The 115,000-nt window shown below is 38.2% G+C and overlaps 3 protein-coding genes across 9 annotated transcripts in view; 1 reads left to right on the forward strand and 2 right to left on the reverse strand.

The window, feature by feature from the left end:
- LOC115218091 (T-complex protein 1 subunit gamma) overlaps positions 1 to 22,408 on the reverse strand; it is a 29,943-nt gene extending 7,535 nt beyond the window's left edge. Inside the window, exons 1-14 of the mRNA XM_029787877.2 lie at positions 22,271 to 22,408; positions 22,118 to 22,179; positions 15,637 to 15,687; positions 14,432 to 14,494; positions 12,461 to 12,557; positions 11,673 to 11,793; positions 10,802 to 10,882; positions 10,587 to 10,692; positions 9,356 to 9,438; positions 7,354 to 7,420; positions 7,177 to 7,211; positions 4,714 to 4,893; positions 2,458 to 2,556; positions 506 to 692 (exon numbers count right to left, since the gene is read on the reverse strand). Coding sequence (XP_029643737.1) covers positions 506 to 692; positions 2,458 to 2,556; positions 4,714 to 4,893; positions 7,177 to 7,211; positions 7,354 to 7,420; positions 9,356 to 9,438; positions 10,587 to 10,692; positions 10,802 to 10,882; positions 11,673 to 11,793; positions 12,461 to 12,557; positions 14,432 to 14,494; positions 15,637 to 15,687; positions 22,118 to 22,179; positions 22,271 to 22,304 — 1,266 coding nt within the window. The 5' untranslated portion in view covers positions 22,305 to 22,408. The remainder of the gene's footprint in view (positions 1 to 505; positions 693 to 2,457; positions 2,557 to 4,713; positions 4,894 to 7,176; positions 7,212 to 7,353; positions 7,421 to 9,355; positions 9,439 to 10,586; positions 10,693 to 10,801; positions 10,883 to 11,672; positions 11,794 to 12,460; positions 12,558 to 14,431; positions 14,495 to 15,636; positions 15,688 to 22,117; positions 22,180 to 22,270) is intronic.
- Positions 22,409 to 27,045: 4,637 nt separating this feature from the next.
- Positions 27,046 to 38,900, reverse strand: LOC115217905 (kelch-like protein 10). Of its 2 annotated transcripts, XM_029787624.2 has the most exons (4): positions 37,519 to 38,900; positions 34,969 to 35,160; positions 33,187 to 33,306; positions 27,046 to 27,525 (listed from the first exon to the last, which is right to left on the reverse strand). In XM_029787624.2, the coding sequence occupies exons 1-4, from the start codon at positions 38,768 to 38,770 to the stop codon at positions 27,362 to 27,364; spliced, it is 1,728 nt and encodes a 575-aa protein (XP_029643484.1). In that variant the 5' UTR covers positions 38,771 to 38,900; the 3' UTR covers positions 27,046 to 27,361. The 2 variants fall into 2 exon arrangements, with proteins under 2 accessions (XP_029643484.1, XP_036363804.1); XM_036507911.1 differs by lacking the exon at positions 33,187 to 33,306.
- Positions 38,901 to 49,068: 10,168 nt separating this feature from the next.
- On the forward strand, positions 49,069 to 109,321 carry LOC115217867. Of its 6 annotated transcripts, none has more exons than XM_036507912.1 (13): positions 56,634 to 56,765; positions 56,889 to 57,026; positions 80,721 to 80,798; positions 81,284 to 81,416; positions 82,667 to 82,865; positions 84,670 to 84,719; positions 92,873 to 92,899; positions 97,714 to 97,836; positions 99,449 to 99,754; positions 101,481 to 101,533; positions 103,004 to 103,274; positions 105,382 to 107,311; positions 108,660 to 109,321. In XM_036507912.1, the coding sequence occupies exons 1-13, from the start codon at positions 56,649 to 56,651 to the stop codon at positions 108,850 to 108,852; spliced, it is 3,618 nt and encodes a 1,205-aa protein (XP_036363805.1). In that variant the 5' UTR covers positions 56,634 to 56,648; the 3' UTR covers positions 108,853 to 109,321. The 6 variants fall into 6 exon arrangements, with proteins under 6 accessions (XP_036363807.1, XP_036363805.1, XP_036363809.1 ...); XM_036507916.1 differs by having other exon boundaries at positions 105,382 to 106,256; positions 108,660 to 108,704; XM_036507914.1 differs by lacking the exons at positions 56,634 to 56,765; positions 56,889 to 57,026 and adding an exon at positions 49,069 to 49,170.
- The last annotated feature ends 5,679 nt before the right edge of the window (positions 109,322 to 115,000 follow it).

The following is a 115,000-nucleotide window of genomic DNA, read 5'->3' on the forward strand; positions in this document are numbered from 1 at the left end:
ATTGTAATCATTTAAAAACGTGACTGCTGTTTCCCCCGTCAAGATGACACGTGTATAAAAAATCTTTCAGCAACATTTCAATGTAAGGTAAACCGCAGGTGGAAAGGTGAGGTGATAACGAGTACTTTTTAAGGTAGATAACCCTGGCTATACTATTTGACAACATAGTAGACCGCATACTATAAACCCTTTGTTCCAAAATTTGTTGAAATACATGGGCTTTTATTACAATTAATTTAGAAAATAATAAAGAATTCAGTTAAATAACTTCGTCGTTCAGTTAGGATCTGGAACCTAAATTAGTAAATTTGGGGGAAAAGTTTTAATTTAAATCACTTTAAAATATGAAATTGGTTTCAGTTGCTTTTGTATCAAAGATTAAATCTGCTCAAAGAGATGGTGATAAAAACACTGAAACACTTAAGCCATATAATTAGAAGAATTCATTACAATTGATTCCATACACAACACACTCTTTGACAAACTATAAAATCTGACCACTTACATGTGCTAAGGCCATTTCAGTAGCACCACCTCCTGGTACCAAAACCGGTTCCTGGATTACATTTCTGGTAACATTTAAAGCATCTTGTAGATTCCTGTCCACTTCATTGAGAATATCTTTACTAGCGCCACGTAATACAATGGTACATGCTTTGGGATTTTTACAATCAATTAAATATGTAAAGTACCTAAAAACAAAAACAAAAAAAGGTAATAAATTTAATCAGTTATGGAGTTGTATGCAAGATCTGTCCAATCTGTGCAAACAGGGGAATAAATGAACGTAAAAATAAAGCTTATTGGGATGTGTTGGTGAGTCTATGCAAATAGATATACAGCCACACCATAGGACATTGCAGCTTGATGTACCCCTGCAACTTTTCAGACCCTGTCAAACTGTCCAGCCCATGTCAGTAGAGAGAAACAATTCTTAATCCTTTCGATACCAAGCCGCTGAAACCATCTCAGGCTCTGTAGTACAAATGTCTTGTTTTCAAAAGTTCTGAATTAAAATCTTCCATCAAACCTTACTCACAATTTATGTTCTTAATACTAGCTGAATAATAATAAGTGATTTTACTAAATTCTTTGTTATATTTATGTCTGTTTTCCAATGCTGGCATGAGTTAGACAGTTTGACCAGAGCTGGTAGGCCAGAGAGAGCTGCACCAGGCTCGTCTCTTTAGGCTTGTTTTCTATGGCTGGATGTCCTTTCTAACACCAACCACCCTACAGAGTGGCGTACTGGGCGTCTTTGACGACACAGGCCACAACCACGATTTCCCTTAGCTTGACCTGTCTTCTCAAACACAGCAAATAATAGCCAGAAGTCTCGGTCTCTTGACACTGCATCCATGAGACTCAACAACCAAAGATCATAATTCACCACCTCGTCCCACGTCTTCCTGGGCCTATCTCTTCCACAGGTATATGTTAAGAGCATATTGAACTGTTAGTCAAACCTAGGGCTTATATAAAGTTGAGACTCTCAATAAAAGATGCTGCCATATAATTAAAACTCAGTTCTGATACATTAATACTTCTGATACCAATAAACTGGACACCCACTCCTGGTGCTATGTTAATAATCCAACCATTTTAATACTTTAGCCAGCCACATCCAGCCCAAATATTCTCCGTTTTAGAGTCAAACCAGCCAGAGTCAGCCTCTCATACCAGTCCTATTCTAAAAATAACCAACCCATCATCAAAATCCCAAGTTACAAGATAATGCACGATTAATTCAAAACTATGCGTGCTGGTGGCACATAAAAAGCACCATCCGTCCGTGGCCGTTTACCAGCTCCGTCTGGCACCTGTGCGGGTGGCATGTAAAAAGCACCCACTACTACACTCTTGGAGTGGTTGGCGTTAGGAAGGGCATCCAGCTGTAGAAACACTGCCAGATCAGACTGGGCCTGATGCAGCCTTCTGGCTTCACAGACCCATGCTAGCATGGAAAGCGGACGCTAAATGATTATGATGATGATGATGATGTGAATAAATAAGAATCAGGTTTGATCAAATAATCTGAATGCTAAACTGTTAAATCATTCATAAACCAGATCTGTCCATAATAATTTTATGTAAAAATATTTTCAACTAGCACCTGTCCTCTGGACGGTTTAAGTTGCTTAGGTGGTATTTTTTTTACCAAATAATTGAACTACGGAGAAGGTTTATGAGTCGCACAGGAATCTACGTTTCCGATTATCCCAGGAACGGAAAATCGAATTGCAGGCTGGTTATTGTGGATATCGTAGTACATATAAGTTTGCAAGCGAAGGAAAGAGGAGCTACTGAAGTGTTTTGGGAGCAGATTATGGATAATGGCTACAAAATATAGTTGTTTTACATGAAAGCAAAATTTCTAGTCAGAAACAGCCACATAAATGGATTGTAATCAATCACTTATTTTAAGGTAAAAAAAATAAAAAAAACAAGAGTACATACTCATCACCGATCTTCTTAATTTCAAAAAGTCCGCATGCGGTACCGACATCTTCCTCCTTGATTTCTTCAGTTCGGTTAACAATTGTGGCACCAGAAGCTCTATTTGTTATAACAAAAAGAAAGAAAAAAAAAAAAGAAATGTGAAATGAAACGGAGAAAGGAGAAGAACAAAAAAGAATGGTATTTGCAGAGTGTAGAATATCAAGAATGAAAAGCAACATTGGAGAGGAGAGATGCACTAACAAACCGAATGAAATGGGACCCAACATCAAGGAATGAGGAGGGAGGGTCAGTCGATGGAGGAAAGTTTGATTAGCAAATAGGCAGATCATATACCAGCATGGTTATGAAAAGTTGTAAAAGAATATTACATACACACATGTATTATATGTGTATATATATTTATTTATATTTATATATATATAAAAGCATGTAGATATAAAATTACTTCAGTTTAAAAATAAACACAAATGAAAGTAATGTACAAGATAGACGGCCACGCCTTGAATTAAGTATCAAGATATAAAAAGGAACCCCCAAATAAATCCAACAAATAAAAACCACAACTAAATCCTCAGAGAATGTTCTACAGCAACTCAGATTCCAACATTTGACAACTCAAAGTTGGAATCTTTCATTGATCAAACCAACCAAAATACTTTTTCACTTCATGTCATTTCAAACAGGGGACCAAAAGTGTTATGTAACTTTAGCTGTTTTTTTCTTTTTTATATGCAGTTTAGCAGAAAAACAGGTCAAGTTTCTCAATTTGATTCCTTCAATATAGATTTACCATTTTTACAGGATGGAATATGGGCGAATGGTTAAGAAATTCACTTCACAATCACGTTTCAGGTTCAATCCCACTACAAGTCATCCTTTGTCTCAGGTGGACCCAAGTCTTATGAGAGAAAGTGGGGAAACGGAAACTGTGGGGAAGCCCATCAAATTGTATCAGTGATTCACAACTTGTACAACTGTATCACATACCATGTCATGCTGATTCACACACGCAGGCTTCTTTCAGTTTCCATCTACCAAAATAAACTCACAAGACATATCAAGCTAACTGACATCATGGTCGTGGCCAGTACTGGTGACAGACAATAAGCACCCAGTACACTCTGTAGAGTGGTTAGCATTAAGAAGAGCGTCCAGATATAGAAACCAAGCCAATGCAGAGTGGAGGCTGGTGCAGCTCTCTGCTTTACCAGCTCTGGTCAAACTATTTAATCACTGCCAGCATAGAAAACAGATGTTAAATAATGTTGAAAGCTTGGCCAAGGTGTCAGTGGTACTGAACCCAAGACCCCATGGTTGAAAAGTAAGCTTCTTAACCACACAACCAAACCTACTCCTTCATAGCAAAAGGCAAACATGAAATGGAAGCACAAAGCAGCCAGTCCAAAGGAGCCAATGTTCTACCTTTGTCCCTCTGTTTAATATTAATTCAATACTAAGGTAATGAGCTGGCAGAAACATTAGCACACCAGGCAAAATGCTTAGAGGTATTTCATCTGTCTTTACATTCTGAGTTCAAATTCTGCTGAGGTCAACTTTGCCTTTCATCCTTTCAGGGTCGATAAATTAAGTATCAGTTGCATACTGGAGTCGATCTAATTAATTGGCACCCTCCCTCAAAATTTCAGGCCTTCTGCCTAAAGTAGAAAAGAAAACTAAGGCATCAAGCTGGCAGAATTGTTAGTACACCAGGTGAAATGCTTAGCAGTACTTCGTCTGCCTCAATGTTCTGAGTTCAAATTCCGCTGAGGTCAACCTTGCCTTTTATCCTTTCAGGGTCAATGAAATAAGTACCTCCTCCAAATCAGTGCTATAGAGTCGGAGTTGTGGACTCAGAAAAACTATACTGACTCATTATGTCTATTCTTTAATATAAACCAGTTATAACATATAGGCCTGCTCAATGTACAAACATATGCATATGCTTTATATGATATGTAGACCACTATCAATTACATAAAGAGGAGTCAGAGGTGCAAATAGTACAGGAGTCAGAGTGGGAGTCAAAGTTTTTTGTCTAGACTCCACAGCCCTGCCCAAAATTTCAGGTCTTGTGCCTATAGTAGAAAGGATTCATTCAATACACTATCTTTAAAGCAATATTAATTGCTCCAAGACATACAAACCCCAGAAGCAAATAAAAGATACACTAAAAGAAGAAAACAACATCCTAGAAAGAGGAAGAAATAAGGAGCTGAAATGAAGGCCTGTTAGAAGGGAAAGTGAATGAGTTACCTTGCAATACGGTTATTATCAGTTTTCCTAACTCTACGAATGCAGCTAATTCCAGCTTTGATAAGGAAATGCTGGGCCAGATCAGAGACCCCTTTCTCAGTGATGACCAGATCGGGCTTCACGGCAATAATGTCATTGCAGATCTCCTGGATGTATTCTTCTTCAAGACGTAACACCTTACTGAAAAAAAACAGAAAAGAGAAAAGGGATTTTGGTTCAATAACTGGCAAAACAATGGCATCAACATAAAATCATCATCATCACTAAACATCCATTTTCCATGCTGGCATGGGTTGGACAGTTCGTCTGAAACAAGAGAAAATTCATGAGAAGGAACCAGACAATCACAAAATGGATGTCCAGTCTGGAATTTCAAAGATTCTCCTTAACCCATTAAGTCCCAGAGTACTTAAATTTCTGAATATTACTTTTAAATTTTTACACTCTCAGAGTGGTTGGCGTTAGGAAGGGCATCCAGCAGTAGAAACTCTGCCAGATCAAGATTGAAGCCTGGTGCAGCCATTTGGTTCGCCAGCCCTCAGTCAAATCGTCCAACCCATGCTAGCATGGAAAGCGGACGTTAAACAATGATGATGATTGAAAATAAGTTTAAATGAAAATAATAATACTTAAAACTCCTTTACTTCAAGTAGAAATGGAAATATTCGGTGTCCTATAAATAGGACCCTGAGAAAATATGATATAATTTATTTAATGTTCCCATTTAGTGTCCTATTTATAGGACAGTGGGACTTAATGGGTTAAAAGAACTGAGTCACTTTTTGCCAAGCTGTTTAATTTAGAGGGACGTGAACAAACCAACACTATCAAGCAGTTGTGGAAAACACAGGCACACACGATGTGCTTCTTTCAGTTTCTGTGCACCAAGTCTACTCACAAGCTTTGGTCAGCCTGAAGCTTAAGGTGACATGCAATGGGACCGAACCTGACCGGACGTAGAAGTAAACTTTCTTCCTCATAGCCACACTTCCCCCACAGCATAGTAAATAATGAATGTAGCCATTTTATTTTTAGTACTAGCACTATGACCCGGCAACTATAGTCCTAGTGCATGCATATACAGCTGCGTGCGTGTGTACATACACGCAAGTACTGTCCAAATCTCCGACCAATCACATACAGCTAGCTGGCATTCAATTGGCGTATCAAGTTTCGGGCATTTTGATTGGGTTTTGGAGAGAAAATTCGCAAAAAAGTCACTTCTATTGATTTTTTAATGGCTTTGTTGGGTGACTGAGGAAATGTAAAGATGTGCACGACCACCCTTGGACCATAGAAAGTGCGAGCCCTCTAACTGAAAAATTGTGGATTTGTATAAAGGACACGCACACACACACAGACATTGCCGTTTATATATAGAGAGATAAACAGAATTCTTTGGTTAGTCCTTAGCTTCTTTTCACACCCACTCGAAAGCAGACAGTATTTGCTACCAATAGCAACATAGTATGGGAAGTAACTCGTGTTAAGGGAGATAACTCATTCGAGTTTCAGCACTCTGCAACACTCGCAGATGTTCTCAAAGCAGTTTCCGTGGAGGTTCCGCGAAATGTCTTAATCATATATTCTTTTCTACTCTAGGCATATGGTAGAGATATCTATAAAAGAGAGAGAGAGAGAGGATGGGAAGGTCTGGAAGGAAGGGAATATGTGATGATGCATTCACTTTACCAAGCAGCTAGATATTAAGTACACTTGGATTTCAATAGGGGAGAAGCGAAAAGGAAAAAATCTGCATGTGTTCTGTCATGAGAACCCTCACCCACTTTTGACCACATCTTCCCATCTCAACATCACACCAAATAGCCGTAACTTTTGGCATCATATGCTTCCTTACCTTTGGCCACTCTGCTACTGTTAATTACTTCCCTTCCCTCAATAACACCCCACCTATGCCTACCTTCTCCATCACACCCATCCTAAGTTGCTACCTGTAATCATTGTTCTGGATACACAAAACAACATTACTGCCCTTGGCAATTGTCATTCCTATTTCTCTCTCCATCTCAAAACAGACTTCAGCCACTGGGTCTAATACAGCTGACCACTTAGCTAAATAGAACTGATGTCATTTACTATTAATCAATGGAAATTGTTGTTGTGATACATGTGCCGGTGGCACGTAAAAAGCACCATCCGAACATGGCCGATGCTAGTGCTGCCTTGACTGGCTTCTGAGCCGGTGGCACGTAAAAAGCATCAACCGATCGTGGCCGCTGCCAGCCTCGCCTGGCACCTGCGCCGGTGGCACATAAAATGCACCCACTACACTCACGGAGTGGTTGGCGCCTTCTGGCTTCCCAGACCCGGTTGAACCGTCCAACCCATGCTAGAATGGAAAACGGACATTAAACGATGATGACACAAGCTCTAAACCAGTGAAAGACAATATACAAAGAACAGTGTTAGAGAAAGAATTAAAGCGTCAGAAAAGAAACTCACGCAAAATCGTCTTCGGCAGTGATTTCAATGTTGGTCTGGCAATGAAAATAATGAAAACAATGTTATTTCAAAATAAAAGCCTTTGATCCACAATAATTCAATCACAAGAAATGTTTTCTGACTCAGGTTGTTATTTGAGACTAATTTCTTTAATTCCTAATTACTAAATATAATTACCTGGCTTTCTCCCTTCTTGTATTCTAATGAACAGTCAAGCAACAGAATGCGAGGGTTTTCTATTTTTCTGTCAAACAAAGAAAAAAGGTTCTTTAATTAGACTTCAACATATTAATAGATTCTTTAAAAACAGGATATAACAACGTAATTGATCAGGAGGAATAAAAAGAAGCAATATCACATTTAGCAACAGTACTTTGTAGTAAAGATTATTTGTCAACATAACATGGCAGTCCTGGTTTAGGACTATTGTTGCTGTAATTTAGCCCCAGGAGACATCATCTCCAGCTGGCTATACAACATAATCTGTGCCCTTACATTTTCAAACAATTATTCTGTGCTGAGGAAGGGAAATAACCTGGAAATTGCAATACACAGATATTGTTTTGTTTGAAAATATAAGGACACAGATCATGTCATATAACCAGCTGGGGACGATGTTTCCTGGGGCTAAATTACAGCAACATTCGTCCTAAACAAGGACTGCCATGTTATGTTGGCAAACAATCTTTACTCCTATATCACAACAGTACAGGACAAAAGACTATGACTAACATGGGGTAAGATGGCATAAGCTACCCATACACATCACTGGTGGAAAAGATCCATTTGCTTATCTTAAATCTGCCCCCAAAGTCATTGCAATGAATAGTTTAAAAATCCCTTCAAAGATATCTATTATACAACAGCCCTGGAAAGCCTAAAACTAATGTCTAAAGAAACTTCAGAATATATACAAAAAGAATTAAATCTTTAATCCTTCTGATACTAATCCTCTTAAGGTAACCCTAGTTTTAAGATACAAATATCCAATTTTAAAATGATGTAATTAAAATGTAATTAAAATTTAATGTTAATTTTATGATCCCAACAACACATTAATAATGACGATGCTGAGTTATGAGAATTTTTACATGCCTTTCTATCGGCAATGACCAACATTAAGTTTGTTAATAGTTTAACCTAATATATAACAAGAACGTTTGGCAAAAGATTTTTTTTTTTAATTAAATATGATGATGATGATACTGGGGTTTGAAAAAGGTCTTTTTTAATTTAATTTTTTAAAAACCATTCACAATGGCGGTGCCCCAGCATGGCCACAGCTTGTGAGCTGAAACTAAATAAAATAAAAAATACAAAAGCTATGATTGAACGACATTTAGCATAAAAGACCATTAGAATTTGGGATTATCAAATTGTTAATGAATTAAATTAATTCAGCTAAATGATATTTGATGGATGTAAATTTCAGGTTGAAAAATGTTTTTTTGCCCTTCAATCTACAGTAAAAATACAGAAGAACCTCAGTTTCCGAACAACTCTGATCACAAATAAATTATACTTTATCTCTCATCTTTCTCATATTCATTTAATACAGTAGTACCTCAGTTACAAATGACTCTGATCACAAATAAATCGTGCTTTATATCATCATCATTGTCATCGGCTTTCCATGTTGACATGGGTTGGACGGTTTAACTGTCTTGAGCTGCACCAAGCTCTAATCTGATATGGCAGAATTTCTACAGCTGGATGCCCTTCCTAACGCCAACCACTCCGAGAGTGTAGTGGGTGCTCTTACGTGCCGCCAGCACGAAAGCCAGTCAGGCATTTCTGGCAATGACCATGCTCAAAAGGTGTTTCTTATGTGCTACCTGCATGGGAGCCAGTCTGGCGGCACTGGCAATGACCACGCTCAAATGTTGCTTTTCATGTGCCAGTAAGGCGACACTGGCAACAATCACACTCGAATGGTGCTTTTTACTTGCCACCGGTACGGGAGCCAGTCCATGGCCCTGGCAATGATCACACTCATTGTGCCTTTAATGTTCCACTGGCACGAGTGCCAATCAGGCGGTAGTCATCGGTCACGTCAGCAATTATGATTTTATATATATATATATATATATAAAGCATGATTCATTTGCAATCAAAGTTGATCAAAAACCGAGGAGTACTACTGTACAAGTTTCATTTGATTTTTAAAACATTAAATTACCTCTTCATTTTAGGATGTGTGACATCTTTGTTCAATAGAATTCCTTGCAATACACAAGAATCTTCAATGCAACCACCAGGAATCTATTGGAAATATTCAAGAAATATAAATTATTCAGTGAGAAAAATGAAAAAAATGCTGCAGAGAAAATATCAAAACCAATTTTAAGAAATACGATATTCTGTATAATTTTAGACTATATTTAAAATGTCTGTGTCTATTCCCCACCACCATCACTTGACAACCAGTGTTGGCGTGTTTACATCCCCCATAATTTTACAGTTCAGCAAAACAAAGTACTAGGTGTAAAAAAAAAGTACTAGGGTTAATTCATTCGACTGGAAGTCGAAGGCAGTGCCCCGGCATGGCCTCAGTCTAATGACTGAAACAAGGAGAGAGAGGAGGAAAAAACCTCACCTGTTTCCAGGTAAGGTAATAAATCCCCAGTCTATGGAACGACAAACTACCTGGACATGCTTGGGCAGAGGATTGCAATCAAACACTATTCAATGAGGATTTTCTTTATAATAAATGTGAAGGGGCCAGAGGGGGTTGGCATCAACCGCAATCGGATTGTGCTTTTTACATGCCACAGGCATGGAAGCCAGTCAAGGCGGCGCTGGCATTGGCCACATTCAGATGGAGCTTTTTACATACCACTGGCATGAATGACTGTGGGACTGCACCTAGAAAGATCCCCTCCAAGGCACAAGTCCAAGCAAGGTTGTTTATGGAAGACCAGCAACGCTCGTGCATACCAACCTCTTCTCTCCATGCCACCAACATTATCCAAGGGAGAGGCAAAGACCCATACAGACCAGAACCAGTGACATCGCAATCGAGTGAACTGGAGCAACATGAAAATAAGTGTCTTGCTCAAGAACATAACACACAGCCCAGTTCAGGAATTGAACTCACTATCTCATGATTGTGAAACCGTAGCTCTAACTACTGATTCACACTGTGTGTGTACATATGCATCTACATTGTTCTGATAACATCATGTGATGATGGTTGTCATACAAGTGATGTTGTTTGTTTCTTATCTTCCTTGGGACAATATTGTCTTTGTTGGAAACAGATGAGGGTTGGCAACAGGAAGGGCGCCCAGCAGTAGAAAATATGCCCTGATGGAATTTTGTTCAACCCATGTAAACATGATGCAAAAGTGGATGTTAAATGATGATAATGACAACTTAGATTTTAGGAGGAAATTAAATATATAACTTACTTTTTCAACTTTAGCAAAATTCTTTAAATCAATCTCTTTCTTCCCTTTCTCTTCAACCAGGACTATTTTAGTAGCAGTCAATGCCATTTTACAAGCCAACTCAGACCTTTGAAGAGATTTTTAAAAAAAGAAAATTTAAATATTATCAGCAAAAGTCCTTAGAAAAATGCAAAACTGTTCTGGCAGAATTACAGACAATGAAACACTGCACTTACCATTGTTTCATGAACTTGGTACCAATACAGCTTTTGATGATTTTCAAAAGTTCCCCATCATTATTCACATCAACTGGAACGCTGGTTGAAAACAAAACATTTTAAGTCAATTCCATATTTTTAGGTAGTTTAAAAAGCTTTTGATACCAACCCACTTATGACTACCCCCGCCTCGTTCTATGACACAAACTTCCTTATCTTGAAGTGATCTAGAAATTAAAAAATCTTCCACTAAAATTTCACATCATTTTCCAGACTCCAGCATTTTACTAAATTCATCATTTCCAAAATTAATGTAAAACAAAGACATTTTATTTCAACAGAAGTATGATAGATGCTAAAACTTTAGTTCCAACCATCTCCAAGATGTTTCACATCTTTCTATTATGGGTAGAAGATCAGAAATTTTGATGAAGGGAGCTAGGAGATTACACAGACTTCGGTGATTAATTGGTCCCTATTTTATCGAGCCCTCAAAAGGATAGCAATATTTCAACTCGGAACAAATTGCTCAGCAGCATTTTGTCCAGTACCAATTCTGCCAGCTTGACACCTTCATGATCTTTAGTACCCAAACCATTCCTCACACCCTACTAACAATTTACTGCACTTAAATAGTAAAAAAAACATGTCGCTAATCCTCTTACACAATAAAATTCCATTCATTGTACCATCCTACATTATGTGGAATATAAAAAACGTTATCATTTTTGTTTCCACTGAAGAATTACAACCATTAAATACATTATTTTTACTAAAGTAAATAAACGTAAAAATTTTTTCTTTATTTCAAAACCATCCAATTTCACAACTTTGTGCTTTTTTTAACGAACGTTCTAATAAAATGAAGAAATATTTTGCTCAAGCTTACCCTATCTTAGCCTTCATAATTTCCAAAATATCATCAAGAGCACGTCTGAAAGCACTGATGATGACAGTTGGATGCATTTGTTCGCCAAGGAATGGACTGGCCACATTCAACACTTCTCCAGCTAATAAAAAAACAAAACAAAATTTATGTAATCAAAATGTGAATTTAGTGACAGCAATCATTTTCACACACTCCGTATGGCACCTTCCCATATAAACTTGACCCTTGTGCTCGTAACATATCAAAACACTAAAAAATGCCTAGATAAACCAATTCATATCCAAAAATCAAAATTACCAAAGAATTTCAGTGTTGTGACAAGACACAGTCACCAAGAATCCATCATTTTACTTTGCTTCTCCAACTCACAATTGTTTAAACCAATCTCAGAATCAGATTTTCCAATGAAATATCTACTGACGGACACTCTGCTTCTTTGAGTCAGATCCTGCAAGTCAGCAACAGAATAATCTTCAATGGAAGCAAAGTTTAAACGATTTCCAATGAAACTTGCTCTTCCAGATGGAATTATATTTCTAGTGTCAATTCCACCATCAGGGTCTTTGATACAAGTTTCCTGGCAGCTTTTTAGAACTAAAGATGGTGTTTTTCTTCTTCCCCATACCCCTCCATTTCAACCTTTTACTCTCAACCATCTCCAGCAGTTACGAACATTAAAGGCTTTGTAGGAGACTCGTGAAATGCCACTCCTGGGGAACAGATTACTGAAAATGGTAATTTGGCTGAAATAAAACAGTAAACATAAAAGAAATTAAATGAAGACTTACTGAGAACAATAACGGATGTGGTGCCATCACCAACTTCTTCATCCTGAGTACGAGCTACTTCAATAATGGATTTAGCAGCTGGATGTTGGACGGTGATCTGAAGAGAAGAAGAAATATTTATTTACACCAGATGGCAATATGGAATCTCTCCTAAAACAATAGGAATAAAGGAGGGGGTAGTGAGATTGAGCATTTACCAGGACAGGGAATCAGTGCTGAAACTTTGGTTCTGAAGAAACAATCGCAAGAGAAAAGCATAGACATGGCTGTGTGGTTGAGAATTTTGATATGCCAACCACTGTGCAGCCCCTTGGGCAAGAATCTCCTACTCTAGCCTCATGCTGACCAAAGATCTAAATGACTTGGTAGACAGAAACTGAAAAGAAGTCCATCATGTGTGTCCTTGTCTCAACATCACATGCCAATTTGATGCACAATGTTTCCAATGTAATAATTAGAATGTGCTTTTTTGAAGTTGTGTCTATAATTGGGAGACATAGCATTACAACAGAATGTGTGGGAATAACATTAGGACCCCATATTTATAATGAAACTGCTTCTCAACACTGAGTTTTGGATATTTAATGCTAAAGTAAATAATTTTTGGTGTTAACATGGTCCCATTTGAAATTTTTCTTCTGCAGATGGAAGAGCACGCCTTCTTCTATCATACTCTTAATTTTGGTCAACTTGCGCCACAGGGTCTCGGAGGAGATAGTGTTAGTTGAAGGCTGCCAAAACAGCCATACACAGACAACTTCAGTTTTATATAGAGAGATTATCTTAATTAGTAACATTGTAACAGGCACTGATGCTGGTGCCATGTAAAAAGTACCCAGTACACTCTTTTAAAGGGTTGGTGTTAGTAAGGGCATCCAGCCATAGAAACCAAACCAAAACAGACTATGGAACCTGGTGCAGTATCTATCAACCCATCCAACCCATACCAGCATGGAAAACAGACATTGAAGATGATGATCTGTATAACAAGCTGTATGGAGGGCAATGAGTATTTGTCAACAAACTTCAGAGTATAAATGAAAGACCATCTTATGTAAAGTTGAGCAGCATGTGCCCAATGTAGTATATTTTAATGTGAGGAAAGGTAATACAAAGGACACACCACTCTTGTAACTGCCAGACTCTCAAAGATGATAGCGTTCTTCATGTTCAGAATTGAGAAATAGTTGGAAGCCTGTTGTGAGGGATGGGTCACCTGTGACTAAGGGAAACACACATTTCCAGCCGAGTTCATCCAGAAGGCCCAGGACATCACCAAGAACAACACTAACAGGATGACGAGGACACCAGCCAAACGGCACAAGTCAGGCCTAAGGACAACAAAAATACTACACAAGGAGAAGAAAGTTTATATCCCGCAAGAACCAAGAAAACCCTGTGACCATATAATGTCCCTACGATACTTCAAAAATTTCTATCACCACCTGCACTGCTGTGCCTGGATGTCATGAAGTAACTAGTGACCCTGCATTGTCAAGTGTTCATTGGGAGTTAGTCATAAATGTGGTGGGTTGGGGCCACTTAATGGCTACATCAAGAATGTTATAGGGGCTAAGGGCTATTTTGTTGAACGGTCTTTTTTTTATGTGTATAGTTGAATGTGTGTGCATTTTTCTAAGGACATTTTGTTCTTTGTCTAGGGGTCTATACATAAAGTATAGAGATGTTAACTGCAATGGTATATTCATTAACGCAACAGAGGATAAATACTGGTTGCAAAGTGTAAAGAACACTTAGTAACGAAACAGTCAAGCGAGACTAAACAATACTGTTTCACGGGATTGTAATAGGGTTGAGGATGTGTAAGACTACATATTTTAAGACCCACCAAACACAAACAATTTTAAAAGTCTTTTGAAACATGTATACAGATGGAATCAAAATGCAAAAATTAAGAAATGGAAACAACAACAACAACAAAAGGAAGAAATCAAGTGGAGATGAGCTAACCTCTCTGAGAATAGCATTGCCATCATTTGTCATGACAATTCCTCCCATCGGATCCATCAACATCTGAAACAATAAAGGGGAACATTGTCATCATAATTGGTCACCACTAGCTTTATCATCAATTGAAATTCATGAAAAAACAGAAAATGTACAAAATTATTTTTAAAATGTATTTTTTCACAGAGTTTTGAATTAATAATTATACTCAAGAGGATTATCAACAGTGTTTGTTTGTAATTTAAGTTTGGGATTATAGACTTGGAATTTTGCCAGCAGGTGTTTTAACCCTTTAGTGTTTAAACCAGCCACATCCAGCCAAAAATTTTCTGCCTGTTTTATGTTCAAACTTGCCAGATCTGGTCTCTCACACCAACCCTACAATATCGTTTTAAAAATTAACAGCTACCTCATCAAAATCTCATAACTACAAGATAATGCATGATTAGTTCAAAACAATGTGGATGAAGAAGCATTAATTTTGGCAGAATAATGCGAACACTAAAGGGTTAAACCAGCCAAATCCGGCCCAAATATTCTACGTGGTTTATATTTGAACTAGCCATATCTAGCCTCTCACACCTAACCTACAGTGACATTCTAAAAATAGTCAAAAAGTGATATATTCACTTTAGAAATTTATGTATTAATTCTTCAAAAACCATCTTTTTATGACGATATATAAACTAAAACCAACCAATTGGTTTGATATATGATATTTGATTTTTTTTTTTTTCAACAATAAGTTGGTCAGAAAGAAATGTAGTAACAGAAATTCCACTAACAAAAATTTAACAAGTTTATATATATTTCACTCTTTTGAGGCCAATCCACTTTGAGACCATCCCTGGTTTTTTGATACAACTTTTCTGTTTTAAAATAAGTTAAATTAAAATTAAAATTTTGCATTAGTTTCTGTTCTCAAAACCAGCTGAAATCTTTTGACATCAACCCGCCTTGAAACCACCCCTAGTTTTATGGCACAAACTCATTTTAAAGTGATCTAAATTACAATTTATGCTAATTTGTTCCAGAAACCAGCTTAATGAGAAAGCTATTTTACTAAATCCTTTGTTATTTTAAAAATCAAGCAAAATAAATGCTGTATATTTCAAATGGAATATGGTAACAAAAAGGCTAACGACAGTTAACAGTAAATTAAATTCAGTTTTTAGAAAAAGAGGGATAAATAGAAAAACAAGTGTTACCTTCAACATAGATCTTGGTCCTAGACATGTCTGGATAATGTCAGCAATGGACTGCAAAAATGCAAGAAATAAATGATAGAACAGTAACACACAAATGACATTAAAACAATGAAAAAGTGTCATTAATTAATTGACGAAAATTAATGGGTTTTTATTTACGGCAGTTAGGGGTGGGCAAGGTTGGCAGACTCGTTAGTGTTGAAAAACTGCCTTGCAGGAGTCTCTCTTGTTCTTTATATTCTGGGTTCAGATTGCCGCTCATCCCTCCAGAGTCAATAAAAGAAGTCCTAAAGCAGGACTGCCATGTTATGTTGCCAGTCTTTACTACAAAGTACTGTTGCTGAATATCTCAGGCTGTGAGAATTAAAAATGGTAATAGTAGTAGGAGAGGGTGTCTGACCCCACTGTTATTCAGAAGTGTCCTAGTTGAAATCATCATCATTTAATGTCCGCTTTCCATGCTAGCTTGGGTTGGACGATTTGACTGAGGTCTGGCGAACCAGATTCCAATCTGATCTGGCATAGTTTCTACAGCTGGATGCCCTTCCTAATGCCAGTGTGGTGGTACTTGCAACGGCCACGACCAAATGGTGCTTTTTATGTGCCACCTGCATAGGAGCCAGTCCAGCGGCACTGGTGACAACCTCACTCAAATGTTTCACATGCCACCAACACAATTGCTAGTAAGGCGACGTGGTAACGAATGGAGAAAATATTTCCTGATATCAAAATATGAAAATGATTTAACCTCCTTTAGTATTGAAACCAACCAGATCTGACCTCTCCCAACTATCCTCCAATGCCATTCCAAAAATAAAACAATCACACCGTCAAAGTCTCAAAGACACAAGATAATGCAGGATTTCTTCAAAATAATGGGAATAAAAAACTCATTACATTTGACAGAGGAATTTGAATGTTAAAGGGTTAACGAAGTATTGAGCCAGTATTTCTTTGATTTCAGATTCGTTAAACTGTTGATCACCAGGTCTTAATACTCTCTACTTCCTCTGATTATCAACAAATTCTTTGATTTTACAATGAAATCAATCTCAGATCTTCAGCTGCCTTTTTTTTACATACAAACAGGATTGTTTCATATGAGCCATCTACGTATCATACTGTAAATAAATCACTGAAAGGCAATTTACAGCCATATTCATAGAGAAATAACATCTCTTATGGACATGTGTTCAAAAGAAATATATAATATAAATTGGACATGGGTGAGCGTTGTATTCTTCCTTGTCTTGAGGTTCACAGCCAAACGGCTGGGTGGATTCAAGTGAAAAATGGCACACATGTTGATACGGGTGCATACATTGGAATGCAGTTTGTTTTTTTTCCCTAACCCTGAGAAAATCGATTAAAACTTTTTCTAATGGAATGTCCCTCTTTCTTCTACCATTAAAACAACCAGTTGCTTAGAAGCCGTTTTCTGAGGGGGTGGAGTCAAGAAATTTTCATACAGCAAGAGGATCCATTCGAAACAGGGGACCCAAAATGATATGGTTGACAAACGCTGTTATAGATTATGCCTAACCGAAAATGATTACAGTCACATCGTCCAAACAGACCGGGTGAAACCGGGCTTAGCTGCTAGTATATATATATATATATATATATATATATATATATATATATAAGAGGGAGATGAAGTGGTTAGCAAGAATGCCAGACGTGTTTCAACCTAGTTGGGCCTCATCAATAGTCCCTACTGTCTGTCAGCCACATGCCTAGACAAGATCAGAGATCTCCAGTTTATAGAAACAACAACACGTTCACTGGTATTGCAAATAGCTGCCCAGTTGAATAAAACTCTGTTATATGCAACAGAATTAGTGTCAACGTTATAGGAATAGCAGTATCACCATTAACTGCAACAAGGAGATGCTCTTTAGGAAAGAAGCTGCTGAAGAGGCATCACAATGATTGACAAGGTTGTGAAGACAATGGAAAGAGAGTGCAACTGGTCAGGAAGAGAATTAGCTTTGATGGGAACTTGGGTTTGCACCAGAACAGGAAGCTAGTGATATACTCTCTTCATAGGGAAACAGAGTTCTTAGCTGTGAGTAGGGCACGATACATAGCAGCATCGGTCAACCTGAAATACTGGTGCCACTTCCCGTAGTTTGATAATAGCTAAGAAATGAATGATTGGCAAGAGTCATGCAATTCTTGAGATCCTTATCACCAAAGTGCCAGTTGACTGAGTCAAAGAGGAACTAAAACCTTCAATACTCTTTGAAAAAGGACCAGCAAAATGTCATCTTTGAAATTAGTGATAACCTGACCATTTATTATTGAATGTGATGTACCTGGGGTTACAGGAACCAGACTGATTGACTTCGTGTCAAGAACTCTGTCTTGTAGCAAACTACTACCACTCTACCAATAAAGAAAAAAACTACTGGAATTATTTCACTTTACCAATTATCAATGACCAGTTGCTTTTAGGTTGGAAAACACAAGCCAAGATTTATTTCTTTATTGCCCACAGGGGGCTAAACATAGAGGAGACAAACAAGGACAGACAAAGGGAGTAAGTTGATTACATCGACTCCAGTGCATAACTGGTACTTAATTTATCAACCCTGAAAGGGTAAAGGCAAAGTTGACCTCGGCAGAATTTGAACTCAGACCGTAACAGCAGACAAAATACCGCTAAGCATTTCGCCCCACTTGTTGATGATTCTGCCAGCTCGCTCAAACCAAGATTACACTCTTGGAGTGGCTGGCATTGGCAAGGGCACCCAGTCATAGAAACTATGCCAAATTAAGACTGGAACCTGGATGCAGCTTACCAATTTTAGTCAAACCATCTAACCTATGCCAGTGGCACCAGTTTTTGCCATTTAAATTACCAAGAACATATAAACAGTTGTGCTACATTTTGTGCACTCTAAAAATCTACACTCTACTAATGCTGTTAAAAAGGACCTGTTCTAAGCTAGGTGCCAAATTTAAGCCAAAATTCTTTCCCCTGCTAGAACACCATTTCTCGTGGATGGGAGAATGGACAAACTGCCATCCACATTCTTGCCCTAACATCCACTTTTCCATGCTTGCATGGGTTAGAATTGTTGAGGCAGATTTCCTATGGCTGTTTGCACCTCCTCTCACCAGCCCTCACCTGTTGCCAAGCAAAGCATTATTTCTCTATAGCCAAACCTGTTTTTATGGAAGGCTGGAAACATGACATTTGGAGGTGATGGTCACTAACAACCATCAGGCAATGTCAAGGGACACAAACACACATATTGTTTAAGCATCTTTTTCATACCTGGATGATGCCAACCACTCACGGAGAGGGTGGCATTAGGAAGGGCATCCAGCTGTAGAAACTCTGCCAAATCAAGATTGGAGCCTGGTGCAGCCATCTGGTTCACCAGCCCTCAGCCAAAATCGTCCAACCCATGCTAGCATGGAAAGTAGACGTTAAACGATGATGATGATGGATTGGATGCAGTTTACAGAGGAAGTGTTGGATGCCTTTCCTGTTGCCAAGCAAGGCAATATTTCCCCCGTGGCCAAAAAGGTTTCCACGAAATATTGGAAATGATAAACACTGCTTGTATGACAGTGACTTTCATTTACAACTATCGCATCATCTCAAGACAATGAGACATACACACACGACTGAAACAGTTTCTGTCTACCAAATCCACGAGTTTAGTGCAAACAGGGCTACACATAACCGGCAATGGAACTGAAATTGTGGTTGGGAAGCAAACTGCTGAACCAGACACTTACATCTGCACCTACACAACAGTTTCTATTTCTCAGATCTACTTATAAGGCTTTGGATAGACCAAGTCTAAAGGCCAAGATGCTATGCAATGGGATCAAACCCAAAAGTGAATGGGGAAGTAAACTTTTCAACCACAGTTGTGGTTTTTAGCTTATCCAACACCATCATCATCGTTGTTTAACGCCAGTTTTCCATGCTGTCATGGGTTGGACAGTTTGACTGAGGTCTGGAAAGCCAGGAGGCTGCACCAGGCTCCAGTCTGATTTGACATGGTTTCTACAGGTGGATGCCCTTCCTAACACCAACTACTCTGAGAGTGTAGTGGGTGCTTTTTATGTGCCACCGGCACAGGGGCCAGTCAGGCAGGACTAGCATCGATCACGTTTGGATAGTGCTTTTTGCATGCCACCGGCACAGGAGCCAGTCGAGGGGCACTAGCATCGGCCACATTTGGATGGTGCTTTTTATGTGCCACCGGCACGTGAAAACCATGGAAAATAAAGAATTGTCTGGATTCAAACTATTTTGTCTTTTCATTAACAGAGATGGGGAGGGCAAGGGTTTTGCTATTTAACAGTTTGTACTAGAAGCTCTTCTGACCAAGGAGATTCAATGAATCGAGTATCTTATTACAAACTAATCATCTCACAAGTTATATCTCTGCAGCTATTCATAAATTGTCTTCCTTTTGCAAAAACCTTGACCAAATATGAATTTGAAATTTGAAATAAAGCGCCTTACATCAACTATTTACAAAATGAGGTAATGCTCAATACACGTAAAAAGCACCATCCAAACGTGGCTGTTGCCAGCACCGCCTCAACTGGCTTCCATACCGGTGGCACGTAAAAAGCACCATCCGAGCGTGGCCGTTCATCAGCCTCGCCCGGCACCTGTGCCGGTAGCATGTAAAAAAACACCCACTACACTCACGGAGTGGTTGGTGTTAGGAAGGGCATCCAGCTGTAGAAACACTGCCAGATCAGACTGGAGCCTGGTGCAGCCTCCTGGCTTCCCAGACCCCTGTCGAACCGTCCAACCCATGACAGCATGGAAAACGGACGTTAAACGATTATTTAAACGATGATGATGAATACAAGACCCTTCCAGCAAATGCAGCTATCACCACATGTGACAGATACAATAAGATTAACTGAAAAACCATAAAATTACCTCTAAAAACTCCCAAATCAGTAGTTGGTGCGTTATGTTCAATAGGGTCTCTCCCCTTCACAGCTACAAACTACACACCTCATGACAGTTTATCCCATTCCAAAGTGAAGATTCCAAATCACAGACAATCAGAATCCACAGAATCATTGCATTAAATTAGCCGATGCCGCCTTAGCCATAACGAAAATGCTATGGAATCCTCGTTATAAAATATTTGTATTGCTACACCACCAAAACCAATGCAGAATCGCCTTTTTAAAGAATCTAAATTTCTTCTTTGTATGAACGTAACTAAATTTGAAAATCAACTCAAATATCCCAAACCCGTAATGTATTTGAGTGGGGGACATGTTTTAACAAGAAAATAATTTGTTCTTAAGCACATCTTGTTGCCGTTACATCACATTTCTTCTTATATTTAAAGCTTTTGAGATAGAGAGGGAAAAAAGAGAGAATCTTCGTAGGAGTCAACGTCCCATGGTCCATTAAGAAGGGAAATAGAGAGTAGGCAGTGAGGCAGCAGTGGTGTTTATGCCTTTCCCAAATTAGGAAACCCAAACAGCAAACTGTTGCAGTAGACGGGGTTACAATAGTAATAAAGATTTCACAAGGGACCATTTTAAATTTATAAGATGTGTACATAATATTACATAGAACAACGAATAGTTGTAACGATGACTAATACTGCTTCACAACATAGACAGATATGTAGATTATATTAGAGATACTGCATGGGGTGGGGGGTTTAACTGTAGATTTATGGTCGTGATGGTGGTGGTGGGGTGGAAGTAGCGGCGGCTGGGGCCGGGGATCGATACCGGGTCGCCAGCTTTATGAAGATGGTTTGTATCACAAAGCTTGCAACACACCGACCATATAAAGCAAGACAAGAGGCAGCCACACCACATTTATAATATATATGGCGATCTTTCGTCTCTATATATATATGTGTGTGTGTGTGTGTGACCGACCAGGCTATCTGATGTTGCTACACATCGCTGGTCACAATGCGCTTCGCATTGTTTTAGCCTTTAAATGACGCCACCCCGCTGACTAAGCGAGCAGGCCTATAATACATACATATATATATATATATATATGTATATTGCACACACGTGTGTTATATAGAAGTCATTGTGAAAAAAAATTCAAAAAAGCTAAAGTGAAATAATGTCAGAAATAAGTGAATTTAAAGACAAGAAAATAAACTAACAACAAGTGTAACAATTAGGTTTAATAATGTAATAAAATGCTATAATAATTAATGAACTGATGATTAATAATTAAGAGAGAAACGATGAAGAGACAAAAAAACAAGTGATCCCCCACTTTGTAACCACATGATAATTCGTTAATTAATGACTCAAAAAACAGCGATAAAACCAATTAAAAGGCGGATATTTGTGTTTTTTCTTTGTCAAAGGTTAAGAGGAACATTTCAGGAATTGTATAATGCAAGATAAAAGGAGAATAAAGGAGCGAAAGAGGGAAAGAGATGGAATAATCGGAAGGAACATTCTGGACGTTCGTCCATGTGCTTCTTCTTCTCCTTCTTACCTTGCCGGCCTTGATATTACCGAACTGTACCTTGCGGCCAGACTCACGCTTGGTATTCTGATCTGAAATTATATTAGAATGAAGCTTTAGCTAACGATTTCTTTGTCGGTCGAAGACATAATTAAAGACATTACTTAATTATTAATTACTTACTGAGAACGATTATGGGAGATGAACCACCAAACATGATGAGACAACTTAATGGACGACACAACTTTCACAACGAGGCTCCACTCGATTTCCCTTCTCTCACTCACACTCTTACTCTTTCTCCTTTCTTCTATCTATCTTTCATTTTGTCTTCCTCTTTTATTCTCTCACTCTTTCTCGTCTTTTCTCTCTATCTTTCAGTTTGGCTTCTTCTTTACTCTTTCTCGTCTTTTCTCTCTCTCGCTGGCATCGTTTCTATCTATCTTTCATTTTTGTCTTCCTCTTTTATTCTCTCACTCTTTCTCATCGTTTCTCTCTATCTCTCATTTTGTTTCTGTTTTACTCACTCACTCTTTCTTTTTATCTGTCGTTCTCTAGTTCTGCTCTTGTATCTTTCTATCTTTTTTCTGTCCCTTTCTTGTTAGCTTTCTCGTATTTTCTTTCTTTCTATTTTCTTTATAACTCTCTCTCTCTCTCTCTTTCTGTGTTCAGACCTGTAGAGGGATGAGTTATGCCCCGTATAAAAGTGCCCCATGTATGCTTATGTCATGTGTATGTTCGCACTCGCGTGTGTGTGTGAGAGAGAGAGAATGAGTGTGTGTATGAGAGAGAGAGAGAGAGAGGGAGTGTGTGTGTGTGTCTGTAAGAGAGAGAGAATGAGTGTGTGTGTGTGAGAGAGAGAGAGAGTATGTGTGTGTACAAAAACGAGATTGTAAAAAAAAAAGAATTGGTATAATTTATTCAGCATTACAAGAGTTTCGTTTGCTAATAGGAGTTACAAATTTTCACATGTAGTAGAAACATGTATGATATCTCCTACATGTACAATCTTGTAACTCATATTACCAAATGAAACACATGTGATGGTGAATAAACGATGCCTAAAATGTTTTACAATCTCCTGTTTTCATATGTAATTACTTTGCAAAAAAACCAACATTTTCCAGCATTTTTCAACTCTTATGCCTCACACAAATACAACATCAATTGACTGAAACAGGTAAAAGAGTAAAAGAGAGAGTAATGATTATGTATATATTCAAGCATGGCCGATGTCAGTGCTGGTCGACTGGTCCCCGTGCTGGTGGCACGTGAAAAGCATCCACTACACTCTGCAAAGTGGTTGGCTTTAGGAAATGCATCCAGCCATAGAAACCTTGTTAGATCAGACTGGTGCCTGGTGCAGCTTCCTGGGTTACCAGTTCTCAGTCAAACCATCCAACCCATGCCAGCATGGAAAGCAGATGTTAAATGACGATGATGATGTTGATAATGATGATGATGATGATGATACACACACACACACACATATATATATATATCATCATCATCATCATCATCATCAACATCGTTTAACGTCCGTTTTCCGTGCTAGCACGGGTTTGACGGTTCGACCGGGATCTGGGCAGCCAGGGGCTGCCCCAGGCTCCCGTCTGATCTGGCAATGTTTCTACAGCTGGATGCCCTTCCTAACGCCAACCACTCCGCGAGTGTAGTGGGTGCTTTTTAGGTGCCACCTGCACAGGTGCCAGAGGGGTCTGGCATCGGCCACGATCAGTTGGTGCTTTTTTATGTGCTACTGGCACAGAAACCAGCCAAGGCGGTGCTGGCATCAGTCACGTTCGGATGGTGCTTTTTATGTGCCACCGGCACAGAAGCCATTCGAGGCAGGGTTGGCATCGGTCACGTTTGGATGGTGCTTTTTATGTGCCACTGGCACAGAAGCCAGTGGAGGCTGCACTGGCAACGGCCACGTTTGGATGGTGCTTTTTATGTGTCACCGGCACAGGTATCACAACTACTGTTTCCATTGATATTTGGTTCGATTCTCATGTACATGCACTTGACTCAACAGGTCTCCTCAAGCACAGTGAGATGTTCCGGGATCCCACTATCGGTTGGTGCTTTTTATGTGCCACCGGCACAGAAGCCAGTGGAGGCTGCACTGGCAACGGCCATGTTCGGATGGTATATATATATATGTGCATGCACCATCCATTCGTGGCCATTGCCAGCCTCGCCTGGCCCCTGTGCTGGTGGCACGTAAAAAGCACCATCCGATTGTGGCCATTTGCCAGCCGCGTCTGGCACCTGTGCAGGTGGCACATAAAAAGCACCTACTACACTCACGGAGTGGTTGGTGTTAGGAAGGGCATCCAGCTGTAGAAACATTGCCAGATCAAACTGGGCCTGGCGCAGCCTTCTGGCTTCCCAGACCCCAGTTGAACCATCCAACTCATGCTAGCACGGAAAACGGACGTTTAACGATGATGATGATGATGATGGTATATATCAACACAGTGGTACCTCTCAGTATAAGTGCCCCATTGCACGAGTCATTTTCTGCACGAGCTGAGACTCATGCTAATTTTTGTCCTGAAGTATGAGCAGAAATCCACAGTGTAAGCACACAAATCATCCCATCTTTAAGGTTATTCAGTTAATTTAACCAGTTTACATATTTCTTTTACATTCTCTTTATGCTCAAACTGACCAGATCGACCCCTTACACCAACTCTACAATGTCATTCTAAAAACAAACAATCACATCATCAAAGTCTCATAGCTAAAAGATAACGCAGGATTAACTCAAAACAATGTGGATAAATAAGGATTACATTTGACAAAATAATCAGAATGCTAAAAGGGTTCAATGTCCTTAAAGGGTGGTGAGCTGGCAGAAACGTTAGACAAAAGGATTAAGTCGATTACATCGACCCCAGTGCGTAACTGGTACTTAATTTATTGACCCCGAAAGGATAAAAGGCAAAGTCGTAAAGACAGACGAAATACCTATTTCTATTTCTTTATTACCCACAAGGGGCTAAACACAGAGAGGACAAACAAAGACAGACAAACGGATTAAGTCGATTATATCGACCCCAGTGCGTAACTGGTACTTATTTATATAATAATATAATAATGAAATTATTGTATACAGTGCTCAGGTGCACCACAACTTGTCAAAAGTGCATATAAAGTACATGCAGTAATGTAGAAATGTCTGGAAAGTGAACAGTGTATGAGTCAGATACATGCTTGTGTGTGTATGGAGGGGAGAAAATCAAGTGTAGTGTTGGCGAATCTCAGGAAGCATGGAAGTTTTGCAGGATGCAGTGCTCCGACAACTAACAACCGATGCCGGCAGTTTAATCGACCCCGAAAGGATGAAAGGCAAAGTCGACCTCGGTGGAATTTGAACTCAGAACGTAACGGCAGATGAAATACTGCTAAGCATTTCGCCCAGTGTGTTAACCATTCTGCCAGTTCGCCACCTTTAGCATGGCAATGATTCTGTCAGCTCCCTGCCTTAAGTATTATGGGAAACACAACACTTCTTTTATAAAACAGATAATAAATAAGAATAAATAAGAATGAATGCAAAATATCAGTGAAATACGCATGATTTTTTTTTATTTAGACACAATATAAAAAGTTAATTAAATTAATCGAGTAATTATGATGATGAGAGTGACACACAGCTTCTCTCAGATGAGATGTCCTCTGCATAGTCATTCGACCTGCTAGCAACAGCAGACAAATCTCCCTCAAATCACACTTCCATTATCTTCAACAGAAAAAAAAAATGCAGGACACAATGTATAAATATTATTGTAGTCCTAAATATATTTATGTCTGATGGTCATGGTCGGAATGGCTTTGATTATAGATCTGCTGGATTGGAGATGACCTCGAGTTGGACGAAGCGAGTGCTGTACTTTTTGATTTTTAATTTCATTATTTTTTTTTATGATCAACAGTGTTCTTTCCTTTGTTTTTTTTTGTATTATTTTTATGTATTTATTTTGTGTTTGTGTGTGTGTGTGTGTGTATACAAGTATGTATATAAGTATGTAGGTAGGTAGGTTTAATTGAAAGAGGTTTCCAATTAAAAAAACAATTTTTTAAAAAAGGTGCACAGCCAAGAATGTCTTTTTGTAAAGTCTTTATATAAATGATTTTTTTTTGTCTTTTTTTTTTGTTTTGTTTTTAAAAATTAAATTCCTAAAATATTTTCAGATCCTTTCAGTTCAGTAAATATTGAGGTAATTAAATTTTGAATTATTTTAAGTAATTAATTTTAAAAAAAAAAACTGTCATTGGTGCTTTTTGTTGCTGTTGTTTTTTTTTGGTTTTTTTTTATTTATTTAGTTTATTCAATCATATTTTGAATATTTATATATGTGTGTGTGTGTATGCGTGTGTGTGTATATATATATATATATATATATATATATATATATATAGAGAGAGAGAGAGAGAGAGGGAGAGAGAGAGATAGATAGATAGATAGATAGATAGATAGATAGATAGATAGATAGATAGACAAATAAATAGATAGATAAATGGATAGATGGATAATGGATAGATGGATAGATAGATATGCAGAGAGGAAGAGAAAGTAAGAGAGAGAAAGACAGACAAACAGACAGGTAATAGATAGGCAGGTAAATAGTATACAGAGAGAGAGAGAGAGAGAGAGAGAGTGAGAGAGAGAGTGAAAGAAATGAATGTATGTATGTATTTTTGTATACGCTTAACTCTTTTTGCATATGTAGATATTTAATGTATACACTCACACAGACACACAAACGTGAGTATATGTATGTATACACATATATATATGTATATATATAAATATCATCGTCATATATATTATCGAGGTGAATACAAAATAGAAATTGAAATGTAATTTTAAATAAAAATTATTATTTGTTACTATTACAGTTTCATTAATAATAGTAATTATCATTATAATAATTTTTCTTTATCACTATTGTTATGTTTTATTACTGTTGCTCTTGTTTTTTTTTTCCGTCTTTAAATTTTTTTGCATGTTTATATTTTTCACTTGATGTGAAACATGCTTCTAAAACCATTGATTTGCTTTTTCAGTTTTGTAAAATATTTTCTCCAAAAATATAATTTTCTTTTTGTTTCTTCATTTCATTTTCGATATTGAAAAACAAATTTTTTTTTAATTTAAAACAAAGAATTCTCAAAGAATCAAAATGTTTTCCTTGATGACCACGGCTACCACAATGGCCATGTTGACTGCAAGAACGCCCATACGTATCCAGAATACATTTTCGGTTATGTGTTGTCTTTTTGCCCATAGAATGTAAAATATCGTGCGTATTCTTGTGATTTCAAAGTAGTTGCACTAACTGCACTTCTTGGGTAAAGAATATCGGCACGAGGCGACCACGTCCGGTTGTAAGGATCATAGCATTCAACGGTAGATATTACAGTTTGACCTAAACGGAAAAAAAAAAGAAAGAAAAGCTACATCAGATTCCATTGAGATATTATCTGGAAGGTTCTATGACTGGCAAAAAAATATTTTTTTTTATTCAATATACAAACCTTGTTTCGTCAAAGCACCCACTACACTCTCGGAGTGGTTGGCATTAGGAAGGGCATCCAGCTGTAGAAACTCTGCCAGATCAAGATTGGAGCCTGGTGCAGCCATCTGGTTCGCCAGCCCTCAGTCAAAATCGTCCAGCCAATGCTAGCATGGAAAGCGGACGTTAAATGATGATGATGATGAAATTAGTATAGTATACAGTGTAAGCATGTAAGCATGGTCCCTATCTTACTAAACCCTGCGGAATTTCAGATGAAATTTTTTATCTTCAAAAGACATTATCATCATCATTTAATGTCCTTTTTCCATGCTAGCATGGGTTGGACGGTTCGACTGGGGTCTGGGATGCCATGGAGGCTGCACCAGGTTCCAGTCTGATCTGGCAATGTTTCTACAGCTGGATACCCTTCCTAATACTAACCACTCCGTGAGTGTAGTGGGTGTTTTTTACATGCCACTGGCACAGGGGCCAGAGCAGGTTGGCAAATGACCTCAATTGGTTGGTGCTTTTATGTGTCACTGACACGGATGCCAGTCAAGCAGCGCTGACATCTGCCACGTTCAGACGGTGCTTTTTACACATCACCGGCGTAGGTGTCTTGACTACAGTTTCCATTTGATTTTGATTTTGATGTTGGTGTTGACGTACTCGACTCAATAGGTCTCCTCAAGAACAGCGGGTCACTCTATGATCCAAAGTTAGCACAGCAGGCCGTCCTGCGAGCCATGAACCCACTTCATTTGTTGGGTCTTCACATCTTGGCTGTAAATTTTAATTTGAAAAATTTGGTTTTTATGCTAGTTTTATATCCTTCTATTCGTTGGATATACAGATTTCAGGAAGTAGGGAGAGAGACACAACTGTCTTCACACGACGTACTTCAAATTTCTCCACTAAACACGACACTCCAACAAATACAAACTCTCAACGATGTCAATGACTTCCTACGACTTCCACAAACTCTCAACAACTCTTGCAACTACTCATTATAAGAGTTGGGCTAGTCCATTCTTCCAATCCCACAGGGGTGTCAATGACAACAGCCAGATAATGCAGCATGGGAAGTTTTGTGCAGTTTTTCAACTTGCAAGAACTAAAACACCCAAATTTCCTTCAACTTACACCATGCCATTTAGAAAATGAAATGATTCATCTTTGAACGATGTAGTCCTCAATAGCTGCTGTCAATGTCTCTCTTCCATTACTCCCTCCCCTACCATCATCTTGTCCCTCTCTGTTTCTTATCTTTTCTTTCTCTTCTCTCACCATCTCACTTTGGTTCTCCTTTGGTTCTCTTGTCTCTCTCCCAACTTCACATTGAACAACCAAAGACAATTCAGATTAGGGAAGATTCTTGAACCTTACAAGAGACAAAGCAACCTCATTAGTGCCGATGCTTAGATGATAAAATAGTGCTGCCTGACTTGCCAGTGCCGACTGATTGGCTCCCCATGCCAGTGGCACATAAAAAGCACCATCTGAATGTGGTCGATGTTTGGGTACTACTTGAGAACAGTGGTCCCAGTGCGCGTACTCGCGCATCTGCGCTAGCTAGTCGTGACTAGTCAATCCTTACTTTGTGTTTTTGTGTGTTATTTACATTGTTTAACAAAAATTATTTACTTTGTGTAAAAAAAATTATTTCTTTTGTGTTTTATTTACTTTGCTAGGTAGTCGTTGTAGGATCGACTAGTAACGACTAGCTAGCACAGATACGCGAGTGCGCGCACCGGGACCACTGTTCTCAAGTAGTACCCAATGTTTGTATGCGTAAAAGCTTCTGTGCTCCATTTGTGGTGGGAACAAAACCCTATTTTGGGTTTCCATTGGGCCTTGGAGAATCGGTAGGTGTTGGGATTCTTTTAACTTGTTTCAGTCATTAGACTGCGGCCATGCTGGGGCACCACTTTGAAGAATTTGCTTTAGTTGAATGAATCAGCCTCGGTTTAAAGCCTGGTACTTATTCTATTAGTCTCTTTTGCCAAACCACTAAGTTACAGGGATGTAAACACACCAGCACCAATTGCCAAGCGGTAGGGAGAGTGGGGGACAAATACAGACACAAAGACACACACACGTAGCTATATATATATATATATATATATATGTATATGTGTGTGTGTGTGTATATATATATATGTATGTATGTATGTATGTATGTATATACAACAGGCTTCTATCAGTTTCCATGTACCAAATCACATCACAAGGCTCTGGACAGTCCAAGGCTATAGTAAAAGACACATGCCCCGGGTGTCACACTATAGGACTGAACCCAGTTTCATGCGGTCGGGAAGCAAGCTTCTTACCACACAGCCATTAATATATTCTTGTTATTCTTTTGCTTGTGTGTGTGTGTGTGTGTGTGTGTGTGTGTTGTGTGTGTGTTTTTTTTGTGTGTGTGTGTGTGCGTGTGTGCGTGCGCGCGCGCGTGTGTGTGTGTGTGTGTGTGTGTGTGTGTGTGTGTGTGATTATCCCAAGATTCGTCGACAAAAGAATCCAAGAATTAGCTCAAACTCCAGTATAAACAGCTCCACGCAACTGTTTACCGTAGTGTCCGCTAGGAAGCCTCCATGAGGTCTCTCAGGCTGTTCAATGCACTTCATAGCATTTAAAAAATAATGAGGATACATTTAATAACTAAGTCCTGAAAAAAAAAACCTACGGGGTGGTCAAGTTTGGAATGCTTTTGATTATAGGCCTGCTTAATCGTGACGATTTCAGGCTGCTCAGCAACATCCCTAGCAACGAGTTATTCAATTTGATTAAAACAGGGTTTGGTCGCCATTTTTGATTATAATTAGAGTAGAGTGGCCTCCCTTGAACGAATTCTTGCCCCTGTTATAAAAGGTGACTCAAGGACCGATAGTTTCGTTCCTTGACACTTATCACCAAACCTGTTTTCCGTCCCTTAATTAATCACCAAACCTGTTCGTTCTTAACACGATATTGATTTCTCGGATCAATACAATAATTTCACTATTACCATTATTATTATTATTATTATATTATCATTATTATATTATCATTTTATTATTATTATATTATTATTATTATTATTATTATTATTATTTATTATTATTATTATTATTATTATCATTATTATCATTATTATTATCATTATTATCATCATTATTATTATTATTATTATTATTATTATATTATTATTATTATCATTATTATTATTATTATTATTATTATTATATTATTATTATTATTATTATTATTATTATTATTATTATTATATTATTATTATTATTATCATATTAGCGTACTTTGAATTATAACAGTGAGCCATGAATTTAGATATTTTTTGATGACAAAGCAAAACTAGGTTTAATTTTGTTTATAAAAATTAAAAGTTATCTGCTAATTCTTCGTTAATTACTAATTATTTCTAATTTATTTCAATGAAAAACCCAGACGGAAAATTCGAAGGAGAAATGTAGACAGACGAATTTAAACCCGCAAAACCTGTAGTCTTCTTGTAATCTGATTATTTCTGATGATTCCTCTTTGGCTTTTGATCATGAGCCTGTAGAGACCTCGTGTAACTCTGTTACAAGCCTAATCGATCGATACATAATCTGGGGCTAATAAGCAACAAATATATTGATTTCTTTTGGTTGGGAAGATATATTATTCATTGCAAGGATGCAAACTAATGTCATTAGCGACAAGATTTTTATTATTCTTCCGTTACAATTCTATTCACATCTGTGATACATTACAGAAATATGAATTAATTCAGTACTTGGTGTTTTATTTTATCGACTTCAGAAGGATGAGAGGTGAAGTGAACATTAATAATTTCGCTTTCCATCCTTCTGGGGCTGTTATTAAACATCGGTTTCAAATTTCGACATAAGTCCAATAAATTCAAGGAGGAGGAAAGTCGATTACATCGACCCCGAAAGGATGAAAGGCAAAGTTGACCTCGGCAGAATTTGAACTCAGGACGAAAGACAGATCTATTTCTTTACTACCCACAAGGGGCTAAATACAGAGGGGACAAACAAGGACAGACAAACGGATTAAGTAACTGGTACTTAATTTATCGACCCCGAAAGGATGAAAGGCAAAGTTGACCTCGGCGGAATTTGAACTCAGGACGTAAAGACAGACGAAATACTGCCAAGCACTTTGCCTGTGGTGCAAACGATTCTGCCAGCGCATTGTCCTAAAGATGTTATTAAATATTGCAAGGTATTTCGTACGAAACTCTAACCAGTTGTAGTCAAACTGCATCCCGCAGGACTTTCTGAATGGCGCCCCAAACGAAAAATTACTTTGAATTCATTTTAGTAGTGCGACCCGTCTGCGGCTCTATTTTCGAAAAAGGCTGTCCCTGCCTGCTCTAACGAATCTGGTCATTTAACTGACCTCAAAGCAATATGGAACGAATAAAAAAAGCCTTTCGGCTTGATCATGTTCTTTTTTCCGCTGGCTTCAACCATTTTGATACCGACCCACCCGAAACACAAATTGTATGCTTCCAAATCATCTAAATAGAAACCCTCCTTCAAAATTCCACATTAATTTATGTTGCACACGCTAGTTTAATAACGATAAAGTTATTTTAATTGAGTTTTTTTTATCTTCAATATTAATTGAGACAAATACAGTATGTTTCAAAAGAAATAAGGTGACAAAATGGTTTAATGTGAGAAGAGTTAGAAGGCTTTAAGAAAATAAATAAAATATAATGGAGATATAATAATAATAATAATAATAATAATAATAATAATAATAATATAATAATATAATAATAATAATAATAATAATAATAATAATAATAATAATGATAATAATAATAATAATAATGATAATAATAATAATCGACTGATAAGCACTTTGTGTGTATTCAGTAGCAGTTTCTATGCTCTTTATTCACAGCCAAAGACTAACTGCTGTACCCGATCTCTATACGATCGCTTACATTCAAGAAATAGCAGTTAAATTTTCCACAGGCACATAGTGGGGAGATAGTCGATGGCAGAAATGAGAGGGGGTTCTGTGGAACGGGGGATAAGGCGGCAAGCTGGCAGAAACGTTAGCACGTCGGACGAAATACTTAGCGGTATTTCGTCTGTCTTTACGCTTTGAATTCAAATTACGCCGAGGTCGATTTTGCCTTTCATCCTTTCAGGATCGATAAACTAAGTACCAGTTTCGTATTGGGTGGGGTTGAGCTAATCTACTGCTCCCTCTCCCAAAATTTCGGGCCTTATACCTAGAGTAGAATAAATATCAAGGAATTTCACCAGTTCTCTTTTTGGGTTCTCTATAAAACTATGAGCTGTTACTAACACCACTTGAAGTCAATTTATCTTTCTGGTTTTTTTTAAGCCCTAACTGCATTTTTAACGAAAATTTACGTAAGGGGTTGACAGTTTATGCAAATATTTACACAGAAGTACACAATGGATAGGGTAACAGAAGAAAATAGAGAGAATAAACGATTGAGAAAAATTAATTTTTGTTCGAAGAAGATAATTTGGAGTTTTTATGTGCATGCAACTGTTGAGAAAAGCTTAGGTTCGAACTCACCATCATAGCCACCAATAACGTAAATAAAACCTTCCAATACGGTAGCAGCAAAGTTCGATCTTCGACCAAGCATAGGCTTCACACGGGACCACTTCTTTTCATGGATATTGTATCTCTCCACTGGCATTGGTCGATAAATATGAATTATTAATAATAACAACAACAACAACAATAATAGCAGCCCAAATTCAATGCCTACCTACAAGAAAATACAAGGCCAACATATTAAAGAACGGCAGTAGCCCAACATGTCGTGTATACAAACAACAAAATGAAACCATTGATTATGTTGACTCCAAGTGCAGTCTTCTAGCGCCTACAGAGTATCTCAACAGGCATGATAGAGCTGCACAATATATTCACTGGGTAATTTGCAAAAGCCTGGACTTGCCCCATGATAAAAACTGGTAGGAACACAAACCACCTCCAGTGCTTGAAAATGATCACATCTCATTCCTCTGGAACTTCACCATTCAAACTGACAGAAAGATAGATGCAAATAGGCCAGACATTATATTGAAAGACTTCAGACAAAGAACATGCCTCCACATTGATATGACTGTCCCAATCGATATAAACGTATCTGTCAAGACATACCAAAAACTGAGCAAATATAAAGATCTTGAAATAGAAATCAGCAAAATGTGGAACCTGAAGACTAAAACAATACCTGTTGCCATAGGTGCCCTGGGAATGATAGCAAAAGGGGCTGATTGCTACCTAGCTCAGATACCAGGAAACTCCAAGATGGCAGAAATTCAAAAAATAGTGCTCATGGAAACTGCCCATATCCTACGTAAAATACTGTCTATGTAATCTCAAATTTTTAAAACAAACATAATTTTCTTGTTTTCTTAAACATTCTCTAGAACAACATTATGTACAAAACCAAATATATGACACCCTAGGCATAACACCAACATGAACTTCTAACTTGTTTGTCTCTTGAGGTCTCTGGGTGAGACTTAGAGTCAAGTTGTACAAATACAAAGCAAAAGTCAAACATATAACAACTACAACAACAACAACAACAACAACAACAACTACTACTACTACTACTACTACTACTACTACTACTATTTTCAATAGATTCATGGAAGTTTTCTCTCCGCAACCAAGTATCTCTCTGTCTTCCAAAAGTGTGTAGATCATTGTCTTTTGTGAATCTGATATTATTATTAAGGTGACTAAATGGTAAAGTCGTTAGCGCGTCGAACAAAATACCTAGCGGCATTTCTTCTGGTTCTTTACGTTATGAGTTCAAATTCCACCGAAGTCAAGTTTCCTTTTCATCTTTTCGGGGCCGATGAAATTAGTACCAGTTGAATCCTGGAGACGATTTAATCTACTAGACTCCCGCCACCCACCAAATTGTTGACCTTCTGTCAAAATTTAAAATCATTATTAAGTTGACGAGCTTGTAGAACTGTCAGAGCGTTGAACCCAATGCTTGGCGGCATTTCTTCCAATTCATTACGTTCTAGGTTCAAATTCCTCCGAGGTCCACTCTGCCTTTTATCTTCTCGGGGTCGATAAAATAAGCACCTGTTGGACACTGGCTTCAACGTAATCGACTAACAGAAATTGATAGGTAGACAGGTAGACAGACAGACAAATAGATAGATAGATAGATAGATAGATAGATAGATAGATAGATAGATAGATAGATAGATAGATAGATAGATAGATAGATAGATAGATAGATAGATAGATAGATAGATAGATAGATAGATAGATAGATAGATAAATAGATAGATAGATAGATGCATATATGTCCCTTACCTGACCTCAGTCGGTGTTGTCCATTGAATCCTCCAAGAATGTAAAGGTTTGCGTTTAGAATCACAGCACTGAGACCCGTGCGATGAGTGGACATGTTCTCCAGAAGTGTCCACTGGTCCGTTTTGGCGCAGTAGACTTCCACAGTATTTAGACTGGTCAGTCCGTCAAAACCGCCGCAAACATAAAGCTTTCCTGGCAAAAATAAAGAGAAACACATGCGAGCACATAGGTGCAAAAAACAGATGCGGAGGAAATGGCAGGCAACAAGCAAAGATGGAGTGAAATAGGGATTCATTGACGCTGACACAACTTCACAAACTGTTACTCGGAGTTTCAAATAACCAATCATCAGACAGTCTGAAACTCTGATCACACACACACACACACACACACACACACACACACACACACACACACACACGAACGCACACACACACACACACACACAACACACACACACACACACACAAACACACAACGGACAGGAGAAAGAGAACTCAATACATGGACACACGATTATAAGAATCATGCACGAAACTCGGGCCTTGAGTAACTTTTGTATCTTTCTGCCATTTTACAATATTAAAGTGTATATATATATGTATATAGATATACATATATATATATATATATATATATATTATATATATATATTATATATATATATATATATATATTATATATATATATATTATATATATATATATATATATACAAGAGGGATGACCAGTAAGTGGACATCCAAAATGCTAGATGTAGACTCCAATGGTCTGACCACTAAGATTGTTCTCAAGAAAATTCAGCAAGCGCCAGAACTGGTACTTAATTTATCGACCCCGAAAAGATGAAAGGCAAAGTCGACCTCGGCGGAATTTGAACTCTGAACGTAACAGCAGACGAAATACCACTAAGCATTTCGTCCGGCGTGCTAACATTTCTGCCAGCTTGCCGGCTTAAATATGGAATGATATTGAAGATAGAATTTGGCAATAATATTATACCGCTACAGTGTGCTGGTAAAGCTTTGCTAAATCTCAATGCATTGTATCACGTCCTTGTTTTATTATGGAAAGTGCATCTGTAAATTCTAAACAATTCTTCAGAAATATGTGTGCGTGTGTGTGCGCACGTGTCGTATGTATGTGGTTATATATATATATATTTGTATATATGAGGTCTGATCAATAAGTATCCGGACTGTTGCCATAGTAACGAAGCTAAAGCACACAGAGTAAAGTCGCATAACAAAGATTGACCTTGAACTCTGCTGTGCATGCACACGAAGTTTTGACGTTCTAGATCTCTTCCGCTGCTTACAGCAGTGCTTGGAAGGAAGGTGTGTAGCGTATGATCGTCGCCTTGATCAATGACAGAGAAAGTTTTCATGGCGATACCTGCTCAGAGGCCCACGCAAAGTCGCAGGAAGTGTATGGAGAGGAGTGTATGAGCTGCACACATGTGTACGAGTGGTTCAGACGTTTCCAACATGGCCGAAAAATGTCAATATTGACAGACTTTCTGGGAGACCCACAACCAGAAGAACTGAGAAAACACTGCAGATGTTCGTGCAGCTGCGAGGGGAAATCGTCGAATCACCATCCGTGAGTTATCAAAGGATGTGCAGATTGGTTTCGGTTCAGTTCAGTCCATTATCACCGAAGATTTAGGTATGAGACACGTGTCTTCTTGATTGTGTCGAGAACGATAAAAAGGTTTTGAAAACTTTGCATAGGCTCTGAGCAGGTATCGTCAAGCTTTTGGAAAAATGTGATGCAGATTCTCTCCTCAACTTTCTCTTTCATGGTCTATGCGACGATCACACTCTACACACCTTCCTGCCAAGCACTGCTGTAAACAGCGGAAGTGAGCTAGAACGTTAAAACTTAGAGCGCATGCCCAGCAGAGTACAGAGAGAGAGAGAGAGAGAGGCTTCTTTTAGTTTCTACCTACTAAGTCTACTCACAAAGCTTTGGTCGGCCCTTGACTATAATAGAAGACACTTGCCCAATTTGCCACGCAGCGGGACTGAACCAGGAACCATGTGGTTGGGAAGCAAGCTTCGTTTATTTACCAGACAATTTTGTCTCACCACACCATTAGGCGACGAGCTGGCAGAATCGTCAGCACGCCGGGTGAAATGCTTAGCGGTATTTCGTTTGCCACTACGTTCTGAGTTCAAATTCCACCCGAGATCCACTTTGTCTTTCATCCTTTCGGGGGTGATAAATTAAGTATCAGTTGAGTACTGGAGTCGATCTAATCGACTGGCGCCCTCCCCCAAAATTTCGGGCCTTGTTCCTAGAAAGGAGTATTGTTTTACCATTATAACGTAAATAGAGTTAAAGATGTATCTATAATAAGTTATGTCCGCTATTTCGTTCCATACTTTCCCCGGTTAAAGCGTTACAAACGTAGATTGTTGTAGACTATAATTATATGCACATAGTTTCCAGCGTTAATTACTCTGACGCTCCAGATTGCTATTCGCAATAATACGGGCTATGAACAACATTATTTGTAGTGGCTTATCACTAAATATGTTCATCTTACCTTTAAGAGGTGCTATCCCAGCATCACTCCTTGTATACCGCATAGGAGCGACCAAAACCCATTGATTGCTTGATCTGTGGTAACACTCCACCGCTCGATGCCGCTGCAGTCCATCATGACCACCGCAAGCATAAATTCGTCCATTTAACGCAGTACTTGCAACGTAGCAGCGGCTAAAGTGCATTGGCGATAATTCTTGCCACTGACGCGTTGCAATATCAAATCGGTGCACACCGTTGTAATACTTATTATTGTCATTGTATCCTCCAAGAATATATATTTGTTCATGCAAAACCACGGTGCCATGATAAGCTCGAAGACAATGAGCCGGATTTATAAGAATAAACCATTGATTCGTACGAGCATCATACGTTTCCATATTCGACATAATTCCATCCAGACCGTAGCCGCCTGTTATAAAGATTACTTCACTAGGAATCCGCGGCCGGAAAATAGTAGGCATTTCATGCAAATATAATGAAATATCTTTATAAAGTTGGCTAAGGTAAATACTTGCTTTATATTCAGTAACCGAGTTTTTCTTTAGTTTATCTAAAATATCTGGGTGTAGGAGACCTATGCGTAAATTTTGAAAAAGTCGTTTTGAAAAACTGGCACGGATCTTCGGTTCGAACATGATCCATCTTTGACATGCTAAGAACGCAGATTCTTCTTCCTTGACATTTAAACAGTCATCCCGGACTATTTCTTCCAATTCGTTACACGTCAAACTTAAAAACTCGCTGCTAAGTTTTGAAACTACCGTAAAATGTTCTAAGATAAAACTCCAGCTTTTTCGTATCAGGATAGTGCAAGCGTAAAATTTTGAAAATTGATATATTCCAATACAGTTGTACACAGTTAGCCGAGATGCTAGAAATTCTTCACACATTTTTTGAACACTACTTATAGCTAATCGATTTGCGACACAGAGTAGAACTTGGACGTTTTCTTCCGTAATTTCAATCTCATTCGTGTAAGCGTATTTCACGATGTTAGTCATGATATCTTTGGAAATACCGGGTATAACTACTTTCCCACTTATCGATTCTTTCATACCACATGTAAAAATAGCTCTGAAATATGGGCTACAAGCAGCCAAAATGACTTTATGAATTTGAAACCGCGTTTGTTCTTCAACTAGAATGATTTCTCCATCACAGAGGTTTTTGGATGCCATTAACTGAAAAATTTCACATCGGAATTTGTCTTGACCTTTATCAGGCTTTACGTATTTTATTGAACTTGTCATGTTGAATGGCGATTATTACAAGTTAAAACAAACTCTCCCTTCAATAGTCGATTATCATATGGCTAGTAGGTAAAAAAACTAAAACTAAGGTCCCGTTAGAGTGACGTCATTTCAAGACTGTTTTCGCTTGATGCCGTCTACGAGCTATGGTCTTGTACTACCGAGTAAGACGTTTTCCTAAATTTATTATTCTTTAAGGTCGCCATTTCTAAACGCTTTCAAAATACCGAGTTATTTTATGAAGTCGATTTATGTCGCTTCAACAAACTTCTGAAAAATTTAAACAATAAATCGTCTAATTAAAAAAATATTTATATTTATATGTAACGAAATGCTTATCATTTACAACTTTATTTCAAAAGTAATTTTTCTGGAACAACGTCTTGTTTTTACGCTTTGCTGTATTTCGATAACAAAAGATCAAAATAATATTCAAAAATATTCATTTATTATTAGTAGATTTCTCAGCTTAATCTTTCGCCCACTTTAATATCAGCACCAAGTCTTTTGGTTCCTTTACCAGAATCCATTCCGCTTCTGTTGTAAAAATTTAAGCCAGATCTTCCGGTTTGAGAATAACGTTTGCTCATTAATTACGGAAGCCCTGAAGCGCCATGAACTTCGGTCTCCATCTCCTGACTAAATTATATGAAGAAGAAAAAAGAGATTAAAACAGACCAAGACAGAATTTATAAAAACATGTTTTTTATCTTCCAAGTGTTTATAATTTTGCTTCTCACTGTTGTTGCTTAGCCACAGGCTTACATTGATCGAGCTGCTACCGTGGGATGTAAAAATGGACCGTTTAGAGGCACTCGTCTCTACTCTCTTTACTCTTTACTCTTTTACTTGTTTCAGTCATTTGACTGCGGCCATGCTGGAGCACCGCCTTTAGTCGAGCAAATCGACCCGGGACTTATTCTTTGTAAGCCCAGTACTTATTCTATCGGTCTCTTTTGCCGAACCGCTAAGTGACGGGACGTAAACACACCAGCATCGGTTGACAAGCAATGCTAGAGGGACAAACACAGACACACAAACATATACATACACATACATATATATATACATATATACGACAGGCTTCTTTCAGTTTCCGTCTACCAAATCCACTCACAAGGCTTTGGTCGGCCCAAGGCTATAGCAGAAGACATTTGCCCAAGATTCCACGCAGTGGGACTGAACCCAGAACCATATGGTTCCATAAATCAATGATACGACCACAACTCTGTTCGATTGATGTATTTTCTCACACTCCTCGGCGCCTTACCATCAGAGGTATAAAATAAAGATTTCTGATTGAGGCAAAGGCCTGGTATTTTATTTTAGCAACACTGAAAGGATAAACGGCAAAGTCGACCTCGACAGCATTTGATCTCAGATCCTGCAGAGCCAAAACAAATGCCGTAAAGCATTTTGGCGATGCCCAAACCATTCTGCCAATCCATCGGTCTATTTGTTGCATATATGATAATGGGCCATTTCTTTGCATCCGTAGATCACGAGGAAGAGCGACACTCCATCGAGTGGTTTCGTAAACTGATCCTTGATGCTTGCATAGCTTTACTTCCTGCCTACACTTAGTAGTTTTCAAGTGAGAATAACTCAATGCAATCAGACACCACACTTTAGTCTTTAGTCTTGGAGGCCTGATCAGAGTGACTCACTTGGCTAAGATGGCTGTGATAACCATCATGCTGCAGGTTTTAGATTAGAATGGTCTTCTCCTAGATAAGTGTTTCACAACCGGGGTTCATATGGCCCCTGAGATTTTTTTGGGGTCCAAACAACAAAGTAGTGAATTGGGGATCCACAATAGCATTTTAAGGGCCCCTGAAAAAATGTTGCTGTTGATGTATTAATTGGTTTTGTATTGCAAGAAACAGGTTTCTTTCTCTATCGTCTTAAATAGTTCAATCGACACAAAGAAGTATTTATAAAGCTGTTTTTTAAACATTGAATGGCTACAGGGGTCCACCAGAATAAAAAAGTAAGCAAAGGGGTCCACAGATAAAAAGAAAAGATGCTTAAGAACCCTTGTCCTAGACGAATTGCCTAACAGGTTTGGAGAGCGCCACCTACATGGGCGTTGCTGGAAGGGTGTCAAAGAGGGCAGCGGACTGTCTGAGGGAATCCATTCATTGAATTGCCGTCGAGGTTGTTTCCCCTAACCCTTTCCTTTCTCAAAGCAATCACAAGGAAGTGAGGGTTTCGTTCTTGGGGTTTCTTCCATAATATGCAAATTAACCCATGCAAATAACATGCAAATTAGCTGGGACCCTAAAAGGTGCTGCTACTCCACGTTAGAGTAGACCTGGGAACAACAGCGGCTAAGGGATGGTCCCACATCCCTCAGAACCCTGGAGCTCACGAATCAGAACCCCATTATAGGATGTAGTTTGAAATCATACCCAGGACATAGCCGTAGATATAAAATAATTACAAAAATAAGGTATTGTCAATAGTCGCTATCAGAGTTTTATGAATTAAATGTTTAAACAACATCAAACAATAATGATTTCAAAATTTTTGCCACACGGGTAGCTTGGGGATTGAGTCGATTACATCGACCCCAGTGCGTAACTGGTACTTATTTAATTGATCCTGAAAAGATGAAAGGCAAAGTCGACCTCGGCGGAATTTGAACTCAGAATGTAAAGTCGAACGAAATGTGGCTATGTATTGTTGCCCGGCGTGCTAACGATTCTGCCACCTCGCCTCAACAACAACAACAGCAGCAGCAACAACGACGACAATAATAATGGTTTCAAATTTTGGTACAAGGCCAGCAATTTCGGGCGGGGAGAAGCTCAGTCGATTACATCAACCCCGGTGTTCAACTGGTCCTTATTTTATCGATCCTGAAAGGATCAAAGGCAAAGTCAATCTAAGCGTCATTTGAACTCAGGACGTAAGGAGTCGGAAGAAATGCCTCTAAGTATTTTGGCCAACGTGCTAAAGATTCTGTCAGTTCAACGCCTTTTTTCTCTCAGATTTTGCCACAAGGCCAGCAATTTTGACGGGAGAGGTTAAATCGATTACACCGACCCCGAAAGAATGAAAAGCACAACTGACTCAGCTGGGTTTGAACTCACAAAGCAAAGAGGTATTTTCTCCAGAGCTCCAATGATTCTCCAAATCCCAATTCGAATAGCATTTGTCTCTTAATTTTAGTACAGTGGCATATTCTTTAAAAGTAATCCAATGGCCTTTCCTCAAATGTTCATGGCATGAGTCATGTAATCTACTTAGATTTTCCATGTGAAGCGGACTCAAAAATGGTTAGTAATGTAAAATGTATCACCGATAGAGAAAAACAAACAAACAAACAAACAAAAAAACAACTCCAAATGTTTAACATTATGAACTGATTGCAACCATTCGATAAAGGATGGTGATAGAGAAAAGCGTATCGATTAATGAAGGGAAATTGATTTTATATGATTTAATACAAACTACATGAGTAGAACGCCATAGGTTATAATAAAGTAACTAGTGTGGGATTGGCCTACACACATACATACATACACATGCATACATACATACATACACACATACATACATACATACATACATACATACATACATACATACATACATACATTCATACATACATACATTCATACATACATACATACATACATACATACATACACACACACATACATACACACACACATACATACATACATGCATACATACATGCATGCATACATACATACATACATACATACATACATACATGCATGCATATGCTATATGTGTAGTATATATATATTGATAAAAATGGTAAGACAACAAAAAAATGAAAGAAACCTCGATATTATGTATACATATTACATTTACAAATATATATATGCAGGGTGTCCCCAAAAAATGTATACACATAGTGGTTCGGCAAAAGAGAACGATAGAATAAGTACTAGGCTTACAAAGAATAACAAATTTACAATTATTTAAGGTGTGTATACATTTTTTTGGGACACCCTGTATATATATATATATATATATATATATATATATATATATATATATATAATATATATATATATTATATACATAAACATATTATATATATAGATTTGTATGTATGTATATATACAAGTATATACATATATATATACATACATAAATGTATGTATGTGTGTGTATATATATATACACATATATGTGTGTGTGCGTGTGTGTATGTTTAGATGTATAAATGTATATATAGACATGTATATACACTCATATACGCATGTGTGCTGTGCATATATATATTTGTGTATACGTATATACATCTGTGTATGTATGTGTATGTGTATATATATATATATATATATATATATATATATATATATATGTGTGAGTATATGTATATATATATATATATATATGTGTGTGTGTGTGTGTATACACACACACAAACACACACACACACACACATAGACGCCTATATTTTGTTGCCAAAAGGAAAGCATAGCCAAACCTCTTGAACTCCACTAAAAACAAAGACGATAATACAATTAAACCCTTTTTAAAATCTCCCCTTGAGCTGTGTTGTACTTACAAAACAGCATAAGAACAGCAACAGCAACAATAACAACATTAAATGCTATTAATTAATTGTACTAATTGCCATATTATCAGAAACGATGGAATTGTGATAGCATAGTTCATTCCTTTGTTAAAAGAGAAATGAAGCCAAGACACTGTTGTCTCCCTTCGTCTGCAACAGAGAAGCAATTATTTATAAGGGAGGCAACTCTCGATATCGTATTAGGTGTTTTACACAGAAATTTTTTCCACCTCGATCTGTCCCAAACAGTGGCGGCTCGTAGATAAAATTAGTCGGGGGTGCTGCTTCAGAAATTTTTTAGCCGTTGTTTTAATATTGAGTAAAAGGTAACAAACATATAAAAGGAATATTTATACATGAAGTCGATCGGTTCGCATTTTAGCCAGTTAGTGTGTTTAATTTCTTTACTGAACGCTGTCGCGAATTCCCCCTTCTTTTTCACCCCACTCCTAAATCATAAAATAAGGGGGCGGGGTCTGCCCTATTCTTCAAATCCTGGCAGCAACACTGAAGCTGGAAGTAGGATAATAATCTAATTCTACACTTTATTACATTCAAGAATATAAACATGTTTTTAAGCACAACACATGAGGAGTCAAAAAGAAACACTACCGTTCACCTGACACTGCGTGAATGACAGTGCTGTCGCTCCCTAGTGTGAAGCTTCCTATCTCGGACATGGGAGCATGCGCACAACAGCCAAAACTACGTGGCTGGAAGTGTGAAGCGCACAGTTCTATCCAAGGATCTTTATATTTTTTTCATTAACTAGGAGATGGCTACTGGCATTAAGCTTAAGGATTATATAATGGAAAAGTATAAAGTAAGAATTAAAGGGAAAAAAGGACTCATTATATTGAATGTTATCGATAATATCGAGTGGAAATAGGGGGAGCTGCAGTTCCGCACTGTCTATAAACGAGCCGCCACAGGTCCCAAAACATGAAGAATTAAAAATTAATCACAGAAAAATTGTAAACTGTTTGAATGGAGTCGCACAATTGAAGACTTACAACGTTTCTCCAGATTTTCTATGAAAAGAACGCAATTTCTCTCAGATTACTTTAATCAGAAACATCTTTTACATTTCTTTATTGGCTCAGAAATGACCTTACCATTGTGACATTAGAGAGAGAGGAGAGAGAGAGAGAGAGAGAGAGAGAGAGAGAGAGGGGGGGATGGAGGGGGGAGAGAGAGAGCTAAGATGCTAAACCTATGCGTGCTCCGCGGATGTTAACAAAGCTAAAGATCAGCGAAAAAGAGAATACCTACGCTGAACTATTGAGGATCCAGATTACATGTTCAGGTTTATACCAGTAATTATTGGGGTCATGGGATACGTAAAACACTGTCTAAATACCAATCCAGGGAAATTATGTTTCTCAAAAGACAGAAAGAAGAAAGCTGATTCGAAGACTACGGATCCAATCCATCACAGGAACAGTAAAAAATCGTACTTTCCAGAAGTTTATCATTTAAATATATATGAGCATGTTTAGACCCCCAACTATATGCATGGGAATATAGATATATAAAACAAAACATAGAAATCTCTCATACATTTACTCCAAATACTGCACACATAAATATATACATGCACGAATACCTTGTTGGTGTTGTTGAAATTCCAATGAAAGGACCTTGCATCTAGGTTAGAACCCAACTCTTTCTTTATTGGCAAGAAATCTTAGGGCGGCGAGCTGGCAGAATCGTTATCGCACTCTGTCCGAAATGCTTAGCGGTATTTCGTCTGCCGTTTTCAGGGTCAATTAAATAAGTACCAGTTACGCACTGGGGTCGTTGTAATCGACTTAATCCCTTTGACTGTCCTTGTTTGTCCTCTCTGTGTTTAACCCCTTTTGGGCAATAAAGGAATAAAGAAATCTTGAAATAATGCTGAATTGTATCACACACACACACACACGCACCCATGCACGCACACAAACACACACAATACACATATACACACGCGCATTTATGAATTAATTATCACAATGTCATGTAACTCGATTTGAGACAAATTCTCAGTTCCAAATTTAATAAGAAAAGAACCTGTATGCTCTCTTTAACATATATTGAGCACTCTCCTCTCATTCGCCCTCAATAAACCTATGCATGTATGTATGTATGTATGTATGTATGTATGTATGTATGTATGTATGTATGTATGTATGTATGTATGTATGTATGTATGCGTGTGTGTGTGTGTGTGTGTGTGTGTGTTGTGTGTGTGTGTGTGTGTGTGTGTGTGCTGTAGCGATATGGGACACAACATATAGCACAAACACGTATGTAAACTGGTCGGCCTCGTCACAACCCACGCAATGTCACTGGACACCACAGAGCAAAACGTAAGCTCAAAAGGGCGAACAACACCTGGCGTAGAACATTCAAAGTCGGACAGAAACGAAGACTCAGAGTTGCTAATGATCAATCAAAAAATGGTGTCAGATTGTCACAGCTATATTTTCCGGTTTGCGAGGAAAAGATTAAATGGAAAAGAAACAAAAAGAACATTTTCAGACCGATTGGCGACCTTTCATGTATTTGTATATTACGATTAACGCCCCGATGTCTGACGTCACACATTTACCAGCATTGATGGGAATAGCGGTCAGGGAAGGCTTGTGCACAGATGTTAGCGTCAGTAAGGTCATATCTTAAATAAACGTGTATATTTAAGCACATGGGAATTGTTGGCGACTTTTTTTTTTTTCGTCCGTCTTCCTTTTCTAGTGGACTGTTCTCTTGTCTCCTGTTTCTGAAGAAGAGCTTTGCTCGAAACGTTAAACCATCTGTCTTTCCTCCCCTGAGCGTCTGATAATGCTTTACATGTACCACATCCACGTGTTGTTGTTTTCTTGTGTTTGTTTCGTTTTTTTGAAGTGGGGGGGGATTTACTATATATATACGTACATACATATATATATATATATATATATATATATTATTATTATTATTATTATTATCTATATATATATATATATATATATTTTTTTTTTTTTGTACTTGTTTCAGTCATTTGACTGCGGCCATGCTGGAGCCCCGCCTTTAGAGTGGTGAAGAGTACATCAGGGATCACCACCATCCTGCCGGAGCCTCGTGGAGCTTTTAGGTGTTTTCGCTCAATAAACACACACAACGCCCGGTCTGGGAATCGAAACCACCGCGATCCTCCGACCGCAAGTCCGCTGCCCTAACCACTGGGCCATTGCGCCTCCATATATATATAGTATATATATATATAATATATATATATATATATATAAATATATTCATATATATGCATATATATATATATATATATATATATATATATATATATATATGTGTATATATATATATATAAAGTTAATCAAACATGAAAACACAACAACGCGAGGACGTGGAACAAATATAGTATTATTGGACGTTCAGGAAGGAAGGGAAGAAAGAGGATTTAACGTTTCGAGCGGAGCTCTTCGTCAGAAACATAGGAAAAGGAAAGATCCAGAGAAAGGAAGATCGAGGAAAAAAATCGCCAACGGTACACACGCGGTAGCCACACAGGGCTGCACACAGACGGGACAGATTACAAAATAGAGCTTTTCTTTTTGGGAAGAAAAGAAAACAAAAAGTGGAGTATGTTTTCGATCAAAAAGGATCATAAAAGGCGGGGAAAAGCGATCAATAGGGATCGTGTATCACAGAAATGTCATGATGTAAAGTGTAAAGGGGGGAAGCAGATAAGGTGGAAAGAAAAGCATACGGAAAAGACTACGGTAACATCGGTCAATACTGTCACATGTTAACATAATTTTTTGCAAGTAAGTAACCCTCTGTTTTAAATTTTTCCGGGTTCATAGGATTAAGCTCAAGGTGGCTCCGTCATTCCCACGTGCCATCCTTGCTACATTCACCCATCTTTTTTTGAAACATTCGCTACACAAAACTTGCCTCTCTACTCTCACTTTCCTTTTCAAGTGATACTTGAAGAAGTTGATAAGAGATTGACCAGAGAGGAAAGTGTTTGTCTCCAATCCTTTCAGACGCGTCCACCAGATACATTCTTTCGCCATAGCCACAAGTATGATGAAAATAGCTCTTCCTTCTCGTTTGAAGGAAGGAGGTCGTGACAATATTGACAATAGACTCGGCTGATAACCGACTCGTCCCACACGTGACAGCAGTCGTTCGACATAAGCCCACAGGTCGGAAATTGTTGAACACTGCACGAGTGCGTGCAGAACGGTTTCGTCGCTCTGACCGCATCTCGGGCAGGTCGGCCCCGTGTTTCTCGAGCCGTGTCTGTAAAGCTTATCCCGAACGGGTAGTGCTTCTCGGTAGCACTGCCAGGCCAGGGATCTCTGGAAGTTGTCCATGGGCCCTGGCCCGAAAGTCGTCCTGAACAGGCGGGTCAGGTATTCCTCGTCGACGTCCAGGTTCGCCCCGAGCTCGTCGTCGTACCTCCCCTCCATTAATCCCCTATAGAATGCTTTCGTGGTGATGCAGTCGTTCAAGTTCGACCCAGGACAGCAAATTTGCTGGAGAGCAACGCGACACTCGCGGTGCCATTCGCCCTTCCTCGGCCTCTTTTTGATCCACGACTGCAGTTCGGTCATGGAGACGAGCGTGCCTCAAAAACGGTCACTGCAATAAATAAATAAATAAATAATAAAATAAAACCTGTTGATGTTGTTGAAACTCCAGTGGTCTAGGTTCGAAACCGGCTCTTTCTTTATTGGCAAAGAATCTTGAAATAAAGCTGAATAGTCACACACACACACACAAATCTACACACGCACATTTTGAATTGATTATGGCAATGTCATGCACCTCGAGTTATGAGTCAAATTCTCAGCTTCAAATTTAGTAACAAAAAAAAGCAGGTATATCCTCTTTAACATATATTGAACACTCTCCTCTCATACGCCCTAAATAAACCTATGTACGTGTGTTTGTGTGCCTGTATGCATACGAGTGTATATATATCTTTCTCCTTTATATATATATGTGTGTGCGTGCGCGCGCGCGTGTGTGTGTGTTTGTGTGTCTGTTCCCCCAACATCGCTTGACAACCGATGCTGGTGTGTTTACGTCCCCCGTAATCTAACAGTTCAGCAAAAAGAGACCGATAGAATAAGTACCAGGCTTACAAAGTTCTGGGGGTCGATTTGCTCGACTAAAGGCGGTGCTCCAGCACGGCCACAGTCAAATGACTGAAACAAGTAAAAGAGTCAAAGAGTATATATACATATACATACATACATATATATATATATATATTATATATATATACACACACGTGTTTGTGTATTTCTATTTGTATGTGAGTGTGTGTATGTATATATATATACATATATATATATGTATATATATATATATATATGTATATATATATATATATGTATATATATATACAATATATATATATTATATATATATACTATATATATATATAATATAATATATATATATATATATATTATATATATATACTATATACCTATATACATATATATACCTATATACATATATATACATATATACATATATATATATATATATATATATATATGCGTGTGTGTATGTGTGTGTGTGTGTTTGTGCGTGCGTGTAAACATTGCCTTGATAACGAATCTATTTAAAATAATATAAACAAACAAACAAGCTCTCAACCAACAAAAATAAATAATAAATAGAATAAATACGAAACTAAACGTCGTATAATATAATATATATTTTTCCTTCATTATCAAAACAAACTAAAACAGACCCAACAACAACAACAACAGCAACCAGAAGCAAAGCTATCTCTTTTCGTTTCGTACAATATCGGCAATGACTGTCTGTGGGTTTGGTAAGTACTTCGCTTCCTCGCCTCCTTCTTTTGCACATTTATTAGATTTATATCCATTTGTCGTATGTATTATATTCATGTATTCATTCTGCACAGGTCCTACATGGATGTGGGGGCAATCATTCGACGCTTGCTTGGTATTTCTTTGCTTAATTTCATTAATTAGTCAGTTCATGTTAATTATTTACAACTTGGTTGTGGCTGTTGTTTAGCCACAGGTCAGTCTCCGATCGAGAACACCCAGCTATGATCAAGCGTTATTTACGACCGTGGCCACCCTGTTTTTTTTTTTTCACTTAATTATAGCCTAATTAAATAATTACGTTAATGAATATTACCTTCCTTGAAGGTAGGGGACTACTTTATCTGAAATTTCCTTTCGGTTTAAGAAACAAAACAAAAACAAATCTAGCAGGGTGGTATTATTTGAGGAGGATTTGGCTGCTATGTCTAGCCTCTCTGATGACCGGGTATAGCATTCTTTGTTGCTTGTTGGCTACACCTATTGTTTCTGTTCTTTGTTTCTCAGCCATTGGGACTCAAAGCGAAAGATCGCCATATATCTATCTATCTATCATCTCTCTCTCTCTCTCACTCTCTCTCTCTCTCTCTCTCTCACTCTCTCTCTCTCTCTCTCTCTCTCAGCTATATAATATATATATATATATATATATATATATATATATAACGCACAGACTCTACCTACCTATCTATCTATCTATCTCTCTCTCTCTCCTCTCACTCTCTCTCTCTCACTCTCTCTCTCTCTCTCTCTCTATATATATATATATATATAACGCACAGACTCTACCTACCTACCTATCTATCTATCTATCTATCTATCTATCTATCTATCTATCTATCTATCTATCATCTATCATCTATCTATCTATCTATCTATCATCTATCTATCTATCTATCTATCTATCTATCTATCTATCTATATATCTCTATATATATATATAACGCACAGACTCTATCTATCTATATATATTATTCTTGAAGAAAAATTTATACTTTTTAGAAGTATAGAGTCAGGCGTCATCTTAATGTAACAATGTTTTTACTATCACTGAACACATAAACAAACACTCCCACACATCTATGTGTGTGTATTATGGCTGTCTGCTCGTGTCTGAGGAAGATCTTTTTTATTCACGTATACACAGAGCAATGAATTAGAAATACTTGTACGTACACACGTGTATGTGTGTGTGTTCTAAACGCATCTGTATATCTGTGTTATGGCAAAGGAAATTGTGCGAGCAAGGACAAAAGAATACTCGATACGAGATGTAGAGCTACAGATATACTTTATTATTGACTAGAATTATATTTTACCGACACCAGGAAATATAGAAGGCAAAGCGGACCCCAGCGGGATTTGAACTCGTGTTTTCAGCTCACAATAAACCATAAATCGCCTCAATTATATATGTTTCTTTATTACCCACAAGGGGCTAAACATAGAGGGGACAAACAAGGACAAACAAACGAATTAAGTCGATTACATCGACCCCAGTACGTAACTGGTACTTAATTTATCGCCTCAATTATATAGCATCAAGTATTTCTTTGTTTTTTCCTCTTGTTTACACTCATACACACATGTGTGTGTATACGGATATGTGTATATTTTCACGTATAATCCAGTGCTAAGCTAGTATGCATTATATTTGTATATAAAGTCCGTATATAATCTCCTTTGTTTGTAAACATGAATTAGTCGTTTTCCATGTCCAGGAAATATGGAATCTCGAAAGACGGATATTCCAAAAGCTCTGCCAATTATTCTTTAAATATGCCCATGTACGTGTGTCTGTGTGTCCCAATGTTTATATATCATTGTTTCGTTAACAGTATTTTATGCTATCATCTAACCACTGCAATGTGCGCGTGTATATATATATATACACACACACACACACTATATATATATATATATATATATATATATATATATAATACAAAGTAAGTTAGGGGTTATGGGTGCAACCCACTAAGGGATAGTATTTATCCAGTATACTGTTGGTAAAGTACTCAGATTCTTAATACATAAATGTTTTTAATTGCAATGCAATTAACTCATTTATTGTATTAAATGGGTGAAGGTAAAGAAATATTTTTACGATAAATTTATAAAACAAATAAGAAAATGGAGAAACAAATTTAGTTTGTTCATCAACTTTCGGATATTAGAATGTTAGATTATTTATTTATTTAACAAAATGAGAACCTTGATAGCATATATATATATATACACACATATTTATATATATATAAACACACATCTATATGCGTGTGTATTATGGCTGTCTGCTCGTGTCTGAGGAAGATCATTATATATATATTTAAGAAACAAAACAAAAACAAAACTAGCAGGGTGGTATTATTTGAGCAAGATTTGGCTGCTATATCTAGCCTCTCTGATGACCGGGTATAGCATTCCTTGTTGGCTAGACCTATTGTTTCTGTTCTTTGTTTCTCAGATATATATATATATATATGGCGATCTATATATTATATATAAACGCACAGCATATATATATGCCTGTATATATATATATATATATATATATATATATATATATATATATATATAAACGCACAGCATATATATGTGTGTGTGTATATATATATATATACACACTCTGTAGTACACACACCAGCAGTGTTTACGTTATTATAATAATCAATTTCATAAATTGAACCAGCTTAGTATAATGTATTGTAATATTCAGTGGTTGGTCATTGTTGATGTCCATCACAATGATGATGATGATGATGGTGGTGATTGCTTTGTGGACTGCATCACGGTTTGTGCAGAGGCATCGATACGCAAATGTTTACGTCGTGGCAATCATGCCTTTCCCTGAAAGCTGTTTTTTTTTTCTTTTATTTATTTTGCTTTTTGTTTTAATGTAATGTTTATGAATAATATCGAATATCGATAGAAATTGATTCTGGTAATGTGAGGGGGATTTAAAAGAGTGATATAGTGATTGATTTTTAATTAACTAAACCGTCAGAAATGGGTTAGTTAATTAAAATTTGCTAGAGCGTGTTTTAATGACGAAATTATCAAAACAAAGAGGAAAATGTCAACAGCTTATAGGCACCTTATCTCTGCCTCACACATATATACATACATATATATATATATATATATACACTCTATCTGATGTATATGCATATATATATATATTATATATATATATATATATATATATATATATATATAGCTGTGTGCACATACTACTGCATATTAATGTGCGCATATGTACCATTCGTTGTCTGTGAGGTCTGCCAAAAAAAATGACTTGGAACAAGATTCCTGCGGATTTGAAGAGCCATCGTCGGAAACACGAAATTTTTTTTTTTTCCTTTTATATCCAATGTTATTAGTCTACTTCCGACACGGGTAGACAGCCGTGTGTGTGTGTATATATATATATATGCATAAATATATGCATAGATGTGTAAAGTTGGCAGGCGAGTGTGTACAGAAACAACGACCTTCAATACAAAACGGAAGGGACCACATTAGAAGCATCCTGGAATCTATGAAGGTCTTCAAAAATTCTAAAGCATTGCGTTTCATTGTTTATAAAATACACCCTACAACGGCAATTAACTCAGTTTAATTGGCTTCAGTAATTAAAGGTCCCCACCCAACCTCATTGACTTGTAAATTATTATTTGTACCTATACACGGGGAACTTATTTGAATGTCTGACAAAATTCTAAGGCGTGACGTTTTATGTTTGTGAAATATATCATAAAACAGTAATTAACTCAATTTAATTAACTTCAGTAGTAGCACTTGTGTGAAATGAGGATGTATTTGTAAATTGGGTGACTGTGACCCGTCCTTATTCCTTGGAACTTCACTGTTTTGTATTTGAGGTCGTTCTTTACCTATACATTTGACAGCTTTAATTACCATATATGTGTGTGTATATGTATATATATATATACATACATACAAACGTACACGCTACATAACGAACATTATTACATTAGTTTTTAATTTAAGTGATCTTTATACAGGCATATATAAATAAAGAGGTCTCAGGCCAGCAGTGTTTGGGGTCTGAAGATATGCCATAAGGCTAAACCCCTTATGAGCGAAAAACCCAGGGTAACCCCATAAATCGGCCGTAATATAAACCCTTACGCTTCTCCTCCGGATTTATGTATTTCTAAAAACGATCTTATATATATATATATGTGTGTGTGTGTGTGTCCGTGTATATAGGCGATCTGTTTTATTTGGTTTTATTGTCAATCTCACAACCATAGTACCTTATGAAACCACGTATATTAGATAACACACACACACACACGCGTTTGATTGTGGTGTGTTTGTGCCAATGGCTATTGGGGTTGTACGTCCTTTTGACGGACTTAATCCGAGATGGTTCGTTCAATCCGAACCCGTTGCATCGTGAAAAGACGTTGATAGCAGTTTAACGCAGACATATTTCGTTATATTCGATTTTATTTAAATTTGCAACAGCATTATATCCTATTGGGGATATTAGGCGTTATTATCCTAGGGTGGAAAATTTGATCCACCGCCCTGTCAGATACCTCCTCCCGGTTCGGTCCTTGGGTGCTTTCCAAACATCCAAAATTTATCCCTCTAAAGTTTTGGATGTTTGGAAGACTTCCTGTGGATCTTTTCGGTTTGAACGGCAGTTTTTAACATAATTTCTAGGTAACTAAAAAATGTTAAACTTCGTATACTAGTAGAATGTGTTTATAAAACATCTTTTTCTCTTGGCTTTATTGAGAAAATTCTATAGTTTGTTAGATATTTGTTGTTTTTTTTTTTCTTCAATACTGCAATTTCAACCAATCACTGACGTCCATTGAGGTAAACAACATTCTGTGCTGTATGAATATGTCCCTCGTTTAAGAAACAGATTGGGTTTATTTACATTTGTGAAGAAAAAAAAGATACCCTTCTCCCCACTCCTAACCCTAAAATAGATTGAAATGCAATATATCGATACTAGGGTCATAATTATGGGTGACAATTTCATATGACACCGCTAGAAAAATCTGCCGTTCAAACCGAAAAGATCCCTTCCTGTCTTCTAACTCCCTGCCTCAGAAGCTTAGAAAGAATAAAGGGTCATGGTATTTTTAAAATTAAGGTCAGTCCAGGTATGGGGGCATATGCTGTTGGAGAACATCGCTGTGTCCACACACACACACACATGGTAGGCTTCTTTCAGTTTCTTTCTTCCAGGTCCAATCACAAGGCTTTGGTTGACTTAGGTCTTACAGTAGAAGACATTTGCCCAAGGTACCAAGCAGCAGGACTGAACCTGGAACCTGTGATTAAGAAGTTTTCTTCCCATCCAGGTTCTGTACATATGCAGGTGCTCCCACATTTGCCTGTCACTGCTTGTCAACTGTCTTAGTTTCTGTGTCCATAAATTACAAGGTTTGGCAACATGATTGGATTGACTCAACCGTTCACGGCAGTGCCCCAGCATGGCCACAGTCCAATGATTGAAACCGGTAAAAGAATAAATGGCTGAGTGCTCTGCCTTGCTGAAACCTGATGTTCAACTGTAACATTATTCTTTTCTACGCTAGGTGCAAGGCCTGAAATTTTTGGGGAGGAGGCCAGTTGATTAGATCGTCCCCAGTATGCAACTGGTACTTAATTTATCGACCCCGAAAGGATGAAAGGCAAAGTCGACCTTGGCGGAATTTGAACTCAGAATGTAAAAATAGACGAAATACCTATTTCTTTAATACCCACAAGGGGCTAAACACAGAGGGGACAAACAAGGACAGACAAATGGATTAAGTTGATTATATTGACCCCAGTGCATAACTGGTACTTAATGTATTGACCCCGAAAGGATGAAAGGCAAAGTCGACCCCAGCGGAATTTGAACTTAGAACATAGCGGCAGACGAAATACCGCTAAAAATTTCACCCGGCATGCTAATGACTCTGCTAGCTCATTGCCTTTGACATATTCTTTTTTACTTTAGGCACAAGGCCCGAAATTTTTGGGGAGGGAACCAGTCAATTAGATCGACCCCAGTATGCAACTGGTACTTAATTTATCTACCCCGAAAGGATGAAAGGCGAAGTCAACCCCATTAGAATTTGAACTCAGAACTTAAAAACAGACAAAACATTGCTAGGTATTTCACCCGGTTTGGTAACAACTACCAGTTCGCCGCCTTGAGACCAACTTAATAATAACAAAGCTATTTTACTAAATTCGGCAGGAATGTAATAGCAAAAGAGTTAAATATTGTAGGACTCCATCAGTCTATGTATTCTGTAACTCACTTGGAAGTTACCCTTGTTTGTGATCTCAATTAAAACCAACCATCAAAATTTTGTGTTAATTTATGTTCCAAACACCAAATTGATTAATGACAAAGTTATTTTATTGAATTCTTCATTATTTTCAAAATTAATTTGAAAGAAAGGTAGTCGATTTCAGCAGAAATCATTATCATCATTAGCCTTTCATTCTGGCATGGGTTGGATGATTTGACTGAGGATTGGCGAGCCAGAAGGCTACACCAGGCTCCAATCTGATTTGGCAAGGTTTCTGCAGCTGGCTGCCCTTCCTGACGCCAACCACTCCAAGTGTGTAGTGGGTGCTTTTTACATAACACAGGCACAGGGGCCGGTCAGGTGGCACTGGCATTGACCACACTCGAATGATGTTTTTTACATGTCACCGGCGCGGGAGCCAGTCAGGTGGCACTGGCATCGACCATGCTTGAATGGTGCTTTTTACATGCCACCAGCACTGGTATATGGTAACAAATGGGTTAAACAAATGAATGCAGTTTTTGTGAGGTACCATCTACAACATTCAAAGGACTGAGATCTAATTTCTTTAAAACTCCTGGCTGCAAAATGCAACTTTATGGCTGTGTCTTCTGAACTCTCTGCAAAAGAATTTGACAAAATAAGGGTTGAAGGTACACCAGGAAAAAAAAAAGGGTTTTTAGTAGATACAGACTGGACCAAACACCTAAAATCCAATATTGAGTAAAGGTGGACCGAGTTCCTGCAAATAAGTGTTAGCTTTGGGAATGTACCAGTTGAACTAACAATAAGTACAATAAGATGAACGATGGACAGGCAGTTGTTAACGGCATCAAATCACTTATGAAATAGCTACACGGAAGTGGATATAAAAATATGCAAATTTAGTAGGGAAAAAAAAAAAGGAAAAATTTGACAAAGAAATATTTATACTTGAAGAGTCATGTCTGACTACTTGAAAATAGAATAGTGGGCTTGGATATGTGAATAAAATGTTTTATTTGCTACCATTGTTTTGGTATTAAATCTAAAAGACTGTTAGTGATTGTAATCAGGATATCCTTTTATGTTCTGTTGCTGTTAATAACGAGGTCAGCAAGCAGGAGGCTACTTTGCCAGTTACTCCTCAGAAGCATTTATTATTTTTGTAAAGTATAGACATGGCCTCGGAGAACGTCCAGCAACGGGTATCACCTACAGCAAGGGTGAGAAAAAAGGCTGTTTTTAATTGGCGTGTAAATTATGCCAGGAGCCCACAGGATACCATTATACACCAGGTAAAGAACCATTTTCCAGTGCCATTTATTCTAAGTTCTTTCAGCTGTGTCGGAACTTCTTTTGTCGTGTGTCTTGTGCACTTGTTTACACTGTAATTAGCAACAGATCCAATTTAGTTTTAGTTCATTGTAGAAGCACTGACAACTTTATCCAAGCTGGTATTGTTAAATGGAACGGTTTTGTCATTAAACCATTGCGATGACATCAGCACGGCTCAATGGTTCCTTTCTTCGTGTTTTGTGGATCTTTGGTACATTTTGGTACGCTATAGGTTCCATTATTCTTCTCTGGTATCTCACCTAAAAGAATAACATGTAATTTTACTCCTAAAGAAAGTGGCAGGCTGGCAGAATCATTAGCATAAAATTCTTAGCAGCATTTCATCTGGCTTTAGGTGCTGAGTTCAAATTCTGCCAAGGTGAACTTTGCCTTTTTTTTCTCCTTATGGGGTCAATAAAATAAGTACCAGTTGAACACTGGGGTCAGTGTAATCGACAAGCCCCACCCCACTCCAACGAAATTGCTGGCCTTGTGCCAAAAATTGAAACTATTATTATTCTTTAACAAAGTTTAGGTGAAGGTGTGTGGCCTAGTGGTTAGGGGTGTTGCACTCACGATTGGTAGATCGTGGGTTCCATTCGCAAACTGGGCAGCATGTTGTGTTCTTGAAGAAAACACTTCCTTTCACATTGCTTCAGTCCACTCAGCTGTAAATGGATCACTCTGAGTCAGACTGGCTTTCTGTTCAAACGATGCTAAGTGCACTGTGACCAGTGATGTATAACAACATTCGATAGGCTGCTTGATAACATGATGCTGTGAAGAAAGTTTATTAAAGAAATAATGTAATAGGAATTTAGGTTAACTCTTTTACACGTTTCAGTCATTTGACTATGGCCATGCTGGAACACCACCTTTAGTTAAACAAATCGACCCCAGGACTTATTCTTTGTAAGCCTAGTACTTATTCCATCAGTCTCTTTTGCCGAAACACTAAGTTATGGGGACATAAACACGCCAACATTAGTTGTCAAGCGACGGTGGGGGGACAAACACACACAAATATACACATATATATTTATAGATAAATTCCTGTATTTTACATAATACTGAGGTCTCATTCATCCTTTTGTTGTCATATCATTATCATTAATATATATATATGCAGGTGGCACGTAAAAAACACCCACTACACTCGCGGAGTGGTTGGCGTTAGGAAGGGCATCCAGCCGTAGAAACACTGCCAGATCTGACTGGGCCTGACGAAGCCTTCCAGCTTCACAGACCCCAGTTGACCCGTCCAACCCATGCTAGCATGGAAAGCGGACGCTAAATGATGATTATGATGATGATGATGATATGATGGGCTTCTTTCAGTTTCCATCTACCAAATCCACTTACAAGGTTTTGGTTGGGCCCAAGGTGCCATGTAGTGGGACTGAACCCAGAACCATGTGGTTGGGAAGCAAGCTTCTTACCACACAGCCACTCCTGCGCCTCTTTAACCCTTTTGATACCAACCCGGCCAAAACCACCTCTGGCTCTGTAGTACAAAATCTTCCACCAAACCTTAGTCACAATTTATGTTCCCAACACTAGCTTAATGGTAACTAAGTTCTTTTACTAAATTCTTTCTTATATTTAAAATTAATTGACTGAAACACAAAGCATCGCAAAATAAATACGGTAACGAAAGGGTTAAGGAAATACGCAGATTATTATTCTCCTTAAGTTTATTAAAGAATTAACATATAGCCCTTTTCTAAGTTTGAGCAGTTTTTAAAACCCCAACCAAATTAAGTGGAGAAGAGATTCGAAAGAGAAGCCCTGCATTTGTAAAATAATTAGGGAAGTTTGTTATTATAACAAGAATAAGAATGAGGCAGCGAGCTGGCAGAATCGTTAGCACGCCGGGTGAAATGCTTAGCGGTATTTTGTCTGTCGTTCAAATTCTGCCGAGGTCGACTTTGCCTTTCATCCTTTTGGGTCGATAAGTAAAATACCAATTTTGCACTGGGGGCGATATAATCGACTTAATCCCTTTGTCTGTCCTTGTTTGTCCCCTCTATGTTTAGCCCCTTGTGGGCAGTAAAGAAATATATAACAAGAATAAGTGTTGGAATTGATTTTGGAATGCTTGTTATTATTGTTCAAGTATGACGTAATGGAGCAGAAACTTTCATCACAACTGCTGGTAAATAAGGAAAGTTTATTTTTGTATTTTACAGAGAGTGGGACTTGTGGCAGGGGGTGGGGGTGGGGTCTGTTGTGTTGGCGAGCAGCGCTTAAGTAGAACTCAAGTTAGTTCTATGCTGGTGTTTAAATGTAACTTAATATGGGATACATCTTCATGTGGATATTGTTTTGGGTATGATTGTATTAGAAATATTGTTGGTTACTCTGGACCACATTCTCACACACACACACACACACACACCACACACACACACACATGTACATTTACATGCTTGTGGATGTATGTACATAGCTCACATGCATGAACAAACACAAATCAGACACTCACATGCATGCAATTTTCAAAAACAAATAAATTTGTGAAATATAAAAGAAACATTAAATTGGACTGTTTTACAATCTTCTTTTTCATTAACAAAATTAAGATGTTTGTTTGTTTTTTTTTTATTGGAGGGAATCCTTGCAGAATGGTTTTTCATCTTTGCTAGCATCTTTGCATTATTAGCGAAAGATTTTTTTTTCACATAACAGGCAGAAAGGCAAATAATGGTATCATTGTCATGATTTAACATCCGTTTTCCATGCTAGCCTAGGCAAGAGGATTTGTCTGGAGCTGCACCTGGCCCCACTTGACTTTTTTGGCCTGGTTTCTACAGCTGGATGCCCTTCTTAGTGCCAGCCACTCCACTGAATGTACTAAATGCCTTTTATGTGTCACCAGCATGGGTGCCCTATATGTGTCACTGGCACAGGTGCCCTTTATGTGACCAATTGCTCTGATTTTTATCCAAAACACTTCCAGTGAGCCCAACCTTTTTCTTCTAATTAACCCTTTTAATTCCAGCCTGCTTGAGACAGCCCCTACTTCTATGACAAAAAATTCTCAGTTTTAGAATGATTTCACCTAAAGCCTTCAAACAAAATTTCATGTCCTAACACCAGGTTAATTATGACAAAGCTGAGCACTAATTGTGGAAAAGACCTGTGGAAAGGTGTAAATCCAGGTAGACGTGGGACAAAGTGGTGAGAGTCTTCAGATGTAGGGCCTCACCGAGGAAATGACAAGGGACCAGGAGATGTGGTGATTTGCTGTACTTGATAAGACATGTGAAACTAAATAAAACCATTGTCTCCCACACGTGCAGGCTTGTCCTTTCAGATGCCAGTGTCACATAAAAAACACCTGTGCCAGTGCTGCATAAACACACCTGTACAGGTGACCCGTAAAAACACCCAGCACTCTCTGCTAAGTGGTTGGCATTATAGGAAGGACATCCAGTCATGGAAACCATTCCACAACAGACACCTGAAGTCTGGATAGCTCCCTGCTCGCAAATGCCATGTCAAACCGTCCAACCCATGCCAGCAGGAAAAGCAGAGGTTAATCAATGATGGTTTTAATAAATTCTTCATGTTTTTCATTCTTCATTGAAACAAAAGTAGCTTAAGGGTTAAAAGTGAGCTAAATTAAAACCATCAATTAAGATTTCCTGTTAATTTTATATTCCAAACACCAGATTAGTAACAACAAACTTATTTTAATAAGTTCTTTGTTTTCAAAATTAATTGAAATAAAGGTCAATCTATTCCAGTTGAAATATGGTAAGAAAAGGGTTAATCTTGAGGTTTGTTGTAAAATGGGAGAAAAGGGGTTTTTGGGGGGTCTTTGTTGAAGCTTGTACTGTTAGAGTACAGCAACGGCAGAAGTATGCCAGACACAAATAAAAACAAACACACCCAAATATATGCACACACACTCACTCACACTCACTCACATACCTTCACACACACGCTCAAACACGCACACCCTCAAACACACACACTCACACACTCTCAAACACACACACACACACACACATACTCAAACACACATGCACACACACTCACACGTACTCAAACATGCATGCACACACACGCATATGCACACACACACACTCTCACTCACACCCCACACACACTCACTCACATACCTTCACACACACACTCAAACACACACCTTCACACACACTCTCACAGACACACTCACACACAGTATTTCAACATGTGTGTGCTTGTTCATGTGTGAGACATAACAAAGTGGAAAAAACCAAAATAAACTTCTTGTACACGCCAACGGCTCTGATGAAAGACTGTGGCTTATTACATCACATTCTAAAAATATTGACCAATCCAAAATTTACAAATATAGTTTTACTTGCAAATAACAAACTTTGTTAACTAATTGACGAATATCTCGTTTCACCTTTAACGAGTTTGTTTGCCACTTAGTTCGGGCTGGAGTTGTGAAAGTTTTGCGACTTTATAGACCCCTTGTGTAATGTGAATTAAGGCTTATTTATTATTTAAAGGACTTGCAATGTGCTTTAAGGATTTTTTAAAGGGAATTTGCAATGTGGGTTAATGTTTATTTAAGGGACTTATAATGTTCATTAAGGTTTATTTAAGGGATTTGCAATGTGAATTAAGGTTTATTTATGGAAGTACCATATAAAGGGAAATTCTTCTGTTTAAGGGAATAGCTATGTGAATTTAGTTTTATTCAAGGCTTACCAAATAATATGAATTAAGATCTAAGGGAACAGCTATGAAAATTAGGGTTTACTACAGAAGTAACACAATATGAATAAAGGTTCATTTTAAAGAATAGCTTATAATGTTAAGGGACTACTGTATTTGGTGACATATTTGAAGCACTTTTTTCTCCCCAAAAATGTCTCAAAACAGAAATCACTCTGGGTCCCGTAAACTAATTTTGATCCTAATGCCTACTTTTTCCTGAATAATTCCTACTGAAACTTTGGTGATTCCAGTATTCTGATTATGGTAGAACATGTATTTTCATGTGTTGTAAAAATATATACAAATGAGCTGAGTGTGTTGGGTAGATATATGCAAATGAGCTGAGTGTGTTGGGTAGATATATGCAAATGAGCTGAGTGTGTTGGGTAGATATATGCAAATGAGCTGGGTATGTTGTGAAGATATATGCTTGGTCGTTTTGTTTATGTTGTTCCAGCTGGGCCATTCCAATATATTTAGTAAGTGAAGGGCAACAAACCAGCAGAATCGTGAGCATGCCAAGCTAAATGCGTAGTGGCATTCCGTTTGTCTATACATTCTGAGTTCAAATTCTACCGGGGTCGACTTTGCCTTTCATCTTTTTGGAGGTCCATAAAATAAGTACCAGTTATGCACTGGGGTTGATATAATCGGTTTAAGCCCTTCCTTAAAGTTTCTGGCCTTGTGCCAAAATTTGATGCCAATATATTTAGTAAGTGGATCCGGAGAAGTCCAAGAGGTACTGACTCAACTGGACATTGACTGTCTCAGTTACTGGGGCTCATAGTGCCTGATACTCAGTTCCCATAATGTACAAATGACCGAGATCATGTTTTCCTTGAAGGGGACACAAATAAGGTTCCTCATTTTTACAGCTGAGTGGACTGAAACAGCATGAAATGAAGAATTTTGTTCAAGGAAACACCACACAGCCTAGTCCGAGAATTGAAACCACAATCCTGTAAATGGGAGGGCAACATTGTAACCACTAGGCTGCCGTATTCCTTCACAACTGACAACACACACTTGTTTTGTTGTCTGTACTGAGTGGATATGGGCAAGCATAGTTTTTTTTCCTGGGGTTGCTACTCAGGAACTGTTGTAGTGTTGGAGGAGACAGGGAAAAGAAGAGCTGAGTAATTTCAGAGTTGGTCTGTTGAGTGGATTTGATCAAGGGTGGTTTTGTAATTTATTGCTCAGTGGTAGCAGGAACTTTTGTAGCAATGGTAGCTGAGGCAGAGAAAGGAAGACAGTCCGTTTATGGGTTGACTAGTGAGATGGTGATGCGATGGGGGAGTGAAAGTTTACCAGGCATTCGAATGACATTTCTTTTATATTTTATACGTGATCTAAATTAGAATGAATGAATGAATGAGTGTGTGTGTGTGTGTGTGTGTGTGTGTGAGAGAGAGAGAGACAGATTGTAACTGCAGCTGCTGCACTGTCCCAGATCTGTGGACAGTAAACACTTCCAGGAATATAGGTTAAACATGTGAAGTTGGTGACTTGGCACAGTGGTTAGAGAGTTGCATAAGATCATCATCATCATCTTCATCACCATCACTATCATCATCATATTGATCATCATCATCATCATCATGGTCATCATATTGATCATCACCATCGTCACCATCATCATCTTCATCACCACCATCATCATCATCATCACCACCATCATCATCATCATCATCATCATCGTCATCATTATCATCATCATCATCATCAATGTTTGTTTTCCCATGCTGGCATGGGTTGGGTGGTTTGACAGGAGCCGGCAAGCGACAGGGCTGCATCCATCCCCATTGTCATCTTTGGCTTGTTTTCTAAGTTTAGATGCCCTCCCTAATGTCAACCTCTTTATAATGTGCACTGGGTGCTTTTCTTTCATGCCAATGGCACGAATGAGGTTACCATCTCGTGTTTGTTTTTTTGTAATCCCTGTCTATGCTTTGAGCTCAAAACATGTTAATAACAACTTTGCCTTCATAAGGCAGTAGATTATTGGAATTGTTCAAGTGCTAGACCAATACTTTTGTGGTCATCATCATCATCATCGTCGTTTAACGTCCGCTTTCCATGCTAGCATGGGTTGGATGATTTTGACTGAGGGTTGGTGAACCAGATGGCTGCACCAGGCTTCAATCTTGATCTGGCAGAGTTTTCTACAGCTGGATGCCCTTCCTAACGTGGTATTTGTTCCAATTCTTTGTGTTCTGATGACAGCAGAATGGTGACAGCAATTATGGTGACACTGATGCTAAAAACTGTGTCTGTGCTTGCATGGGTAACCAGTGAACCCCTACGAAAAAATCCTTCCTTGGGCTGGGCCTTTGAGAAAAGCTTTTGAGGTGTAGGTACTCAGAATGTATATGGAGTACAATAAAGGTTGTGCTTTGTTAAGGTTCACATCTGTTCATATCAGAAGCATTTTGAAGCCCCAAAGAGGAAGCTTTGTATCTGGGATCTGAGTGTTAAACCTTTGTGGGATTTTAATACTGAGTAGAGAACTGGAATGAATACCACAAGGCATTCTAGCCAGTATAACTCCACAACACTTTATCTCATTTGCATATGTATATCTGCATGTGACATCCAGTGAGTTAAAAAAAAATCCTTTACTTGTAAATCTAAGTGGGGGGGGGATCGTTGGTGACGAGGAGGGGCTCCAGCCTTGAAATACTGCTTCAAAGAAGTCTCCTTCTGACTCATGCCAGCATAGAAGCACAGATGTAAAACAAACAAACATGTGAACAAAGTGTATCTAAATAGATCAACTAGTTTGATGATGCTGACACATTTTCAAATTATGTTCTTTTTACTTGCACAAACCTACACACACACAACACACACAATGCACACAACATACACAACACATGCTCTTTCTCTCTCTCTCATATACACTCATGTATCCTCACCCACTCCACTCTCTCTCTCTCTCTCTCTCTCTCTCTCACACACACACAATGTCACGGTTGTATTGATTTCTTCAACCTACATGCAAAAAAGATAATTAGTTGTTTAAAAGTCCAGAAGTTGAAGAAGATTTCAATGAAGTTCTGTGGTAAGTCTTGAGAGAAAACAAGTTGTAAATGCAAGGCATTGTGGGGAAAAAGGTCATCCTTTTAATGTTTGTTTTGTGGCAGGAATAAAACTCTGAATGCCATCATCATCATCATCATTACCATCAATACGATCACTATCATCATCCATCTGCTTTCCATGCTGGAATGGGTTGGACATTTTGACAGAGTCCAAGAGATTGAAGGACCTCATTTTGTTTCATCTCAAATGAGATGAGTGTGTTGTGCCGGTGGCACGTAAAACGCACCCACTACACTCTCGGAGTGGTTGGCGTTAGGAAGGGCATCCAGCTGTAGAAACACTACCAAATCAAGATTGGAGCCTGGTGCAGCCATCTGGTTCGCCAGCCCTCAGTCAAAATCGTCCAACCCATGCTAGCATGGAAAGCGGACATTAAACGATGATGATGATGATGATGTCTTGGTGTTTGGTATGTTTCCTGTGGCTGGATGCTCACCCTAGCAATGACCACTCTGCAGAGTGTGCTGGGTGTTTTCTTTGTGGTACCAGCACTAATGAGGTTGTTTTGTAAATTGCAAGACTTAAAGAGCCCTCTTGATTGAGAGCAAGAGAGAGAGAGGGGGGGTGAGGCTAATAATGTAGGGCCAGCTCTTTAGTGTTGAGAGATTAACTCTTTAGCAGCTCAACCAGGCATATCCGGTCCAAATACTCTACGTTTTATGTCCAGCCTGGCCAGATCTGGCACCTCACACCAAACCTACACTCATTCTAAAAATAAGCAATCACTTCACCAAAATCTCAAAGTTGCGAGATAATGCCAGATTAATCCAAGACAGTGTGAATAAATAAGGATTACATTTGACAAGATAATCTGAATGCTAAACGGTTAAAATATGGTGGGAAGGGAACAGGAATTGGTTTACCATTGTGGAGGAAATATCAAGGTTGCTTTTATGTGGGTAGATGAAGTAGGGTGGAGTAGATCCAGTAGAATAATAAATATAGTGTCAACCGTACTGGTATATTTAATGATCTGCTTGAAATAGTATTCCTTATGTGGTCCCCGTTTCTAAGTGGTGACTGGTACCTACCTATTGTACAACATTGCCAGGTATGACAGTGATATGTTATGGCTGTGTGAGTCTATTTTGATAGCATTATGATGCCACTTTGGCCTATTTGAGGATAGGTGTACTTGTAATGGAGGTGGGAGCTGCTTTTAGCCAGTCACACTGGCTCTTCACCAATCAGGGCAACACAGCCAGGGAGACACCTGGCCTCTAAAGTGGTCGTGCAGTATTCTAGAAATAGCAGCAGGCCAGACCTGCCTTGAATTACATTAGCAAGATAAATTTATGATATTGTGGTGTTATGTACACTATGTTCGGTGCACAAAGACTGGATGGTCATGATTGGAACGTCTTTGATGGTAGGTCTATTTGATCAGCAGTGATCTGATGCTAAACATCTTCATGTCAAGAAGCTATGAGGTGACTTCTCCTCCTCCTCCTCTTCCTCCTTTCCTTTTTTTCACTTTCCCCTTTCTCCTCCTCTTCAAAATGAATCTGGTTCTATGTGGATCACATTCCTACTCCTCAACATAGCCACCGTTTCCCTCGATATCAATGTTCCACCTTCGAATGAGAGCATGTATCCCTGCCCCGTAAAATTCTGTTGACTGTTCTTTGAGCCACTTCAGTTTTCACTTCCTCGTCACTGGAATAATGTTTGCCTCTCAAACCCTCTATTATGGGGCCGAAGAGATGATAGGTGCTAAATTATTCCAGTGATGAGGAAGTGAAAACTGTAGTGAAGAGGTGGCTCAAAGAACAGTCAATAGAATTTTACAGGGCAGGGATACATGCTCTCATTCGAAGGTGGAACATTGCTATTGAGAGAAACGGTGACTATGTTGAGAAGTAGGGATGTGATCCACAGAGGACCAGCTTCATTTTGATGTATTGATACATGTTCCTGTGTTGGTAATTATACCTGTCCTAAACAAAATGGCATTATTTTTTGACTCACCCTCGTAGTTTTCTTTGAGAAGTATGTCAGTTCTTCAGTATCATCATCATCATTTAAGATCAGTTTTCCATACTGGCATGGGTTGGGCTGCTGATAGGGGCTGGCAAGGCCTGGGGCCACTCCAGGTTCTGTTACCTGTTTTGGCTCGGTTTCTACAGCTTGATGCCCTTCCAAACACCAACCACTTTACAGAGGGTACTGGATGCTTTTACATGGTGCCAGCACCAATAAGGTCACCAAGTACCTTGCAAGAGAGAAGGAAACCCTTCAACTGGGGACAGATGAGTAATACTGAGGTGGGTGGTGGCTTTGTGCCTGTTGGGAGAGAAAATGTATGGAGGGACAGAGACAGGTGTATTGCTGTAGAACAGATACGGGGGATACCCCCATTGGAAGAGAAAGGAAAGTTAGAGAGTAAGTGGGTTAGTCGGAGAGTAAGATATGGAGAGCAATGGTGAGAGAGAGAGATGTGCATGTATGTATGGGTGTGTGTGTGTATGTATATATGTATATCAATCTCTATGTCTATCTCTCTCTCTTTCTCATATATATATATATATACATACGCACACACATATATACACACACACACACACACATATATATATGTAAATACACACACATGTATCAAAGTAAATGTATGCATGTGTATGTATGTGTGTGTGTGTGTGTGTTTGTGTGTTATTAATTGTGCTCTTAATTACCATGGGTTTACTGTTTGATGTTTGTACATCAATTCTGCATGTGTGTGTGTGTGTATGTGTGTGAATGCATGTGTGTGTGTGTGTGTGTGTGTGTGCATGCATGTGTGTGTGTGTGTGTGTGTGCATGCATGTGTGTGTGTGTGTGTATCGAACACATGCCAGCATGGAACATGGGCATTAAGTGAAAATGAATGTTTACATACTTACACACACACACACACACACACACACACACACACACCACACACACACACACATATTTATAAATATATATATGTGTGTGTATATATATATATATATACACATATATAAATCTATTTTCTTTTCAAAATAATAATGATAATAATAATAGATAACTGGCAGAGTGACTGACAGTGCATATGTATATATAGTCTGGCATTCCACAGATAAACAGCTTGAAGGTTTCTTTGACCTACCAGCCAGCCAGCAGAGCCGCCGGTCGGCCAGCCTGCCTACCGTTTGTTATGACGTCAATGACTTTACTTTAAAAAAAAAATAGTTGTGAAGTGGAGAGGTGAGAGGGAAAGAAAGAGAGGGAGAGAAAGAAAGGAGAACAAATGGCTGACACACCATGTTATTGTCGGTACTGTCACCACCACCACCACCACCACCACCACCATTTACTACTGTTAGAACCATTTCTACTGGCATTACTATCATAACTGCTACCACCACCACCACCACCACCACCACCACCACCATTTACTACTGTTAGAACCATTTCTACTGGCATTACTATCATAACTGCTACCACCACCACCACCACCACCACCACCATCCTCACTTCGGTTGCTGTCATCACTACCTTTATGATTAGAATCACTACTGCCACTATAACCAGTACTAACAATACCACTTCAGCCACCACTACCACCGTCACCACCACCATCACCCTGTCTTCAGTGGTTGTTTTCTTTCCAAAAATAGCATTCTTACATCCAATGCATTACCAAAAAGCTTTCCCTCTTACTGTTCGGTGGACACAGGAATTTTAACCCTTTTGTTACCATATAAGGTTTTTGCCGAAAAGTCCCTGGCCTTGGGGTAAGAGAAAATACAGGAGGATCAGTTAATTATCATTTTTTATAAAATCACATTTTATTCCCCTCTCAGATTCACGCGCTTATTGCAACGGTCCTTCAGTTTTTCTAAGCCCTGTAAAATATCTCGGAATGTCGGGCCTCCTACCTGGCCTTTTGCGATACCTTTAAAGACAGGGGCTATTTAACATCCCCTAACGTGTGTGTGTGTGTGTGTGTGTACATACATTGCTGAAAAGTTCCTAGTAAGGGCATCCTACCATGCCATTGCAGATACTGGAGCTGGATGTAGTCCTTGGAAACATTGGATCCTGTCAAATCATACAACCCATGGCTGGATGGAACATGGGCATTGAATTGATGATGAAGATTTTGTGTTTTACTTTTTTCAGTCTGCGGCCATGCTAGGGCACCGCCTTGAATTTTTAGCCAAAGGAATCAACCCCAGTTCTCTTTTTCTTTTTTTTTTTAGCCTGGCACTTATTCTTTCATTCTGTTTTGCTGAACTGCTAAGTTAAAGGGATGTAAACACACCCACACCAGTGATCAAGCAGTGGTGGACAAACACAAATGCAAAGATACAACCACACACATACATATACTCGAGAAAAATAACATTCGAGTGAGGGCATTGCCAGTGCCGCTGGACTGGCTCCTGTGCAGGTGACACGCAAAAACACCATTTGAGTTTGGCCATTGCCATTACCACCTGACTGGCCCTCGTGCCAGTGGCTTGTAAAAGCACCCATTACACTCTTGAGTGGTTGGCATTAGGAAGGGCTGTACAAACTCTGCCAGATCAGATTGAAGTCTGGTGCGGCCATCTGGTTCGCCAGTCCTCAGTCAAATCGTCCAAGCCATGCTAGCATGGAAAGCGGACATTAAACAATGATGATGATGACGATGATATATATATATATATATATATATATATAAAAGAAAAGAAATAGATCAATAATAAGCAATGAGAAGTTGATCATTGGTATGAAAAGGTCAGAGTTTAATTGTAGTTCAGAACCATTTACTGTATGCCTTATAGCTAGGTCTATACATAGTGAGGTAATACACCAGCAGAGCCTACAAATACATTTATCCCTTAGACGGTTGCATAACCTCTGACTCATATTTTTATTATATATATATATATATCTTTACTCTTTACTCTTTTACTTGTTTCAGTCATTTGACTGTGGCCATGCTGGAGCACCACCTGTAGTCGAGCAAATCGACCCCAGGAATTATTCTTTGTAAGCCTAGTAATTATTCTATCGAGCTCTTTTGCCAAACTACTAAGTTACGGGGACGTAAACACATCAACATCGGTTGTCAAGCGATGTTGGGGGGACAAACAGATACACAAGCACATACACACACACACACACACACACACACACATATACATATACATATATACGACAGGCTTCTTTCAGTTTCTGTCTACCAAATCCACTCAAGGCATTGGCCGGCCCGAGGCTATAGTAGAAGACACTTGCCCAAGGTGCCATGCAGTGGGACTGAACCCGAAACCCTGTGGTTGGTAAGCAAGCTACTTACCACACAGCCACTCCTGCGCCTATAAATTAGGCAAACCAGCCGCCGGATGCTGAAACCCGGGATTGAACCAGGGACCTTTAGATCTTCAGTCTAACGCTCTCCTAACTGAGCTATTTCGGCTATATATATATATATCTGCCAAATCCACTTACAAGGCTTTGGTCAGTAGAAAACAGTTGACGAAGGTGCCACACAGTGGAACTGAACCCAGTATCACGTGGTTGGGAAGCAAGCTTCTTACCACACAGCCATGGCTGTGCCTAAAACTAATGCACCTTGGTCTGATAGATATTCCTTGGTTTCAAAGACCTAAATTCGTTTGAACTATTTCCACCCTGTACAGGAATGGAAGAAATGTTTGTGAAATAAATAACATTATTCTCAGAAAATAATAAACTAGGAGAATCTTGGACAGTTTCCAGAATGGTTAATTCTGTAGTGGGATGGCTTTACTGAAGAATTTGGTATTCATGCAGAAAACTAGGTGAAGCTTTCAGAATGCTGAGGCTGAAAACAGTACTGCTTTCATTTTTAGACAGACACACATATAGACATGTATAGTTATATATAGATAAAAAGGTGTGTTTATATATATATATATATGCACCCATACACACACATAATGTATTTGAATTGCGTATTTGTAATGTTAATAGATATTTGCAACAAATAAGCAACATTTATCTACCAATGTGGTGTTGGGCATTCGTTCTCACTATTTGATGTTAGCATATACATACATACATACAAACACATATATATATATGTTTATATATATATATATAGATAGATAATATATAAATATATGCATATATACATATATGTACATACCTACATATATGTATATATACATGCATATATGGGTACAGGACATCAAAAACAAAAACAAAAAAACGTAGACATGCTGAGAAACGAAAGCATAAAAACAAAAACATAAAAGAAAAACTTTTTTTCAAACAACGAATAAAAAAACAGAGAAACAAGATAGGCAACATAAAGAACATTCCCTTTATCAGTTGTCCCCTGTTTTATCTACCCCGCGGTTTCGTTTTTTATGTTCTCGTTTCTCATTCTGTCTATGTGTTTTGATGTCCTGTACCCATATATGCATGTATATATACCAATATATATAGGTATGTACATATATATATATGTATATATGAATATCTATATATATTATTTATATTATTATATGATCAAACATCATGCATCCTTTTCCAAGTAAATTCTATCTATCTATCTATCTATCTATCTATCTATCTATCTATCAATATATATATATATATCATCATCATCGTTAAACATCCGTTTTCCATGCTAGCATGGGCTGGACCGTTCGACCAGGGTCTGGGAAGCCAGGAGGCTGCACCAGGCTCCGGTCTTATCTGGCAATGTTTCTACAGCTGGATGCCCTTCCTAGCGCCAATCACTCCCTGAGTGTAGTGGGTGCTTTTTACAGTGCCACTGGCACAGGTATCACAACTATGTATATAAGAATTTAAAGTAAATAGAAAATGGAGATCACACGCCATACACCTTCCATTCTCCATTTTCTGCTTAATTTAAACATGATACCTGATAAACTAATGTTTATCTTTGTCATTTCCTGTATCCAATGAGCATTATATAAAGTGGGGCCCCCTTGAACCCAGAACTTTTGTGATTAGATTGGGAATCAAACCTCTTACCACACCACCACACCTACCAGACCTTGCAAGGTTTTGGAGAGCCTGGATCTACAGTGAAAGAGAGTGGCCCAAGATGCCCCTTTATGGAACTGAACCCAGAACCACATGGTTTGGGAACCAAACTTCTTAACCACACAGCCAGCCATGTTGGTTCCTTCATTAAGCTTTCAACTGTTCCACATTCCACAACTCCTGTCAGTGTGGGTTGTTGTTGTTGTAATGGCTATCGTGTGTAACCCTAACTCTTTCAGTGGTTCAACGTGATTGTCAGAGAACATAATTTAATCCTTTAAACAATCCGTTATCACTTCATAATGGCAGATTATATATCACTGTCATTATGGTAGACCTTGACATCAGCTGTTGACAGTGTTGCAAAATAGCTGATTAATTTAACTGGATTCTATCACCATCATCACCATAACCACCACTATCATCATCATCATCATCACCACCACCACCATCATCACCATCACCACCATCATCATCATCACCACTACCACCACCATCATCACTGTCACTACCACCACCACCATCATCACCACCATCATCAGCACCATCACCACCACTATCATCGTCATCATCGTCGTCACCATCATCATCACCACTTCCACTTCCACTACCATCATCATCATCATAACATCCACTTTTCCCTCCATTGCACTGAATTGATTGAGGCAGATTTTCTACAGCTGGATGCCTTTCCTATCGCCAACCTTTCACCTCTTTCTAAGCAAAGTAACATTTCTCCATGGCTAGACATGTTTACAACAAAGAAGATTGGAGATGAAGGACACTGCTTGCGTGATGGTGACGCTCGTTTACAGCTGTCACGTGATGTTAAGACAAGAAGGCACTAACACACACTCACACACACATCCACAGCCACATACGTAAAACCCTTTAACATTCAGATTACCCTGTCAAATATAATGCTCGTTAATTCACATCGTTATGAATTAATCATGTGTTATCTCTTTACTTCAAGATTTTGATGATGGGATTGTTTATTTTTAGAGTGCCATTGTAGGGTAGGTGTGAGAGGCTGGATCCGGTTAGTCTGTACATGTAACAGGTTGAATACTTGTGCTGGATGTGGCCAGTTTGAATGCTAAAGGCACCATTTGAGCGTGATTGTTGCCAGCATCGCCTTACCGGCACATGAAAAACAAAACATGCGAGCGTGGTCGTTGCCAGTGCCACTGGACTGGCTCCCATGCAAGTAACATGTAAAAAACACTTTTTGACTGTGGTCATTGCCAGAACCACCAGACTGGCCCTCGTGCCAGTGGCACATAAAAGCACCCACTACACCCTGGGAGTGGTTGGTGTTAGGAAGGGCATCCAGCTTTTGAAACTCTGCCAGATCAGATTGAGCCTGGTGCAGCCTTCTGGCTCAGCAATCCTCAGTCAAAGTGTCCAACCCATGCCAGCAAGGAAAGCGGATGTTAAAAGACGACGATGATGATGATGATACATACCCACTCATACATACATACATACATAGATACACATACACATACATATTATGCATACAAACACACAAGCGTGGCTGTGTGGTCATTAGCTTGCTTACCAACCACATGGTTCCGGGTTCAGTCCCACCGCATGGCATCTTGGGCAAGTGTTGTCTTTTTATAGGCTTGGGCCAACCAAAGCCTTGTGAATGCATTTAGAAGATGGAAACTGAAAGAATCCCATCATATATATGTGTGTGTGTTTGTGTGTATGTGTTTGTCCTCCCCTCACACCATCGCTTGACTACTGATGTTGGAGTGTTTACAACCCCCCACCCCTGTAACTTAGCGGTTCAGCAAAAAAAACTGATAGAATAAGTACTAGGCTTACAAAGAATAAATCCTAGGGTTGATTTGTTCAACTAAAGGCGCTGCTCCAGCATGGCCCCAGTCAAATGACTGAAACAAGTAAAAGAATAAAAGAATTGAAGAATATACACATACATAGATACATAGACACATACATACACTCACATACACACATACATAGGTAGATATGTATGTGTATATATATATATATATATATATATATATACACACACACACACACTCACACACACATATATATATATAGAGAGATTAGAAAAAACCAGCTTTTATCAATTCAAAATGAAAAACTAAATTACACCATCTAGAAAATTACATATAATAGAAGTATTAAATATCATTGTTAATATTATTATTATTATTATTATTATTATTATTATTATTATTATTATATACATACACAGTCCAACCCATGCTAGCACGGAAAACGGACTTTAAATGATGATGATGATGATGATGACAGAGATGTACATTGCGGACTCTCCTATCTTAGATGACAGATGAAAGTTCCGAAAGTTCTTGCTAAACATCCCGTGCAGGTGATGATGAGGATCATCGTCATCATCAAATTTGACTCACCGTCAAAGTGACGTTTCCTGAACAGTAGCATTGTGTGTCACATGTCCTGTTTGATCTTTGTTGACTTGGATTAATCAGTGACTGAAAGGAGATGTACCATTGTGTGACCTGTTAGAAATAGCAACTAAATTTCTCTCAAATTACTCCCTCAAAATGGGAAGGAACACAGACCCTGTTTAAGTTTTGTTTGTCTTTCGTCCCCTAATCAATTGGGGTTAATCAGTGAGTGAAAGATGTTGTGCCTTTGTGTGACTTGCAACTAAATTTTTCTCAAATTACTCTCTTAACCCTTCCGTTACTGTATTTATTTTGAGATGCTCTGTCAGGTTTCTTTCAATTACTTTAAATATAACAAAAAATTTAGTAAAATAACTTAGTTATCATTAAGATAAAATTAGGAACATAAATTGTGACTAAGGTTTGGTGGAAGACTTTAACCCTTTCGTTACCAACCTGGCTGAAACCGGCTCTGGCTCTGAGTACAAATGTCTTGTTTACATAAGTTTTTAATTAAAATCTTCCACCAAACCTTTGTCACAATTTATCTTCCTAACACCAGCTTAATGATAACTAAGTTATTTTACTAAATTGTTTGTTATATTTAAAATTAATTGCGAGAAAAACAGAGCATTTCAATAGAAATACGGTAACGAAAGGGTTAATTCAAAACTTATGAAAACAAGACATTTGTACTCAGAGCCAGAGCTGGTTTCAGCCAGGTTGATAATGAAAGGGTTAAAATGGGAAGACACACAGACCCTGTTTAAGTTTTGTTTGTCTTTTGTCCCCTACACAATTCCAAAACTGGAAAATATAAATCAAAACAATAAAGACAGATTCAGATCATGTTCACACCACAATTGACTTTATTGGGATCAGTTGTGCTGTGAAGTGTAAACCATCCTTTAAACATCACAAAAAAAGAATCCCCTCTCCCATTTGCAAAGAATTCCTTCTTTATTAGTCTCTCAGCTTGTTTCAGGTTGTTCAGTGGAATTTGAACTCAGAATGTAAAGACAGACGAAATACAGCTAAGCATTTTGCCCAGTGTGCTAACGTTTCTGCCAGCTCACCACCTTAGAAGACTATTTTGTCGCTTGGCTAATGGAAATAGCAGCCAAATTTCCCTCAAATTACAATCTCCCGTCTTAAAAAGAAGAACAAGGGATGGGTTCATTGAATAATGTACTCTAAAGTACACAGTGCCTGGAGTAAAATACAAAAACAAAACAAGGATGTTATGTCCGGAATGTTATCCACCAAAGATCAGGATTGACCTAAAACCAAACAACTACATCCTCTCTCTCTCTCTCTCTTTATACTCTTGGTCAGCCCTTTTTATTGTCCCTCTTATTATATCGCTGCCTCTCCCTCCTCTCCCTCCTCAAAGCTGTTTAATCTCTGTTTTTTGTTTCTTCTTACTTGAAGCACTTATACTTCTCCTCCTCCTCCTCCTCACCTCTTTCCAAGTGATATTTTCCTCTCTCTTATTCTACGTTCCATTAGTTACATTAGTGTTGATGTATAATATATCTCACATTGTGAGATTTTAAAATAGTAATTTTCTAATTTATAAATCAGTGACTAGCTGTCACTTTCAACACTATATATTTCGAATGAGAATTTGGCAGCGCCACCTCAAGCTGAACAATTATTCTGTGCTGATGAAGGGAAATAACCCAGGAATCATGATACACAGATATTGTTTTGAGCTGAGTGGTGGAGGGGGGTGCTAGATTCCCTTGCTTGAAAATATAAGGACACAGATTATGTTGTATAGCCAGCTGGAGACGATGTCTCCTGGGGCTAAATTACAGCAACATTAGTCCTAAACCAGGACTGCCATGTTATGTTGGCAAACAATCTTTACTCCAAAGTACTGTTGCTGAATATCTCACGTTGTGAGATTTAGAAATGGTAATTTTCTAATATATATCTAAAGTATAGAACTCTAAGAAATTAACTGGAAATTATTATGTCATCATCATTGTCAAGGAATTTCTTCACAAAGAGATGCAGACTTAGTTTTTGGCTGCTGCCAAAACATAAACAATGATGTCACTGATTGCATACAAGCTGCAAATTGTGACAGACCATTCTTATTTGCACTCGGAATAGTTATGCAAGGATTCAAGTAAACATACATGTGTACATGCACACACACACACATACATGCATACATAAATGAATATAATGTTTGTTTTCATGTGAAGTTATACTCTTTTACTTGTTTCAGTCATTTGACTGTGGCCATGCTGGAGCACTGCCTTTTAGTCAAGCAAATCGACCCTGGGACTTATTCTTTGCAAGCCTAGTACTTATTCTACTGACCTCTTTTGCTGCACCACTAAGTTATTGGGATATAAATACACCACTAATGTTAGGGGGGGGGGACAGACTCAGACAGACACAAACACACACACACATATATATAAAGGGAGGGTTTACGAAAAAAACAAAAGATGAAGACTGTATGGTAAGTAGCTTGCTTACCAACCACATGGTTCCAGGTTCAGTTCCACTGTGTGGCACCTTGGGCAAGTGTCTTCTACTATAGCCTTGAGCCGACCAAAGCCTTGTGAGTCGATTTGGTAGACAGAAACTGAAAGAAGCCCATCGTATGCATATATATATATATATGTGTGTGTGTGTGTGTGTCTGTGTTTGTCCCCCAACTTTGTTTGACAACCGATGCTGGTGTGTTTACGTCCCCGTAACTTAGCAGTTTGGCCAAAGAGACCAATAGAAAAAGTACTAGGCTTGCAAAGAATAAGTCCTTCACCCTTTATGTCGGATGTATGTGGTGCCTAGTAATGCTATTTTCTGTATGTTATATACATTCGTTAAGTCCTGGTGTTTATAATCATACTTAATGCACCTATTACTATAGGGATTGTTTCTGTTTCTACATTCCACATTCAGGCTACTTCTAGTTCCAGATATTCTTCTTCTTATTATTATTATTGTAATTGTTCAAAATTTGGTAGTTTGAGGCAAATTTCCACTGCATCACTAGCTACACCTCCATGTTGCTGGCTGTGTGCAGCAGTGTGGGCTCTTTTCTGCTGCTGGGTGTGTGCAAACTCGACCCGGTATTGTATTGCGTCAGTTCTTTTCTTTTGAGGTGTGCTGCAGTCTTTTGTTGTATTATTGTTGTTATTATTATTATTATTCTATGTTTGACTTTTGGTTTGTATTTGTACAAGTTGGCTCCAAGCCTCACCCAGAGACCTCAAGAGGCAACAAATTAGAAGTTCATGTTGGTGTTATGCCTAGGGTGCCATGTATTTGGTTTTGTACTTAGTGTTGTTCTAGAGAATGTTTAAGAAACCATAAGAAAATTATGTTTGTTTTAAAATTTGAGATTACATAGACAGTATTTTATGTAGGATATGGACAGTTTCCATGAGCACTATCTTTTGAATTTCTGCCATTTTGGGGTTTCCTGTTATCTGAGCTAGGTAACAATCAGCCCCTTTTGCTATCATTCTTCTTCATCTTCTTATTGTTATTATTATCATTGTTATTATTATTGGATGTTTTCTCAGTTTGAATTAGCTTTTGTCTCTATTCTTGTTCTTTTCACATAAAATACATCTTCGGAAGCGACATAATCTAGGCATTTGCCAAAAACAACTTGCCATTGGAATGCAGTCTCTGACGTTCATGAATTAGTCACATGTTCCATACACACAAACAGAAACACACACACACACACACACACACACACATACATACTTATGTATGTATGTGTATACATGTGTTTCGTGTGATGTGAGAAGCATAAGCTCACGAGTTCAATTTCTAGACTAGATAGGACACTGTATTCTTGAGCCCGAGGCACCCCTTTCACATTGCCCCCAGTCTACAGAACTGAATATGAGTATTGGCCGATTGCCGATGCATCCTCCTCTCCTCCATCTCTCTATCTCCCCACCATCCCTATCTCCTCTCCCCCCCCACCTCTCTTTCACTGTCACATCTTCAATGTTCTGCTTGACCGAAAGCAAAGCTGACTGAGAGGGTATCTGTGGCTGCTCACGGTCACACAGCCACCCGAAAACAATTAGCACAAACCTGTTAATTGCTACGAATAAATTATATTTGCTTGTGATTGGCAAATGTGCTGCTGGAAATATATGTGAGTTTATATGTCTGTTAAATATTCATATGTCTGAAGTGGTTGGCATTAGGAAGGGCATTCAGCCATAAAAACCTTGCCAAAACAGACCCCAGTGGAATTTGTTGTGGGCTCAACAGCTCCTATCAAACTGTCCAACCCATGCCAGCATGGAAGACAGATGTTAAATGATGATGATGATATATACAAGTGTGTGTGTATGTGTCCATATATATATATATATATATATATTTATGTATCTGTGTATATGTATATATCTATCTATTTATCTGTGTATATATATATATATGTCTCTCTTCCTCTATATATGTCTATATATAAATAAATAGATATATATATACATATATATATATATATATATATATATATATATATGCTACACATGTACATGTATATACATATAAATATATATATGTGTGTCTGTTAAATATAGATATGTTGTGTTTCATTTTATTAAACACTGCCGTCTATCAAAGAAGTAATTAGATGTTGAATGTATAATTAATTAACATTTGTATAAATGTTACATGTGAAACGGTGGTGGTGGGGGTGGAGAGAGGAAGTAAGGTGACACAACTCAGATGTCTTCATGAGTCAGACAAAACAAGATGGCACAATGCCATGCACACACACGCACACACACATTTCTCTATTTATATATATATATATATATATATGTGTGTGTGTGTGTATATATACAAATAGACAGATGCGTATACATTCATTTGAAGGTTGATGTTTCATTCGTTTTGTCACTTGAAGGATCACACAGAGAACATGAATCATCCTCTTTCAACAAATATATATAAATAGGCACCGGAGTGGCTGTGTGGTAAGTCGCTTGCTTACCAACCACATGCTTCCCTCTGCGTGGCACCTTGGGCAGGGGTCTTCTACTATAGCCTTGGACCGACCGAAACCTTGTGAGTGGATTTGGTAGATGGAAACTGAAAGAAGCTCGTCCTATATATATATATATATATATATATATGTGTGTGTGTAAAAAGATTCTCATTTGAGCGTGATCGTTACCAGTGTCACCTTACTGGCCACCTGTGCCGGTGGCATTTGTAAAAAGATTCAAGCGAGGTCATTGTCAGTACCGCCTGACTGGGCCCCTGTGCAGGTGACACGTAAAAGCACCCACTACACTCTCGGAGTGGTTGGCGTTAGGAAGGGCGTACAGCTGTAGAAACTCTGCCAGATCAAGATTGGAGCCTGGTGCAGCCATCTGGTTCGCCAGCCCTCAGTCAAAATTGTCCAACCCATGCAAGCAGGGAAAGCAGATGTTAAACGATGATGATGATGTGTGTGTGTGTGTGTATGTTTGTGTGTCTGTGTCTGTCCCTCCCCCGCCTAACATTGCTTGACAACTGATGGTGGTGTGTTTATGTCCCTGTAACTTAGAGGTTCGACAAAAGAGACTGATAGAGTAAGTACTAGGCTTGCAAAGAATAAGTCCTGGGGTCGATTTGCTCGACTAAAGGTGGTGATCCAGCATGGCTGCAGTCAGATGACTGAAACAATTTTATGAAAGAATATATACATGCATTTGTCTGTCTGTCTCTGTGTCTGTACACACACACACAGACGGGTGCGAGAGATGTTTGAGAACATTTTTTGGGAAATTCGGTTAAATATTTTTAATCTAGCAAAACCAAACAGTTTCTACATTTGGATGCCCTTCTTAATACCATTTCGTCATGTTGAACCATTAAGCCTTACACATTTCTTTTCCTCTCTCCATTTTTTTTCCCTCTTAATCCTTTCTCGAAGAAGAGTGTAGGCTTGAAATGTCAAAGACTTTTCCATTCTTCCTGAGCGTTAAACCGATACACCCGCTTGTTGCTCCTTCACCCGTCTTCTTCTTTAGTTTTCTGTAAATTTGAACTATATATATACATATATGTGTGTGTGTGTTTCTTTTTGTCCAGTAAACTTTTGAATATATATATATATATAGTGAGAAATTGAGGTAATAAAAGATAATGGTGTCAAGTAATGCTGAATATATGTGTTATAGACAGACCATAGTTGAGTTCCAGATTCGGTAATATTGTGAATAAATGGTTTAATGTTGGTTCTATGTCAGTGTGTGTATATATGATTTTTTTGCGTAATAAGATAAAAAACCAAGGCTGTATAGATATTAAAGCATTTATAGATATTAAAGCATTTATAGATAGCTGGAAGACCTTCTATCTATAAATGCTCTAATATCTATACAGCCTTGGTTTGTTATCTTATTACGCAAAAAATTCTTATATATATATATACATATAGTGAGAATTTACAAAAAAACAAAACAAAAGACAAAGACGGGTGTGTAAACAACAAACAGATGTATTAGTTTAATGCTCGGGAAGTGAGAAAGTCTTTTACGTTTGTGTATATATATAAATATATATATATATATATATATATATATATATATATATATGTATGTGTGTGTGTGTGTGTGTGTGTGTGTGTATGAGAGCTTTTCCTTAGGTGTGTGCAAATAGTATTTTTTCTATTTAAACATCTAATTTATTATTTCATGTTCTTTTATATATCAGGAACTTCAGACTTCGGTTAATATGGAAAATGAAGAAAAAGACACATGGACATACCTGACACATTCCGGTGAACTGAACGTATGTATTGCTACCATTATTCAGAATCAACTGAAAGACTGTTTCTTTATTTGCCATTCCAAAAACCAAAATAGTTCCTCTTGGTTCTAATCAATCAGGTTTCTAATCTGACTTGGCATGGTCTCTGTGGCTGGAGGCCCTTCTTAACGCCAACCACTCCAAGAGTGTTGTGAGGCTTTAAAATGCTTATAAAGCAACAGGCTATGATTTGTGATTAAAGCTTGTTCATTTCCATTTTCTTGTCTTATAAATTTTTTATATAAATTCTCCTCACAAAAATGGAGTTCCACATGTATTTAAAAGGAGTAACCCTGCTGTATGTTGGCATATGATAGCCGATAACTGTATTGGAGCTTTGAAATGCAGGTTATGAGATTATTACCCCAGATGATAATAAATAAATATATGCAATTATATATATATATATATATACACACATGCATTTCTAATGTTTTTCTTTGTTTTTTCAATCTTTCTCCTTTCAGGCTCTGAATCCCGATTTAGGTTCCCTCTCCAGCAGTTCCATTGAGTTCATCCAAGATGACACCGTACATTACGGCTGTAGGAAGAGGCGTGGCACTTCTGGTGACAAAGCGGAAGGTTCTGCAGATAACAAAGGTACTGAAAAATTGTTTACCTCCTTTCTTTGTTCTTCTTATTTACCTGCTGTAAATCCTTTTATTCTCATTAAGTCTGCAGAGTTGTCTTGAAAGGGTCGTTGGGGCCTGCAATATGGCTGTTCATTTCTTAACTACTTCATGTAGAGCTAATCCACAGAGAGAGAAGGAGTACATTATGAGATGTGGCCTACCCCTGCTTCAGATGGTACCTTTGATTAAAAAGGAAATTTCATTGCTATTTCTAACAGGTAAATTGACCATGTAGGAGTTTCCTTATTGGCCTGTATATATATATATATTTAAGTTAAGTTAATTTTTTGGCTCAAAAAGCAAAAGGCAAGGCCTTGTAGGGGGACATGGAGTTATGTACAGGGAGGGTGTTCATGCAAAGAGTTCCGGCCATTTCTGGTCAAGAGAAACTTTGAACCGAGCGGTCGTCAGCCTCTTCACTATCTCGTCTGGCAGCTTATTCCACGGATCCGCAACCCGGACGGAGAAAGTCCCTTTCTTTCGATTGAGATGAAATCATCGCAGATAGAGCTTTTCAGAGTGACCCCGCAGCCGACTCTCTGGAGCAGGAGTGAAGAACAGCTCTTTCGAGAGGTTACACTTTCCGCTTATGATGTTGTGAGCAAGAATGAGATCACCATGGTGTCATCGTTTTTCTAGAGAATAAATCATCATCATCATCATCATCATTTAACATCCGTTTTCCACGCTAGCATGGGTTGGACGGTTCGATCGGGGTCTGGGAAGCCAGGGACTGCACCAGGCTCCAGTCTGATCTGGCAGAGTTTCTACGGCTGGATGCCCTTCCTAACGCCAACCACTCTGCGAGTGTAGTGGGTGCTTTTTACGTGCCACCTGCACAGGTGCCAGGGGGGATCCAGCATTGGCCACGTTCGGAAGGTGCTTTTTATGTGCCACTGGCACGGAAGCCAGTCGGGGCGGCGCTGGCATCGGCCACGTTCGGATGGTGCGTTTTATGTGCCACTGGCACAGAAGCCAGTCGGGGCGGCGCTGGCATTGGCCATGTTCGGATGGTGCTTTTTATGTGCCACCGGCACAGAAGCCAGTCGAGTTGGCGCTGGCTACTAGTATCTACTGGCTACTAAATATATCTTAATATATATAGTCACAGTATACATATAGCATAGAAATGTAGAATGTGTATTTACAGTTAATAGCTGAGAAATCCAACATCGTTGGCTCATTATGTTATTATCTCTGTTATCTGTTTCATTTCAGATGAGGTAGAAGAAGAAGAAGAAGATGAAGAAGATGAAGCAGCAGCTGAAGAAGAAGACCCTATTGAATTCATTGACTTCCCTGATAATGTTTCCAGCAATGATTTCATCCCCTTACGGCAACTTCCTCTCAACCAACCTGAATTGTCTGCATCGCATTCAACGGAAAAAGCCTCACCTTTATCGCTGGATGGTTCTGAGTAGGTTTTGCATATTTTCTCTCTTCTCTGTTGAGGGCTGAGTATCTCTCATCATCCTCATCACCATTATTATTATTATTATTGTTCTTGTTGTTATTAATATTATCATTATTAACCCTTTAGTGTTCAGATTATTCTATCAAACATAATGCCTATTGATTCCCATTGATTTGAATTAATCATGCATTATCTCATATCTTCAAGATCTTGATGGTGTAATTACTTAATGTAGAATAACATTGTAGGGTAGGTGTGAGAGCCTGGATCTGGTCAGTTTGAACATAAAACAGACTAGCTATTTTGGCCGGATATGGCCAGTTTGAATACTAAAGGGTTAAGGTGGCAAGCTGGCAGAAACGTTAGCACGCCAGGTGAAATGCTTAGCGGTATTTCGTCTGTCTTTATGTTCTGAGTTCAAATTCTGCCAAGGTCGACTTTGCCTTTCATCCTTTCATGGAGTTGATAAAATTAGTACCAGTTATGCACTGGGATCAATGTAATCGACTTAATCCCTTCCTCCACATTTGAATCCTTGTGCTTCCAGTAGAAAGGATTATTATTATTATTATTATTATTATTATTATTCTTATGGTGGTGAGCTGTCAGAATCGTTAGCATGCTGGACGAAATGCTTAGTCTTTTGGGGTCAATAAATTAAGTACCAGTTGTGTACTAGGGGAGAATGTAATTGACTTATCCCCTCCTGCCAAGAATGGTTGCCCTTGTGGAAAAATTCGAAACCATTATTATTATGGAGTAAAGATTATTTGCCAACATAACATGCAGTCCTGGTTTAGGACTAATGTTGCTGTAATTTAGCCCCAGGAGACATCGTCTCCAGCTGAATATACAACATGATCAGTGTCTTATTTTCGAACAAGGGAATCTAGTACCCCAACTCAGCTCAAAACAATATCTGTGTATTGTGATTTCCGGGTTATTTCCCTTCATCAGCACAGAATAATTGTCTTCTTATGTTTTGAAAGGGGAATGTATTTCACTTGAAATCTATATGTTTTCAAGGGTGAATAAGCATCGACAGGTAGCAAGCCATGCTACCCCAGACTGATGATGAGCAAGGACTCTGAAACTAGTCTCTGGATGCTGGATTTGCTGATCGGAGGTGTTTATCTCCTCCTTTGAAAACATAAGGACACATGAAATGTGTCAAGTCCAACAGGAAACGGTGTTTCCTAGGGCTAAATAACAGTAACATTCTTCCCTTTCATGGGACTGCCACATTAAGTTGGCAATATACCATCACGTTATGTATATAAGTATGCATATATAGGCGTAGGAGTGGCTGTGTGGTAAGTAGCTTGCTTACGAACTACATGGTTCTGGGTTCAGTCCCACTGCGTGGCACCTTGGGCAAGTATCTTCGGAAACTGAAAGAAGCCCGTCATATGTATATATATATGTATGTATGTGTGTGTATATGTTTTATGTGTCTGTGTTTGTCCCCCAACATCGCTTGACAACCGATGCTGGTGTGTTTATGTCCAAGTAACTTAGCAGTTCGGCAAAAGAGGCCGATAGAATAAGTACTAGGCTTACAAAGATTAAGTCCTGGGGCCGATTTGCTCAACTAAAGGTGGTGCTCTAGCATGGCTGCAGTCAAATGACTGAAACAAATAAAAGAGTATATACACACACACACACACAAACACACATGTATATGCACATAGAAACATACATATACATACGCGTGTACATTGATTTATTTATTGTTTAAGCATTTTGTATTTCACTTTTGCTGTACCATTATGATTTCTTTTTTTTTTTTTTCTTTTACCAATTTCAGAGATTCTTCTGAATCAGTGACAGTGCTTTCAGTACCAAACTCTGACATAGGTAAGCTGGGACTGGTCATTTCACAAAGATCTATCACCTGCATTACTAATTCCTTGATGTGTGTGCATGTATCTCTCTCTCTACCTGTGTTTGTGTGTCTTTGAGTGGGTGGGTACATACATGATGCTTAGATAAGGAAGAACTCAATACATTAGAGAATGTAGAGTATATTCACTTTTATTTTGAATATAATCCTTATGCCTTCTGAAGAGGCATGGCTCAGTGGTTAGAGCATTGAGCTTACGAGCATGAGGTTGTGAGTTTGAATCCCAAACTGGGCTGCATGTTGTGTTCTTGAGCAAGACACTTTATTTCACGTTGCTCCAGCTCACTCAGCTGTAGAAATGAGTTGCAACGTCACAGGTGCCAAGCTGTATCGGCCCCTTTGCCTTTCCCTTGGATAACACTGGTGGCGTGGAGCGGGGAGGCTGGTATGCATGGGCGACTGCTGGTCTTCCATAAACAACCTTGACTGGAGTTATGCCTGGGAGGGTAACTTACTAGGTGCAATCCCATGGTCAGTCATGACCGAAGGGGTCTCAGCAATCCTTACAACAGGACAAGTATTTCAAGCCTCATACCTGTCATCTTGTTCATCATCATCATCTGTCTGCTTTCCATGCTGGCATGGGTTGGACGGTTTCACTGAAAACTGGTTAGCCAGGAAGCTGCCCCAGGTTCCAATCTGATTTGGCAAGATTCCTATGGCTGGATGCCCTTCCTAATGCCAACCACACAGAGAGTGTAGTGGGTGTCTTTTACATGCCACTGGCACAGGTGCCAATGACTTAATTATTAAAAATAATGCCTATCCTTTAGGATTTATGTTTGGATTTGTAAAACCTCATATCTTCCCATACTGGTGTTATTTCCAAATATATTTAAACACAAATCGATACAGATTTGGATTGAGTGCCACTTGGTATCTTTTATCGTCAACCATCTGTAGAAGACTGCATCCAAAATCCTCGTCTGACCTATGTCAGCATGGAAAAAAACAGTTGTAAGAATTTGAAGGTTAAATGGAAATGGAATAGCATCATTAGCATCATTAGCGTCATCATTAATATCTTTCTCTGTCCTTGTTTCCTTATATGCCTAGGTCAGGTAGAATTTGTTGAGGCAGATTTCCCGCAGCTGGATGCTCTTCCTGTCACCATACCCTCACCTGTTTCCAAGCAAGGCCAGGCATGTTACCCACACAAGACTGGATATGAGCAACACCACTTGTCTATCACTGATGTTCTCATCTCTATGTATTTGTGTGATTTATTGGTCAAAGCATATTACCAATTTTTTGAACTCCACGTTCTCTTCTATGCGAAGAGCAATTGTATTATTCTATGCTCCTTCTGTATTTCATTCCAAAATTTTGAACACAAGTATGGAGATAAGTTTTTACATTCATTCAATACATCTTACACATATTCCATTAACAATATTTGTTATATAAGCAAACACCTCATAAACACATTATATCGTAAAACTGTCGGGTTGCACAACAAATTTAAATTAAAGTTATATAATGGATATTGGACTGTGTTACATTGCTTTGCTGTGTGAAAAATGCCACACCCTAGCATGTGAGGGAACCTGTGGAAGAGGTAGACCCAAGAAGACCTGGGATGAGGTGGTGAAGCATGACATTTGAACATTAGGTTTCACAGAGGTAATGACTACTGACTGAGACCTTTGGAAATATACTGTGCTTGAGAAGAACCAGCAAGCCAAGTGAGACCATAACCTGTGGCTTATGCCAGGAGTGTAACCAGCCCACTTATGCATACCTTTCCTTCATTGGACACTAAACTCTGGTTGTGAAGACCTGTTGAGGCAAGTAAAATCTAAACCAAAATAGCTGATGTGGCCGATGACAGTACCGCCTGATTGGCACTCGTGCCAGTGGTACGTTAATAGCCCATCTGAGCTTGATCATTGCCAGGGCCACAGATTGGCTTCCGTGCCGGTGGCATGTAAAAAGCACCATTCGAGCATGATCGTTGCCAGTGCCGTCAGACTGGCTCCCGTGCAGGTAGCACATAAAAGACACCTTTTGAGTGTGGTGATTGCCAGAACCACCTGACTGGCTCTCATGCTGGTGGCACATAAAAGCATCCACTACACTCTTGGAGTGGTTGACTTCAGGAAGGGCATCCAGCTGTAGAAACTTTGCCAGATGAGATTGAGCCTGGTGCAGCCTTCTGGCTCACCAGTCCTCAGTCAAACCATCCAACCCATGCCAGCATGGAAAGCACACATTAAACGATGATGATGATGATGATGTATCAACAAATGCTGTCCAATATCCTTTAGTAACCTTATATTATGCAGCCTCTGATGATTTGATGATATAATCTGTTTATGAGGTATTCATTATATAACAATTATTGTTGTTAATGAAATACATGTAAGATGTATTGAATAAGCATAAAACCCTGATAATTCCCCCCCCACCTCTTCATTGCTCTCAATCGGTAACAGTTGAACACCATGTTATGATTATAATGTTGTAATAATCTGATACTCTCTCCTAAAGTGACTGACAGTAAGATACCAGATGTGCAGGAAGTAAAAATTTGTTTATATAATATTTGCTGAGTGAACATTGCTTTATTCATGCTAATTTGCTTTTATTTTACTTCAGTTTTAAGAAGTTAATGTTTCAGATTATTCACCTGGTTTTTCAGATGAAAGATCCTTCAATATTTGCACCTGCTCAATGTAATTATCACCATCAGGTGTCTTGTTCCAAATGTGTGTACATTGTACCAGACAGGATTCGAACAAGCAACCACTATGTTTAAGCTAAGAATAATAATGCAATAAAGATTGTTTGCCAACATAACACGGCAGTCCTGGTTTAGGACGAATGTTGCTGTAATTTAGCCCCAGGAGACATCGTCTCCAGCTGGCTAATATGACATGATCTGTGTCCTTATATTTTCAAACAAGGGAATCTAGCACCCCCAGCTCAAAATAATATCTGTGTATTGTGATTTCTGGGTTATTTCCCTTCAGATTGTGTCGTATAGCCAGATGAAGACGATGTCTCCTGGGGCTAAATTACAGCAACATTCATCCTAAACCAGGACTGTCATGTTATGTTGGCAAACAATCTTTACTACAAAGTACCGTTGCTGAATATTTCCCATTGTGAGATTTAAAAATAGTAATTTTCTAAGGATAATAATGTTCTTATGCTGTATTTATACTACAGAATATATCTATAGATTTTTAACCTAAACTGTATGTATAGTGACCCAGCAAATCAAGTGAGGTCACAGCTGTTACCTATACCAGTGTCGCATAACCAGCCCACTCAAAAGTACCTTGGATCGTAGGGTGATATGCTGTGATTGAGCAGACCTATTGAGTCAAATACATCAAAACTAAAATCAAATGGAAATTGTAGTTCTGATCCCTGTGCCTGTGGTACATAAAAAGCACCATCTGAACATGACCGATGCCAGCGCTGCCTTGACTGGCTTCCGTGCTGGTGGCACATAAAAAGCACCAACCAATCGTGGTCATTGCCAGCCCCCTCTGTGTTTATATTTGTCTATATATATATATATACATAAAATGTTGGCTAAAAATCTTTATGTATGCATTCTATAGTGCAATATCAGCATTAGAACTAAACACTGTTAACGAACCAGCAACTTAGTAATTAAACTAGCTGTCAAGTATTTAAAGTATATTCAAATCAGTCTATCTAATTCATTTAAAACTTTTATCAAAAATGGGTTTATAAGAGGTGTCTCTGTGGATAGTCAGAGAGGGTACTCAGTTGCCAATGAAATCAAAACATGGTCCTTTTCCTCTCTTTAAATATTATTTATTAAGAGACAAGATATTTTTCACATGTATTACATAGGAGCACTCTGTCGATTATGACGACAAGGGTCCCAGCTGATCTGATCAACAGAACAGCTTGCTTGTGAAATTAAAGGTGCAAGTGACTGAGCAATCCACAGACACGTGTACCCCTAGCGTAGTTCTCAGTGAGATTCAGCATGACACAGAGTGTGACAAGGCTGGCCCTTTGAAATACAGGTACTACTCATTTATGCCAGCTGAGTGGACTGGAGCAACATGAAAATAAAGTGTCTTGCCCAAGGACACAATGTGTCGCCGGAAATTGAACTCATGACCTTACAACCGTGAGCCAATGGCCCTAACCACTAAGCCACGCACCTTCATGTGATGGTTAAAATCTATTGGTATGTTCTGTAGTGTTCTGGAGTATAGTGCAGCATTGAAACGAAACACTGTTAATGAAACAGTAATTTTATAAGGTATTTTAACTCAGCAGGCCATTAAGTACACGTTACTTGTCTGATAGATAAGAAACTAACTTGAGAAATGTAGTTTTTAAGTTCATATCCAATCTGGTTCAATGAATGTATACACCCATCCAGGGATAAGATACCTGATGACATCATCCAATGATATATATATATATACACACACATACATGCATACATATGAAGTCTGATTAAAAAGTATCAGAAATGTTGCTAAATGGCGGTGCCCCAGCATGGCCACAGCTCATAAGCTGAAACTAGAATCAATCAATCAATCATAGTAACATAGCTAGAGTATGCAGAATGAAACTGCTTGGCACAGACTGACCTTGAACTCTGTCACACATGCACACTAAGTTATAACGTTTTCGCTCTCTTCCGCTGTTTGTAGCAGTGATTGGAAGTAAAGTGTGTAGAGTGGGGTCATCTCGAAAAGAAGGTCAGGGTTTTGGCTGTGCAGGGTCTCCTTGGTCGGGGAAAACAAAAAACATTTTGAAAACGGTCATAACAAGTAATGACTCATGGTTCTATGGCTATGATGCCAAAACCAAGGCTCAGTCTTCACAGTGGGTGACCCTTACAAGATTTCCTCAAGATGTTGAGGAAATCCGAGGGGATGCAATGAGGTTGCTTGTTGATTAGCCCCCAAAAAGGGAGTTCCAAGAATGCTTCCAGCAATGGAAATGAGACTGAAGAAAGCACGTGATTTCAAAAGGGGATAATTTCGAAGGAGATTAAATGTTGTAATTTTCTTTTTATAGCACCAGTCCTGTAACTTTTTCATCAGACCTCATATACACACATATATACACATGCATCTATGTCTTCCTGAATGGATAAAAACTGAAAGAAGCATCTTTCATCTTCAAATTGTTCTGTCTCATTGTTCACAGACTCCCTTCAGTCATTTATGATGTATTTAAATAATGGCTTTTCTCCAGCTTTTCTTCTTGGATTTTTTATTTATTTATCTATCTTTGTTTTTGATTTTGATTTTTACATTTTTGGTTTCTTTCACTCTTATTGGAAATATCTGGGTTTTTTTTGGGTTTTTTTTCACTTCCTAAACTTTTTTTTTTGTATGTTTAAACTGTCTCCTGGGGCCAAATTACAGCAACATTCGTCCTAAACCAGTGCTGCCATGCTATGTTAGCAAACAATCATTACGGCAATTAAACTGTTATATAATTTCAGTGTTTGTGTAAAATACGTCTTTTGTTAAAAGAAAGACTGTTCTTACGATTTGCAATGTCTCTTTTGGAATCCATCTTTATGAAAGAGAAAGAGAATTATTAATGAAGATAGATTATTTCAAAGAAGGGCTTCCCTGAGACATGGACTGTAATTGAAAGGTATCCCTAGGATGAAATGGTTGTAAAATGTTGGGTGTCAGACTTGAGGTGGATGTAAGCAAGGTCGACTTGGACGGTGCTTTGTTTTATTCCGTACGTGAAAATATATTAATAGTGCAGGGAATATTAAAGGGTTAGTTTTTTTTAGCCAAGAGAGGTTCAGAGCCTATGACTCCTTAACAGGGCCTCTGTGACAGATGTGATAGAGGGAAGAAGGTATCCTTAAATGGGAAACTTGGTTCGAATGTTTGCAACTAAGTGAATTCCATTAAAGCTACTCAGATGACCACGTGATGGGGTTAAAACTGAAGAACAGATAAAGCATCCAATGCAAGTGGGGGCTTTAGTTGTTGTTTAGCCCCAGGCCAACCATAATTGAGCAGACCTGTAATTATAGGCATCCCAACCATGACCAGATCCCTCTTTTTGTATATCTAACCCTTTAGCGGTCAGATTACTCTGTCAAATGTAAAGCTTGTTTTCTCACATTGTTTTCAATTAATCAGGCTATATTGGTGATGTGAGTGTATATTTTTAGAGTGACATTGTAGGGTAGGTGTAAGAGGTCAAATGTGGTCAGTCTGAACATAAAACTGCTAGAATATTTAGGCCAGATATGATGGCTGGTTTAAATGCTAAGGAGTTAAGACAACCCTGTCTAGTGTGTCCTTTCTTTTAAAAGACAAATTGAGGGACAGAATTTGAGGGAGATTGGCTGCTATTTCTTGCAGATTGAGTAACAGCATAGAGGCTGCCTCATCAGGTCAGGAGTGCTGTTGTTGTTGTGTTAAGCAACAAGACAGATAAGGGTGATTAGGTGATGGTCTAGGACTTAGAGGCAGGAGACCCCAGACCTAGAAAAAAAAACTTTGGTTGTCTTGTTGTAGTCGAGGGCTCTTCATTGACGCCTGACACCACTTGGAGGTGGCCCTTGAAGTCACTGGAAATGGAGATCTCCAGGTCCAAGTTCTTGGACGGTGGTCAGGAGTGCTTGTCACAGACAGTACTTTGATTGGAGTAGATGGTGTTGACATATTACAGATGTTTATGGTAATTAGTGCTAACAAAACCTGCTTCAGCTTGGCTTGCTATATTTACTTGTTTATTATCATCATCATCATATCATCATCACCATCATCATCATCAGGTCATTAAGAATAAAATGTCCAATTTTGAACTGAAAGTTTATTTTACTTTATCTCAACAAAAAGCAATGCAGTTTATCAAAATATGCACCTAAATTATCAACACAATTTGGCCATTTTTTCGGTAGCTTATTTATGCCGGCAGCGAAGAATTCTGGAGAGCAAGAGGTGATGAAATCAGGAAAGGCTGTTTTTGCATCTTCTTCAGATTTGAAGTTTTTTCCTTGCAAAAAGTTGTCTAATGCCTGGAAAATGTGAAAGTCAGTTGGTGCCAGGTCTGGTGAATATGGTGGATGACAGAGTACTTCCAAGTTCAGTTCCTGTAACTTGAGTAGCGTTCTTTGTGCAACATGTGGTCAAGCATTGTCTTGCAAGAGAACTGGCCTGTCTCTATTGACCAATCTTGGTCGTTTAATTGCAAGTTCACTCATCATTTTATCCAGTTGGTTGATGTATACCTCTGCTGTAATTGACTTACCAGGTCTCATAAAGCTGTAGTGGTTGACACAAGCGCTGAACCACCAAACAGACGCCATTAGTTCCCTCCCACAAAATTTCAGGCCTTGTGCCTATAGTAGAAAGGATTATTATTATTATTATTATTATTATTATTATTATTATTATCATTATCATTGCCTTTGCACAGCTTCTAATGCTGGAGATGTGCTACAGCATCAGCTGTTCATTACCACTGAACTAAGGTAACACCTCTTATTTTTCAAGCACCTTCTGGGCGGTTCCAAGCAGTGCTGTTTTCTGCAAGTGCTCCACCCTTACTGCAGCCCCTATTTGTTCCACGTACCTCTTGTGATTTTTACTCACTGTTCCCAGGGCTCCGACAATTATTGGTACTACTGCCACCTTTTTCATCAACCACAACTGCTTTACTTCCCAAGCTAACCTGTCATATCTCTCGACTTTTCTTTCTTATCGCATACCTTCTTATTATTATTATCATCATTATCATTATCATTATTATTATTATTATTGTTATTATTATTATTATTATCATTATTATTAATATTATTATTATTATATTATTATTATTATCATTAATATTATTATTATTATCATTATTATTAATTCTGTTAATACTTATTTTTTCTAACCAGTTCTTTCACAAACATCTCTGTTGTTGATTTGATTTTCTTGTTTGTTTGTTTTTTTCTTTTCTTCTTCTTCTTCTTCTTCTTTTCATTTCTTGTTGTTGTTGTTGTTATTGATGATGATGTTGATGTTGTTTTTCTTTTTTAATTCCTTTTCTAAATTCCACACTAAACCTTGTTCTTCAACTCAGTTTGAATGTTTCTTTCTATCTTTTAATCCACTGGAATCATTCCATTAACCAGAAAATTTGCCTGAGGACTTTTGGTTTGGTAAGTTCTTTGCCTTGGATATTAGAAAAATACGGAACGCATCATACAGTTCTATATTTAAGAGACGAGGAATTATGTACATTATTTATATTATTTACATTTGACAGATATTTGTCCTCATCTTGTATGTTGCTAACACAGCGTTTTGGCTGATATACCCTCCACCCTTCATCAGGTGTCTTGGGGAAATTTCAAACCTGGGTTCGATTCCAGGCAGTGACCTGAATAATAATAATAATAATAGTAGTAATAATAATAATAAATGCCCTGATGCAGTACCAGGCAGTGGCTTTCATGGCTTCTGATCTTAACTGATTGGAAGTGTTATCATGTACATTGTTTTGTCTTGGTATAAAAGATGGGCTACAGTAAATATTCTGCTCAATACCACAGATTTGCTTGTCAGTTGTTTGACCTTAACCAGTTGAGCATGTCCCTTAGTGGCTGACGATATGTGCATCTCTGATCACGAGCAGAAGTAGTGGGGGAGCATTATAGCCATGTGTTGAGAGGAATTCTATGGGATCTGAATAAATTACCTCTGGAAACATGGGTGTTTCATTCAACATCCTTAAACAACTCTTATTTAGGGACTTTTTGAGCGGGATGCGTTACTCGACCAGAAGAAAATTCTAACTGGGCCCCACCTGCAAGGTCATTTGCTGTTTATCTTGATATGAGATCACCATGTCGTGCACATATGGTTGTGATGCATGTGCCTAGTGTACCCTTACCCGACGGGTAGTCACGATGGGTATACTGGGCTTTGTATATTTTACCCCAGTGTCACTTTGATGGCATGCACTGCTCTCTCACCCAATAATAATAATTATAATGACATCGAAAAATTCCTTAGGAATGACAACCCAGGTTTGAAATTTTCCCAAGACACCTGATGAAGGTTGGAGGGTATATCAGCCGAAATGTTGTGTTAACAACAAACAAGATGAGGACAAATATCCGTCAAATGTAAATTATGTACTTAACACATTGTCCTAGAATCTAAAATACACACACAGGGCATAATACATATGTTGGTGTGACACATATACATCATATAGATGTACATACACACACACACACACACACATGCATAAATATAAACAGACATATACATACATATATACAAACACACACATGAATGTATATTCTGTGGAATTTGGGTTTTATGAATGCCTCACTTCACTAATGAATTGGGTGTTGAACAACTTTGCGAACATAAAACTTCTCAGATGAGGAACGGTGTCTTGCGTAATGAACACGCACGTTGGCGACAATGGTCGGTGCCAGGCTGGGAGTATAAGCGGCCGAGCGTTGGATGCTGTCTAGCTTTGGCTCTGTGCACATCCCTGTTTGAAGTCACCGTGTCCTCTCTTGAATTTCCTACAGAAAGAAATTGACTGAAACGAGTAAAAGATAAAAGATATGAATGACTCACACACACACACACACACACACACACACATCGTGGCATTCTGTCAGTTACGACGACGAGGGTTCCAGTTGATCCGATAAACGGAACAGCTTGCTCGTGAAATTAGCGTGCAAGTGGCTGAGCACTCCACAGATAGGTGTACCCTTAACGTAGTTCTCGGAGGAGATTCAGTGTGACACAGAGTGTGTCAAGGCTGACCCTTTGAAATAAAGGTACAACAGAAACAGGGAGAAAAAGTGAGAGAAAGTCGTGGTGAAAGAATACAGCTGGGCTCACCACCACGCCCTGCCGGAGCCACATGGAGCTTTAGGTGTTTCTACTCAATAAACACCCACGACGCTTGGTCTGGGAATCAAAACTGTGCTTCTATGACTGCGAGTCCACTGCTCTGACCACTGGGCCTTTGTGCCTCCACATATATATATCATCATCATCATCATTGTTTAATGTCCATCTTTCATGTATGCAAGGGTAGGATGGTTGACAGGAGCTGGCCAGGTAGAAAATCTACCCAAGGATACTATATACAAGAGGGTGCTGAGTTCTTGGTTTTAAGGGTGTCTTGAAAGATCTAGTTGGAGGCCCAACCTTCAGAGTTCTTTTACAGGACTTAGAAAATCTGATGGGCTTCTTTCAGTTTCTGTCAACCAAATTCACTCACAAGGCTCTGGTCGGCCTGAGGCTATAGTAGAAGACACTTACCCAAGGTGCCAAGCAGTGGGACTGAACCCGGAACCATGTGGTTGGGGACCAAGCAACTTAACGCTATTATTTTTTTTTTACGAATATCTTTTCTCTACCTTCTAACATTTTCCTTCCCTCCAAAAATGGAACAATTTCAGCTCACCAAGGGCCACCGCCACCCTAACCACCACCACCACCACCCTCCACTTACAAATAAAATAACAAAATGAATAAATAAATAAATAAATGAAACAAAATATTTTCTTTCTTCAGGTTTGCTTCTTTTTAACTGGGCATTTTTATTTGTTTATTATTTTTTTTTATTATTATTTTTAAATAACAAAAATTTTAACATTTTTTTTTCTCAGCCAGAATAAAGACTGTATAAAAGTAGAACTCAATACAGGCTCCATTGGTTTCAGTTGGCAACCTTGTTTTTTTTTTTGTTCTTGTTACATATTATTATTGTTGTTATTATTATTATTTTGCATGACTAAAATTGTGTTTTATTCGGTTGGTTTCAAAGTCTTATAAACATGTTCAGAATGGTTTTTGCTTGTTTTTATGTTTTGTGTCTGTTGCTCCACCAAATTTAATACTTAATTGCTTTCAAATGAAATATATTCGTTAATTGTTGTTCATATTATTATCATTGTCATCATCATTATTATTATTATTATCATTATTATTATTATTATTATTATTATTATTATTATCATTATTATTATTATTATTATTATTATTATTATTATTATTATATTATTATTATTATTATTATTATTATTATCATTATTAGTATTATTATTATTATTATTATTATTATCATTATTAGTATTATTATTATTATTATTATTATTATTAGTATTATTATGGCAATCTGGCAGAACCGTCAGCATGCTGGACAGTGGTATTTTGCCCATCGCTACATTCTGGGTTAAAATTCCGCCAAGGTCGACTTTACCTTTCATCCTTCCGGGGTCAGTTAGTTAGTTAATTTTTTGGCTCAAAAAGCAAAAAGCAAGGCCATGTAGGGAGACATGGAGTTATGTACAGGGTGGTGTTCATGTAAAGAGTCCAGGCCATTTGTGGTCAAGGGAGACTTTGAACCGAGCGGTCATCGGCATCTTCACTATCTCATCTGGCAGCTTATTCCACGAATCCACAACCCGGATGGAGAAAGCCCCTCTCCTTCGATTGAGATGAAATCGTCGCAGGTCAATAAATTAAGTACCTGTGAAACAATGGGGTCGATATATTCAACTCGTCCCCTCCCCTGCAGTTCCAGGCTTGTGCCTATAGTAGAAAGGGTTATTATTATTATTATTTTTAAGGCAGCGAGCTGGCAGAGTTGTTAGCATGCCGAGTGAATTACTCATCAGCATTTCGTCTCAACTTATTTATCCGCATTGTTTTGAATTAACCAAGCATTATCTCGTAGCTTTGAGATTGTATATTTTTAGAGTGACATTGTAGAGTAGGTGTGAGAGGCCAGATCTGGACTGGATATGGCTAGTTTAACAACTTAAAAAGTTGCCGATATTAAATGTGCCTCTGTCTCTTTAGGTTCGTCAAGATTGCCAAAGAGGAATTTCTCTGATTTTATAGGATTTCTCTCCCTTTGTTATTTACGACAGATAATGCTAGAACCATGATTTGGTTACTGCTGCTAGTATCATACTCTGTCACATCTCTAATTAATTAATCAATAGTTATATTGTTAATTTCTGCTTGTTTCAGTCATTGGACTGTTGCTGTGCTGGGGCACCGCTCTGAAAAGTTTAGTCAAACAAATCACCCCCTGAGAAATTTCAACCATGTTTCGTGGTCTGCTACCACAAAGAGCTCCTTTATAGGATCCAGTTAGCTCAAGACATCATCAGGAGGAACCACGTCTGGTTTTGGTCCCTATTCCTCTCCTGTGTTGATGTGGTGGGCCCCCCATTTTCGGAGGTGTCTTCAGCTCCGGTGTTGGGTGCATGTCTTCTTGCTTCTTTCTTCTGTTCCCTGGCCTCTTCGATGTAGCGTCAACGAGTGTCAGCGGGCAACTGACTGTCTTGTCAAATTTTTTCCCTTTAAATACCTGCTGCTAGGCTCCAGCAGGCAGCCCCAGCAAGTTGTCACGTGACACTGTCTCAACTTTAACTGACCAATGAAGGCGCGTAGTCTTAGCCCACGCATTCTCTAAACGACCGTCACCTGTCAATCAGTGAAGCTAATTCGGTGTCAGCTTGTCAATTTTTTGACCCCTGTATTCATTTTATGTTTAAAAAAATCTGGGGCAAGGAAGCAAGAAAAGCTCAAATTAGCAGCAAAAATAAGATTTAAATACAAAGAACTCGATTGAAGGAAATGGCAATAGCATAGTCTATAATCTACACATGCTATAGCAGGATCGGATCTTGTAAGCCACAGATAAGACATTGCAGGATTTCTTTACCATTTGATGGCACCAGAATTTTTTATTTCTTTTATTTTACTTTGCATCTTCTTTTGCTAATAATATTTTTTTTGGCTATTTTATTGTTTTTTTTTCTCTTGATTTCTAGCTAATTAGGCCTCATTCATTTAACCAACAACCAATTAATACAGGGCATCGTTACACTTTTATTTCTACATGATTTAAAACTTTGTTTTGTCACTAAAAATTCTATACATATGTTATTGTTTTTTGTACTTTTTCAACTTTTTTTTCAAGATTCTGACTTTGAACTCCTCAATCAGCAGAACTTCTCAGATTTGGCATATCTTCAGCTGGCTGCAAGAACTGGAAGTGGACCAAATTCATCTGACCAATGTGACCTCAAGTTCAGGAATTCTGGTGAGAATATCATTATTATCAGTTTTGCTTTTCATCCCTTTGCAGTCGATAAAATAAGTACCAGTTGTGCGCTGGGGATTGACTTACTCCCTCTTCTGAAATTGTTAGCTTTGGGCCAGAGTTTCAAACCATTATTATTGAGTGAGAGAGCAGTGCATGCCATCAAAGTGACACTGGGGTATAATTATACGAAGCCCAGTATACCCATTATGACTACCCGTCTGATAAGGGTATACCAAACACATGCATCACAACCATATGTGCGTGACATGGTGATCTCATATCAAAATAAACAGTGCATGACCTTGCAGGTAGGACCCAGTTAGAATTTTCTTCAGCCCATCCCACTAAAAGGTCCCAGAATAAGGGTTGTTTAAAGATGATGAACAAAACACCCATGATTTCAAAGGTGAATTATCCAAACCCCAAAGAATTCCTCTCAACACATGGCTATGATGCTCCCCCACTACTTCCACTCGTGATCAGAGATGCACATATTGTCAGCCACTAAGGACATGCTCAACTGGTTAAGGTCAAACAACTGACAAGCAAATCTGTGGTATTGAACAGAATATTTGCTGAGGCCCATCTTTTATACCAAGACAAAACAATGTACATGATAACACTTCCAATCAGTTAAGATCAGAAGCCATGAGAGCCACTGCCTGGTACTGCATCAGGGCACTTATTATTATTATTATTATTATTATTATTATTATTATTATGGATTTGATATATATATATATATGTGTATATGTTTGTGTGTCTGTGTTTGTCTCCCCCCTCCCCGACATCGCTTGGCAACCGATGGTGGTGTATTTACGTCCAGGTAACGTAGCGGTTCGGTTAAAGACACCAACAGAAAAAGTGCTAGGCTTTCAAAGAATAAGTCCTGGGGTCGATTTGCTCGATTAAAAGGCGGTGCTCCTGCATGGCCGCTGTCAGTGTAAAAATAATACAATATTGCATAAGCATTTTATAAGCATTTTTATAATGTTTCTTTCTTTTCTGGAAACTCGCCACATACCAGCAGCTGATGGCTCGCAGACCGGCGCCGGTCCGCAGGCCACCACTTTGAGAAGCGCTGACTTTATAGCCCAATCTTTGCGCGTATCTGTATTCATAATTTTGTTGGCTTATGATAACCAAGGGAGATAATGTCTTTATCAGAGTTATCTCCCTTAGGAGGACGTGGACATTGAGATAAAAATACTTTCCTTGTCACTGCTTTGAAATTCACTTTTTTCATGCCTCCTCCTCCTTCTTCTTCTTCTTCTTCTTCTTCTTCTTCTTCTCCTTCTCCTTCTCCTTCTCCTCCTCCTCTTCTTTATCATCATCATTATTGTTATTATTGATTGAGGTAATTCCTCCTGAAGATATAGAGTCATAATTAAAAGAAGAGTGCCATTGTCTGCTAGTGAATGATATTCCAACATCTTGTGTGTCTTCAACAGATTTAAAAAATAAATTTTGTCAATCTACTTCATTTTGGTTAATATATAAAGGATTGAGCTAACTCCTCTAGAGGACATATTACTATTATTATTATTATTATTATTATTATTATTATTATTATTATGATTTTGACACTTTTCCCGTCTCAATCTTTCAGATCTTGGTAATGCTATCTGCAAAAATGGTATCTCTGATGCAAGTGATGCTGATGACGAGTGCAGCAACAATGCCGGGTCCATTTCTGCAGAAGAGTTTGAGCAAAACCCACCAGATTCTCACCTGCTCAGTCAGACCATTTCCACTGTCAGTGCAACACCTACCCCTATGAATTCATCTCAATCTGAAATCTCTTCGCTGATTCTAAACAACCAGAGGAGCGTCCCCAAATGGTCATGCGGTTTTCTCATATTTCTGGTCTTGGCCCTTGGAGCCCTTCATGCTATCTCCACCCATTACTATTACGGTAAAGTGAATCGTTTGAACCCTTTAAAGTACCGAGTGTGTTAGTGCGACCCTTTTGTGGATGTTTTTTAAGGAAATATACTGCTTAAGTTTAAGTACGTTAACGTTAACACCAACATCAAAATGAAAATCAAATTGAAATTGTAGTTAAGATACCCGTGCCAGGGACACATTAACCCTTTCGTTACCAGCCCGGCTGAAATCGGCTCTGGCTCTGAGTACAAATGTCTTGTTTCCATTAATTTTGAATTAAAATCTTCCACCAAAGCTTAGTCCCAATTTATGTTCCTAAAACTATCTTAATGATAACTAAGTTATTTTTCTAAATTCTTTGTTATATTTAAAGTAATTGAAAGAAACACAGAGCATCTCAAAATAAATACAATAACGAAAGGGTTAAAAGCACCATCCGAACGTGGCAGATGCCAGCGCCACCTTGACCAGCGACCGTGTCGGTGATGCGTAAAAGCACCAACCGATCGTAGCTGTTTGCCAGCCTCGTCTGGCCCTTGGGCCGGTGGCACGTAAAAAGCACCCACTACACTCACAGAGTGGTTGGCATTAGGAAGGGCATCCAGCTGTAGAAACTCTGCCAGATCAGATTGGTGCCTTGTACAGCCTCCTGGCTTCCCAGACCCCGGTCGAACCGTCCAACCCATGCTAGCATGGAAAACAGACGTTAAACAATGATGAAGGCAGACTCAAGCTAATTGCTAGTTGAGAAACTTGCTTCCCAACCACATGGTTCCGGTTTCAGTCCCACTGTGTGGCACCTTGGGCAAATGTCTTCTGCTATAGCCTCGGCCTGACCAAAGCCTTGTGTGTGGATTTGGAAGATGGAAACTGAAAGAAGACTTTTGTATATATGTATGTATTTTTGTGTCTTTTTGTTCCCACCACCATCGCTTGGCAACTGATGTTGGTGTATTTACGTTCCTGTAACTTAGCAGTTCAGCAAAAGGGACTGATAGAATAAGTACTAGGCTTATAAAGAATAAGGCTTGGGGTCTCAGAAATTCTGGGTTGGTGCCAATTTGCTGGGAGTGAGGCAGTCCATAGCTTCTTCTAAAGATTATTGCTAGGAGAAGGTCTCTCTGATATAAAACCAGATACACAAGGAATGGCATTGCTCGTTTTGAGGATCTTCTGCTATTTTATTATTTTGCTTACACATAACGGACCTAATAACCCTGTGTTAGAACTTGGTATCCATATGCTTCAAAACAAAGTACAGAGCAGTGATATGAAATTATAATGACAAAAGAAATAAATTGTATCGTGGCTTACAGCTGTTTCAGCTTTAAGATGCTATGCACTCATTGTTGAGTGCTTGTGCATCATCATATAGATTCATTGGAGTTTCAAACATGAAGTGCAATATGTTTGAAGCTCTAAGGTGAAATACAGTCATTCAAGTATGAGTGCTTTGCATCTGACAGCAGAAACATCTGTAAGCCAATGCAGAACATGACATAATTTCTCGGTCCTTTGTCATTATTGTTTCTGAGAGATAGACATTGTCATATAGGAGTTCCATTGTTGGTTCAGATGTAGAACTGTCCAATCAGTTTGAAATTTACCCCACCCCCTCTGCTAATTAGGATCCCAAGTTCTTCAATTTATGTGTGACTGTTGAACCAAGTTTATAAAAAAATTTTCCTTTAAATTTAATTTGAATTTATCAATCAATTAATTGAATTGTTTCTTTTTGTGTTTTTATTTTTCAGGAGATAATCATTTTAACATTGCCACAGATGATCCTAATCTAATACAACAGATGGTACGTTTTTATATATATATATATCATCATCATCATCATTGTTTAACGTCCGCTTTCCATTTTTGGCATGGTTTCTATAGCTGAACACCCTCAGTGCGTTATTTCATGGCACCAGCACTAGAGAGGCTGCCTTATCTTCTGCAATACCAAAATACAATACCTGCCTCCTCTATATTGTCTGTTTGCATTCTTAGGCCATGCGGCTGAAAGAGTGAACGAAAATGAGAGTATTAGTAAAGAGAGAATGATTGTGAGAGGGTGAAAGAAAGAAGAGCATGGATCTGATGGGAGAAACAGAATGGTAGGAGTGAGAGGGTGGCGAGGGATGAAGTAATGGGAGAGAGACAATGATAGGCTGCTATATGTTGAGTGTTGTGATGATGGAAGAGGGAGGTGTGTAGGGGGAGAGGATGATGGAAGAATGAGAAATAGAGCAGGGTTGCTGATGTATGGCTGCACTGAGTTATTGAGGAGGGAGTAGTGTGAGAAAGAAAGAAAGTAGAAAGCAATAGAAATAGGTGATGGTGTGAGAGAGGTGGGATGATGCAGAGGATAGAAGAGAATGTCCATGATAGATGGGGTGATAACAAAGAAGATGGGAGGGCAATACAATTCCTCCTTCACTGTTGCCTGAAATGTGTGTGGCTTAGTGGTTAGGGCATTCCGCTCATGATCGTAAGGTCATGAGTTCAATTCCAGCCCATGCGTTGTGTCCTTGAGCAGGGCACTTTATTTTCATGTTGCTCCAATCCACTGAGTAGTCAAAAATGAGTTGAACCTGTATTTCGAAGTGGAGCCATCTTTGTCACATTCTGTGTCATGCTGAATCTCCCTGAGAACTACGTTAACTGTATGTTGTTGCTGTTGAGCGAACGGTCTTCGTCCCAGAGCTCACAAGATGGGAGAAGTCCGAAACGTGGTCCTTTGCTATTCGTAAGACCCGCAGAAAAGAAAGCAGGTCAACCCCCGACGCCGAGAGCATCAACAGATGGATGAATGCGCATCCAGGCTCAGCGGTTGCGTAGGAAGTTGGGGACATGAAACAGGAAGAAAGAGTGAGAGAAAGTTGGGGCAAAAGAGTACAACAGGGGTCGCCACCACCCCCTGCCGGAGCCTCGTGGAGCTTTAGGTGTTTTTCGCTCAATAAACACACACAACGCCTGGTCTGGGAATTGAAACCATGATCCTCCGACCGCGAGTCCGCTGCCTTAACCATTGGGCCATTGGCGCCTCCACTTTAAATGTATGTGTCTGTGGAGTGCTCAGCCACTTGTATGCTAATTTCACAAGCAGGCTGTTCTGTTGATCGGATCAACTGGAACCCCTGTCACCGTAACTGACGGGGTGCCAGTTGCCATCAACAACATTCAAACAAGGTACCATATCCCCGTGGCCAAAGATAAAAGATATATTTTTTCCTCTTTCTTTTTTTTTGTTTTTAATTTTAAATTTTTCTTTCTTTTTAAACAGGAGACTGTTTATCAACTTAACGAGCAGAATAAACTCCTAACCAAACATGTGCATTCGTTGAAAGAAGAACTTCAGAATGTGCTATCTTCGAAACATCTGTTATCCGAAGAACTGCATCAGATGAATAACATGCTCAAGAACCGAATCTCAGATCTTGACGTACAGATTGTGGAGCTGCGACAAGACATCTCTGGGGTTATCTCTAAACCAGAGACAACAGATCCTTTTATTGTAATCAATGAAGAAACTGATGCCAGGCCTGAAGATAACGGTAAGCACAAGCTTTCTCCTATTTTCTCTCCATGTGCTTTGACCCAATTTTGCCATATTCCTGGCATACCAGGAACAGCCTAAACATAATCTCTACCGGATTCCCACTAAAGCTGTAATGAACAACATAGAAAAAGAAGTTAAAATACTAAATACAGGCAACCAATCACATTGCAGCATTGTGGTCATGTGTTTATGACTCATTGTATAACAATGGTATCCTCCATAGCTTTTTCTTTTTTTTTTCTTTTACTTGTTTGGATGGCTTTATTGAGTTCACTTGATCTAACAGCACTTGGACATCTTCCTGGTGGGGCCAGAGTACATGAGCAGATACGAGCAGAAAATGGGAACCGGTATTAAGGAAGGATAGAAAAAAAATTAGATTTATTAGCACTAAAATTCACTTCATAATTGCCCCACTGGCATGTGGCGTAGTGGTTAAGAGCGCAGGCTACTAACCCCAAGATTCTGAGTTCAATTCCAAGCAGTGACCTGAACAACAACAATAATAATAATAAGTGGCACATAAAAAACACCGTCCGAGCGTGGCACATAAAAAGCACCCACTACACTCACGGAGTGGTTGGCGTTAGGAAGGGCATCCAGCCGTAGAAACACTGCCAGATCTGACTGGCCTGGTGCAGCCTTCGGGCTTCCCAGACCCCAGTTGGACCGTCCAACCCATGCTAGCATGGAAAGCGGACGTTAAACGATGATGATGATGATGATGAATAACATAGAAAAATACCTTAGGAATGAGAACCCAGGTTTGAAATTTTCCCAAGACACCTGATGAAGGCTGGAGGGTATATCAGCTGAAATGTTGTGTTAATAACAAACAAGATGAGTAGAAATATCTGTCGAATGTACATAATTCCTCATCTTTTGAATATAGAACTGAAGTCTGTTATTGTTATTCTCCTAAATACTTTTTTTCTCTTTTTTTTCTTGTGATTCTGTTCATTAGTTTAACTTGCAATGAACAAATACGGTAATCAGAAGAGAAAGACTTATCCCTGTTATCCTCCTGAATTTTTGTTGTGATTCTGTCCATTACTTTGTCTGCAATCTCCAGTTACTCTTGCGTTGTGTGTATGCAACAATTATGTTTTTCTCACACAGGAGCCACTGCAGGGTGGGTGTGGGTGGGGCTAAGGTCTGAGAGGGTGAATCTTGCTTGTCACATTACCTAGACGAAACCTGTCTCTTTCGATATAAAAACAAAACAAAACAGTGAATAATACATGCAGTGATATTGTGGATAGCTGACAAACACCACAGCATGATGCCTGTCGATGGTATATATACATTTTGTATGATACATAGATGGCTATTTTAATGCTGTTTTAATTGTGGACACCGAGTTCTTTTTTTTTTTGAATTTTGTAAGTCGTTCAATAGTTATCTCCCTTAGAGTCAGTTTTGTCAGTTTGTCATTCGTAGGTTTGTGTTTAAACACGTCGTAGGAAGGTGTCTCACCACCACCACCATCGGCAGCAGCAGCGTCACAGCCACTACCACGATCTTCACCACCACCACCACCACCACCACCATCGTCATCATCATCAACATCATCACCGTCATCATGAATGGCATGATTTTAATCAGCCATTTCTAAACTGACAAGCCAAGTTTTCAAACCAGATTTCATTACTGATGTGTACTAATTAAAAGACCTCTTCCTCTAACTATAATGACCCCTGCTCCTCACAGATGGATGAGCTCATGCCACCTCTATTCAGACATTCCCAACCCAATCATCTCTCCTCCTCATCTTCCTTCTTCCTCCTCTTCAACCTCATCTTCCTCCTCATCTCCTTCCTCATGTTCTTCCTCCTCCTCCTCTTCCCCTTCCTCTGCCGCCACCGCCTCCTCCCCCTCCAATCACCCTCTTTCTGTCCAGTAACCCCTCCCCTCATACCCTACACAGAATCCCTAGTGTTGACCCCCACCCCAGTCACCCCTTCCCTCCTCATATCTCAGAAAACCAATAGGAACGATCATTCACTGACATTATTGCTTACCCGTCTGTTTGTCCCACATGTGTACATGAGACAAATAATTAATTTTATTCATTCTCTCATATTTTAATCAAATTTTTGCAGAGGCTACGAAGACCACTGAATTCCCTTCTGCTCCGTTTACCGATGATGGCGCCAGCAAGAAGCCGGATGAAGGTGATGAGCGTCAACGTTCTACGATTCTTGTACAGAAACTGGAAAGAGAGATAAAAAGAGTTGAACTGTGGAAGAGGCTCTACTTCCATAAACGGTGCCAATCAAATGATTCCAGCCATTCACAGAATCCCAGAGACGTGAAAAGTTTAAATGATTTGTTAAAAGAATTGTCATTTACAGCTTTGAACTTCTCTGGCAACGGCACTTTAACTTTAGAAGCCGTAAAAGAACTTATGTCATCTTCAGTTGTGGAACTGTCACAGAAGGCTCAAAATTGGAAAAATTACATCTCTGAGAAACTTCAGAACTTTACAGCAGAAAGTCAAAATTGGAAGAAGCAACAAAAACAAAAGGGAAAATCCAGACCCCCATTTAGAAACCTTGATATGTACGCTCAAAAAATGTTGAACAAACTCCATGCTACGAAAGAAAAATTACAAAATAAATTTCACAAGACTCTTGGTAAAATCAGTAGTAAATTAGATAGTTTTTTGTCAAAGAATAATCTTGGAAGTTTCTTTAATCTGCGCAAACCCGAACCAATTGAAAAACCTACCCAGATGGAAGCTAAAACAACGCTGGGACAATACGAAGGAAAAGACTATCGTAGAAGAACAGAGGGGGGTGAAAGATCAATTGGGATTAAGAAATCCATTTCTAAAGAAAATAGTCTTCAGCATGATAAATATAAGGAAAATGGGAAGAATCCAAGACGGAACATACATGTGGTTAATTTAAGAAAGGAAACATCTTTCAGTAATGAATACAATAGAGAAAGATCTTTGAATAATGAAGATAATAAGGTAAGTTCTTTGACTAATGAAGGCAATAAGGAAAATTCTTGGAATAATGACTATAATGCTAATTTTCAGATATTTTCACCTGAAAACATTGATGAACTGAAGAAAAGCAAAGATGAGAGTCACCGACAAAATTTAGGCAAAAACTTTAAGGAAACTGATAAGAAACACAAAGATGGAAGTAAGAAAAAGGATCATTTAAATAAAGGGAAAAATAGGGAGTTTCATAAACAGGAGAAAAGGGAAAAGAGACGATTGTCAAATAAAGAAGAAGGTCCCCATTCTCATAAAGACACAATTACAAAACAGGAACATAAACGGAAGAATAAAAATAACGAAAAAGTGCGATTATATAAACTGAATGGAAAGAAAAAAGCCAGTTTCCAAGTTAAAGAACAAAAAGACCACTTTGGTAAGCAGAATGGTAAGCGAAAGAAACGTCCAGGTAGGCAGACAATTAAAGGTAAATATCAAAGTGAGAATTTTGAAAGAAAACAAATTAAAAAGAAAAGGAGATCAGATCCAAACAGGAAAATGTTCCAGACTCAAGGCAAGCACAAATTCCAAAGATTTTCCCGGAAATCTTCACGTAATAAAGAACTACATCGAGAATATTCTAGAAAATGGTCATCAAAGCGTTCCCATAATTTAGGTGGAAAGCAGCATTTGAAGTGCAGGAAACGGTTGAGTAACATTGCAAAGAGAATCAACAGAGTCTCAGAGGAGGACTTCACCTTTATGAAGCATCACAAAATCAGGCAACTCGCTTTTACGTTGTTCCATTACAACAAAGATTGTCTTCGAGAAACGGTCGAGTCTCAGCAGCTGTGGCCCATGTGCCAGCAGATTTGGTGGTCCCTCTGTTGGCAAGGATTGCTGATTGCTAACCCTCCCAACTCACTGTGTTACAGACATTTGTTACCATGGCAATTGGCTGTAACTGCGTCTCCGGCCAGTTATGTTGGGTGCGAAAGGTGTGGATGCTTCTACTGGTCGGTACACTTTAATGACACGTCTTCTGGGGAATCGGAGGAGAATTTCAGCTGTCAAAAAATAGAGTAAGCTGAACAATTTTCTACTGTATTCTTCTGTTTGCGAGTTTTGAGAAGCTGTTTCTAGTGTATATTTTATGTGTGTGCCTGTGTATTAATATACATATATATACATATGCCAGTGCTGCTGGACTGACTCCTGTGCAGGTGGCACGTAAAAACACCATTTTCGAGTGTGGCTGTTGCCAGTACCACCAGGCTGGCCCTCGTGCCGGTGGCACTTTAAAAGCACTCACTACACTCTCGGAGTGGTTGGTGTTAGGAACTGCATCCAGCTGTAGAAACTCTGCCAGATCAAGATTGGAGCCTGGTGCAGCCATCTGGTTCGCCAGTCCTCAGTCAAATCGTCCAACCCATGCCAGCATGGAAAGTGGACGTTAAACGATTATGATGATATTTATATATATACATATACATATATATATATATATATATTATATATATATATATATATATATATAGGTAGACAGATAAATAGCTAGATGGATATATATATATATAAATAGGTAGGTAGAGAGATAGATAGATAGATAGACAAACAAACGTACAGATAGATAGATAGATATAACATGAGTCTTTGACTGCTCTCCCTTATTAACATGTGTTGGAAGGATTGTCACAGACAGTGCCAGTCTCTCTTGTGTTTCAATTATGGGTTTAGTTTCTCTATGGCTGGATGCTATTCTGTCATGGCACCAACACCAGAGAGGTCGTCACGTACCCCAGCAAGACCAGATTAAAGTATCCTCTCCCTCTTGTTTCTTCTCTGCTCATTCTACAGTCACTTTCTAGAGTCTATTGGTTGCCATTTTATGTTGGCACCAGCACTGATGAAGTGCCTGGACTCTACAAAACAGGAAAAGGGTCCTCACTGCTGAATTGTGTCACTGTTTGTTGTGGGTAATCCACAGTGGGGGTTATTGAAGAGAGCATTTGCAGGAGATGAGTGATGGTGAGATGAAGGAAGAGGTGTGAGTATGAAGGGGGAAATAGGGATGGGTGGAGGAACAGTTTGGAAGAAGAAAGGGAGAGAGAGAGATGGGTGTAAGGTGCTATGCAGTGGGATTGAAACTGAAGCCACGTTACAGAATGATACACGTACACACGTATGCCTGCAAACATACATCCACTCACACACACACACACAAACGCACTCATGAAGTCACCCATACACATCCAGTCACAGTCGTGTATTCATACACACACAAGCACACACACACACACACATACACACTTGCACAATCATATATATATATCCACTCTCATACACACACAGACACCCACACACACACTGTGATCAAAGACCAGATACTCTTAGAATCTTCAAGATTTTCCCAAATCTGATCTTTTACAGTTGCAGTAATAACTTTGGCAGCAGACAACAGCAGAGAATTTTGAAGAACAAAATGCCAATGTCTGGAATGTGGTACTTCAAAGAAGACAGTTGGCGGCATTATAACGGCATGGAACCAACATTGGAAGAGAAGACCAATTGGTACATAAAGATGATGGAAGCAAGACAGAACCAACACCAACAGATGCAGTGAACCATCACAGCAGTGCTTCATCCGCTGTAATAGCTATGGTGACCACCACCATTGAAAGTACATTTGCAATGGTTGTGATCAGGCTTATTAGTCAGCCAAATTTTGTCATGATGTACAGTTCCTACATGTTACATGTCATAGTGTTTAATCCTACATGTTTAATTAACCATTGAACTAATTATATATGCAAGCTATTTCTGAAAGTAAAAATGTGATGGCATCTGACAGGAATCGCTGTGTCTAAGACAAATGGTAAATGCTCAGGTAATCCTGGATGGAAGCTTTATTTGTGGGCAAAGGTGGCGGCATTCTTCTCCTCCTGTGTAATGATTAGACATGCTTTTTTGGTGGCACTCTTACACGCATAGGGTTCTGATTCCTGTCACATGTTGTCACATTTTGGCTTCTGCAGAATATGTTTCGAGGATATAAGACAATATTTATATATATTTTCTAAAGAAAAAAAAAATTATTATTACTCTAACAATACACACACACATGTATGTATATATATATATATATATAAGTAGGTATATGCATGTATATCTGTCTGTATACATATATAAATGTATATACATTCATATACATATATGTACAGTCATATATATATTATATATATATATATATATATATACACAAACACATTCACACACACACAGTCTGTGTATGTATTGATGTTTATGTATATGTATATTTGTATGTGCATGTATATATATATATATGTATGTATATGCATGTATTTATGTTTGTGTACATATATAAATGTATATACATTCATATATATATATAGTCATATATATAATTATCTACACACACACTCTCACACACATACATATATAAACACACACACACACACACACACATGTATATGTGTATACATACATATAAATATATAGTTCATTCCTTTCTTTTAACATGGGTTTTCTATTTATTTTTCGTTTCTGAATCTCTAATATTTAAAATTAAACTATTAAAACTACTTCCGTCATACATATATACACCTGCACACACTTGTGTGTGTATATACGAAGGTGAGTCAAAAAGTAATGCCATTTTGTTTAGGACAGGTATAATTACCAACACAGGAACATGTATCACACATCAAAATGAAGCTGGTTCTCTGTGGATCACATCCCTACTTCTCAACATAGTCACACTTTCTCTCAATAGCAATGTTCCACCTTCAAATGAGTGCATGTATCCCTGCCCCGTAAAATTCTGTTGACTGTTCTTTGAGCCACTTCTTCACTACAGTTTTCACTTCCTCATCACTGGAATAATGTTTGCCTCTCAAACCCTCTATTATGGGGCCGAAGAGATGATAGTCTGAAGGCGCTAAATTATTCCAGTGATGAGGAAGTGAAAACTGTAGTCAAGAAGTGACTCAAATAACAGTCAACAGAATTTTACAGGGCAGGGATACATGCTCTCATTTGAAGGTAGAACATTGCTATTGAGAGAAACAGTGACTTTGTTGAGAAGCAGGGATGTGATCCACAGAGGACCAGCTTCATTTTGATGTATGATACATGTTGGTAATTATACCTGTCCTAAACAAAATGGCATTACTTTTTGACTCACCCTCATATACATATATATATATATATGTATGTAGGTATTTGATTTTACACATTGGGTAGTGGGTAAATAATTCTTTCTTGTTCATTTTCAAGCTTCACCTTTCTTTACTTCAATGGAAGTGTAATAATTTAAGCAACTACGTATTCTTAGAATTATGCTTTCTGCTCATTTTGTGACATGAAGCAACAGAATTTGAGGGAAATATTTATTTTTCAAAACAAACATTAAATAAATGAATGTCTCCTTTCATTTATGTGTGTGTGTATATATATATATATATATTGGTAAAAATGGTAAGATAACAAAAGAAAGAAAGAAACCTCAATATTATGTAAATAGAGGAATTTATCTGTAAATGTAATATGTGACAATTATTTGGTAGCCAAGATAAAACTCTGAGTTTCGGATGCAGAGGTGGAAATCCACATCACCATCTCTTCAGTTATCTGCCCATCGGCCTTTTTACATAGCGTTTTTCGAATGGCCGGATAACTGAAGAGATGGTGGCGTGGATTTCCTCCTCGGCATCCGAAACTCAGAGTTTTATCTTGGCTACCGAATAATTGTCACATATTACATTTACAGATATACAGCAAAAACTGTCTGATGAACGGCAACGAGAAACTCAGAGTAACAGATTTTGTTGAATTTTCTGCTGCTTAAAATAAAGTATATATATATATATATATTATATATACACACATACACAGAAATTTCCAAAGCAAAATAGACATTCTACATTGTACAGTTCTGTCCGAGTGGACACTTCTCGTTTAGTACAGTTACAGTGCACAAATGAGTCGAATAGTTAAAAACTGCACAGAGCATGTCTACTAATTACTTGATTAAGTATCTAATTGCATCACATGACATTAGATTGTTTTTTTTTAGAAATAAACCTTGCCAAACAAAAAAAAATTGTGTCTATTTTACTTTGCAGATATCTGTGTATGTATGCATGCATTTGTGTATGCGTGTCTGTGTGTGATTACATATATACATATATATTTATATATATATGTGTGTGTGCTTATATAGGATCACTTATACTTTGAGATATATATATATATATATACACATAGACACACATGTATATACACACATATATATACACACATATACATTTATATATATGTACATATATGTCTGTATTTATTTATTTATGTATGTATGTTAGAGGGAGGCCAAATATTTGGTGGAGTAAAGTAACGAAGGGAAAACTCTGTGGATGGGATTTTGGTGATTCTTTGAGCGCTGCTCTTAAATGTGATGACAACGACTTGACTCAGTGATGAAAACCTTTTGTCTGGATTATACCTTGCTGTGAAGTGTGCAGAAACGTCTCAGAATTATTGGTGTTTTGTTGATTTATATATATATATATATATATAAATGTGCACACACACACGAACATATGTATCTACATTTGTATATATGTGCATATATATATATACACACACATACAAATATATACGTAAATATATTTACATTTATGTATATATACGTGTGTGTATATGTGTGTGTGTGTGTGTATATATACATATATATATATATATATATTCACATGTATTTAATATATGTATTGAATCCGTTGGTGGGTGGTAAGTCTTGCAGAGTTACCTCCCTGAAATCAGCTGCTGATAAAAACACATACACACACACAACAAAAAAATTCATAACTAATAACAATAACAATAATAATGATAATAATAATCCTTTCTTCTCTAGGCACAAGACCTAAAATTGGGGGAGGGAGATAGACGACTAATAATAATAATTATAATGATAATAATAATAATGACGATTGCTCTAATTAAAATGCTAACAACAATTAATATCGATGGTGAGAGAGATATTTAAGAGTTGGGTTTGTGTTTCCCATTTGAACGTCCTTTATTACTAAAGCAATATTTGAAATAGTATTTAACACACAGCTGTAGACGTCTCTTCAATTTGATGCTCGTTATAAATGTCGGAATGTGCTACTAATTAATCAACTATTTTAGTAATTAGTAATGGTATAAATTTAAACTAATCATCTTCTTGCTGTCTTTGACTCTGTGTTGTTTTATGCCGTCTTGTTTTGCTGTGTATCATATATATATATATATATATATATATATATACATATGTATGTATATATGTGTGTGTGTGTGTGTATGTTCTGTTTTATTTTCTGGATTGCAACGAAATCCTTCGATTTAGCGCTTAGCTGTTTTTAGTTTGTAGTTTTTTTCATGAGTTTTATTCATCTTTATTGTCCAGATCTAGAACATCTAGATTGAAGGTCCTTATGACAGCATACGTACCTATCTATCTATCTATTTATCTATCTATCTATCTATCTATCTATCTATCTATCTATCTATCTATTTATCTATCTATCTATCTATCTATCTATCTATCTATCTATCTATCTATCTCTATCTTTCTATCCATCCATCTATCCATCCATTTATCTATCTCCCTCTCTCTCTCTCTCTCTCTCTCTTTATCTATCTATCTTTCTGTCTATCCATCCATCCATCCATCCATTTATCCATCCATCCATCCATCCAACCATCCATCCATCTATATCTATCTATCTATCTCTCTTTCTCTCTCTCTCTCCTCTCTCTCTCTCACTCTCTCTCTCTCTCTATATATATATATAATCGCCAGCTTCTGTCAAACCATCCAACCCATGCCAGCATGGAAGGTGGAAGTTAAACAATATTTGATGATGATATATATATATATATTACACACATATATATATATGTATACATTGACAATATTAAAGGTAGCAACAGCATTACCTTTAATTAAATAATTATATTCTGCCTTTTCAGACCAAGATATCTTTCAATTGTGCTGATTAGCGACTGTTGCCATTGGGACCCTACCACTATTAAACGGTGCAGTCTCTTCATGGTCTGAACTTGATATCCTTCAGTACGGCCATTCACTGATTTTTCTATTATAAACTCTGTGTATTTTATGCATATTTATATATATGTGTGGTATATATCGTTTAATGTACACTGTACTGAAATAAGAGCTAATAGACTCCTGCAGGTTTTGTAACACACCTTGGGTCTCCAAGCAATATTCATGTGCTCAGAGCCTGAAGATTGCTTGGAGAGAAAGAAAGAAAGAAAGAGAGAGAGAGAGTTGCAATTACACAGATAAACAAATTAGACTCATTAAAAGTATGATAATTAAATATATTGAATATAATAGTATGGGTATTGTTTTTCATACCCAAACTATTATACTTAATATATTAAATGTATTTAATGAGTCTGATTTGTTTGTCAGCGTAATTGCCTCTATACCCACTCAATTTGATCCCTTTTATAGCCTTTCTTTACCTTATGGAATCAGTCTCCTGTAAACATATTCGGAGTCAAACTGTGAATCTCTTGAGAGCTACTAAGGGTCGTCTATACGGAGAATTTCAGAATCTCTGGATTTCATCTGTGGACTATATATATGTATATATATATCATCATATATATATATGTATGTACATATACAGTGGTAGGCTGGATCTAAAAATATTGGTTGCCAGGAGACTACAAGGGAGCCCACCCGCAACTACAAAGTTATCATTTGATTTTCTTAATAAAGCATTCTCAAACTTGATGGGGACGGGCCCCTTAGATACTAACATGGGCCCCCGGTATATGGATTCTAATGGCACACAGGGGCCCACTTGCCATCAAGTAAACTGGCACCCTGGCCAGTCTGACACTGTATATATATATATATACACACATATATATAGTAAGAAGATAAGAAGTACTTATATTGTTTGTTTCTTTTATTTTTACCATTCCTTGAAAGTTGCACCTCAAATCTTCAACAGATTCCTCAATATACAAAACTTCTTGACGTTTTCACCATTGATAATTCAAGGATGACATACAGTGTTTTTTTGTTTGTTGTTTTTTTATATTTATTTTTGTTTTTTCGCTCTTATATTTCTAACAGGATCCAATATAGAAATTCGGATATTTTTTCCCTAATTTTTCAGCCAGTTTGGTTAGATATATATGTGTATATATATATATATTGTCCCTAGCCATACCAGCATAGAAGGCAGATATTAAAAAATGACGATGATATATATATGTGTGTGCATGCATGTATACACACAAACATACATATGTATACATATGCAATGATGTACCTAATGTATGTAATACATGTATATATCTATATGTATATATACATAGATTCAGACACACGCACACACGTTGTGTGCATGTATATATTCATATATATATATATATATATATTATATAATCTGTATATAATATATATATATATATATATATATTATATAGTATATATATATAATATATTTAATATGTCTATATGCATATTGTATGTATATATATATTATATAATATATATGTCATATATACTGCCTATCTTTGTGTGTTAGGTTATGGCCAATATCAAACATTCAGTGGGGGGGGGGCAGATGTAATTAGTAATAAGAACGACCGCAAATTATGATAAATTTAATCTTTTCTTGTTTTTATCATTGTTTTACCATTCTCATACTTGTAAGAACATT

Source organism: Octopus sinensis, linkage group LG12, assembly GCF_006345805.1.
Source record: "Octopus sinensis linkage group LG12, ASM634580v1, whole genome shotgun sequence".
NCBI classification, from domain to species: Eukaryota; Metazoa; Mollusca; class Cephalopoda; order Octopoda; family Octopodidae; genus Octopus; species Octopus sinensis.

Coding starts and splice junctions, on each gene's coding strand:
- LOC115217905 (XM_029787624.2), bottom strand. CDS start 38,770: ATGACAAGTTCAATAAAATACGTAAAGCCTGATAAAGGTCAAGACAAA. Junction 33,307..34,968: donor ACAACACCGACTGAGGTCAG/GTAAGGGACATA, acceptor GACCAATGCCAG/TGGAGAGATACAATATCCAT. Junction 27,526..33,186: donor CGTTATTGGTGGCTATGATG/GTGAGTTCGAAC, acceptor TTTTCCGTTTAG/GTCAAACTGTAATATCTACC.
- LOC115217867 (XM_036507912.1), top strand. CDS start 56,649: ATGGCCTCGGAGAACGTCCAGCAACGGGTATCACCTACAGCAAGGGTG. Junction 56,766..56,888: donor AGGATACCATTATACACCAG/GTAAAGAACCAT, acceptor ATTTAGTTTTAG/TTCATTGTAGAAGCACTGAC. Junction 80,799..81,283: donor CACATTCCGGTGAACTGAAC/GTATGTATTGCT, acceptor TTCTCCTTTCAG/GCTCTGAATCCCGATTTAGG.